Source organism: Equus quagga, chromosome 12 (genome assembly GCF_021613505.1).
Source record: "Equus quagga isolate Etosha38 chromosome 12, UCLA_HA_Equagga_1.0, whole genome shotgun sequence".
Lineage (NCBI taxonomy): Eukaryota > Metazoa > Chordata > Mammalia > Perissodactyla > Equidae > Equus > Equus quagga.
The window spans coordinates 8,178,106-8,322,284 of NC_060278.1; the positions used below are offsets into that span (position 1 = coordinate 8,178,106).

Consider the following 144,179-nt stretch of genomic DNA (forward strand, 5'->3'; position numbering starts at 1 on the left):
AGAAAAAGGTGAAATTGAATAAAATGTCAAATGTATCTGAACTGAGTTAAAATGAAAAAGAAATTTCACTCTTGCACAGAGGATGAAGCTTGCAAAAATAAAATTTTGGTCTATCACAAAATACATGTTCATTTGTCTATTAGAAAGGGATTCCCCACACTATTTCATTTAAAAATGAATCCTCCATCGCTCTTTCACTTTTAATCGGATTCTAATTACTAAACTATAGTCTAAAGGAATTATCACATGTTAATTTTTCAGTGACTTAGCCTGAGACTAAGGTGTATATTATTCCTATACCACATAAAAAACATTTTGTAGAAAGATTTTTTGCTGTATATTTTATATCAGATTTTAAGAAGCAAATCTTATACGTAAATATACCTTAAAGTCCTCTAAATGCATTTTAAAATTGTGTAAATACAGTTCAGACTAAAACAACAAAATTCATTTGTCCTCTATTAGCCTGTATTACCGCATACAGCTGGATAAATCAGTAGGGTATTTTGAAATGGCAAGCAAGTACACACATGCCTGTTGTTTTACCTAAGACAGCTGACCGAAATATATGTCAGAGGGGCGTGTTACAGCTGCCTTCCTTACGCCTGGTGACCACCAGCAGTCAGAGAGACCACAGAAGAGAACCAGCCTCTTTCCTCCTATAAATTTTCAATTTGATCTGCTTTTGTTGTGAAACATTCGCTGCAAGTCTGTGGCTGAAACTTTATGGCGTATCCCAGACCCTAACTCCCTGCCGCGAGGTCCGTGGACCGAGGTCTGCGCTGAACCCCACATGCACTATAGCAAGTCAAGGGCACGGCAAGCGCAGGATGTGAGCGCGGCCACCGCAAGTTACATAATAAAAGAGAACCAAGGACACCGGGAAACGTGATCAAATGATAATGTTTATCTGCCTGATGCGCAAAAACGTAAACCTTCGTCCCTTTCTCCTTCAGATTGTGCCACTGCCGGGTTTGTTGTCACGTATTTTGGAAGATAACATAATGGAAAATTCAGGAGACTGATTAGTCTTGGAAATAATAGCGCTAGTATTTATTTTAACCATTTCCAGGCCACAGAAAAGGAAGATGCTTAGGCGAGTCACTGCCTCAACCCTGGCCAGCCCCCTTTAGGGGAGAAAAGGACAAATGACACTACAACTTTCAGGTTTGGGGAATCTACTTTCGCTCTTAAAAATAGATGAAAGGTGTCGCTGCGGCAGCAAGGACCGCGGCGAGAACGCGGGCGTCTCGGTGCTCCGCGCCTTAAGGATCTTCTGGCTGCCGGAAGCTCTGTGCTTCCAGTTGCACCCAAATCACAGTTTTCACTACTCCTATATTTGGGGTGATGGTGGGAAGCCAAGCATCATCAATAATAGAATCTGATAGGCACTCTCTCTCCTCGCACTGTGTCCCCGATTGGAATTCTTCCAAGTTCCATTCCCTTTGCTTTGTGCAGATCCCTGGCCCTGGGCTCCGTCTCCTCCACACCTGGGTCACTTTGGGTTGGGCACCTGGGCTCCCCTCGCCCCAGTCTTGCCTCCCTCCACCCGTGTGTCTGGTGGCGAGCGCACCCTCTCCAGCGCTGGCCCAGGAAGGTGAATGTGGGGCTGGCTTTGAGACAGCCAGGACCTAGGAAGCCCAGCGACACCAGAAGAGAGACTCCTAGGTCACAAGCACCTCCTTGTAAAATGCTCGCGCGTTATAGGCGCACACCCAAGCTCTAACTTCACTCCGGCTAATCGCGAGGAAAATAAAAGGCGCGTTGTAGTGGTCCGTCCTGCCTAGCCACTCGCGGTGAAATTTCCGACACCCGGGCCAGCTAAGACACGGGATTTGCACCACAGCCTCTCAGATCCCAGAGCCCGAGCCGGGCGCTGCTTGCGGCTTCTCCAATTTCTCCGCTAAGTGCGAAGGAAATCGCTCCTTTTGCTCCGCGCCTGCGAGGCCCGCGGATCTGGGAGCCGGGCCGGCCCGGGAGGACTCCGTGGGCCGGGGGCTCCGGCGGCGCCCGCGGCGGCAGCTCCTCCGCGAGGGTTAACAGCAGTCCCCGCGGCCCGGCGGGCGCGGAGGCTTCCTCCCGCCGGCCCGGGAACGTGGATACCGCGCCCGCAGGATGTTCGCCGGCTGGGCCGGGCAGTCAGGAAACATGAGAAGGCCTCAGTATTCCTGTTCCCGGGCCGCGCGCGCCCGTCTGGGTAAATAAAGCCGAAACGACGGCGGTGGCGGCGGTGAGCGCGCTGGAGCCCGCGCGGAGAACATGCGGCGGGGATGGGAGTGCGCCTAGCCTCGACGCGGGAGAGCCAGCCGCCCTGCCGCCGGCCGCCGGCCCCACCGACACAGGTACAGCCCCCGGGTCGCGGCGTCCTCGTCCGGCCAGCGGGACGGGAGGCTCCCTCTGGCTCCCGAGCTGCTCCTTCCCTCCACCCTGGACGCCTCCTCGCTCCTCGCCCTTCCCCCACCTCCCTCCGAGGTCCGGTGGGGACGCGCCCGGGGGCGACTGAGGCTGGCCCCAGGGTGGGCGAGGAGCCTGGGAGCCCACCTGGCCGCGCCTCCTTTGCTTTAAAATTGTTCCCGCGCAGCGGGCGGGGCAGTTCCGCAGGGAGGGAGCTCCCCAAGCGACGGTTTAGAGTGACTCGGGGTAAGTGGGGAGCACAGGAGCCGAGAAGAGGCGCTGGGGACCGCGCGTGGGCGCCCGGGGAGGGTTCGGAGTGGCGGTTCACACGCCCCTGACCCCTGGCGTCCCGACCCGGCTCTGGGACCTCTGCCGCCCCCTCCCACCGCGCCTGCTGCCTGCAGGCGATCTCTGGGTGGGCTTGGGACAGCCGGGGAAGGGTCCGCGCTGGCCAACCTCGCCGTGGATTCGCCAGGAAGAACGCGAGACGTTGCGTGTAGTATAGGAGGACGGGGGTGGGGGAGACGATGGGGCTAGGAAATGATGTGTTACACAAACAGAGCGGCGTGAACGCAAAGCGCTAAGCGCACTGATTTAAAAAGAAAAAAAACAAGGCGAGTCCTGCCCTGAGAACGGGGGCTGCAAGCGCGGAAATCTGCTTTCACACTTATCGCTGAGGCTGTGTGCACACCCAGACACGTACCTGTCTGCGCGGGAGGACTCGGTCTTATGGTACACGGGGCAGCCAGCAGAAATCTGACTTCACCTCCCCACAAACACTGACGGTAACCGCCGTTTAATCGCTGGGGTCACGGCCCTACATGTCGCGCGTGGCCGCTGCCGTGGTGGCCGGAGGGCGGGGTGCGTGGGGGGCGTTGGCGAGTGTGGGCGCTCGGCGAGGCGAGGATCTGGGTATGGGGTGGGGGGGCAGCCCTCGCCTCGGCGGGGCGGGGGAAGGGGGCGCTGGCAGCAAAGCGGAGGCGGCTGGGAAGAAACGGGAGCTACCCCGAGGCGCGCAGATGGGGCGGGCTGGGGCGGCCGCGCGCCTCGGGGCGGTAACTCGGCTGCTCCGCGGCGACGCGGACTTGCCCCGGACGCCCGCGCGCGGCGGGCAGAGGCTCCCGGCCGGCGCGACCCGGGAGGTGAGCTGGAGGCTTCTCCGACGGTGGCAGCCGCAGGCCCGGCGGTGCGCAGACAGCGATGCCTCCTTCTGTCCACAACACCTTTGCAGCCTCTGAAATGGTTCCCCGAGACCCCAGACAGGGGCGGGTGTGGAAGGGCTCCGAGCTCGCGGTTCGCACCCGCGCTGGGGAAGAGGGCAGCCCTGACTGCCGGCTCAGGGGGGCGCGGGACTCCGGCGCCTTTGAGCCTCCGGGACCCTGCGGGTCCTGGAGCGGGCTGGGGGATGGTAGGAAGATTTGGCGGGGAGGGGGAGAAGGTGGTGCATTTGTCCCTGACGCCGCTTAACTTTCTAGCTCTGGAGCCTGCTAACTTTCTCTGCCCTCACCCCTACCCCGAGGGAGTTTAGCCGGAATAAGGACGCAGGGGTTTCAGCCAAACCATCCAGGATCTAGAAAACATGAAAATCCCCGAAATCTCGGTACGGCCTGGGACTCATTAACTGGGGCTTGCGGATGCGGTTGTTCACTACCCCAAATTTTCCCTTCCTTCCAACCCCTTCTTAAGACCCAAGTGGGAGCTCCAAGAGGCTTTATAGTCTTCCGTTGTGATTGAAGAACCGCGCGCGGCCCCGCGCCTATCCCGCTGCGCCATCCGGAGTGTGCTTCTCCCGGATTAAAATCGCGACAAAAAGGCTTGTTTAGGAATTATTTTCCTTTGCCTCTGCGGATAAATTATTCCTGATTGAAGTTCCTTAGGGGCTCGATCGCCGGGGCAAGGAGGAGGGCTGAATCTGTCCCGGGAGCGCCTGGGGGGTGGGGGGAGTGGTGTAGCCAGGTGGGGTGAGACAGGGATTCCCTCGTCCAGGTGCGGCAGCGTCGCTCCTCCCCTGGGCTCCGCAGCCCCGCGCCTGGGCCAAGTTCGGGGCTCGGGACGCGCAGGTCTGTGAGCACTCTGAGCGAGTAACGTGATGCATCTTCATCTCCTAGAACCCGAGCCCTGCGGAGCTCCCGGCGGCCTGGCCGCGAGGCGCTGCGGCCGCCCCGCGCGCCCCTGCCAGCCCGCACCATGAACACCATCGTCTTCAACAAGCTCAGCGGCGCCGTGCTTTTTGAGGACCGCGGCGCTCCGGAGCGGGAGCGAGGCAGCCGGCCCTACGGCGGCATCCTGGACAGTCCCCACGCCCGCCCCGAGGTGGGCATTCCGGACGGTCCGCCCCTCAAGGACAACCTCGGCCTGAGACATCGGAGGACCGGGTATGCCCACTACCCCCCTCCCCCCGGGGACCCTGCCTGCCTGCCTGCAGCCCGGAGGGGTGGGAGCGATGGGCGGCGCGGGCGTTCCAGTGGCCACCGGGGCCCGCGGGTTAGGGGTCCGGAGTTTCCCAGGAGGGCAGGTCTCTGCTTCCTCGTCTCACTCCTTTTCATTCTAAAATATTAGTTTCTCAACATCTGGGGGGATCGATTCGTCAGATCAGCTCAAAAGAGGCGTGTTGGAAACTGAGGACACTGGAACTGCCCCTCGGTCCTCCGATCCCTGGACCTCAGGGGAGGGGATTACTTGTCCCTCTCTGGACCGCGGGTGCAGACGCGCGGCGGAGGGCGAGGCAGACAGGACTGGGCAGGATGCGGAGGAACAGGGCAGGGCCAAGCAGTCGGGGCTTCCCAGGTCGGGCCAGCCCCGTGGGCTTCCCCTCTTCTGTCCCGACAGGGCCTCGTCACGGCCCGGCCGCTGCCTCGCCCCGGCCAAGGTGCTGGGAAGGTCGGCTCTCCGCAGGGCGCCCTGGACGCGCGCGGCTCGGCGGGGCCCGCTGCGAGCCCGGAGGGGGAGGCGGCGGGCCTGCCGGGCCGGGTTTCGGTTTAGCGGAGTGAGGGGCTGCTGGAGGGGCGAGAGCTCGCGGGTGGGCCAGCTGCCCCGGCTGCTGACGCGAGGAGGGTCTAGCGGGGCCGTGTCTGGGCGGCTCCAGGAGCGCCCCGCGGGGGGAGGGGCGGCCGTCCTGGCCGGCTCCACCTGAAAGATTGCATCAGCTGCTTGTTCTGCGGCGGTGCTGGTTAGTAAAACAGAGATTAGGTTTCGTCAAAATGTTACTACCAGTCCTTTCGGATGGAATTGCGTTTCAAAGTGTTTAAAGAGGCAAAAGCCCTGGAGGCTGCGGCGCAGGCGCGCGAGCCTCCCGGAGTGGCGGGGCGCGCAGGCGGCGGCGCGGCGACACCTCCCGGAGCCGCGGGGGAGCGCAGCGCCCAACGTCCAGCTCCAGCCTCCCTCGGTCTCTTCCTCTGAATGTGCTTTTCCTCACGTCTTTTTACCTCACCCGATGGAACAATGCTTTCCATACTTTCTAAAGCTCCTTTATGTCAGGAAAAGGCCCCTAGAATGCCACGTGGGTTCTCCATCCTTCTTTCACAAGCCCTTTCTTGCAAAGTTTCCCCTTTTCCCAGAGGATCAAAAGAAATAGGAGAGAGCTCTGAGAAAACCGGGGCAGCGGGCGGCCGTCATCCCTTGCTTTAATCCCGCCGTCCAGTGGGCATCCTTTCCTTTGACCACCGGCGATGGGAAGCCCCAAGGGGCAGGCATGAGTTCCCTGAAAGAACGTTCGAGAGCCGGCAGCAGCCTCTACCCGGCCTGCGAGACTAGGGCCGCTCAAAGGCGCGGTGCAGGCGAGCGAGGGAAGGGTGACAGTCCTGCTGCGCAGATCTGCAGCTTGAGTAACAGTTTCCTTCAAATCACTTAACTATCGTGACCTAAACCTCTAATCTCTGGCTTCATGGTATCCCCCTTTTCTAGATAAACCTAGCATCCTTCACTGCCACATGATCCCCTGAAACAACCAGGCTATTTCAAAAAGAGATGCCGAGAGAAGGATACTCCCGCCCAGAAATTTTGTGGCTCCCATCCCCGCCTCGCCTCAACCTCGGGGCGCGCGGGGCGGGGCTGGATGCGCTGGGATGCGGGACGTGGGTCGGCGCGGGGCTGCGGCCGCTGAAATGCGCCCAAATGTGGGGGATCCCGGCGGGCAGCGCCCAGACGGCGCTGCTCACCGGGGCCTCCTCCTCTCCCGGTGTCCCAGGGCCCGGCAGAATGGCGGGAAGGTGAGGCACAAGCGGCAGGCCCTGCAAGACATGGCGCGGCCCCTCAAGCAGTGGCTTTACAAGCACCGTGACAACCCGTACCCCACCAAGACGGAGAAGATACTCTTGGCGCTCGGCTCGCAGATGACGCTAGTGCAGGTAATCGGGGCCCATCAAGCCCGGGCCGGCTGAGGAGCGGGCACACCTCGCTTTTGTGTGGATCTCCACCTGGCGCCCCTCGCTGGGGAAGGATGGAGGGAGACAGCCTGGTTCTGATGCTCTGGCTTCTGCCGCTGAGGGTGATAAGGGATTGGCACGGGGGCCGAGTTGTGCTGTGGGAAGAGTTTCTGGGATTCCTCTCAGTCTTACCCACATCAATTCAGTGCTAATGCTCGGTCCAGGAGGGATGGCGTGGTATTTTGTTAGGGAGGGCAGTGAAAAGTCATCTGCAGAGTTATGAGAAGGTGTCCTTGGGCCATATATAGATGGAAGCAGAGGAGACTACCCGCAGTGATTTTCAGACCTGAATGTCTGTCCGAACCGCCCGGAGGACTTGTTGAAACGCAAATTGCTGAGCCCCACCTGAGTTTCTGATTCAGTGGCAGGTCTGGGGTGGGGCCGGTAATTTGCATTTCTAACAGGTTTTTCCGGAGTGGTGCTGAAGCTGCTGGCTCTGAACCACACTTTGAGAACCATACGGAATGGCACCCCACATTAGGGCCCCATATGAAAGGCCCCAGGATAACTTTCAAAACCACCGTTACTGACAGGGCTAGGAGGTGGATTGGAAGGATGAGAAGTGGGGTTTTTTTGTTTGTTTGTTTCGTTTTGCTTTTAATAGAAAGTATCCTGGGCCTTAGCTAGAATCCACAAAATTTTGCTGGTGCTGTCTTTCTACAGGGGATAAGAAGGAGCAGATTTCAAATGGTTGGATTACTTTGTCAGTTGTAGAGAAATGGTGTGGGTTTGTTTCTTCTCTAGGGGGCAACACTCCATCTGACTAGCTTTTCCCTTACATAATCCTATTTGATATTCACAAAAACATGGTGTGGTAGAGTAGTTACTATCAGCATTTTACAGGTGATGTAACCAAGGAATGTGGGAGTTAAGTGTTAGTAAGGGCAGGCCTGGAAATGATATATTTAATAATAATAATATATTTCCAGATCAATGCTCTTTCCATCACACCAGAGTTTTCTTTAATAAATATGGTGATGTGAACTTTTATACATGCAAACAGAACAAATTTATTCAGAAAGAGGGGGAGCAACTAAATGAGCTGAGAAGTTTCATATATTATAGTAGCAGTACATCGCTGATTTATGAAATTTTGGTCATCCTATTAAATTTATAGTAAGGAAGGACCCCAAGTAAAAAGCAGTATTTAAGGATAGACAAAATAAAAATTGCTTTCCAGATTATTTAAGATTGTCGTTTAGGAATTACTGGAAAGTTCAACAAAGCATGAAAGTTGACTTGTATTCAGGCTTATTAAAACTCTAATATGCATTTGTCTGCTTATTTTCAGAATAATAGAGAAGATCATCTGTTCTGCTTCATATTAACAGGCATTAATATTAATAGTGATTTGCTGTGCACTGGAGGAGAAAATTAATTTAGTCTTCTTGGCTTAATATCTGTTTAACATAAAACTGTGAACTTTCAGGGATTTACAAAAGTGATTTCTAAATAAATTATTCCAGTCAGAAAAAGTTGACTTATGAAAATCAATGCATGTGTTCCAATTTCAGTTTGCAGAGGTAGGCTGTTTATTTTGAAAATCCACTGATTTGTAGAGCTATTTGAATCTTTCACAGTGATGTCAGCAGTACAGCATAAGATTATTTTGGATGATTATATAGTCCTTTATTTAATGCTTGCTGTTCTTAAGTACAGAAAGCAAAAAAATTTGTCATATTTAGAACATGTTTAATTATGAAAAGTAATATTTGTCATTGTAGAGACATTTAAATTTTCATGTGCAGTAGCTCTGTTGAGCTGCAATACAAGTAGTTGTAATTTTAGTAGAGAATCAAATTATTTTCTGCGTAATATAGTTTAAACACAAATAACTCATTTTGCATTAATATCTTTTTGCAGTAAGATCTTGGTTATTATTACTAAGACTATTATTACATTTTTCTAATTTACATGAGTTTTTCCATGTAATGAAAATTTTTCACATTACATTTTCTTTCTCTTATACTAGTCCTCAGAAAATAAAAATATACAAAAATATGTAATTTTTAAATGGGGCAAAGATAATTATTTATAATAATAAGTGATACCTGCTTAATGATTTCTAATTTTATAGTAAATGAAGTTGGTTTCTGGACCTTGAAGGTGATAAGTGGAAAAAAATCAAAATGTATGGAATAACCAAGGGACCTTAAATATAATCAGTTTGGGTCCAGTTATTTTCAGTTAGGCAGAGTAGGATGTCTAGGTAAGAAAAAAAAATGTGTATGAATACACACACACGTATATTTATAGATATGTGGTGTTGTGTAAGTCGGACATACATGAAACACCCAAAGCAAATTCTGACTTTAAGGGAAACCAAATAAATTATGTAAATACATTTCTGGGGGAAAATGGTATAAAGTTGTGATCTGAATAAAGCTTTTGATCTCTGCCAATTAGACCCCTATTTAATGAGTGAGGTTCTCCCAGTGAATGAATTTCTCCTGTAGAGTCAGCCTTCTTGAGAAGAGTGATTGTGTCTTATTGATCTTTGTACCCCTGTTTCACCCCAGCATGGTCCTTTCCATATAGTGGACTCTCTGCACGTGTCTGTAGGGTGAATAGGTTCTAATTGGGGAATACCACTGTGATAACCATTCGACTTTCCAAAACCTTTCTGACAGTAGAACGTGTCTTGAAATCTGGCTAAGATATTCTAGTGTTAAAATCCATCCCATTGTAGGGAATACACAGAGTACAGCTTGTTATCGTTAACGCTGTATGATGGTTGTACAGAAAAAGCACAAGTATAGCTCATTATTTTCCGTATATCTGGAAATATGTCATATTTTTATGTCTGTAGACAAATATGGAGTGTTCCTCTTATTTCTGGCTTCAATTTCTTGTTTATTGCAATATCTTCTATCTCTGTTTCTCATGGTTTATATAATAAGCTGTTAGCAGAATGGTTTTATTCCTTAATAACAAGAGGGTCTTGCATTTTGAGAATTTCTTGTACACTTAATGTTTTTGTTTTAGTTGTGTGTCACACTGTCAAACGTTTCATAAGAAGTGCTTTTGCCTAATTTTGCTGCTCTTAAATTGATAAGGAAGGGTGTGAAGCCTGGCCAGCAATCTCCGAAAGCCTAGAAACAAAAAGCTGAAACTTTAGTGGAGGAAATATATTTTAGGACCTCAAAGGTACTTTTTCTAATAAATAGAAGCTCTAAGGACATTAACTAGCACCTACATTTTATTCATCCCTGAAAAATGAAGCAGAAATAATTATTTATGCAACTTTCGCTTTTTTCTATTCACTAGACTTAGCAACTTGTCTTAATTTGCTATAGCTATGTTTAACTCTCCTTTGCATTATTAATCTGGCATCTTACTTCCTAATGAGATATAGGCATTTTTATAAAATTAACAAGCAGATGATTTGTGTGTGTGTGTGTGTGTGTGTGTATTTTGACTTTAACCAACTAAAATATTCCGTTGTGCTTGGTTCCTATGGCTGACCATTGTCCAAACATTATAAAATATACTCTATACTCTCACTATAAACAGCTTGATTGTGGAATAATATAAAGTAGTAAACAATTGGAGTTTATATTATTGTACGATATGGAGCTTACCAAGATCGTTGAAGAGGTTTTTAATAAAGGGCAGATGGGAGCTGTATTTTGTTTTAATATTTCCCATTGTTCATGTGTGTGTGTGTGTATATATATATATTTAAAATATATTTATATTTTTTCTGGATTGCAAGAATGAAATGTCTCCTTGGGATGATTTCTTTCACGATCACAATACAGAGTACTGGGTGGGTGGAATTTGAGAATACATTTTAATGATTGGATGTTAATAAGAAACTCCTTATAGTAGAAATTTCAAATTCCTATGCTCTGTCCATGTACCATTTGGAGAAATCTGCTGTGTTGTGAGGTTTTGCTCCCTATGTTGACATAGCTCTGGTTTTGCTTCTATTGAGTGCTTCTGCTGAAATATGTATGTGGTTATCACCTACAAGGATTATGGCAACTGTTAAATATGCAACAGAGTCTCAGATTGGTCCTTCTACATTATTCCAAGTGCTATACTACATGGTGTGGAAATGAGGTGCTCAATATTTCAGTTGAATAACCCAGAATAAGTTTGTTAATTCTGGAGGTTCAAAGGTGGACAGATGCCAGCATATTCCTTTGGGTTTATTCTAATGATTGCTCTGTCAATATGATGAATGTAAACACCTCCGTTAGAGTAGGAATGAAAATTATGGAATTTTCTCTTCCAACTTCTAAATATTTGATGTTCTAAGCTTTCACTATAAAATACAGTGTTTTTAAAGCTCTGAGCTTGACATAAAAATGCTGCTGCGGAACCTACCATTGGTAAGGAGGCCTATTTCATGTAAAATAGAATTTGAAGAGAATTTGAATGATAACCTGGAGGAATCTATGGTATGTTAAAGGTAGAAAATTTGAACTGATATTTTTACCTTTGGTGAAACAGATGGAGTTTGCGTTAATTTATCAGGAAAAGAATTGCAAAATAATATTTATGCAGATTTGTTAAGCAGCTATTTGTCTGCTGTTTGCATGACTTCATGCACGCAGGTATTAAACACCTGGACTATATCCAGCCCTTAGGTCGTACTATAAATTTCTGGTAATAAAATACTGGCAGAGTAAATATATTAGCACATTGGGTGCCATTCAAACCTATGAAATCAGTTTAGTAACAGCCTGTGTTAGACATCAGCAAACCTTTCTGCGAAATCTCCTGATCTGCAATTAATATACTATGGTAGGAACTATGAGTATATAAAACATAAACAGGATATGACCCCTACATATGAAAAGTTAGTTAATCCCACCATGACTTTGAAAGGTTTCCATTTTCGTATGTTAGAATTATAGCTGTTAGTGCTTTTGAAATTAGAAGGCCATTGCATTTTAATAAAAATATGAAGAGTTTCATAAGAACTGTACTATATGGTGGTTATGTTAAGATTTAAGATTAGTCTGAATTATATGATGTTTAATAAAGTGACAAAAAGGTTGGGAGTTGCAGTCTAATGAATATAAGGGGCATAGGCATAGGGGAAGTTGCAGGCTGTCCTCTGTGTGAGAGGAGGAGAGAAGGACATAAACACATGTATCTGACTGCCAGAGAGAGAAATGGTTGAGAGCAGAAGGTAGGTTAGTACCAACTAGAAGGGAATTAACACTGTTTAGCAGAGTGTGGGCTGTATTCACAGATCTGAGTTTTTAGAGTTGGCAAGGATGTTAAGAGCCATCTAATGCATTTTATAGATGAAGAGTTTGAAGTTTGGAAAAGTTGAGTGACTTATATAAATTCACACAGCATGTTTTTGGCAAATTCAGAACAGGAAACCAGTCTCCTTCCATCATGCCACAGTTACAGGATAATGGGACACTAATGAGGGTTTGAAGAAGTTAAGTGATTAAATTGTAATGGTGCATCAACACTTGAATTTGATGATGGTTGTTAAGACCCATTCACGTGGACAGGAGGGAAGTTAGAAAAAAGAATGTTCTAAAATTCCTAGTTAGTAGTAATGAGGACTTGGATGAACATTTTGCCCAGGACTGAGAGTAGAGGGAAGTTTGAGAAATGTAGTGAAGAAATGGACCAGGCATTTCGTGCTTCCATAGGGAATGTTCACCTGTGTGTCATAGTTAGTCAAGTATAGTTCTTCTCTGCCAGTCCTTCCGTGTGCAGGGGACACAGTTTATCCATTCCCAGCACGTGACACTGTGGTTAAAGCACGAGAGCTACTCAATTTATATTTATTGAATGAATAGTCCCAGAAGTTGTCTATGTACAGAGGTTGGAGGAGAGTGAGAATTTGAAGTCAGGCTAAAGCATAGTAATAAATGCACACCTTGACAGGAAGAGAGGTTGATGAAGACTAAGACTTCTGAAATGCCGCATAAATTTAATAGGACAGTTATCATTGCTTAAGACACAAAGGAGGTAGTATTGAAAAAAAAATACATGTATGTATACATAAAAACCAGAAAAAACTACGAAGTTTTACCCATGTGGACAAAGAAAAAAATTGTAGTTTTGTTTTTTCAAAAAGTAGAATTCACCACAGGTCCGTTCAATAGTTAGGGCTTAAGCAATGGGCAAAAATTGTGTCTTTATGGTATACATCTAAAAAAAAGAAAAAAAGAAACTTCCAGTGCAAGGATTGCCACACAAACCATTATAGTAATGTGGGGCATATTCTAGAACAAATTGGCAGGAAGACTTAATTCTCTTTCCACATTGTATTCTTTTAAAGGCAAATATTAGCCTTTCAAGTTTTTAATATACATATATATATATATTCTGATGGTAGCCCGACATTTTAAAAGAAACCTCAGGTACCGTTTTAGCCTCTAGAAATCTAATAGCACCTTAAAAAAATAATGGAAGTAACTTTCCTTTATTTTGGAGTGTTCATTTCTTTGCCATCAGCTATTTGCTTTGGAAACACTTGGGTTTCAGCTTAAAGCTGGATGTTACGTGGCTTTTTTCCCTCCCTCTACTTGTCTGATTACTCTATCTCCGATGGTTTTGCCAGGTCCTCTTTTATAGTCCAACCTCCTTCATTGCTGGAGGTTTCCAAGGTTTGGTCCTTGAGCGTCTTTCTGTTCTGCCTACTGTCACAACTTCAGCTCTCACTTCTGGGCATTTGACCCAAATCTGATCTTCCTCTCCCTTCGGTCTCAGATACCATCTTTATTTCCTTGCAGCACATCTCACCTGTACGCTTTTCTAGCGTCTCAAACTAAACGTTCCCCGAACCAAATGTGTCATTTCACCATTAAAGAGTTCTGCTTTCTTTCTCATAAGGGCACTATCCTTCTCTTGGTTACATGGGTTTGGTGATTCAAGGTCATCTTTAATTCTTCCCTCTCCCTCACCCACCACAATGTCCCTGAAATTTGTTCCCGTGTCCTCTTTATTGGGAGCACACTTCCCTCCCCATTAGACCTGACATATTCCTTCAAAGCCTAGCTTAAATTCCTCATGAATTCTTGAGTCACATATGAAAGTAACGCCTCCTTTCTTTGGACTCCTGTATCATATTATTTGATGCCTCTTAAGCCATTTATCACATTCGTTCCTATATTAGAGTTATTTGTATACTCTCCTACCTCCCTTACTAGACTGAAAATTTGATGGCAAGTCCTCTTCATTTTTTTTTATCCCCAGAATACATGTGCTCAATCTCTGTAGTAAGTGCTCAGCCTGTTTGTTGAATGAATGAATGAACAAATGGAATGAATGTCTAGTACTATTATGTCCTGAGAATATTTAATGATCAGAGATGCTGAGAGAGGCTTCAGTCCTTTTTGGGAAATTAACTGTATGATGGGTAATGTTGTTATGTTTTGTTAATTGAAAAATAATACTTTTTTAGGTGTCAAATTGGTTTGCTAATGCAAGACGTCGGCTTAAGAATACTGTTCGACAGCCAGATTTAAGCTGGGCTTTAAGAATAAAGTTGTACAACAAGTATGTTCAAGGAAATGCTGAGCGGCTTAGTGTCAGCAGCGATGACTCATGTTCCGAAGGTTTGTTAATAGTTTTATTTTGCTTTCTTTGCTTTGCCTCTATAATAAGTTCACCTCAGTTGCTATTTTTAAGGTTGATCCCACAAAACACGATGGTGCCATAGTGGGTTTTTTTTATTGCATGGGGTAACTTCACTTTTACAATACTATAAATGACCAACAGAATTACGGCTGTTTCCTCTTGTTTATAGATTTATCGTGTGTCAGAATAACATTTTCTGTGAAATTCACTAAAATTAAAATACCATAGGGAGAGATTACAGAGATCCCTGCTTTCCTTTGCCTAAAAAATTAATCTTGAATATCAAAGATAATTTTGTACACTTCAAATATTCTTCCCTTATATATATTTTTAATGATTAAGTACAACAATTGGGTGGTTGGGGAAAAATATGTGTAAGTACTAGCTAGTGGTATTTTCCCCCCTAGATGGAGAAAATCCTCCAAGAAACCACATGAACGAAGGGGGCTACAATAATCCCGTTCACCATCCTGTGATTAAAAGTGAGAGCTCAGTCATAAAAGCTGGAGTGAGGCCAGAGTCACGGGCCAGCGAGGACTACGTGTCACCCCCAAAATACAAGAGCAGCTTGTTGAACCGTTACCTTAACGACTCTTTGAGACATGTCATGGCCACAAATGCTGCCATGATGGGAAAGACAAGGCAAAGGAACCATTCGGGATCTTTTAGTTCCAATGAATTTGAGGAAGAATTGGTGTCTCCCTCGTCATCAGAAACTGAAGGCAACTTTGTCTATCGCACAGGTAAGTCTGTGCTTTTTGTGAGATCTCATTTAAAACAGAATTAAAACTGCGACAGAGGGATTTATTTTGACAGGTATAAAAGCATAATTTTTATTGCTTTTGCATCCATTACTCACGTATTGCCTGTAATTCAGTTTTAAAGCTTTCATTCTGTTTTTAATTACCAGTATGCTCGTTACTAGATGATGGGAAATTTTCATTCCTCACGATAATTTTTAATCTTAATGATAAAGATTCTTAGAGGAGATATATATTGGCTTTTATGAGTAAATTTTAATGGAGTAATGTCCTGGATTTCAGCTAGCCAGCCATGCAAATTCTTTGTATTCCATCTTTTTTCTTAAATTCTTTGGTTGCTAATCGTGTTACAAAATGAACACAAGTTAGCGTGGATGCCAATATAGGTCTGGGTTATGTTGCTTTGGAAATTTGACTTTTATTTCTGGAAAGCACAAGTAGAGCTGATAAATAGCTTTGAAAATTTTACTTTTATTCCAGAAATATTAAGTCAATTTCTACCTGTCCAAAAATTTGAGGTGGAGTAGTGAATTTGGTAGAATTTTCTATCTTGACTTCAGTTCCCAGAGAGCTTTGCTTGTGAAGAGTGTTTGAGCAAGTGCCCCTGGAACAAGGGATGTGCGCGACCTACCTCTGGTGTCCCGGTCCTGAAAATGCCATCAAGTGAAATTTAGAAGTGGAAGAGCTGGAAATAACTTCAGAAAGCTTCTAGTCCAGCCAGCTTATGTCACAGATAAGAAAACCCAGACCAAGAACACACAGTTAGTTATTCTTCTCCAGGTCAATAGGGCAGCTGAGCCTGCAGAAGAGGTAGGAGGAGCATAACTACCACTAGACCATTCCTACTGTTATTATTACACCTGCTGCCACCGGTCCTTTATTGCATAGTTGTGATATGCTAGGCCCTATGCTAAAAACTATGTGAATATTGCTACACTTGGTCCTTATAATATCAAGGAGCTTGATATGTGAGGAATAGGGCTTTAGAGGAATTTAAATTTGGTCTATTTAATATAGCCTTCACATTATGTAGCCAGAAATCTGATTTTCAAGTGTCTATGAATGTATATAAAATATAGTATCTATGAGGATTCAGAGAAAATACCAATACATTTTTAAAGACTTAATCTCATTTTCTGTTGCAGAAACTCCAACTCTAACAATGAAAACAACTGCAAACACTCAGAAATAGTCTTGTAAAGAATAATTGGGTCTAGGAAGAAGTAAAAGATGCAATAAAAGACTATTTAGCTAATAACAAAAATTTTAAAACTACATAGTAATGTCTAATCACTGTGACCAGAGCAGAACTTAGAGGTAATTCAGAGCTTGATAAATGTTTATTTACAGAGAAAGAAAAATAAATCAGTATTTCAAGTCCAGGTAATTGAAAAAAAGAATAAAAATAAAACAAAGAAAGGTAAAATGGAAAGCTGAAAAATAGGTAATTAGATCAAGTTGACTCTTTGAAAGCAAGAGTGAAAAAGACAAGCAAAAACTGACACAAATTAAATTTGGAAATGAGACAGGCGATGTAGCAATCAATATATAGTTATTAAGCAAAAAATATTTGTTAAAGTTATGATGAAATGGTATGCATAATTGACAACATACTGTATGCAAATGTGTAGATGAAATGAATTGGTATTATCCACACAAATTAAACTATAAATTTATAGTGAAAAAAGTTTTAAGTGACCACTAATTCAGGAAAGATTAAAGTTTTTAGTAAGCCCAGTTTCCAAAGCACATGAATTGGTAGATTCGTTGGATTTTTTTCAAACTTTGAAGAAGTAATTCATTCTCATGCTTTATACACTTTTCTGGGTCATATTAAAATATGAAAAGGATCTCAATTTTTACAAATGTAAACGTTCTCCTAATTTAAACCCAGATAGTATAGAAATCAAATTTTTATTTATGATACTGATACTATGAAACGACATGAGAGGAATTGATAATGTAAAGTGAAAAACAGTTTAAAATTATGAAAACATGGAATACAATTATGACGGTACAAATGTGTATAGACAAAAACGAGGAAGATTTTTGGAAACAGGGAAAGTTACTTTTGATAAGGTGGGATAATTGAAGATCTCTTATTTTTAAAAAATTTTCTTGTAAATTTCTTTGTGTCGCCCAGCAAAAGCAAAGTCATATGTCTATGAAATTCATCCAGTGTGATGAGTCTTCTGAAAATGTGTGCTTTTTTCAGAGGTAACGAAATATCAAATCAAGGAGAGAATAGCATGCCTGTATAGTTGAGGCTTTTCAAAGTTAAATACCTTGGCCATTTATTTTTATTAGAGCATTCCAAATGCACTTGGTCCATATTATGGACGATTCATTTGCCAAGTTCTACTTTTAAATAAAAACTTACTTTTTAGCTTATTATTACAAGCAGTGAGAAAGCAGCCTAGACATGTAAACTTCTGGTTTTTCATGTGTGTGTGTAAACTTAAAAAGAACAAAATAAAGTTTTTGGTTTTGTGGATGGAGAATTAAGAGAGACTGGTGGTCTAGGACTGATTTGCTAAATTTCAGACTGAAATAATAAATGGCTGTCCTCTGTGAGAACTGAATGACAATGCTGGGGCAGTTGTAGCTGGGTTACCAGTCATGCAGAAAGAGAGAACAGGGGATTTCAATAAATACTTTCTGAGCGACTGCTATGGTTTCTCTGGCATACACGCTTACTCTGAATTCCTTCCATTCTTTCTGGTCCTATCTTCCTTTGCTCACCTAAAGAGAAATCTTCTAAGTGTGCTGTTAATCACCATTCCTCTCTCCCACCCCAGCTCCACAGCAGCATCAACATTTTAACTTTTAAATTCTTTTGCAAGAATAGATCACCTTTAAAAACAATTTATTGGTTTTTCTCTGCTAAGAAATTTTATCCATTTTTCCAGCCATTTTCGTAAAAGAGTTGCTATCTCATGATGCATTTAATTAAATATTTGGAATCAAAAAGCTAAATGAAAGCATTGGTGTGTGGAAGGATAATCTAACCCAATTTCATTTCACTTGCTCTCGTTAAATTCTAGGCGGCACAAGCCTGGTTGATTATAAAGTAGTAATCCTAATTGAAGACAGCATTAGACACTGTCATAGTAGCTACAAACATGTTTTTATTGATTTTATCTAGAGATTAAATATTTCTCTGTAATCTGCAGTCTTCTGCATCATGCCAGGCTCTCAATAAATATTGGTTAAAATGTTTCTGACACCAGTAATTATAACATTAGAATTGATCAGAATTATTAAGGGCATTGCTTCTAAACACAAGTAATACTCAAGAAAATTTAGTCACTTGATGTCCTCTGCTGACTTAAGTCATCTCAATTAAAATTATAATCCGTTTTCATCGTATGAGGTTAACGAATGGTGATTTTCAGGTATTTGATGGAGTGAATTCCCATTACAAGCTGATTGCCGTGCCTCTAGCCTCTAGCCTCTAGGTGGGTCCACTCCCTGAGGTATCAGGGTAAGGACTCTAGCCGTAATATCTCCTCCATTCCTGTTGAGGCCGTGCTCCTATGCTCCAGATGGGACCATCCATGAAAGAGCCACCTGCCACCTATGTCCCCTTACAGAGTGAGTCCTCACTGGAGCCTTTCTTAATTTGGGCTAGAGTTTAATTTACCCTCCAAACCAAGCCTATTGAATGTCCTTCTTCGCTGAAAGAGAGAGAAGAGGTTTCTAACAAGTGTACTGATGGGGGAAAAGCAGGCAAGTCTTGAAGTAAAACATGAGGACTTCCCTTCTTCTTTTGGTCAGTTTAAGGACAAGTCCCTCTTATGTTCTTTCTTTTTGCAGCTCACAAAGATCAACTTGTAAATGGCTAGTACATTTGAATGGTTACTCTCTGAGCCCCATTGCTCTGCTGGTATATAATTCGTAAATTTAATCTGCTCCCACAAGGCTGAGTGTATAAGCTTCATCCTGTTAAACGGTCTAAAATCCCTTTTAATTATACACATCTGGTATTGCAGAAACATTTAGGTGGATAGGGCTCTTTTTTATGTTAGTGTGAATTAATCAGATTAGCTTCTTCTCTACTTGACTAAAGTAAATCCCTGAAGAAATGGAGATTTTGATTGAGAGAAAAAAGAAGTCATTTATTTGGTGCATGGGACCCTTTGGGAGGTAGAGTCCGTTAGCATGGCCTGCTGCCGTTGGAACAAAATGAGAAAACAAGGGATTTTGGTTACTGAGGAACGAGGAACTAGGAAGTAGAATGAAAGTCTGGGGGGTATGACAAAGGCTAAACACCAGTTCCAGACATTTTTTCTTGGCTAATGATGACCCCCAAGGGGAGGGATGTTGTTTGTTCTCTCTTTTCCTGCACACTCGGGTGCTTTAGAATTTAAACTGGTATTATCAGTAGTAAAACCCAGGTATGCTCATGAGTTCAATCAGCCATTGGATGAGCCTTGCTTAATTTATAGCACAGGTTCTTTGGAGAAATATTCTCTCAGTTGTGAACAGCCAAGTTGTTGGGACGCAGTCTGTTCACATATGAGGTGCTCTTTCACGCATTTGTTCCACATACAAAAATGTTTATTAAGAGCCTCTCCACACAGGCGCTGTTCCAGGCTCCCTGGAGCCCTGTGTTTTGTGCTAGGCTCCGCATCAAAGAGACCGTAGTGAAATGAAGCAGAAGAAAGATTTAAAGAGATGCCTTGGCAGATCTTTTTGAGCAGTGAATAATCACCCCTGATTTCTATGTTTCATTAATTTTAGGTTTGTGTTTGGAGGTAGCTTAAAGGTAGCCTCATGGCAGTCAAGAGAAGGATTCAGCCAGAGCCAGCTGTTGAGGGTGGTGTGTGTTTCTGCGGATATGCTAGGTTTCTCTCTGGGATTTTATTGACCAGTAAGTCCACTTTGGCTACTTTTTTCTTCTTTTATTTCCCTTTTTGTGCTTGTCACTTCCTTGTTTTTAGTGAAAGAATTAAGCTTTGCCGTTTTGGATTATTCCAGACATTCTTTTCCTGGCATGCAAATGCCTGTTGATGTACTCCAGCGGAGAATAATAAAACCCTCGATCACCAGCCCAGTTAGTGACATTTAAAGGATTCTTGAAAGGTTATCCAATTTCTTGTCTTGTATCTTTACTACAATAGTGCCTCACCTATCAAACACCATCTGGGAACAAGTGAAATTTTCAGATAGAAATTTAAAGTACCGATTTAAAAGATTTATGATTTTCTGCTCTCCTAAACTTCTGTTAACCACAGCATGTAGGGTGTGCATCAGCATCCTCTCTCTTCTCTAAGCTCCCTCCTCCTATAGCTTTTTATCTGCTAGTCTCATCTTTCAAAAGCAGTAATTTTAGGATTAACTACAATCCTAAACTTACCCCTAATGCCTTTGAATAAAGAGTGATATCTTTCTGATAGCCTTTTAAAAAGGGATCTTTCCTCATTACTTATTTCAAAGCAGAAATGTTTTAAATGAGATTTATAGAAATCCTGACCTTGGGGTAGGTATGGGGTTACTCTAGAATTATAAAAACTTAAGTATTATTCTGAACACCACAGATTCTTAAATTCTTAAATATTTATCAGAGATAAGAATGGCAAAACACATTCACCTGGATTATTTCTGAAATTCAAATTAGCTTGATTTTGAAATTAAATTTTCTTTACGGGTTCACTTGTAAAATTTAAATGAGATTGCATAAGGGTTCCACCTACTGTTAACAACTAGAGATTAACGGCCCATGAAAATAGAAAAAGAGAACAGATATTGACATGAGTGGTTTGCCGGCTGGTTTCAGGGGTAGCTCTTCATTCACTTTTCTTTGTTTGTTTTTTGGTATCATGTGAGAGCCTGAAAACGCCTAATGCAGATTCTGAGACTTCCAGCCCCATTCAGCAACACGGCTTACAAACAAATCGAAAGCATATGGCAGCTTAGTTTATAAAATGTACACATTTTTTAGAGCTGTGTTTGATCCTGACATTTTTTTGTCCTCTTAACATTGTGTTTCCTCCATGTGGTGCCTAAGAATGATAGCAACACTGGTTTCACATCTGTGTAAAGGTAGACAAACTGTTTTCTGAAATGCAGCTACATTCTGTCTCCTCTTTTGTGCTGATACTCACTGCCCTGTATGTATTAAAAGCTCTCTGAGACCCTGAAATGGTGTTTTATTCATTTTATAGTCCCCCTGGCACTTAGTACAGTGTCTTTCACATATTTGCTCCATAACTGTTTCTTAGATGAATGAGTTAGTGTTTTAATGATTTAGTCTGCCTGCCTCTTAAATCATAAAAGACGTTTTAATGTACATATGTATATGTTGATCTGGGTCTGTGAACGTGACAAGGGAAAGAAAATGGTCCTGAATAAGTTTAAAAGGATAAAAAAAAAAAGGCAAATGCAAAAAAGTTAAAACCAGAGGGAAAAAAAATTAAATGAAATGAAGCTTAAAACTATGAGATGTTTAAGAGATTCAAAATAAAAACTTAGAAAGTATAAAATGAAACTAACCCGATTTTCAAGTAAAAGAGTGACTTTCAGGAAAATGCAAGGATTATAAATGGAAAAGGTTAGCTAGTTTAAAGAAAACCTACGGAAGAGTAAAAAGTATAGCAGATAGACAAATAAATACAAATGGAGCTTTTAGGAATTTGCCTTGACTAAGTAATGATATTTATTGTCTTTCTCCAATCTAGTACATAGCCTTGTAGGTGACATTTGAGAAACAAAGCACAGATTTATGTCCACTGATTTGAGCTCTTCTGCCACACTCACTCTCAGAGTTGACATGACAGCTTTGACTTTTTAAGAATGACTATTTTTAATCCTATGATAGAATTGGTGAATGTCTATGCAGAAATTTTACATTTTCTCTCTCCTCCACATATAAGAGTAAAGATCCCATACCTTGTACATATTTTTCTGTTAAAAAGTTTATCAACATGAAATTTCGATCCTGCAGGAGTATTGTCTATATTTTGGCGTTACTGTTCTACTGGCATTCAACCAATTGTAGTTGATTTTCTGATACTCTATGCATTTCAAACTTGCTGGAGTGGTCAGTCACATTCTGGTGCAGTTTCACAGAAGTGCTTGTTCATGTCACTATATTTAAGACTGTGTCAGTATTTCCATTAAGAGACTTTTTTCATTCCCTAGGGCTTCTAAATAAGTCATAAAAAGTCAAGCCAAACTCAAAGCTGGCATAAAAGGGCCTTTTTTTCTTCTATGTATAAGGAATATAAGTGCATAACTCCCACTAATTCTAAATTTAGTTAGGTTTGTAAACTCTTTTCACACTGACAAGAACAAATAAGATCCATTGACACTTCTCCAGCCTGAGACTAAAAAGGATGTCAAAAAGTGTTTACTGTTTGTGAAAATAACAAGACATTCTATTTAATGAACATGGAAGTGGTTTCTTTTCTTTCTTTCCTTTTTGGTTACTTGCTGTTAGTTTTTCCCTTCTGCCTCCCTACTTTCTTTCTAAAATTAAACAGGTATTTTTCGATGTCAAAATTTGTCTTGTTGATATAACAGAATTTTTACTCAGGATAAATATGTGTTTTCTTCCAGCCCAGAATTTTGCTACTTTTAAATATTGGAAGCTTGTGTTCTTGTTTTCTATTAGAAATTATATCATTTATAACTGTGAGCTTTGAGGAAGCAAAAAAATAATGTTTCTTCACTTTCCCAATTTCTTTCACAAAATGTGAATTTTTTTCTGGGTTTTCAGTTTACGTGAAGGATGACGTGTTTAAATAACAGCTACACAATGAACCGTCTCTCCCTTTCCCCTTGGACAGCTTTGTTACCTGATTTCTCTCGTTTTCATTGTACTAAAGAAGGAAATAGTCAAGGATTTTTATAAATCCAGGCGTGAATTTTAAAAGATCCTCCAGTTCAGTCCCTTAATTTTCAGATGAGGAAATGCTGTGGGCTCTCTGCTGGGCGTTGAAGTGGTTGGTTTTTTGGAGATGAGTGGCTTGGTTGCTTGGAGCTGTCATCCTGATCCTTGGTACAATAAGTGTAAGTGCTTTTGGCAATTTCTGGTGCTGAGTTGACTTTTACTTAAAAAATGCCTACGGGGCTGGCTCCATGGCCTAGTGGTTAAGTTCAGTGCACTCTGATTCTTTGGCAGCTTGGGTTCAGTTCCCGGGCATGGACCTACACTCCTCGTCGGTGGCCATGCTGTGGCAGTGTCCCACATACAAAATAGAGGGATATTGGCACAGATCTTAGCTCAGGGTGAACCTTCCGCAGCAAAAAAATTAAAAATGCTTGAGTCATTAGTATTAAACTTTCGAGAACTTAGGTTAGGTGTGGGTGCATTTAAAAAAATTCTCTGTTGTAATGGCTGCAGTCTTTACACGTGTTGATAGATTGCAGGTTTTCATAGGCATATAGTACCCAGGATCATTCTTTGGTTACTTAGGGAAATAGGAATGGTTTGCAGAAGATCCCTAACAGTTAATCCTGCTGGTGTGTGTGTGCACGCACACGTGTGTGTATAGTGGTAGTAATAGAAATTGAACATAGTTGGGAAAACAAAATAAGTTTTTTTTTTGAGGAGTTTCAGCCTTGAGCTAACATCTGCTGCCAATCCTCCTCTTTTTGCTGAGGAACACTGGCCCGAGCTAACATCCGTACCTGTGTTCCTCTACTTTATATGTGGGACACCTACCACAGCATGGCTTGCCAAGCGGTGCCACGTCCGCACCCAGGATCTGAACTGGCGAACTCGGGGCCGCCAAAGCAGAACATGTAAACTTAACCATTGTGCCACTGGCCGGCCCCCACAATAACTTTTGAAAATGACCATTGGTATCTTTCCTCTGCCCTGCCCACACAAGGGAGATACTGAGTCATTATCTGAGAGTGGTCAAAAAAGCTTCAGTGATAATAGCAGTCCAGCTGGAAGGTGGTTTGGGGAAGGTAGATTAGTCTCAACTTTAAACAACAACATCACTCGCCCACTTCTGAAAATTTTGGACCTTCCCAGTCAGAAAAGCGAGCCACGAACTGTTTTTCCCAGCCCAGTAGGACGCTGTGGTGCAAGGTACCCTGAGTTACTGCCGAGTCAATTCACCTTTAGCATTTCCTCAGGTCTCCACATCACTAGATGCACATAGCAAAAACAAAACCAAAGTTTAGACCTCATTGTCTCACAGATTTGGGCAGTGCCTTAGCGATGGCAGTGTGGCCAGGATGCTGTCAATTGCATGTCATCTCTTCCACAATCACTGAACTGCAGGTAGGGTTGCAAACAGCCTCTTGTCCACTGACTTCAGTGCTTTGGAGCATCTCTGATACAGTGACCAAAAAGAACATCTTTGACAAGAAGGATGTGTTCCCTTTTTGGTACCATTGTTTATATGTATATTTATATATTTATATTTATATATGTGCTGTACACGCAAGCAATTTTGCCTTTGATCAAGCCTCATTTAAAGAGAACAAAAATTTTTTAAATAGTGATTTTGAGAGGAGTAGTTTGGTAATATAAAATTGAAGTGGAAAAACAATGCAAATGAAAGTGAAACCTTTTCAGTTGGTGACAGGTGGTCAGAGACAACCATTCATAAAGTGGGAGTTCCAGGAAATAGTTTGCTCTTTAAGTTTGCGCATAGCTGCCTGTGTGTTTAAAATTTAGAACTGATAGTCCCTTCGATGGAGCCAGCCCCAGGTTATAGTGGACAAAGCTCTCAGTATGGCAGAGACATTTCACGTAAGAATGCCATGTTCTGCCAAGACTGTCATTATGACACTAAAATGTACCCTTTTGCTAAGGGCCAGAATTCAGAGGCTCTCCTTCCAGTTTCTACACTGATTTAGACAACAGATGCGTAAAAGGCAAAGTGGTATTCAGGATCATTTGTCACATGGCTTCAGGACAGGAGGATGGCTATCTGGCAAGAGCAAGAATTCCTTAAATGTTACTGGGTCTTACATTTCTGAACGTAAAATCCGTGGCCAGAAGTTGCTTGGTGCCAAGTGCCTTTGCCGTGATGTCTTCACCCAGCACAAAGCTGGATGGCTGCGACACTGCGGCTGCTTCAGAATCCTCATAGCCTGCGCCAGTTTGCAACTGACGTTGAGTGCTGCTGTTGCTTTGCATTTTCTTTTATTGCTGTCTTGGTTGCATTTATTCTCGCTGTATTTTTTTCCTCCTTTAATTCTCCTCTGAGCTGCTCGGTCTATCCAGCTGGATCAAGGAGTTTTTTCACAGCCTTGTCAGTAGTGCAGTTCGTCTTGTTTTAGTTTTTATTGTGTCTCCTGGGTTCCTTTACTTTAGACCTTTCCAGAAATATGGCACCAGTTCAGATTTACTCATAACCCACGAGGCCTCCGGTTTATCTAACCTGTGTACTTTTTTCTTTCAGGAGATTTTTTTATAATTTTTTTCCCTTAAAATGTGCTTGAAAAAGTATAAACATAAATCATCTGGAGGAATAATTCTCAGCTACCTTGAAAGGTGTTTGAGGGCTATTTCACAGTTACTATGATTGAAGCAGTAAAATTTAGTTTATAGTTAACAATAACTTTCCTTTCATAAGGAAAATATAAAAAAGCTCAACTTTATGATTTCATGACATATTACCAACCCCCAAATACCATTCCTGATCCCCATCCGCTAACGCACACACTCAGTGAAATGCTCAGGGAAGAACCATAAAAGGGAATGAGCTGTATTCTCTTTGACCTTGTCCTGTCTCTCAGGTACTTTAATTAAAATGATAGCGTTAAAGGTCTGAGACTCACTTGAAGCAATATGAGTTTAATCTGTATTTTGACTGTAGTTGAATTCCTGCTGCTTTAACTGTGGTTTGGAAAATGACTTTGCTGGGCCCAAATTTTCTCTCCAGTCAGCCTCCTTACCTGACCCGAAATTACCCCCGTGTAGATTAGGCCACAGGAAGTTAGGAGTGGAAAGAGCATTGCTCAGAAATCAGGAGCTCTGAATTTAGGCAGAACTGCTAGCCATTGGGTATGTGTTCGAAGGCAAGTCCCTTTATTTACCAGGGCCTCGGTTCCTTGAGCTGTAAAATGAGAGTGTGTGACAAAATAATCCGTAAATACCTTTTTACCTCTGATAATCTGAGATTCTGTGAAATGCCTGGGGAGAGAAGGGAGCCCACAGTTTACGGAAAGTCATAGTTAGATGCATACCACGTTATCTCTATTAGAAACAGAACTTGGGCTCTGAGCAACAGGACAGGAACATGTCAAAGGAGCCTTGGGGAGCATGGCAGCAGTAAGCCCCCCTGGTGGCAGTTAAAGGACCCTGCCAGGGAGGGTATTGGCCTCTGAGGGTGGGTCACGAGGCCAAGAGGGGAGAGGACACGTGGTTAAATCTGTCAATGTGTTGTTTACGTCTTGTGTCATTTTTAGGACGATCTATCCCAAGATTATAAAAGTTTGCTTCTACGTTTTCTTCTGCTTCTTTTATTAGTTTAACTGTACATTTATATACGCATAATCTAACTAAATTTTTTTTAATTGTATGAGGTAATGATCTGACTTCTATTTTTTTTCCCCGAATTGATAGTCAGTTGTCCCAACACAGTTGACTGAGTACCTCCACCTTTCCTTACTGATTTGAAATGCTGCCTTTATTATATACTAACTTCCTTTATATGTGTGTCTATTTCTAGACTCCAGGGTTTCCATCAAACTTTAAAAATATTCTTGTATCAGTAGCACACAGTTTTCATGACTGTAGCTTTATTGTGCATTTTGATGTATGGCAGGGTATGTCTGCTTTCACTTTTTTCAAAATATTCTCATCTAGCCTCTTGAATTTACTTTTCCAGTTGAACCTTGGAATAAGCTTGACAAGTTCTCTTTAAAAAATTCCATTGGAAATTAATTTGGGATTGCAGGGAATTTATATAATAATTTGGGGAATATTTTTATCTTTCTTACATCCAGTCTTTCCACTCAGGCACGTGGTATCTTTCTCCACTTGTTCTGATCATCTTTCATGACATCCACTAAGTTTTTATAGTTTTTTACATAGGGTTTGCATAGTCCTCATTGAGTTTAATTATTTTGTTGTTCCTATTGTTTCTATTGTGGATGACTTCTTGTCTGTTTTGTAATAGTTATCACTGATATATAGGAAATCTGTTGAGTTTTGTCTATTTTTCTTATATCCAGTTGGATTGTCAAAGTACACACAAGTGTATATCTTTCAAATAGTAACAGTTTTATGTCTTTATTCTCCTCCTCCCTCTTTTCCTCCCTGTCTCCCTCTAATTATTGCGTTGCATAGACCAGATTTCCAAAGCAATGTTGAATAGCAGCAGTGATGGCAGACAATAAATGGAATTTTCCTTATATTTTATCATTAAGTATGGTGTTCACAGAAGGTTCTGGTGTAATTGCTTCATCAAATTAAGGGATTCTCCTTCCATTCCTAGATTATTTAATAAGAGATTCCACCCACTCCTAAACACACACATAACTGAATAGGTTATTGCATTTACCAGATGTTTCCACAATTTTTAAGACCATCATCTAATTTTCCTCTATTAATCTATTTATATAGAGTAAATTTCTTAGTGTTTAACTGTCCTTGAATTCTTGGGAAAAAGTCTATCCCATCACAGTATATTGTTCTTTTCATATATTTCTAGATTCAATTTATTAACCAATTCTCCGGTGAGATTTATCTATAATCTTCTTTTTTTCTAATGTTCTCCTTGTACAATTTTTGTGTGTGTGTGTTTGAGGAAGATTGGCCCTGAGCTAACATCTGTTGCTAATCTTCCTCCATTTTGTATGTGGGACACTACCACAGCATGGCCACTGACAAGTGGTATAGTTATCCACCCAGGATCTGAACCTGGGTCACCAAAGCAGAGTGCACTGAACTTAACCCTTAGGCCTCCAGGGCTGGCCCTCATCTTTTTTTCTTATGGCTCCTTTTTCTTAGCAGCCATAATCCCTGTGGAGATCAGAAGTTACCTGAATCTCTGCTCTGTGCTTCTTAATGACCTTAATGCCTTTGCTGGGAGCCCTGTTGAGGCAGATCTCCTCACTTGTTTAAAGCACATTTGTAGCAGCTGTGTCCTGGAGCCATCTAACCCAGAGGCGCTTTACAGACTCAGCAAGAAAAGGCATTGCCTAGCTCTTCTGACGTCTGTCCTTTAACTGGTAACCTTTGTGATTCCCCTCATGGCCCACTCGCTTTATGACTGTGAACTGCTCACATGAAACATCATCTCTGCACCATCAGAAGAAGCAGCTCACACTCTGCCAGGGTTTTGCCCCCCCCCCCCCCCCCCCACCGGGCCTATTTCCACCTGTTCTGCGTTGTAGTTCTGTTTGAGTTTCCCCATCAACTTGATGCCATTAGCATTTCATCTTCCGTGAATTTCTCAATGTTTCTGATTTGGCAGTGGTAACTTTCATTGTTTTCGAGCACTGCTAGTCATTTGTTTTTAAATTTACATTCTGTAATTTCAGTGGGATTTTAAGAGAGAAGTAAAGAAAGTCAATTCAGTGCATTCTCTCTTTTTTTTCATTTTTGAGGAAGATTGGCCCTGAGCTAACATCTGTTGCCGGTCTTCCTGTGTGTTTTTGCTTTTGTTTTTTGAGTAAGATTAGTCCTGAGCTAACATCTGTTCCCAGTCTTCCTCTGTTTTGTATGTGGGACACCATCATACCATGGCTTGATGAGTATTGTGTACGTCTGCACCTCGGATCTGAACCTGTGAACCCCAGGCGGCTGAAGTGGAGCACACAAACTTAACCGCTACGCCACCGGACAGCCCCAGCATTCTCTTAGAGGAACTCTGTCACGTAGACTTTTAGTAAATGATTTTATCGTCCAAGAGGCTTCTTTTGTTTCTGATACTTTTTAGTGGGAATTTGCACATATTCAGAATTATGCATAGATTCTGAATATCAAAGGAATAATAAATATACAGTAATAGTATACAGAATGGAACATGGGAACTCCTGGAAAATTCGTGATAGGTTTCATGTATGTAGACATGGCACGTTGTGATGGGTAAGACTTTCCAAACTACATTGCTTGAAATAAAGAGCTAAATACAATTTAGTTAAATAAAAAAATGCCTGTAATTATAATATGATATAGTGGTACTTGGCAGTCGTGCACCTAATAAATACTACACTTTTGAAATGTGACTAGAATCCAAATGGATACTATTTTACTCTGCAGTTAAGCACATGGCAGGACATGCTAGAACTAACTTTTCTTTTTGTCCTTCCAGTGGAAAACTTAAATTCTTTGTTTGAGTGAGTACTGTTGGGAATTTTTAAGTAAAAACAAGGAGCTAAGAATTCCATTCCTTTTTGCCAATCTTTCCTTCAAGCAAAGCTATCGATTAATGGAACATTAAATAATCATATGCTTCATATTGGTTTTTTACCCATTTGTACTTGGGTTACTTTAATAATTTTTAGCTAATGATACAGATGTAGTTGATTACAAGTTATACATCAAAATAAAAATATACCATGGGAAAGAAAGGGTCATCATGTTTCAAAAATATTATATTAATGAATTACAATTACATTAAAATTTGCATTATTGATTTATTTTGAAAATGTCAAAATATCTTGACTTTTCCTTAATGCCTTTCTTTCCTTTCTTCTTTTTTCCTCTGTCTCATTCCTGCCCTCCTCCTTCCTTTTCTCCCTCTCTCTTGCTTTCTGTTTTTTCTTAAACAATAAAGTACAAAACAATTGTCTTTGTTCAGGGCTCTCCTGTCCAGATTCTTCCTTGGTTTATTCGACTGTGGATGAGCTGACTGAATATCTTGCCACATTTCTATGTCTCTGGGCAGTGGTGGGCTGACCACAGAATACTTTTCTATGAGTTTCCTTTCTTCCTTCAGAGTTATGCTTGATCGTCCAGGTCCAGCTGTCAACATGTGGAAACTGTGTTATGTATACAGTAATTAATTTAAAATGGGCTGCTGTTCCTAATGTCTTTCCTAGAGAAGCACCTCTTTTATTGGAGCACCTAACATTACTTGACTTTAATGCCACTGTCTTAGGCAGTATTTGCAATACTGAGTGGGTCTTTCTCTGGATTATTTAGCGAATGCTTTGGTATATCCTCTGCAGGCCTAGAATCATTCTGATGAGGTCAAGGGCTTTACATGTTATCACTGGTTGATCTCGCCCTTGAGCAGACAGCATAAACAATAAATATCCAGACTTAATTCTCAGCCAGTCATTGCAGAATATCCCTTCACAAGGCTTTTCCTGGAAGATAGGGATGTGAAGGGTTTTCTTTCATGATCCTGTACTCCCTCTGTTGGAGACGCTAATGGGCAGCAGCATATCCAAGTACCTGTTCTAAGAAAATAGTAAGTAAGTGAAGGCCTTGAAACTAAGAGGGACAAGAGAAATGCCAGAAGGCCAGCTTGAGATCATAGCACATACATTGCCAGGAACGGACAGCTGGTATGCCACTGTCAGGAATGGAGTATGTTGATTTTTAATTAATTAACCATGACAGGGTCAAAACTGATGACTGTAGTTATAAATCAAAGAACGGTTTTTATGACTGTGTATTGGTTTTCTATTGGTGCCTGACAAATTACCAGAAGCAGCAACCTAAAACAACACTGTTTATTATCACACAGTTCTGTAGGACAGAATTCTGGCACTGCACAATGGAATCGTCTGCTCGCAGTCTCACTAGGCTGACATCAAGGCGTCAGTCACGTTGTGCTCTCACCTAGTGGCACTGGGAAAGAACGCACTCACAAGCTTATTTAGGCTGTTGGCATAATTCCTTTTCCTGTGGTTATAGGCACTATGGGCCCCATTTCCATGCCTCTCCTCTTCTGGAGGCTTCCCCATCCCTTTTCTCTGGTCCCCTGCATTTTCAAACCAGCAACAGCACATTGAGTCTTTCTCATGCTCAAGACTCTCTGCCTCCCAGCTCCACCCCCAACCAGGAGAAAGCGCTGCCTTTGAGGGCTCACATGATTACATTGAACTCCCCCAAGATAATCCAGGATAATCTCCCTATTTCAAAGTCAACTGATTGGTAATCTTAATTAAGTCTGCAAAGTCACTCTTAATGTGTAACATAACATATTCACAGATGGGACACCAGGTGGAAAAGTCATGGGGGCAAAATTCTGCCTATCCCAGCAGAGAGCGCTTAGCAGGGAGGTTTGGATAAGGTTTGCCTGTCCAACCTCAGATGTTTAGACAATAAGCATCATCCTTAGTGTGATCTCTTAGTTATAAAGTATAAAAAATATACTGCTTTAAATGTTTTTGGTAGGGATAGTCTATAAACTGAGTAATCAAGGCTTGTGTAAATAAATTAGTTGAAATTTACTTACATAATTATTTACATATAAGCATAAAAAACATACATACTTATTCTCTTTATTCATTTAGTTAGCTTTGCTTTCCTTAAGGATACATACATTTTATCTGGTAACATGTAGGCTAGCATCAGGCAACGGACAATCTGTTTCTAAGGTAGATGGCTGCGTAATTCCCAGTGATGTGATGAATGTTTACCACACACAGTAACAACAATTGCCATTTTTTGAGCACTCACTATGTGCCTGGCATTGTGCTGTTCCTACAATAACTCTATGATATATGTATTACTATCCTTATTTTAAGGATGAGAGAAAGGACTTAAATAGCACAGTTTCCACATAACCTGCGATGTTGCAGAGTCAGGATTCGAACTCGGATCTCTTTGACTCTAAAACCTTGTTCGTGACCACTATCCTTTACTTTTCCCAAACTGGGGAAAGTTACAAAGGTGGTGGTTTATCTTTGAGGGATCCTTCCATCTCTTTTTCTAAGTCGTCTTCTACCTCCTGGCTCCTTTTCGCCTACCTCCAAAGGAGCCTTGGTCTTTATGCTACCCTCAATCCCCAGCCCATCACAATAGGTGCTCCGTCTGCCCCTTCAGTCCTTCAGAGTTCCTGGTTATCCATGTCTCAATCAAAACCTGCAGGCCTTTATCTCAGGACAGCTGACACCTGTGAGGTGATGAAAACAGCGTGGTCAAAATACTTGACACTAAGGTATACTAATGACAGTAGTACTAGCTGGTAATTATTGAGCACTTATCAAGTGTCAGGCACTGTGCTAAGTACTTGACATGCATTTTCTTACTTAATCCTCATTACCACCCCATGAAGTGAGTACCACCGTTTCCCACAGGGTATTTTGAAATCGAACTTGTAAATCTCTAAGTGAATGAATGTGTGAGAGAGTTTTAAGGGAGCCTCTGTGGCTACTCTGGCTCATCGTAATCCTTTCCCCATTCTAGAACATTAGGATCAGCCAAGTGGCTCCTCCATCTTTGATAACAACCTTCAGTCCAGAATTTATTTCGTCCCTCTTTTGTCCTACCGCAAACCCTTTCTTTCAGAGTCCCGGTGTGGGCATTCGAGGCTGGAGATGACGCCATTAGGATGGAGCCTTCTCTGTAGCACACACAATAGTGTTCCGGCCTTAGAGTCCCAGGAGGGAGCATAGGGCATCTCTGTGGAGAGGAGAGGGAATCCAGGGACATAACAGTGGCCAGAGGAAGCCAAGCATCTGCCTGAAGCAATCCTCCTGAGAGCTATGGAGTCCAAATCTGTGGTGAAGGTAGATAAAGCAGTCATGCAGAAGAGGGGTGATGGGGCCGTGTATTAGGGGGAGCTGTTCCTTTGAAAGGGGCGGCAGGTCTGCTGAGAAAACAAGTAGGATTGCAGTCAGGTTCCTTCCCGTAGCATCCTGCATGGCCCCAGAATGCTGAGGGCAGGAGAAGAGGCGGCCCTCACTTACTGCCCCTGCTGGTGCATTGACTTAGGCTTCTCCATCAGCCCTCTGTATAAATCCACAGAATATAAAGTTGTGCCTTGAATTTCAGAATAGATGCATTCCAGAAACATCAGATTTAAATTGAGTCAAGTTTTCAGGACAGTGCAGACACTTGGTATTTTAAAATAATCCTGCAGTGAATCCTTTAGTCATACGAACAATGTAAGTCAACTTCTGTTTCATAAATTTAGATTCTAAGATAGTGAGTTTTTGTTAAATTTAAGGTTAAACAACAATATCACTTGCCTTTTATTAGGTCTGTCTTTGTCTAAAATATTGCATCCTGCTTATGAAATGTAACTGAAATCACTGGAAATTATAATACGGAGTAGATGAACTGTGACTATCATAGTTTTAAAACCACAAAAATGTTGTCTTTGTGTGTGAGTGTGTGCTCTCAGTTTTTGATCTTCCCATATTAATGAAGATTGTTACTTTAGGAGAAGAATTAATTTTTTTATTTCAAATGCTTTCTCCAAAAGTGGGACTCAATAGCATTCCTTTAAAAAAAAAAACCTTTCACTTTTCATCTATAATTAAAGCCAAAGTTTTCTTTTAATTTTAAAAGCTTGTCCTTGAACTAAAATAACATGGAACGTTTTAAAACATGGCTCCAAGCTGCTGTAGATACATTTTATTTAAACCACAGAGACTGCAGTTAGATTTCTCAGTGCCAGACAGACTACAAATTATAACTGTAGCAGAAATGACTGAATTTCTGGATGTTGTAGTACCAGCACGGCTGGTTGTTTTTTGGGAACTGTTCCTCCCTTTGGGCTCGGCTCATGAATGACTTAATCCCTCTCTAAGATCAAATGTCATGCCCAATGCCATCCATAGAAAAAGCGGGCGAAGCCTCGTTTGCCTTTACACAAATTAGCTGTGCTGGCCTACAGAGGAGGTAGGAAGAGGCACAAAACGGTGTAAAGTGAGGCTAGAACACCGTGAAACTCCAAAAGTTGGATGAATGATAAAAATATCCTTTAAAGCAGAATGCCATTGTTTATGATGGCAAGAAAAGGGGATAATATCCATGATTGAATTGTAAAAATATTTTCACTAAGGTCATTTTTGTACTTACTATTCTGGTATTAGGTTAGCAAATCTCATGCCAGATTAGATCTAATAATATATTGTGTTGCTCTATGTACTGTAGAAAGTGCATGAACATCTGTTATTTTGTTTGATCCTCATTACAACTCTATGAGGTAAAAATAAGGATAATTATTCCCACTTTCTCGCAGGGTGGGAGAGAGTGACCCATTGATGCGTAGCTACTTAACCACCGAGCCAGGAAGAGAAGTTTGGTCTCTCAGCTCCTCATTCAGGCTCTTTCCACTCAGTTTTACAGTGTTTTCCATCCTGGTTAAGTGTACTCAAAATAAAAAATCATTTACGGAGTAGAACTCTCCAAACCAGTGGCTCTTAACTTATTTGGAGCTGTTCCTCCTTTTGTACATGGACGGCTTTGAAAATTGGATAAAAAGCTTTGGATCCTTCTCCAGAAAAACGCACATCCACTTCCCCCACCCACACCCTTTTGTGTAACCCAGATGGCAACAGAGGCATCTCTGATCCTTTAGACCTAAATAGGATTCCCTTGGACACTTTATTCCATGCTGTGGAAGGTTGGACTCTTCTGAAGATTTCTGACGATGCCTGAGGGTTCTGTCTTCACAGCGTATGGAACTGTGTACTTCCCAAAGTGCGTTCATTTATGGGTCGCATTGCCATCCCACACATGTGGTCCCTGTTCTGCATGATGTTGATTCAGATATGAAATGTACTCCCTTCTTCAGTGCCAGAAGACGCCCTGCTCTCAGAAGGCATGTGTGTGTAGTAGACTGTATGGAAAATTTGGAGAGGAAAAAGGACCTTACATCACAGCAGTTCACATAACTTCACAGAGAGCACTACTTGTCCTTGCTCTTAAGTGTCCTTTAGCCACCCCACCTGAACTCTGCCCTGTCTCCTCTGCCCCATGTGGTACCCAGCCTCACAGCATCCCACTAGCTCCATGCTTTCCCTTCCACTCTTCCCTGCTCACCCCTAATTCCCAGTTGCTTCAGAATCTCCAAGTTCTTTCCATGCAGTGTAGTGTAAGCCAGCTCTTTCCAGCCTCAGCTCCCAAGCTCCATTCCGGGCCTACCCTTGAAAGCTCAACACATCCATCAAGATGCTAAACAAACCTAAGGGACCTTGTAGTTCATAACTTTAATTTTCTTTATAAGGCATTTGTGATGTTAAATGGCATTTTATTTTCTTCAGCTATAGCTGTTTATAATTTTAGGGATTTCAAGGATTCCCTAAAGCCCAGCCATCATCCCTGCTAGGTTTGGAACCCCATTTGGAGACAGCTGTGGGGGTCCTGGTCTTCCTGGGGCCATGTGAATTTAGAACTTTCTTGAGGTTCCTCGTTGGAGCAGAGTGGGTGATTAGGCACAGGGCACTGTGAGGACCACTGCAGGGCTGGATCCAGTCAGGACAGCTGGTATGGAGGCCGTCCCTGGGCTCGGAAGCCCATGCTTGTGGACTTTCCCAGTCCATTCACCTGTCCAGTTTGGAAACTGAGGTTGGTATGAAGCTTCTGGGAAAAAAGAAAACAAATTAATTAATCCAGCAAAAAACCACTTTGGGTCATGCTTATGTTCTTTACAGAGAAAATGATACATGTATTATTAGGAAAAGTGAAGAACATGATATAAGAATAGAAAATGGCCTAGCATAGTATTAAAAAAGTGCATAGTGATTTTAGGAGAGGAGTCTTTTAGGTAATTTCTTCCGTTTGATTCAAATTTGAAACTATGTTATTCTAAGAGATGCATTCTTTCTCCCAATGACTCAGCTTCCCTCCTTGCAGCTGGTCTGTGATTTCAAAGCTCTGTTGCCTGGGATCTACCTCTGTTTGGAGGGTATTCTAGTATGGATGGTTTTGTTCTTACTTGTGATTAGGCAGTACAGAAAGATTATCTATCATCTTACTTGAAAAGCAGTGATATGATTGGGCTAGAATTTATCGCATTTCTGAAGGAAACTGCCAGCCCTGGTGGTCTAATGGTTAAGATTTGGTTGTCACTGCTGTGTCCCAGTCGGGGAACCGCACCAGCCATCTGTGGGTTGTCACACTGTGGTGGCTGCGTGCTGCTGTGATGCTGAAAGCTATTTCAAAGACCAGCAGGGTCACCCATGGTGGACAGGTTTCAGCGGAGCTTCCAGGCTAAGACAGACTGGAAGAAGGACCTGGCCACACACTTCTGAAAAAATTGGCCACGAAAACCCTATGACTAGCAGTGGAGCATGTCTGATACAGCACGTGAAGGTGAGAGGATGGTGCAAAAAGACCAGGCAGGGTTCTGCTCTGCTGTCCACAGGGTTGCTAGGAGTTGGAATCTACTCCACGGCACTAACAACTGAAGGAAACGCCCTGTTCAGTCCCATGATGTGACTTAGAAATATCACCGGTAAACACAAATGTTAAGAAACTGGCGGAGCTATGGAGTTAAGGATAGACCAAAAATGTCATTATATCCACTGCAATTCTGAAGTTGTGTTGAAGAGCTAGAGGTCTCCAAATTGGAAATTAGGCCCTGTCCACGCTTCCCCCCGGCATTGGAGTACCTTCTGTGGTCCTTGCTGTCTTAGCTGTTTCTCTGGTTGATGAGTCAGAGGAAGGCTCAGAGGATGCAGTATCAGAATGTTAAAGGAGCAACCTCGGAAACATTTTGACTTCTCGAACCAGCTGGTCACCATTACACTGATCTCTTCAAGTCCTTTCTGTCTTCCTAAAAAGACCCAGCCAGGGTCAAAAGGCACTTAATTCACCTTTTTTTGGAGGAAGATTAGTCCTGAGCTAACATCTGCCACCAATCCTCCTCTTTTTGCTGAGGAAGACTGGCCCTGAGCTAACATCCATGCCCATCTTCCTCTGCATTATATATGGGATGCCTGCCACAGCATGGCTTGCCAAGCGGGGCGTAGGTCCACACCCAGGATCGCAACCAGGAAACTCCAGGCCACCGAAGTGGAACGTGCGAACTTAACTGCTGCGCCACTGGGCCAGCCCCTAATTCACCTTTTTATTTTAACCACTGAGCATTTAAATTTGTGTACTTGGGGGAAATTATATATAAACTTTTTTCCTGGGAAGAAAGGGCTGTTGTAATATTTGACTATGTTTCAGATAAATCTGTCTTGATAAAGAGTTAGAGAATCTGATTTTGAGAGAGAATAATCCAGAACCAAAACAGAAAGTATAAATGTGATTACATGCCAGGGCATAAGAAATAATGATGTCACAGATAGAAAGACAGAAGAAACAATGAGTAGGAGGAAGAAAATCTAGAGAAGAAAGAGCCAAAAAGACTTCACAGTGATATGGGGAAACGACATATGAAAATTCGATTATATTGAGAAAGCAGAGGGCTAGAGTGAGAAAGGAAAGGCAGAATGTAGTGGGAATGACACATTTCTGGATCAGGTTCTGCCTGCTAATGATCAGAGAATCTTTAAATACCAGGAATTATTGACAAGTGGGGCCTGAATGGACTCTTGAAGGAATTTATGGATTCCATGTTAAGTAGTACTGGGTCAGTCTTTGAACCAGTATTCTTTATTTATTTAGTACTGTGGGACTTACGTGTAAGCACTTTATAAGCTTTGTCCAGTCTTCTCCCAGGGGCCCAGGAACAAGATAAGAAGGTACCTCTAAGGGAAAAAGAGTGAAATACGCAGGGAGTTAGTAACGTCAAGGAATCTTTCCTTCTCATGCTAATGTAGAAAGCAAAGATGAGCTGGTGAGAGGGGAATCTGACCATTGTGATCAGTTAGTAGCGAACCCAGAATAAGAGGTTCCTTTAAAGTAGGGAGTAAGAATAGGAATCAAAATACATGGACGCAAATCAAGCCCTAACTTATCTTTGGCTTTTTCATTGTAGGACAATTCTAGGACTCTCTGCTTTCAAGAGTGCTATTGAAAACTGTGGACATTTCTGTACTTTTGAAGATCTCTCAGAATTCATTGCATCACTCTGAGATTTAAGGGATGTTTCATGTGTCCATTCTATCTAGAGTCACTTAGAACTGTGCTGTCCAATATGGTAGCCGCTAGCCATCTGAGGCAATTGAGCGCTTGAAATGTGACCAGTCCACATTGACATGTGTTTAAATGTACAAGGGGAAAAAAGCATGGAAAATATCTCATTGATAATTTTTATGTTGATTACATGTTGAAATGGTAATATTTTGGCTATATTAAGAAAGTATTTTATCAAAATAGTTTTATCTTCAGTTTACTTTTTAAGTATACCTACTAGAAAATTAAAAATTACTTATGTGGTTTGCACGTGTGGCTCACATCCTAATTCTATTAGACAACAATGTCTTAGTGGTGGTGGGAAGCAAGTAAGGGAACAAGTGTCTCATCACAACTCCTAGATGTCGAGAAAGAGGGATGAAAAAGAAGGAAGTCAGAGTTCCATTTGGCTGAAAGCTGGCTGATACCCCTTCAGTCCCATTCCGGAGGAGCGCAGAATCCTAATCTTAAAGAAACCCTGGTATCTTCATGGTCGTTCGTGCATATGGCATAGAGTCTCATCCACGTATCGGCTCACCTTTGTTTTGTTGTTGTTACCAGATGTACCAGAAAATCAGTGTGAAGAAAAGAACTAATTTGTTGCTCTCGTTAGATTGTGACTCCCCTGCAATATAGATTCTGTCTCATTCATCCCCAGGATCCAGTACATCTGGTTGTGTTCAAGGGATAAGGAAATGCATAGATGAATGAAGGGATAAATAAATGAACGGTGCAGAAGAAAAGCATAGATTCTCTAGATGCAGGCATGTGGTCGAAGGCCTTGAGATGGGGAGTGAAGTAAATCAGGGAAAAAAACACGTGAAGTTGGAAGCAAAGCTTTTTCTACAAGGTGTTGAATATTGGGCAGTATGCGCCAGTGGTCCCTATCTTGACGGCCAAAATCTCTTCTAATTGGTTGGTGTACATGTCACACCAACTGTTAAAGACTTTAATGTTCTCTAGTTGGACGTATTTCTTAAGTTTTAACAAAATTTCTTTAAATCAGTGAAGAGAGGTAATAGTTTCCCTCTTCAGGGACAGAATGTAGGAGAAAATTATTTAGAAAATTTATAAAGGCATCATCCATTCTCCCTTTTTTTTAAGAGTACAGAGTTGACATTGGTTTAACCTGCTCTTTTCTAATAGAATAATGCAGAGAACAGTTTAATTTAATCTGCTTGTGGACAATGCAAGTCACCATGCTTTCAAACAGAATTTTTTTAATAGGATATAAGCTCCCATTTAAAAAGAATGTGTTTTTTAAAAAGTAAATTTCCCTTGAAAATACAAGTGGATTAACTAAGACATTTAGGGTAGGGCAGGAAGAAAATTCCATTTTCTTTTTCTTTGAAATTCAAAACTTATTAAGTTAGTTTTGCAGAATTAGCCCACATTTAGTGCAAGTGGATGCCAAGTACTGTGGCAAGTAATTGTCAGAGAGGACGGAGAAGCAGTGGTGTGAAAGCAGGGAAGATGAGCCTCGAAATGGTTGAATTTCCATGTTTCTTTTACGTCTCTTTGTGTGTGCTGGGTTCCCACATCTTCATGTTGCCTCCTAATCCTCCAGGACCATGGCCTTTGGCATCATAGACCTGCTTTCTTTAAGAAAACCTCCCATCCACTAGTCTTTCCTGGGTTCCCTTTCCCAGGGGGCCACCTTCCCACGAGTCACAGTAGCACAGTGTCCAGGCCCATGAAAATGCTTCCATTTTAATTTCTTTTAAAATCAAAAGAAAAATGAACATAATAATAATGAATATGTAATAAGCCTGGATAATGTGTGTCTATATATTGATGTACTTGTACAAAAGATAATTTTAAGATCTTTTTATGGAGGAAAGAGTCCACAAAGGCAACACGACCTAGAACACAGAAAAGTCATAATGCATCCGGGAGCCCCCACGGACTCCTTGAGGTCCTTGTTTCCGGTTTTCAATGTGACTACTCTTGTAATTTGACAGTTTAGCATCTTAATAACATTGTGTGTTCTAATGTGATAAATTACTCTCTCTCCATCAGTCTGTTAACAAGTAATCATTGAGAATCCTTTCTGCTATGTATTGGAGCTAAAACAATGAATGTGACAGCCAGCATATTGCGGAAGAGAAGCATTGAATAAAGTGTGCCAAATGCTACAAAGAAATACAGCATGCTATATACAGAGGGATCTTGTCTAAGTACATTTTTAAAATATTTAACTTTTACTATATCCTTACAGAGACTCTTTATATATTTAAGAGCAAATATGAATGTAAATTCTTACTTATTTTTCCCCATTCTGTCTAAAAGGTAAACTACTCAACACAATAACAAAAAACACATAACTCAATTAAAAAATGGGCAAAGGACTTGAGTAGACATCTCTCTAAAGAAGATACACAAATGGCCAATAAGCACATGAAAAGATGCTCAACATTACTAATCATTAGAGAAATGCAAGTCAAAACCACAGTGAGATACACCTTCACACCTATTAGGATGGCTATTATAAAAAAAAAGAAAGAAATTAACAAGTGTTGGCGAGGACATGGAAAAATTGGAACCCTTGTGCACTGCTGGTGGGAATATAAAATAGTGCAGCTGCTGTGGAAAACAGTATGACTGTTCCTCAGCAAATTAAAAATAGAATTATCATATGATCCAGCAATTCCACTTCTCAGTATATACTCCAAAGAACTGAAATCAGGGACTCAGAGATATTTGTACACCCACATTCATAGCAGCATTGTTCACAAGAGCCAAAAAGTAGAAGCAACCCAAGTGTCTGCTGACAGATGAATAGATAAACAAAATGTGGTATAAACATGTAATGGAATAGTATTCAGCCTTAAAAAGGAAGGCTCATTCCAACGCATCCTACAAAATGGATGAACCTTGAAGCTGTTATTCTAAGTGGAAATAAGCCTGTCACAAAATTCCATTTTTTCTGTGTATGTATATTCACATTCTTTTTGCTATGGACTCGCTTGCTGATAATGGTTTATTAATTTGAAGAGTACTTTAGGGATTAGGGAAACTAGCCTGTGATATTTGTAAGTACGAATATTTTGTCCCAATTAGTTATATATGCTTTGATTTTCCTTTTGATTTTTCCCCATGTAGCCTTTTAAAAAAATGTAATTACATTTATCAATCTTTCTTTTTGTGGCCTCTAGATTTTAAGTGATAGAGAGAACTTCCTTACTTCAAAGCTTTAAGAGAGTGTCCCAGGTTTTCTTCTAGTGTTTCTATGAGTCTCAGTTTTTACCTTAAATCTTTTGTCTATTTGGAATGTATCTTAGTTTGAAATATGGTATAATAAGATGTGAAGAAAATAGCAAACTATATTTTTTTCCATATAGCTACTCATTTATCTTAGTACCATTTATTGATCAATCTTTCTCCTCCCTCCCTGGTTGGAAATAACCACATTTTAAACTGAGTCTATCTTATCTTTCTATTCTCTGTAGATTCTTCTTTCTAGTCATGTTCAGTCTCACACTGTTTTAATTATTGAAGCTTTAGAATTTGTTTAATATCTGACTGTGCAAATTTCCCCTCATTCTTCTTGTCTTTTCATAGTTTTTCTAACTATTGTTGCTTGTTTATTTTTCCATATTAACTTTATTTAACTTGTCTACTTGAAAAAAACCCTTTTGTTATTTTTATTGGGATTATGTTACATTTATGAATTAATTATAGAAAATCAATATTTTTAAGATGTAGAATCATCTTATCAAAAATTTGGTATGTCTGTACATGTCTTCTTCTGTGGCCATTAGTAGTGTTTTCCAATGTTCTAAATAGGTCTTGCACATTTCTTGTTAAATTTCTTCCTAGGCATTTTATCTTTTTGTTGTTTTCTTGTTGTAAGTAGGGCCCTTTCCTCTATCACATTTTTCTAACTGGTGGTGTTGTTTATATGAGAAAACCATTAATTTCTGTATGTCAATACTTTACTCTGCTACCACCATAAATTTTCTTATCATTTTTGGTAGTTTTTCAGTTGACTTTCTTGTGTTTTCTAATAATATAATTATATTGTTTGCTAATAGTGATGGTTTTACTTCTTTTTGGAAATTTTTGCCATAGATTTCTTTCTCTGGCTTACTGCATTGATTGTAATTTTAGTCCAATGTTAAATAACAGTGATGACAGCACATACTCTTGTCTTGTTTCTGACCTTCATAGCAATGCTTCTATTATTTTCCCATTATGTACGTATAATGCTGGCTTTGGCTTTCAATCAATGCCTTCAGATTATGGTTTTAGACTTTGAAGATCTGAACTGAGATTATTTTCTCTACCACTAACTAACTGAGAAACATTAAGTAAGTTATCTAACTTCGCTGCTTTATTTCTGTATCTGTAAAATGAGGGAAAGAAAAATACCTACCTCACAGAGCTGCTGGTAATGATTGTGAAAGCACTTGATCAGCTGTGCTGTGTAAATGTCCCGTGTTACTCCTTCCCCTCCTGTTCAGGACGCTTCCCTACAGAAGGCTTAGGAATTGTGAAACTGGATTTCCCCTTTGTGGCTCCGAACCGTTTTGTAATTCCATTCACTACACAGTTTCTACATATATTCCAAGGCTGGAAAGAAAAAGCGCTTTTTGAACGATGAGCAAATTCCTTTGCTGACATTTAACCAAAATGTATTCCAAACCTGAAGCCTTTTGGAAGCCTGAGAAAATGTTGGTCACCTTCTTGTAAAAAAGTGAAATAAAAAAATGTTTATGTACCTCAGCATTTCCTGAGTGAGCTGGAAGTGAGTGCACTGAGGTGGTGTTATTTTGTCGTGTTTCAGTTCTGGGAAAAATGAAACCAGAAAATATAGGCAATTTTTCAAGATTTTTGGTTGTGAAAGCTTCCCCCTGCCGCCCCACCCTTTGGTTAATGTTGAGAGAGCCATATAAGTTTGGTTCAACGGCAGATCTGCAAACTAATTCCAGTCAGTGATCCGTGGCTGATATTTTCTTCTGCGTTAAACTGTGTTGTAGAGAATGAACTGTGTGTCTGGAGATAGTGATGGCTGTCTTACTTTTTTAGACATAACACTGCCGCCTGATAGCCTTGACCGAATCTGAAATAATTTGCGCATGTAAGATTTTTGTATCCCTGTTTTGAAATGAGCTTTCGTACTAGTTTCTGTGCACAGTTTTGTTTTGGTCCAATCTGATAAGATTTGCGAATGTACTTTTCCTTTGTAGGAAACCGCCCACAGTGGCTCCGCTCTTTAAAGGGTTTTTGTTGCTTGACGTCTGCTAGATCAGCTGCCCCCTCCCTCCGTGGTGGACAAGTGCGACGTGTGGTCACACGTGTGTCCACTGTGTTTACCTTCCTCTTTCAGACAGCTCTGCCAGGACCTAGGTATCAAGCTGTGAATGTTATTTTTTCGAACAGCAGCAGCTGCCTTCTCCACTTGGCTTGCTGTGGCATCAGTGGCTTCAGAGATGCCTCTGGCTTTGTCATGTGGCTGGGCTTCAGAAGAGAGTTTCGTACTCCCTCATTTTCCTGGATTCAGTTCTCTGATGACACGTCGAATCTGAGGAATCTGCCCTTTCTAGAATGATTGTGGATGCAGTTTTGCATTAAAAGCTAAGGAGAATTAATGCATTCTCTCGCCGAGATTGGTCCGAGCAGATCATCCCAGTCTTCCAGCACATGTTATGAATTTGTTTGCTGACCTTAAAGCCATGCACATTTGAAAACATATTCCTTTTTAAATTTATATGTATAAAATCATCTTTTGTGAATCTCAAAGCAAAAGCAGAATGAGAGAAAACAATGGGGGAAACGTGCCGTAAGGTACATGGATTGATTCAGTGCTTTACAAGGAAAAGCTTTTGGAAACCCTGGCTTAGCAAACACAAGTGGCAGTTGTACCAACAGTAGCAGTACCATCGTTTACATTAGTTCCCTTTACAGAGTGCTTATCAAAGCAAGCTTAGTAAATTAGAATAACAGCCAAAATAGAAAGCATTAAATGAATCTGTCAAAAACTAGCCCCTTTCCAGACTTAGCCTGAACTGCCAGAGGGAGCTGGCACAGCAGAATATTCATTTGGAGATCCCTCAACACCCCACTATTCCTAATGAAGGGCTCCATCCCTGAGTAAAGTCAATAATAAAACAGGAGTCAGGGAAGAAAATATGTTGGTTTCAGTACGGAAAAATTCTTCCTAATTGCATAAATTAAAATGAGCAACCTAGAAAATGACCGTATGTGTTCAATTTCTCATTTTTCTCTTTAGATAAATGTTAGAGGACAGAGACCATCTCCCTGTTGTTCACTACTGTATTACCAGCTGTTAGCAAAACGCACTAAAGATCTGTTGATTGATTGGTTTATTGATTCATCGCTGGGGAATATAATAAGTACTTCCACCTTTGAAATAATCTTAGTTTGGAGAGGAAAGTATGTATGTGTATCTTTTGTTATGTAAATATAACAGCAAGCAAAGTAAATATAATGAGCCAGAATCAATTCTTGGGTAATCAGGAACAGATTCTATGCCATGGAAATGGTTTACATTACTCCAAAAGCAGAATTTTGCATTTAGTGGGAGATATGGTGGTAAAACATGGAGCTTTTGCTTTCTACCAATAGTGTAAACATTACTCCAACATGTAGTCTCTGGAAATAATTTAGTTAACTCTTATTTTTATATGCATGTTCTGTTCTGGAGACTTGTTGCAAAAATTGATGGAAAGTTATTTTCTTTAAGTGATAGCTTGTTTACAGAAATTCCTTGAAATCTTGATGGTTATTGAAAAGACTGCAGTAAATGTAGCCTGAAACTGCCAGGTGAAGCGCCGCCCCACACCTTCCAAAGAAGGAGCGGCCTTTGTTAGAAAATCACCTCAAATCCGTAAAAGTCGTGGAGAGTGCTCCCTTTGTAAGATGAAATATTTATGTTCCAATCCCCAAAACATATTGTGGATCATTTTGGTGTTTTAAGTTGAGGGTACGTAGTAAATTATTCCAAAATTATGGAGGCCAAATGTCATTCCCTGCAAAAGTTTGTGTAGTATCTATTTATCTGTGGGCAGATGACTGCTCGGTTTAATCAGAGGCAGACTTTGTCAACTTAAGTCTAAGTAAACACAGCTGAATATAAGCAAGTTGGACTGCAAGGTTTTTTTGAGCTTTGCCAACAGCATATGACCTTGGAGAATGCTGCTTTTTTTACTACAATCTGCTTTCAATGGCAAAAGGAATTCCTTTTGTTTCAAATTAACAAGTGATGATTAGAAGCTTGTTATGTTCTAATTTTTAGATGCGAGACGAATGAACATCATACACGCACCCAACAAAAAGCCACCTTCCTGGGAAAGTTATTTCCCCGTTAGGGAGCTGAATATAAACTGCGAGGGTGGAAGCCAAGTAAATGGAGTTTTCTTTCTACAAGAAACCTTTTTTTTGTTTATTTGTATTTTGCTTTTTTGTCTTTGTGCCATTTCAGCAGATTAGAGTTGTGGTTCCAAATGCCACTAGAAAATGAACTTTATTGATTTATCCATTCTTTAAGAAGCATCTGTCCTCAATAGGAAAGAAACTTTGTGCTGTCATTAACTTTCAATTTTCAATAGAAATTCTAACTCACTGCTTTGTGCTTTCCACAAGTCCTTTTTTTCTTCTTCTTTTTTTCAAATACATGTTTCTTTTCAGCCACCTAATACCTTCCTCTTTTAGCCTAGTATGGAGTCCAATATTAAAAAATTTTTAAGGGCACTTTGCGGCTAACATAAAGTTCCTATTAAATATTTCATGTCAAAAGGTGAACTTAAAGTGAGAACTTTGGTAAAAGGTGGATTAGTAGCGATTTGCCTTGAAATGTCTAGCTTTTCAATATTCTCTGATTGGCTAGCAGCCAGACAGATCCTCTGCTCTTTCTGTTCCTTCACTTAAGGAAACTATTTCTTTCCCCTTCACCCTTCGGGTGTACACTTCCTTCTGAGAGTAAATGCAGTATGTATTAAGGGTGTGTGACAATGAAGATTTTTAAATAATTCATTTTTCAAGACTTTGGTATCTCCCCCTTTTTTTCAAGTCACATGTTGAATGATATTAGTTGAGCATATGGGAAAATATTTAGATCTACGTGCTAAAATACTGTTCTGTAGTTAGATTTATGTAAGACCCATCCTCACTTATTTATTTATTTGCATCCCTCTTTTTTCTATATGCTGATGAATTTCCATGTTAAAATGAATGCTTTGAGAAAAAAATATCAAAATATTTCTAAATATGTTGCTAAGCAATCCAGCAACACGGCTTTCTCTTTTTTGTTAAGGATGCCATCATACATCTATAAGATTACATCGACATACACACTTGAAGATCCTCAGAGCACCTCATACTCTCATCATATCAAAATCAAGTTCAGTATGGCTTTCCTCCTCTAAAGGGAGACTTGCTCTTCCTCTTTTTTTCCCTAACTCAGAGAATGCCTTCACCGTTCACCCAGTCTCCAAGGCGGAAATCTGAGAGATGGTACAGATTCCTGCCTCCCGCTCTCAAACCCCATCTAGTCATTCAACAAGTCTGCCCCTTGATATCTCTCACATCTTGCCTTGCCATCCACACGGCTACTTCCTTAATCCAGGACTTCTCACGTCTGTCTTAGGTTCCTGCCACATTCCCTCCTGGCTCCTCTAATCTAGTCTTCCACTGAGGCAAAAGGGATCTGTCTAAAATCCAAATCTGATCATGTCTCTGTAAAATATCCTTTAGTCATTCCCCATGCCTTTCAGGATAGAGTTCACATTCTTTCTCTTGGCCCCCAAAACCATAAACCCCTCAATGCCTGGCCTCTGCTAATACCTCTCTTCATTTCCAAATTGCCCCTTCACATGACTCATCCATTTCAGCTACGCCAGAAAGTTCCCCAGAGGAGCTGTGCCAGGTATGACATTGTGCCCTCATCCAGCTGTTCCCTTTACTTGGAAAGCTTTTCCCCATCTTCACCTCAGAAAGCCTGCTCATCTTACCTCAGACCATGCCTCCCCATTTTCCATGTCTTGGCACTCAGGTAATGGTAACGTTGGTGGCACCCGCTGGGATGAATGGAGGAAGCTGCCTGCTGCTGGAACCAATTGCCCAGGGCCTCTGCCCTGCTGCCCCAAGGGTATCATGGCCTTTGGAACTCCTTTCGGGATCACCACCCCCCTGCCCCTGCCACTGTCACTCCTTTCCACACTCCCACAGCACTTCCCATCCTGAGCTCTTGTCATTTATTTACCAAACTGTGAGTGGCTTGGAGATGAGATCCATTTGTAATTCGTATTTCTAGCCTGTCACAGTGCCTGGCATATAGGATACATTCAATCAATGCTTGCTGAATGAACCCATGAACCTGTGAATGAATTAATGAAGACAACATAGAGAAGAACAAATCTTGTTACACTTAAAATGAGAAGATCTGGCTTCTAGTGCTTGCCCTATTGTTTACTAACAATTTGGTCTTGGACTTGTCAGTCAGCTTTTTTGAGTCTCAATTTCCACATTGTAAAATGAGGGAAATGATATAATTGTGCCCAAAAAAGAAATGAGATTAATTGCACATGTATAACTTGCAAAATGCTCAATAAATATTGTTGCCTTCACCATGAATTGTGTGAAGTTGACCTGGCCCTTAATTATGCCCAGAAAGGGGCAGAAGGGGGATAAATTGCTATGTACAAAGTATAATTTTCCATTTGACACTCACAAAAAGATAATTTGGTTTTCACTTGGATAAGTTCAGATTCACTGTAATGTGGTTGCACATTCTCTATCAAAGCACCAGGCATCCAAAGATGGCAAAAAAATTCCAAGGGAAATCAAGTATCCCTCCCATTCTGCCATGCACTGGGAAGAACTTTTTATTGTAATTGTTGTCTCTGTAAAATATCGTGAGTGTTTGCAATAATCTATATATTCTTACTGCAGTCAATCTAAGAATTTAAGAATACCAAGTTGTTTAGGATGAGGCAGTGATATAATTAAGGTCTTTTAGGTAATATGTGTTTTCAGTAGTTATTTTATTCCTTGTGAAAAGGATAAGTATCAGTTACTTAGATCTTCATAGAAAATTTTTAATAACAGAGATTAGAGAGGTAGCTTTAAGAATTGGGAATTTCCAAAGCTGTTCCCCCACATTCACATCCCATATTCTATCTTGAGTAAGGACCTTCATATTTAAAACTTTCTCCAAGCAGTTAAGATTAAACACTCTTAACATACCTATATGTTTTCATGAGTATCATGTAAGCTGCTAGTCCAAAAGGGGTTATATGCACCGACCCCAAAAGTGAAAGGCAGAAGAACAGTTGCTGGCATAATCCTGGAATTTGCCTCGGCATGCACATTCTCATCAAAGATGCCATCCTAATATTTTGCATGTTATGGCTACTTAAGTGACCTTCTCCCAGCCATTGCAAAACTGAAGCCTCCACAGCATGCAGTCTTGCTCTTTTGAGAATTTTCCACACTAGAGCATCCTAGACATAACATGGCTGTCCTTGAGCTAGCTTAGACAATTCAAGTACAAAAGCTATTTTGAACTGTTGTATTACTTGTTATCTGTTCCATTTCAAGCTAGGTCTTCAACATTCATCAACAGTTTGCTGCCATTATAAAAAGAGTATTCGCAATTATGGAATAATTGTAGCTGCTATTTATTGAGTATTTCTGGGTACCTAGTATCTCACAGTGATTATTTCTCATTTTTACAACAGTCTTCATTATTCAATATTTTATACCTATTTTACAGATGAGGAAAAAAATGAGACTCAGAGAAATTAAGTGATTTGACCCAAACCACATGCTGATAAGCAGCAGAACCAAGATTCAGACTCCAAGCTCTCTGGTTCCAAATTTGCTCTCTTTCCAGTGTACCTTAGTGTGGGAGGAATAAAGCGTGCTTAAGTAAATCCCTCCTTCACAGGTGGCACTGTTTACCAGTGCAGCAGTGTGCTCAATTTCTCAATTCAAGATAAACCTAAAAAAGGCATAAATCCCATTAAAGAGCAGCTGTAGGAATTTGAGTAACTGGTTATTCTCTTTCTCTTTCTGTGCCTCAAAGACTACTGAAGTTAGCATGGAATTTCCATTTGAATAATTCTTCAATTAATCATAAACTCTTGACTCCCATTTGTAAAGCAGCCTTTTGATAGATGCTTCCAACACTTGCCCCACGCAACTCCCATTACTTCCTCTTTTCTTCAGTATAAAAATAATCATCTTTGTTCCATTTCTGGACCCACTTTCTGCTTTTCCTAGCCCTGCCAGTTATTTTTATTATTACAATGATTAATCATGTGAATAATTAATTAAGCACATTTTCATCATCACTCATCTTTCATGTCTTTATTCTTCTTCTGTGAGCTCCTAGAAGTCAGCACAAAATACAAATTCCTTGTTCCTTTCGCTCAGAGTACTTTTTGTGCATCTTCTTGTCCAAGTAAAAATTTATATATTACATTGTCTAATAAACTCTCCATCTTATAAGTTGACTTTTAAACCTCCTAAAGTAAGCTGAAAATCAGCTGGACAATGTATCCAGTTGCTTGGAGTTTTGAAAATAAGAGAAATACTTTTTCTAAAAAGGTGTAGTGACCAACTCTGCCTTCCCACCTCCTATTCTCATCTTATGGTGAGCGCTGTGTAGTTAAATGCTGCCTGAAACAATGGCTTGCTTCTTCATGTGTGTTTTGTAACATCTTGTGCTCAGCTCCCATTGTGGGTGGCCTGGGAAATGGTTTCTCCTCTTGTGTGCAGTAGATGCCTTCAGTTCTCTTGGCCATGGACCCATGTGCAAACCGTATGCATAACAGAGAGTGGCGTGCTCCTGGTGGACATTAACTGGGTGTGCATCTAACTGGATGGACATGTGAAATAACAGAGGACATCACAAGCAATGGTGCTAGGGCACGTTTCTAGGTTCCGGGGCCTTCACAGCTCTTGGTTGCTTGTGAGAAACTATTCTGCCCACGAATCCAAGGCTGGCGTAAATCAACCTCTCTTGCTTCCATCTCCTAAGTGTGGAAAAGTGACTAGAACTCCCACAGCCTGTTAGGGAGGGGAAAAGGCCACTTGCCTGCAAGAGCTTGGGAATCTTGCAAGGAATGTATGATTTTCCTGGCTGTTATACCCCAAAAAAGAAACGCAACTTTTTTGTGCTTCCATAATGAAAATATGTACTTTGTTTTTCTCTTGCGTATGAGAGCCAGGCTCTTTTGTATAATATTTTGATTCAAAGCAATAACTACTATCTTCTTCTCGTTGCTCATTCACCACCTATTTCTGGATGTCTGGAGAGAATTTAGAATTGGGGGATATAATTTTTAAATCACTTTTGGGTGTGTGTAGTATATTCCATCACCAAAATCAAAAGTGTCGGTAAGTGGATCTGATTTGTCCTGGAAAATGTAATTTTTGCTTTTTTTCTTTTTTGCACAGCTTTCTACCTTTCCCTCTCTCCCTCTCTCTCATTTTAAAGTTGGCTTATATTATTGATTGTTAAAATATTACATTCCTCTCTAAAGTCATCAAAAAGTATGGGAAAGGGTAGAAAATATAAGGAATAGCAGAGGGTTGCTTTTAGTCCAAAAACAGTGTTAGGTTCATTGTCCCTTTCTCTAAATCAGTCTTTTTTGATGTCTACAACAAAAATGTTTTCTCTTTTATTTTTAAGGTGTCTTATTTACTTGTAACAGCATATGACATTTGTAAGACAATATGTATGACAGCTGCTTGCATTTAAATATATGTAAATCGTGTGAACATGCCGCTCTTTTGTATTTAAATTTCCATGAAATGACTCTGCAAGAACTTTTCTGTATATTGTACTCGTTCACTTTTCCTGGTAGTCACTGAGCTCTGGTAGTTTTTTAAATCTAAGATCATTAGAGTACTTAGTCTCTTTCTCTGTGGTTTCTTTGCTTTATGCTTAAGTACTGTATTTTTAGTATCTTGTGATGCCCACAAATACCGCTCCCAAATCTTACATTCTCAAGGCTGTGGTGTGGCCTTGTTATTGTAGTAGACTTGCTACATCTAATTTGGGTAGGCATTGGCAGCGGTGGTCCCAGCACAAGATGACCCCACATGCTCTGGGATGGAATGAACTCAGCTCACCCTCTAGCAGACACCCAGCCAAGAGTCCCTCTCAGTTCACGACCTGTCCCTGGACCTGTAGGTGGCTTCGAGATGGCTACCATTAGCCATCAGCAGGTCCTAGACAAGGCCCTCTGGATCCCCCTTCACCACCACCTTCCACGTCCTGCGCTCTATTTTAGGGATTTGGTCCTAGTGGTGGCCAAGTTATTTGCATGGCAGTTCTGTATACCCCTTTTCCCTGTTTCTCTTTCGAGATCATATGGCTCCAGCTACCTCTCAGGGCTGCTACAAAAATAACAGATTAAAAATCACCAAACACTGTTTGTTAAACCTCATCAGTGTGTCAGTGTGTAATAAAACAATGCTCTGTTCTTTTGAGGCAGGCCTGAATATAATATTCTACTAAGGGCAACAGAAACTAAGTTTACTTTAGTTTATAAAAGCTTATTATCCTACCCTAGAAAGAAAAAATTCTGTTAGGTTGAATAATTAGTTTTTGATGACCCCATGTGGATTACTATTTGTCACCCTATTTTCCCAAAGGAAAGATAAAAAAAATACGAGACTTAAAAAAATAAAAGGTCTCACCGTCACAGCCATATAGAGCTGGGCCAACATGTTTATTTTCAAAACAGAAAACACAGATCTTATAACAGTATATTATGACCGTAGCTGTTCCAATTAGAAGAAGAAGGGCAATTTGATTATTCTGAAGTATTCTGTAATACATTACCCTAAAAATCTTGGGTTCCTTTATTCTGAAGTTTACATTTGTAATGACTCTCCCTGAATCGCATGTCATAGCATAGCAAAAATTGTGATAACTGGGGAAAGTAATGCAAATAAAGTGAAGTGTTTTAACCCTGCCCCGCCCCAAAAATGTTTTTAGTGGTATTCATGTTTAAGCAAAAATAGACAATAAAAAGTATTTTTTAAGCTGGAGTCACCCATTTCTGAATAATGTTTTCCTATAAAAGTGTTATATCTGCTACTCACATGAAGGCAGACTCAAGAACTCGGTTCGTTAGATACTGCCTTAGGACTGTCATTTGACCTTTGCTGAAATAGGAGAAATCCGTAACGATTTTTGAAATGTACCAAAGAACTACTGCCTCGTGCTGCTACACTTGAATGAACACCCAAGATTTCCAGCATGCTTCTTTACTAAAAGCAGTCTACTTCTAATGCTGCACAGCAGTGTTTCTCATGGGGCAGCCCCCTCACTATCTCCATCAGAACACTTGGGGTGCTTGTCCAAACACGGTTCCTCGGCCGCATCTGTGACCTGTGTAATCACAGCCTCAGAGATGGGGTCCAGGAACCTGTCCTTTGGAGAATTGCCCCTGTGAACTTTATTCTCTTCTCTACACCATCCTAAGAGGATAAGTTCGAGGCTAGGGGGTGATAGTAGAAACCTTGTATGGGGCTTAGCGCCTCCATGGAACTTGGAGTGGCCTCAGTGACTAATGAAGGATAACTGACAGCATCGTTTCTTTATGTCAGGAATCATAACACCATAGCCTTTACCACATGCCAGGCACTGTTTCAAGAGCTTTACACTTAACATCTCATTTAATCCTCACAGCACCCCCGGGAAGTAGGTGTTACTACGATCCCCATTTTATTGGTGAAGACGCTTTGACACAGCATGCGTAAATAACTCACCCAAGGTCATTTAGCTAGTGAGTCAGCTGTTTTCCTATGGTCCCAGCACACATCTCTGCTTAGATAAATTATTGTACAAAGAAGTGGTTTTTGATCTGTAAAATGTTTTTGTTTTCTCCCCAAATAGATCAACTCGTTGGGTTTAAGCAACTTATCCCCTAATTCATTCTAGAAATCTTTTGTATTCCAAATTTAGATGATAATAGTGGAATAAGATATGTATGTATTGGAATTTAATAAATGGTTTGGGACGGAGATGCCCAGACAAATTTTAGAGTGGACGTCTCTGGCAAGATTTAGAGGGGAGAGGGGTTATTTGGCATTCTCTTGGTCAGAAGACCTCTTGACTAGGGGTGCTCTTGGACCTCCAATGATAGCCAAGGCCTGGCAGGGCATTTACCCCACCTTTATGCTGAGTTCCTTTTTAACTTCTCCTGCTTTTCAATACCATTGTCAAAAATCTTCCCAATTTTCATTTCAAAGTCCCTCCCCACCCCAGTTTAGACTTTAAATGACTGTTTCTGAAATTAAAAGCAGAAAATCACAGAACCTTTAAATGTAGAAATGTGTGAACAGAGGACACTGACATGCCAAGTACAGTTTTAACATTTTAAGCATATTAAGAACATTGAAATGTATTTGAAATGTAGAAGAAGGTCTGGTAATACTGTTCATCTTATGTCTAAAATATGTTTCTTTTCTATTAATAAATACAGCAGATGAACTGTCAGTAGAGAAACTGTCATTTGCTACTCTTCGGAAAGATCCAAGAAGTTTGTGAACGTCATCTCTGTTATTGTGTCATTTCTGGTGCTAACGCAGTCAGACAGGTTTAACACCAAGATCTCCTAGTCTGAAGTGTCATTTCTGGAGATGGTAATTTAAGGAATTTGAAAAGCATGGTAATAATGTGAGCCAATTCAAAGATACACTGCAGTTCATATATCAAAGGAAAAACACTTTTTTGATGGTTTTTCGGAGATACTAAAGAGCTCAAAAATACATGGATTCCAGCCAATTTCTAGATTATTACAAATGCACATTTTTCCATTTAAAAGGCCTTTTTGCTGAAGAAAGTCCTATTAGTACTTTGTAACCTAACACCATTCAGCTATGTATTTATTAAACAAGTCAACCTTCTAGAACTGCAGTGTGGCAGCTCTAAAGTTGATCTCGGGAGAGCCCTTGTGCTCTTAAAGAACTTCGAGGATGAATCTCAATATTGGGATATGGGGACAAAATTAAAGTTTAGCTAAAAATCAGAGTAAGTCCATCCAGTTTTCAGAACTAGTAGCCCAACTCGCATGTAAAAAAGAGTGCTTACACAAACAATTAATGCTCCTTGCAACACAGAGACGTTATTCATGCATAGTTAGGAAGTCATTTTCTGAGACTTTGGCTGGAAACCTAGCTTTCATGGATGAAACATTTTGGGTAACATCCCCAATATTCCCCTTGAGAAAATGAAGTAACAAAATCCATTAGACACTTACAGCTAGTGGATACTCTTTAATGTGGCTCCAATGCTCTGTCTTGGCATGTTGTGGTACTTTGGCACAAAATAACATCAGAAAAGCGATTTTGTTTTTGAAGATGATAGATTCTGCACACTTAATCCATTAATCTGAGCTGATGGGCTTTGCCCAGAGTTAAAATATTTCATCCTTACATAATGGTTTTCATATTAAATCTCTGAACAATACTAATTTTTCTGGTGATGCATTCAACCCCATGTTCTAGATGTAAAAAATAAAGTGAGAGAGAAGGGCTTTTTTTTTACTTAACAAGAATGTATATAGTGCTTGGTATATGTGCTCAAGCTCTCTTCTAAGTGTTTTAGAAAATATGAAATCATGTGATCCTCCTAAGAACCTTCTGAATCTAGTAGTGTTAGCGGCATTTTATAGGTGAGAAAGTTGAGGCACAGAGAAGTCAGGCAGCTGGCCAGCTGTCATACAGGTAGTAAGTAGCAGGGCAGGGGTCCAACTTCTGCTGTCTGGTTTCGGGGTCTGGGCTCCAACCACTGCACTACACTGCTCTATGCCTCATACCAGACCACCCTCATAGTTAATAACGACAAGCTGCAAGTAGAAATGAGAATATTTAACATTTCCAGACCCCCTTTCTGGTCATTCACCAACAATTTCCTCCCCATAGACTGCATTCTAATCTTCAAAGTGAAGTTGCAGACTGAAAGTTTTAGACTTCAGGAAGGTGGAGCCTTTGAGATCACAGAGGAGCAATCTTGGTAGATGGGGCTGTGCAGAATAACTTAGCATCAAGAATATTGACTATATTTAGTGAAAAAGATTGAAAGTGAAGTTAAGACATTATAATTGGGTGCTCTCTGCTTATTTGAAAAGTTACTTTCGAGTTACAAATCCCACTTCCTACTCCTTTAGTCCTTCAGCCCAGAATGATGAGGTCAGAATAGCTGTGCATTTCAGAGGAACAAAGATACAGCTGGGAGTTAATAAGGAGCCACCAGCCTCAAGAACGTAAGATCTGCATAATAAGGAAAACCGTTAAGGCTATAGCTCCCTGACAGAGAAGGAGTCAAGTGACACTCTTACAGGTTTACCCACAGATGTGGGTACTCCTGGAACAATAAAGATGTTCTGTTGTTGTTAATGGAAATACAACCTCTCCTGACAGCTTTGAGATGTCAGCCTACCCCCATCCTAACCAGGGAGCTCTTCACTGTGGTCCAGAATAGAGGGTGTGATTGCTAATTTTTGTTTTCTAGCAGGAGATAAATGGGAGAATGCATTGACAGAAAGACAGCTGAAGGTGGGGACCCTGTGGATCCAGGACATCTGGGCATCATTAGCCATAGCGAGAGGCCAGCCCACATGAGAGGTGGCAGGAAGGAAAAGAATCTTTGGCCAGATGGTGAAAGTCATAGCTGGAAGAAACACTGGCCTGATTTTTGGAAAAGATTTTTCTTCAGACTCCGAAATGATTTTGGAAGCCGCTCATTCTTTAAGGCCCTAGGATAAATAATTTAGCTAGTATATTACAAAAGGAAAAAAACAAAAAACAAAGCTAGATCCATCCGTGAAGATGAGGTGGGTTGCATTTCATAATTCTCTCTATTCAGAAAGCTTGCAAAGCTCCCCCTTCTCGAGGCTCACAAAACCCAGGCTCCAACACCTCTTCCGTGAGGGCAGCCCTGATGTTCACCAGGCGTAAGCTGCAACTTCTGCCTGTCAGGCCGAAGTTTTAAAGTGGAACTTCCTGTTTGGTCAATGGGACTGGAAGAAGCAGTTTAGTCATCAGCAGATGTGTTACAGGTTCTTGGATGTGTTTTTTCCCTTGCTTTTTGGGAAAAACACTTAGAATGATTTATCTTCACTCATTCAAAAGCTCTAAGTACCCCAAAGAGAGGATAATGACAAAAATTTCCTCTCAAAGTGATGCAGCAACAGCTGTCCAGGAGTTATGGAACAGCAGTCACTCCGGGCGATAGAAGCGTGACTGCAGGAATATCACATTTATCAAAATGTCACTCTAATTAACGTGTGAGGAGAGCTCAAGATCTTAGATGCCCTGTTTTGTGAGTTGGACAAATTTTTTGATATTAAGGATTAAATCATAAGGAGGAAAACAGTCTTTTTTGTATCTCTATCGTCTAAAATACTAGCAAAAAGTACAGAAAAGGGATTTAATAGGTTATCATCCCTCAGGCTTTCCGTGTAAACAATGCATTAGGGCTTGCCCTGGTCCTGGAACGTGGTTTTAGCCACAGCACTCAGTCAGCCGTTAAAACCGGGACCTTCGGAGCCGGCTGACCTGGAGCCAAGTCTCAGCCCCCATTGCCTGAGTCCCTTGCAAGTTTCTGGACCCTGTAAGTGACAGTGTCATTTGTAAATGAGGGCCATGGTGCTGTGTTACAGGGTGACTCTAAGTATTTACCCAGATAACGTTTGTGAAGTTCCCGGCATGGTGTCTGGCATAAGAATAAGCATTCAGTCAGTGTTAGCAATTGTTATTGTAAAGATAACCCCTTCTTGTAACATTTGAGTCTCTTAATATTCAAGTTCAAACTGGATGAAGCTGGATTTTGAATTCTTTCAAGCTGTTTCTGTTTCACAGGCAAAAACCACTGCCGCATCAGGGAAGGCCAAATGGTAGATTATTATCTTATTTATTAACAAAGGGTAAGGCGAAAGTAGTTCAGTGGAAAAAGCAAGGTATGAAACATGCACAAGAATGACCCCTTTTAAAAAAATGTATAGCAACTTGCTTGGAAGGCCACATATCCACATGTTAACGTTAGTTATCCCTAAATGCCTTCTATTTTCTCTTTTACACTCTTTCCTAGATCTTTGGCAGTGAAGCTGTATTACTTTCTTGTTAGAGAAAAACAACAAAAGCTACTTTCAAAAGGAAAGAAATGTAGAGCCGCAGGGGAACCGGTCTGTAGGCCTGTGAGTGAGCCGGGCCTGGATCTAGTGTGTGGGGAAGTAGAGAGAGAGACCAGCCATGGGAGCAGGGCATTGCTTGTCCATTTGGTGGAAAGTGCTACAAATTTGGAGCAATCCATATTTCAGACTCTTCAGTGAGGTTTTATATCTGCCCTACTAACAAGAATCTTGTTCTTTATCTCACCTGTTCCAAGTATGTACATAACTCCAGAAACTGACCCACTGTCCTGGGGGCACTCAGGACCTCTGACATCAGAAGCACACTAAACCCTGTCTGTCCACACCTGCTGTCACCGGTAACAGCCCCAAAACTGAGTCTAAGGAATCGCAGTTGTCAAGAATCTGGAGCTCTCTCTCCATTTTAATTTAGGGAAACATATAATATATGAGTTTTAGATTGATTTAAAATAGTCATATTTTTAATCTTAATTTTATTTACATTTCAGGGTGTGAGTAGTATTTTGTGGAACATTTAAGAACATTCCTAATTTCAGGGCTTATTGACTAAATGCGAAAAAAATCTCAGAGCAAAAGATTTGACTCCATTTTTTGTCTCCTTTTATGACTATACGTATTACTTCAGGAATATATATCAGAATTAATGTCTCTAACTTGCCTTTATCAAAGTTGAATGGACACTTTGCCCAGAGTGCCTCATGCTTACACATCGTGACGTGCAAAACTGAATTTTCTATATAATTGTTTCTCTACTTAACTTTATAAGGAAACACATGTCCAAACTGAGGATAACCCCAGTTTCAGTTTTAACATGGCTTGGGTTTTACAGCATCCAAGATTTTTCTAACTACGCATCTCTTTTTTTCTTTCCTTTTCTTTTTTGGTCTTAAAACACGCTCTTTTGGCTGGGTGAGTAAGTTGTTCCTGCCAACCAGTTGCTTTTATGGTAATTGACAGCGTAGCTGATTTTTGGAACCTTAGAATCTAAAAAGGCATTTTAGCTTCGACTTTGGAGAGGCTGAGCCAAGCTACTTGAAGAGTAAGAGATGCAGCTGGGCCGAATGTAGGGCAGTCAGACCCCAAGTCTGTGCATGTTAATTAACAGCAGTGAATGTCTGCTCCAGCTCAGACTTCTGATTTCCCTCTCTTCAGCAGCATTCAGAGTCCTTCCTTCTCCCTTGGGATTGTTTCTTGAGATGCTGCGTGCCACTTCCAGAGGGCAGCCAGCGAGACCACCTGTCTGCAGTGGGCAGAAGTGGCCTTGAGCCTCCTGAGCACCGGGATGGGACAACAGACCCACCACTCCGTAAATACTGTCTCTTGGCTGAAAAAACACAAAATACTTGAACCAGATAAGAGCCGGCAGGTTTATACTTCAAAGGAAAAGAGCCTAAGAAAAAAACACCTTCATGTGGAGTACGATTACTTCATATAGTGAGTGGATTGTAAATTTTCTGAGTTCCTCTCAGATGATATCAGTTCTCTAAAATAGCTGGGGCATTTCCCTAGCATAACGTATAGAAGAAAAATCTCTCCAAACTTCCAGATCTTTCTAGTCCTTTGCTTTCCTACAAAAGCACCAATGTTTCACAGTAAGAGGGCCCCTGTTTGCTATCTTCCTTCTGCTAGTTCTTCTGGGAACTAGAACACAGGAGGTGGCTTTTGGACGTGTAATATCCTAGTGACACCGGGCAGCCCACCAATAACAGCAACAGGAAAAGCGTGCCCTTCTAACACCAGTTTATGTTTTGAACCAAAACCACTCTGGACATAGAGACACCCCCCTCAAAGTGGTAGTAGTCAGCTTTTTCTGGTTGGTTTGAAATCTTTGACACTGAGCTTTGTTACATGCTGTGTTTTTTAGCATTGACCATTGATGGAGAAGCAAATTGTTTCTTCTATTCATTACTTTTTTATGAATCTTTCCTTCTGTTGCTGGGAAAGGAAACTGAATCCACACCTAATGTCATTACATGGAACGTGCCCATCTCCCTTAGAAATAAAATATAGAATTCAGTCTTTTGAATACTGCCGAGTACATTGTTGAAATTCGTGAAACTAATTAAGACTACCTGGACGAGGATTGGAGTCTGTGTTTTTACATTTCAAAGGTATTTTCATAGGCACCAAACTGTAAAACACATACACCCAAGGAGTAAGCAGAATTTTATAATTTCACAGTTGGCTGTCGTAAACTTGTTTCTCCGTGGAATGAGTTCAAGGGGGCAGCCACAGGGAGTGTTAGCCGCGTCCAGCCGTCCATGGGGCTGCAGGACACACAAGTTCACTGTTCATCTTAAATAGAAGCTCTCCGTGGACCTTAACAGTGCATTACATGTTCTCCTCCCACATCCAGGCCCCATTCTTTTATGGCATTTCTGGGTTCTGTAACCCATCACGTACCTCCTACCACAGGCTTCCCTCTTGTCATCTGTGCAGTGGTGGTTCTCAGGTTGACGATTCAGGTAGGAATCAGACTGTGGTCCCCTTTGTATCTGTGAGAGCGCTCCGCTTGTGAGCCAGAGCATCAGTTACATGGGCTTTTCTAAATTCTAGTTTTTTATTTCCCTCAATGTTATTTAAGCTTCATGGAACTTATTCTGCTTTTGCCAAGTCTTTCCATTGAATAAATATCTCCATAACCTATTGCTTCACTTTGGCAACAGAGTTGTTGCAATTTGTGGGCAAAACTGAGCAAAAGCCTAACTCATTTTTTTTCTCTGTAAAATGTCCAATGTTGCTGGCTTTCCTCCTTCTAAACAAAGGCCTTGACTCGTTCTCTGTCCTGGTAGCACCTTGTCTCTGTCATTACTCAGTGAAGATTTATAGTTACAGTTGCTGACTTAACGAACACACACAGAGCCACTGATGCTAAATAAGCTAAGACATAAAGTGCTTCGAACAGTGCCTGGTACATAGGAAGTGATCTGTCGACTAGGATTGTCAGAGTTCTGTGAATTAAAAGTTGTCGTTCTTTTCCTCTATTTACATAAGTAATGTTATAATTCCAAAATTATCAAAAGCATCAGAGATGTAGCTAACCATCCAGGCTGAGCTAGTAGGGGCCAGGACATCCAGAGGGTGACCATCCAGCAGCTCACAGATCCAGTTATCTCCCCAAAAGGGTCCCTAAAATGACAGGAGACCAAAGAAAGGAACCAACATTCGTTGTTCCCTTTTGGACCAGGCACACATTATCTCACTTGTTCTTCATAACAACCTCATCGTTTATTCACTAAGTGCTTTTGTTTTGTTTGCTTGCCTGTTTTTTTAAGCTCCCTGGGTCCTTAGGTGAAGGGTTGTGCAAAGAGCTCATAGTGACCCAGTATTGTCTCCCGGTCTACACTGTAACACCTGACTCAGGGTATGTTGACAGGGTTTCCTGATTCTTTTCCTTCACAGAGGGCATCGAAGTTTAGCTGCCTTCTCAACATGGCCATGTAATTATTTTCTCTTGACCTCATCTTCCCTGGGAGATTTTGCCCTGGTTGGACTATATTATGATCATGTCGATGTTCTTTTTCTCAAGTCTCTTCTAGTTCCCTGACTCTCTTAGAGTGCAGAGCTGGAAATTGTGCTGCGTGGCCTAACTAGCCTTGAGCAGTATAGAGAGAAAAACATTGCCTTCAGAAGTATTGGGATGGGGGAAGTAAAAGAAAAAGAAAGGACCGAAGGCAGGCAAAGACAGCTTTCTAAAGGCCATGTAACTACAATAGGGCCTTGAGCAAACGTTGTGTCTTTCGTGATTCCTCTGTGGGCGCAGTGCCTCGTTCTGTGCTACTTGGTAATGGTGGTGGTGGTTGTTGATGGTGGTGACTTAACCACTGTCTGGTTTGGAGTCTCATAGGCTGATGGGCAGTCCGAGCCCCCTTCCTGTCCCCCTTTCCTGCACCTTGCTGGTTGCCCCTCTTTACCCTCCATACAGCTTTCCCTCCACTATGTCTATTTTTATGTTTCTAGTACCATATTCTTTAGCTAGAGGAGCTACCTAGAGAGATTTCATCAAGATCAAGAACTCATTTCATCTCTGTTTATATGGAAGTGGTATTGGTGGCCATTAGTGTTCTGAGTGCCAAATCTAAAGCAAAGGTGAGAGTGCAGGAGCAAAAGGTCACACCCTAACTTTCATTTCCTGCAACAGCAGCATGAGGAGTTGGTTTGGAGCTTGAAGACTGGTGCCTGCTTGTTCTAATCTTCCAGGAAATCCTGAGTTGCTGTCAGCATTGGGTCTGTTACTCATTTGCTAACTAGCGAGAGGGAACAATTTGCCAGTCTTTTTTCTGAGATGACGGTTTGATTCCCATGAAATCACAGACTGTTGAGCCTGAGGCCCCCAGATGATCTTCTAGGAACTCTCTTGTTTCATAGTCAAGGAAACTGCATCCCGGACGTTGGGGGGCATCGTAATCTGCCCAAAGGCGCACAGCAGGTGAGTGCCGGGCCAGACCAGAACCTGGCCCCAGCGAGAGTTAGCACTCTTTTCCCTAAACCATTTGCCTCCTCATGAAAAGACCCAATTTCTCAGAATAAATTCACCTCAGATTTTTGTATATTTACGAAGTCTACTTTCTATTCTTTATTACCTATTCTCATCTCACTCCCGCTTCTTTGCAAAGAGTTTTTTTTTTTTTTGCATCTTAATTTAAACTACTTGATCTTTGTGAAAAAGATAATTCTCAGCCGTATTTCCTGATAAACTTTTATTCTTGGTAATTCATGATGAACCTCTTGAGATTAAAAAAGAAAGGAACATAATTGAATTTTTGCTTTTCTTTACAGACACTCTGGAAAATGGATCCAATAAGGGTGACAGGTGAGGCATACTCTGTTTTTATTTGCCACTTGTGCTTTTCAGTGATGGTATTTTCTACGTACACTACAGTGAATTTGATCATTTTCTTTCTGTTGTGCTTAAATCCAGTGCAGCTAATAGAAGGGGACCGAACAAGGACGACACGTACTGGAAGGAGATCAATGCAGCGATGGCCTTGACAAATCTTGCACAGGGGAAAGACAAGCTGCAGGGGACCACCAGCTGCATCATCCAGAAGTCGTCACATATAGCAGAAGTAAAGACGGTCAAAGTGCCCCTGGTTCAGCAGTTTTAAGAGTTTGTTGCTTTTCTGATCTATGGCTGTTCTTCACATCAGTGTTTTTTCATAAACCCTCATCCTAAGAGCCAAAACAGGAGTGAAAATGACTCCCTTTCAAACCTCTTCTTATTTTTAATTATCCTAAATATATCACTTAGTTGCTTCTGTAAAAGACATATAAATTATAAAAAAAACCTCACTTTAATCCCAAATATTAACTTATTTTATGTTACTCAAACTATGCATAAAATGTCTGCATTGCCATTACAGTAAGTGCCTTGCTTCCCGAAAATAAGCTACAACGTGGGCATGGTAGAGCAGCTATGCCTCAAAATGACAACGCCATAATGCTTATTAGACTGTGTGTCTCATTCCAGATGGGCCGAACCATTCCAGGACTGAAACCCTGACTGCCGAAAGCCCTTGAAATGTATTCAATAATTCACATGTTAAAACTTGGAAATCTATTCAGCCCAAATGAAACGTTCCTTTAAAAGAAAAAAGTCTGCAGTATTTAAAATTGTTCAGTGTGCTTTTCAGAGTGACAGTGAGAATTTTATGCATGTCTCTTGCCTGCATATCCATGTTATAAACTTCCGAAATGAAAGGTACAGTGATCCCATAATTGTACATTTAAGAAGAATCGCAGTGAATCCATTGTGATTGGGAAAACTTTTCCAAGCACTGCTTGAAAACACCACAATGCCCTTCACAATTGATTTAGATTTTATTTTTCTCAAGTTTTGCTGAAGTTTTCAAACACTTTATTAGATAAGGAACTCAAAATTTTCCTGTGTAGAATTAAATCTATAGTTTAGTTTTAAAACATAATCTTGTTTGCATTAGAGTTCCGTGTTCTTTGTGCTGGAAACTGTTTTTCGTTTGGAATGGCTAAAAACCTTTTATTTGGTTCATTTCAAATTACAGTTGCTGATGGACAATTTTTATTGCATGAGAACAAGACAATGAAAGAAATGTATCTCTATGTGAATATACATATACACACATAAAATTGATTTTTAAATTTAAAACATATGGAAAACAAAACATTCAACAGTGTCTGAATTTTGCCAAGTAGGACATTAAAGTAAAAATTATGTGAAATCATGCATTCAAAGAAAGAACATTTTGTTTCTAAATTAGACTCTCATTGAGTGAGAATAATCAATATCAAGAAAGAATATCTTTTTCAATCAAACAATAATATTCTAACCAGCTTGGGGAGACTTGAAACTCGAATAAACAGTGGAGATGCCAAATATAACAGAGTATGTGTGCTACAGAGAAGTAAAAAGGACTTGACTCTTTTATGGTGGGATGTTTTTTCTGGGTATGTAATCTATTTTGTAATTTTTTTTAACTGGAAAGCATTTTTGTGAGTGTGAGTGAGAGCCAGTAGGGCAGCCATGTGGTGACATTTTTCTTTATTTTGCAAAATGCTTTTAAAACCAAAGGCTGCTCTGGTTGCTGTATGGACAATATCAGTCTTGATATAAATTGTAGGACACTTTTTCATGTAACATAGTATTTGGGGGTTGGGTTTATTTAGTGTAATGAAGATAATTTGATATAAAAATATTTTGTATATATATATTTTTACTTTGTTTTCTAAATTGCTGTTTGCAGTAACAGTAAGTGCAAAGCAAGATATGTAAGTTATGACTGTATGATCAGATGAAGTATGAGTTCTTTTGGTTTATATCCATAAATAGTTACAGATCTATGATTAAAAACTTTGGAATCTTTATAAAACAGTTTTGCCAAAATGTGATCATGTCAGTGAAAACTAAGGACAAGTACTTCACTCTTTTTCATACTATTATAAGTTATTCTGATATTAAATATTTTAATAAAATTGTTTTTGTTTTGACATATTTCAGTTAGATGAATGGATGCTGGTTGTTTTTTATTTGAATTAGTCATAATTTATTTTTGCCATCTTTTTAAAAAGAATCAGCAAATTTGTTCTATGTTATAAACTATAGATGACAAGCCAATATAGGACAGCTAGTCACATGATTTTTTTTAAAATACCAAAGCTTGGAGTCTAGCCTATAAACACATCAAGAAGATTTTATAATTAGCACATCCTTGGCAAATCTCCCATTGCCATTACTTTTAATTTATTTTTTCTTTTGCTGCTTTAACATTTTCTGGAAATTAAAGTCCCCCCAATCCTTTAAAAGAATCTTGAACAATGCTGAGCCAGCAGCTGAGAATCTAACTCATAATTTATGTTGTAGAGAAATAGAATTACCTCTATTCTTTGTTTTGCCATATGTAATCATTTTAATAAAATTAATAACTGCAGGAGTTCTTGACAGATTTAAAATAAAAGTTAATTTCTAGAACTCAATGATCATATGAATTTTGTTTTCCTTTGAGAGTTGACCAGGTGGAGAAAGAAGCAGAACAGAAGCTTCCATTATATGCTGTAATTCTCCTTGGGTTGGGAAGGGATATGATATGGGAGCGCTGCATTTGTATTAGGGTTGAATTTCATCACCTTAGACCACCAACCTACCTTTTAAGAGCAGAGGAAAAGAGAAAATGATGCTAACTGTTAAAATACATAACTTTAAAATGAACGCTTTCACTAAACACCTTCTCTCAGTAGCTAATACAATAAGCATTATTACTGTGCGCTATGTACTAGGGAGAACTTTGGCTTTGAAGCTAAACAGATCTACGTTAGAATCCCAGCTCTGCCACTTACTGCTGTAAGATCCAGACTCAGTCACTCTCGGCTTCAGTTTCTTCATCTGCAAAGTGAGAGTAATGGGTTATACCTTGTAAAGTTTGCTACAAGGTTTCAAGATAATATACAATGTATAAAGTACCTACCACAGTACCTGGCATTTGATAGGTGCTCAATAAATGGAGGGTATTATCACATCATTATAATTTCTCTATATAGGGTTTATGTGCAAGAAAGTAGAAATATAAATGGAATATGAGATATGGGTAGTTTAACAAAGAGCCTTGGGAAAGGAAAGATGTCTGACATGAAAGATTGCAGTGAAAGCCAAAAGTTGCTATCAGAGTTAGAGAGACCTTCAAGGAAGATCATTTTGGTATCATTAGTTTGACTTCCTGGAGAAAAGCATAAACAGAACAAAGCTAGAGAAGAACAGATGGCCAATAGAAAACACAGCATGTGTGATGGCTTCCTTCGTTCAGATCAATGAGAATCGCTTTTCCTTCTATTTGTCCTGCTTGATCCTGTTCAGAAGGACTAAGAACTCTAGGTGCTGTCTGTACTCTCTGCCTGCTCCGAGCAGCAATGTTTAACAAACAGTGGCAACAGCCATGGTCTGCTTTTAAACTCGTCCAGTTCAGTGGCATAACATCATGCAAATAAACACAGAGAATACGAGCAAGTCGCCCAGACTCTTCTGTCTGGGACAGCTTAGGTCAGCCATGCCTTGGAAGGCAGTGTGGCGTGGTGGGAAGAACTTGGGCTGACACAACCTGCCTTTGCCCCTTCATTCCTTAGTGACTTTGGGGAATAAGTAGAAGCTGTCTGTACCCAGTGTTTGCATCTATAAAATCTGACCTATGAAATTTACCTTCTCCAAGGATCTGTTGTGAGGATTAAGTAAGACAGTAGATATGAAAGTGCTTTGCAGACTGCTTGGTACTGTACCAATGTTAAGGATTATTAATGCGTTCCAGATGACTCTGGAAAGCCTAACATCCCATAATTTTTGGCAATGTAAATTGTGGTTTTCATGAAGCATATAAGACCCCTAGATTTTGTCAAATACGTTATGATCTCCCATCTTTGGGTCTTCCTGAGCACAAAGAGCCTTTTGGTCCTGTACTTCTTTGTAACAATTATGATCAGAATTAGGTGATTGATTGTCATACTGCAGAGATAGAATCCTGACTTCACCACTTCCTAGCTTCAAGATTCATCTCAGAGATGGACTACAAATTTGGTTTGGGAGGGTTGTGCATTAGCCATAATAAACTTTTTTTTTAAGGTGAGAAAAACAGATTTCTGAGTTTGGAAAAATAAGCTGATGTGTTCTTACGTCTTTACACAAATGACTCCATGGAAATTCATCCCATGTAAAGATTGTCTCAATAAGTCTTCTGAAACAAATTTCAGCCCAAAGCCAGTTTCTGGAAATTTGATTTACAGTGAATGTAATTCATTACTTTTAAACAAAATTTTAATTCATGTTTTAAAAAATTATAAATGTAACTTATGCTAGTTGTAGAAAAAAATAAGCAGTATAGATGATACAAGATAAAAAGCCCCATGCCCTATCTCTCCCACAGCCCAAAGATAACCCTGGTTAACAATGTCTGGTGTATGCTTCTAGAAACTCTGTATATACAACTTGTACTTTTTCATCTTGTGCTTCTTACTGTATTCATACAGCTCTGCAACATTTTTTTCCATTCCATCTTGTATGTATGTGTATCTGTGTGTGTAAATAATATATATATATATCCTATGTATATATGTATCATATGTGTATGTATACGTACATACACAGCAGCATATGGAGATTTACTTATTTTAAATGAATGCATAGGATTTTATTTTCGATCTATTGTAATTTATCCAACAAATACCCCCTGACGGACTTTTGAGTTATTCCCAATTTTTAGTTATTATAAACAGTGCTATTCAAAGTGCTGTTTCACATTGAGGTAATGCGCTTACACCAGAATATAAATCAACATACCGCTTTCTTCATCAAGAGAGTCTTCCTATGAAAAAAATCTGTCACTTGAACTCATAGTGCTCTTAGAAATGTAGTTGATTCACCTTCTGGCCCCTTCTCTCCTTGCAAACTAATAACAAATAGTGGATTAGTATCTCCACGCAGATCATATTTGAGAAGCACTGTTATAAATACTGAGGCAGTGAACATTCTTGTGCATGTATGTGTTCAGACACTTATACTGTGGAATAGATACCTAGAAGTTGAATTAATGGGTCAAGTGATAGGTACATTAAATTTTTTGAAGGATGTTGCCAAATTAACATTTAAAAGTCCTACCAATTTACACTTCCAACAACAGGGTGTGAATATCCGTTTTTCCTCAAGTTGGTCAAAATATTGAGTGTTACTAAACTTTTTAATACTTGGCAATGTGGTAGGTGAACAATAATATCTCATCATTGTTTTAACTTGTACTTTTTTTTTGTGAGGAAGAGTGGCCCTGAGCTAACATCTGTGCCAATCCTCCTCTATTTTGTATGTGAGATGCCACCACAGCATGGGCCACCAAAGCGAAGCGTGTGAACTTAACCACTACACCACCAGGCCGGTGCTGCTAACTTGTACTTTTTTAAGATGAGTGATATTGTGCATAAGCTTACTGGCCATTGGTATTTTCAGTGGACTTCTTGTTCATGTCTCCCTTCCTTTCTCCGTTCTCTCCTTCCATCTGTCTTTCCTTCCTTCCTTCCTGTTTCTGTTGTCCATTTGTTACTGACTTGTATGAGCTCTTTGTATATTTAAAACTTCAGTACCTTGTCTATAATATAGGTTGCATATATTTCCCCAGTGCTTTATATATTTTTTATTTTACTTATAACATTTTGAAATTCAGAAGCTGAAACATCATATGTGCATATCCATGGGTTGTATAGAAGGGTACTGCATGTATCTGGTCATCAGAAAAGCAGTACAGCTCTGGAACCACACCACTAAGGTTCAAATCCTCTCTCTTCTGCTTACCAGCTCTATAATCTTAGAAAGACGCTTAACCTATCTAGCCAGTTTCCTCATCTGTAAAATTTGGATCATAATAATACCTACTTCCTATTGTCTTGAGGACTAAATTAGTTATTATATACAAAGCACTTACAACAATAGCATCTGGTACATAGTGCTGAGATTGTAAAAAAAGTCATCCAACTTTTCTGCTATTAGTTTTATGATTTATTTTTGTATGTTTAAATCTTATATCCATTGGCAATTTATTTTGGAATAAGAAAATGAGCTAGGCACCCTCCAAAATGAAATACGTATAAATCTAACAAAATATGTATAAGATCTATATGAGAGAAACCAAAAAACTCTGATGGATGAAGTCAAAGATCAGAGAAGAACCAAATAAATGGAGAGAGATTCCATGTTAATGGATGGAAAGACTCAATATTGTCAAGATGTCAGTTCTTCCCAATTTGATCTATAGATTCAATGCAGTCCCAGTCAAAATCCTAGCAAATGCTTTTGTAGATACTGAAAAACTGATTCTAAAGCTTATGTGGACAGGCAAAGAGCCAGAATAGCCAACACAATATTAAAGAAAAAGAACAAAGTGGGAGGACTGACACTACCCAACTTTTAGACGTACTATAAAGCTACAGTAATCAAGGCAGTGTGGTACTGGCAAAAGAACAGACAAATTCAACAATGCAACAGAATAGAGAAGCCAGAAATAGACCCACACCAATATAGTCGACTTATCTTTGCTTTATCTTAGCTTTCGGCAAAGAAGCAAAGGTAATACAATGGAGAAAAGATAGTCTTTTCAACAAATTGTGCTGGAACAACCGGACATCCACACACACACAAAAATGAATTGAAACACAGACCTTAAACCTTCACAAAAATCCTTTCAAAATGGATCACAGACCTAAATGTAAAATGCAAAACTATAAAACTCCTAGAAGATAACATAGGAAAAAACTTAGATGACCTTGAGCATGGTGATGACTTTTTAGATCTATTACCAAAGGCACAATCTATGAAAGAAACAATTGATAAACTGTACTTCATTAAAATTAAAATCTTCTAAAAGATATTGCCAAGGGAATGAGAAAACAAGCCACAGAGTGGGAAAAACGAGATGCAAAAGACACATCTGATAAAAGAGTGTTATCCAAAGCATACAAAGAACTCTTAAAATTCAACAAGAGGGGCTGACCCCGTGGCCGAGTGGTTAAGTTTACGCACTCTGCTTCGGTGGCCCAGGGTTTTGCTGGTTCTGCTCCTGAGCGCGGACATGGCAACACTCATCAGGCCATGCTGAGGCAGCCTCCACATAGCACAACCAGAGGCACTGACAACTAGAATATACACCTATGTACTGGGGGGCTTTGGCAAAAAGAAGAAGGAAGAAAAAATTCAACAAGAAAACAACCTGATTTAAAAGTGAGCCAAAGATCTTAACTAGACACCTCACCAAAGAAGATATACAGATGGCAAACGAGCATATGAAAAGATGTTCCACAGCATATGTCATCAGAGAAATGTGAATTAAAATAACAATGAGATACCACTACACACCTATTAGAATGGCCAAAATTCAGAACACTGACAACACCAAACACTGACAAGGATTTGGAGGAACAGGAACTCTCATTCATTGTTGGTGGGAATGCACAATGGTACAGCCACTTTGGAAGACAGTCTGGCAGTTTCTTACAAAACTAAACATACTCTTAACATAAAAAACAATAATTGCGCTCCTTGGTATTTGCCCAAAGGAGTTGAAATTTTATGTCCACACAAAAACCTGCACGTGGATGTTTTCAGCAGCTTTATTCGTAATTGCCCAAACTTGGAAGCAACCAAGATGTCCTTCAGTAGATATAAATAACCTGTGGTATGACCAGACAATGGAATATGATTCAGTACTAAAAAGAAATGAGCTATCAAGCCGTGAAAAGACATGGAGGAAACTTAAATGCATCTTATTAAGTGAAAGAAGCCAATCTGAAAAGGTTACATACTGTATGATTCCAACTGTGTGACATTCTGGAAAAGGCAAAACTATGGAGACAGTAAAAACATCACTGGTTGCCAGGGGTTGAAGGGTGGGTAGGAATGAGTAGGCACAGCTCAGAGGATTTTTAGGGAAGTGAATATAATCTGTATGATACCACAATAATGGATACGTGTCAGTATGTGTTTGTCCAAACCCATAGGATGTACACCACCAAGAGTGAACCATAATGTAAACTATGGACACTGGGTGATAATGATGTGTCAATGTAGGTTCATCACTTGTAACAAATGTAACACTCTGGTGGGGCATGCTGATAATAGGGGAGACTATGCATGTGTGGGGGTAAGGAGCATGTGGGAAATCTCTACGCTTTCCCCTCAATTTTCCTGTGAACCTTAAAACTGCTCTAAAAGGATAAAATCTTAATTAAAAAATAAAAAACAAGTAAACTAGTTATCTGGCTATCCCCCAAACACCACCCCTCCACTGCAAAAGAAAACCTAGCTGATTTCTCAAAAGTATTTATTAGATAATGCACTAACCTAATTATTCGCTTCTGAACTCTTTATTCAGTTTCTTACTATAATAGTGAAATAGGGTCCTCCATTGCTGCTCTTCTTTCTTAGAATTTTCCTGGCTTTTTCCTCATCTTAACTTTTAAAGATATTCATGATAAATTATCTTATCAGCTCCTCACTCCCCCAAAATTGTGTGGGTATTTGTGGATTGCATGACTATAAAGATCAATTTACACTTTGCAATACTGAATTTTATGGTCCAATTTTCTTCTTTCATTTGATCTTCAACCGAGTTTTATTTTCTTTCATGTGTCTTATTAACTTTATTCATTGGTGTTTATTTTTGTGTTGCATTGTGGGTGGAATTTTCCACTTTTATATAATCTTATCATTTGTTTGTAGGCAAACTATTGATTTTTAAATATTATTTTTGTTAGCCAGCCACCTTAACTAGGATTCTATTTTTTAAATTAATTTTCCAGGTGTTTCACCTGGATTTCCAGGTATACAATCATATTATTTCCAAATAATGAAAAATCTGCTGACTCCTTTCTGATATTTATACTCTGTTTATTTCTCTCACCTTGCGGCATTGACTGACATTTCCAGAACAATTTTTAACGAAAGAAGTGGTAGCCCCTTGCATTTTTCCTCATATGAATTGGATCACTTCTAGTGTTTAAATACTGTATATAACAATGGATGTCAGCCTGACATAGTTATTCTTTTTCTTATTTTAAGACAATATTCTTTCATTCTTGATTTACTAAAAGCTTTTATTATAAATGAATGTTGAATTTTTTCTAAATATTTTTATTAAATTGTAACATAGAAAACTTCACAAATCATAGATACACAATTCAAAAAGCTTTTACAAAGGAAACATAATTGTATAATCAACACCCAGATGAAGATAAAGGACACTGTAAGAAGCTCCCCTAAAAGTAAGCATTTTCCCGACTTTGGCCTATCTTTGAAATTTAAATAAATGGAATCATAGAGTACACTCTTGTTTCTATCTTCTTTTGCTCAGTATTGTGTCTATGAGATTCACCCATCTTGTTGCATATAATAGCAGTTCATTCTTCTTATTGCTATATACTATTGCATCATTATGTGAAGGCACCACAAATTATTAATACATCTGACTATTGATGGACATTTGGGTTGTTTTTTGGGGGGGCAATGACAAATCATACTACTATAAACATTCTTGTACATTTCTTTTGGTAAATTTATGTATGTATTTTTGCTAGGTAGGAGAGGACTTGTCGAGTTATGTTCAGTTTTAGTGGATATTATCAACAGTTTTCTGTAATAGTAACACCAGTTTACATCTCTACAAGCTGGATAAGAGAGATCCAGTTGCTCTACAAATTTGCCAGTTTTTAATGTTATAGCCATTATGGTAGAATTGCAGAGGCATCTCATTGTGGTTTGATTTTGTGTTTTTAATATTAAAATAAAATAATATTAAATATACTCATATTATTTAATATTTACATTTAATTGACATTTAATTTGTGATTTCAATGTGTATTGACTATTTGGATATTATAGAGTGCCTGTTCAAGTTTTTTTCCCATTTTTGTATTGGGTTGTCTGTTCTTTTCTTAATGATTTTAAAGTGCTGAGGCAGCATCCCACATAGCAGAGCCAGAAGGACCTACAACTAGAATATACAACTATGTACTGGGGGGTTTTGGGGAGAAGAAGATTGACAACAGATGTTAGCTCAGATGCCAGTCTTTAAAAAAAAAAAAAGGCACCCAGAGGCATCCTTTCTGCTCACCAGGCTGCATAACTGCAAAAAGGAGAAAGAATCCAGCCAATCATCCCTCAGGACTTTGAGGGTCAGGACATCACCCCGTCAAGTGCTGTCTTCTTCTCAGAGATCTCTGTATGTTCATAAGCCAGACTTTCTCTAAGAACTGGAGCTTGATTCCCACCTTGGGGTTCTCCTCGACAGCTCTCCAGCTTCTAGTCTGGACAGAGGGAAACAATCTCCTTCCCTCCCATTCTTCCCTGCTCCCCTCCTCCTTTCTTTTCTCTCTCTCTCCCCTTTGCCCTCCTCCCTTTCTTTCTTTCCTCAAAGGGCCAATTCCTTGCTCAACTCCACAGGCTCTGCCTGACAACTCAAGAGCAGCTTCCCTGCGGAGCTGAACTGGAGCTGGCAGTGAGTGGCAGGGCAGCTGAGATGAGCATGTGGACGGCCATTTTCCCAATCTCTGTGTCTTGAGCTACACACTTTAAGTACTATCTGTTGAATCCTCAAAATGAAAGATGAAGTAACTAGAACTCTTATACTCTCATTCTCACACACCATTTAAACAATTTTCTTGTTAATTTTACATTGTCAGTATTTACACTACTTATTTTATTCTCTGAAACCATAACTGCCACAGTTACTGAAATGGGTTTAATGCTTACTATGAGTCCTTTCATATACTACTTCTCCTTCCTGAGTTCTATATTTTGACATCTTTTGGTTGGATGGATCTTGTCATTCCTTGTTTTTGTTTTTAAAGATGAGCTCATGAATACTGTATTCCCTCATGTTGAAGCTCTCTTCTGCTTCCCTATACGTTCATGGTAACTATATAGGTATACAAGTCTGGAGTCTTACTTTCGCCCTCAAAACTCTTGTTATTGCTCCACCACTAATTGATTAATTGAATATTATTGTGGGAAACTGATGCCAGTCTTATATTCCCCCCGATACATTACTTTCTATTTTTCTTTTTGTCTGAATGCCCATACAATTCTTTGTTTATACTTAAAGTTCAAAAACTTGACCAGAATATGTCTCAAGCATTCTGAAGCATTCTATGTCTTCTGGATCTGCAGACTGAAATCTAATTGATTTCAGGAAAAAAGTTCTTATACCTAAATTATTTCTTAAGTTCCCTTTTTCTGTACTCTCCTTCAAAATTGCCAATTTGCCTTATTCATTTATTCAACTATACGTACCTATACTATGCCAGGCACTTTGCCAGGTGTTGGGTATGAGTAATGTATGCTAACAGAGTACGGAGAATTCTAGTTCATTCTCCTGTGTCAGTCCTTCATTCTTGAGCAGTATCAGGTCTTCCTTTTGCAGTTTTCACATCTCTGTGTTTTGTTTTGTTTTTTAAATTATCTTCTATTTCTTTCCTGCCCTCAGGAGGCTCGCTTTTCATATCCTCATTATTCTCTTCTCTGTGACAATTTTATCACCTATATCCTCTTTGACCTTGCTTTTCAAAATGTATTTCCTCTTTAGCTTCTTTGTGTCTATAGAGGAATAGTTGTCATAAATGTGTTTCTTTTCTTGGAAAATTTCTTTTCATGCAGGTTCTTCATTTGCTTTTTGCTCGTTATGTTTGCTTTTCTCCTTTTTGAGAATAACATTCAGGGCCCACTTTTGTCCTTTATTCTTACTACTCCTCTTTGCTGAAGAATGGTTGTGGGGGCGGGGAGGCCACTGTGTCCCAGGCAGTTCCAGCCCAGGTATGTACACCACGCTCGTATTTCTCACCAAATCTGCTCTGTGTCTGTGTGAGGGCACAACTGCCCTCTCCAGGATGGGCAGGTCCCCCAGGCAGGAACTGAAGAGGCTCATGTCTTTCTAAGTAAGGGATTATTAGTTGACTACTTGAGGATTTTGTTTCACTTACTTCTAGGCCAATCTATACCCTCAGAGAGGTATGCATCAACTCTTATATTATCCGTCAATTTGGCCAAAATGTCATTGCACACAACAAATATTCTTCATATTCTGTGGTTGGGTCCAAGCCAGCTCTCATCAAAGATGGACCTTTGCTCTCTGGTTTTCTTCTTGTTGACACTTGTGGAAGGCTCTAGCAAAGGGAGCGGAGTAAGCATAACTTTGCTCTACCATCTTCTACCAGAAGTCTCAGGGGAAATTACATTCTTATTTTTCTTTATTGTGGTCTTAAAAATTGCTGTTCTGATATTTCATTTTTTACTTTCTTTTTTGTACCTTTGCTAGCAACTCTTTCTTTCTCTCTCTCTCTTTTGTCTGACAAATGATCTTGCCTAGACATGGTTTCCTCCTTTAAACAGCCTCAGTCTTGCCTTTCCTAATGTGTCACAAGACCCCCTGAGGTCAATAATGAATGGAGTGGCTATGAAGAAGTGATAACCTCTATTTCCTGTTCACTTTCTCACAGGCGGTTAAGCTTAAATGTGTGCTATTAAATCTCTTCAACCAACAAGCCCAACCATTTATCACTATAGTCTTAACTACCTCCGCTTTTTGGATATCTTAACTCCCCAAAGGACTGTCAATTTAACCATAACTACCTAACAACTGCCAAGCTTCACTTTATGAGCTGCCATTGAGAGTTTAGCTATTTGAGGCTGATTTTTTAAAATTTTTATTGGCACTTCACAGCATTTGCTTGATTTACAGTGCTGTAAATAACCACAAATTAGGAACATTTCTTTTCCTTTAAGGTGTAGGCAAAGATTAAAATGGATACTGGATCATCTTTCTCCATATATTTAACTCCGTACCTCGTCATTCTTCCAAGTTGGTCCAACCTGAAAAGGTCGAATGTGGTCAGTTCTTGGTGGTGGAGAGACCTCTGTGGAAAGAAAGAGTGGATTCGTTGAGGCAGCAACTCTTTTCTTCCCTGGCCTGAGCTGCTAGGGGCTGCTTCTCCACCAGCCCTGGTGTCTTAAGACAAAGACTTCAATGACGAGCACGGTTTCATGCATCTTATCTAGTACTCTGCGTTTTTGCAAAGGTATCCAAAGTGGGAGAAATCCAGTGGTTAAAAAAGAGACATCAAATACTATTCAGCCATAAAAAAGTATGAAATTCTAACACATGCTACAACATGGTTGAACCCTGAAGACATCATGCCAAGTGACATACGCCAGACGCTAAAGGACAAATGTTGTACGATTCCACTCAAGTGAGGTACTGAGAATAGGTGAATTCATGGAGACAGAGAGTAGATTAAAGTGGGTTTAAACAGTTACCAGGGCCTGGCAGGAGGGACAATGGGGAAATATTGCTTCATGGTTACAGAGTTTCTTTTTGGGGTAATGAAGTTTTGGAACTAGATAGTGATGATGGTCAGACAACATTGTGAATGTAATTAATGCCACTTAATTGTACACTTAAAAATAGTTTACATGGTTTTTAAAAAATTATATATTATTTTAAAAAGAGAGAGAGATGTTGGGAAGTCACCTCAGGACTTCACTTCCTCCATACTTACCTCCTCAGAGGGAACCCTGAGTCCTCAGGTCCTTAGGATCCTGCCCCAGATCCCTTCTCCTCACTCAGAATTCCGAGGCCCTTTGCCTGTGTCTCGGGGCCTCTCTCTCCATCACCCTCCATTCCTGGTCCTCCCCATGGGGGGGCCACCTTTGACTCCTCCCTCCCGTCCTCCCCGTCTCTGAGCAGTCCGACCGCAAGTCCCTCTCACTCACTAACGAGACTGAGTGACACTCCCTTGAACAGTGCTCCCTGCCCTGGGAAGGTGGATGCGACCTTCCAGCCAACACGTGCGAAGATTAACGAAACACACTCATCGATTCTGCGCTGGCGTGAAGGCTCTCACCCCGCATCCCCTCCGGAGAGACTGACGGGCACGCGGCCAAGCAGGCGGCTTCCTGAGCGGCCGTGGCCCTGAAGAGCCACAGCCTGGGCCCCGCCGTCCGCTCAGGAACCAGTGCTCCACATCACCAGGTGGGCTGGTGACCAGTTTGACCTCTGCCCCAGCTCTCAATCCCTCAAACCAGATGGGCAGGTTTGCTGCGATTTCCCCTCCAGAAGCAGGAGGCAGGGGCGGCGCGTGGGAGGGGCAGGGCCGGAGCAGCCGCAGGGCAGAACCCAGCAAAGATGGAGCGGGGCCCCCAAACAGCGGTTAAAGGAAACATCGCTCCTCTTTCTAGAACGCTATAGAAGCAGGCGCAGATACTGCTGGAAAGCAAATGCCAGGCCAGGGGCTAGTTCTGCCAGAGTAGAGAAGACAGTAAGCCGTATTGTGTAGTTACAGGAAAGCCACCCATTTGTGTACAAAATGAAATGACAAGGACAGAGGTGGGCAGAATCGGAGGCCTGGGCAGAGGCCCCCGGCAAAACCAGAATTTGGGGCAAATCCTCATTAATTCAGGAAATTGGTCTTGAAGTGAATTGATGTTTAGTGAATTTGCTTTTAGATAATTGGACTGTCTGGCCCAGTGACTCCCAGTTAGAACCCACGCTGATTCATATAAAATTTGTTTTCAGATTTCTCAGAAAATAGTATTTGTTACATAGACACAGCAGGAGAGAGCCAACATGCCAATATATGTATTCAATATTAAAGTTATTTTACCTAGTCTTGACGTATAATTCCAGGTTCCAGGGAACACAGGAAGTAACGTCTAATTGGATTTATCTGCTTAAATTTGTTAAGAATCATCAGAGGAACTTTCGCATGAGCAGGTGAGGGTGGTGAGAAACAGTGTGGCAGAGCTTCTGAGGCAGTGAGGACCGGTGCAGCCACAAAAGTGCAGGAGCATGAAGGGGGTATTAGCCTAAGAAAAACATTATTCGGAAGGAAATCCACTACTGAAAACTCTACCATCGTATATCATGCACCCCAAAGCCAAATACACTGGAAGATTTTTGTTTATCCACTGTCTGGAATTTTCCATAGTTTTGCCATTGGCCAATGGAGAAGCAGCCTTGGCTTCGAGCTGGCTCATTAAGGCCTTTCAGAAAGCAGCCGGTGGACTTAGCATCTCATCTAGGAGGGAAGGCTCCTGATCACCTTAAACCAGAGCGGAGCGGGCTGCTTCCTGCACCGCACTCTGAGTTCAAAGAGTCGCTCCCGGAAAGTCTCTGGAATTACATTTCGCTCTCATCTCTGCCATTGTGGTCCCCAGAAATATCCTACAGGAGCACACAAGTTCTCTAATTGGGCCACACAGGTTTGTTTTACTTTCTTGCTCCTCTTTAGTTTTTTGACCCTCGTCCCTTCTTCTCCTTCTTTCCCTTTTTTATTGTTTTTCTCTCTCCTTTTTCCTCTTTATGTAGCTACTTGGTAATTTGTCTCTGAAGTCAGCATCTGGTAATAAAAACAAACATAAAACACACACACACACAGAACACCCGACAGCCTGGATGTGAAAATGTCTTTCTGGAAACGCCTCTTGACCATATTTGGGCATCTTGTAGAATGAAATTGACAGGACTGGGTTGTGTTTTAATGTGGTTTTACTGTTGAATCTCCAAGGGTTGGACGGTGTCCTTGTTGGTAGGTGGAGTCTCCCTGGAAAGATGGAGTGATTCCTGGGCCAGTTTCTTTGGGAAAGAATCTTGAGCTTCGAAAAGGAAATTGGAACCAAGACCATGGACTTAGATGGGTGTGAAAGAGGGTTCAGCTTTTCTTGATCTGAACATCACAGGATCTATAATGTCTGGGAGACCACTCCAGAATGGTGGTTGTTAAATATGGCATTTTCGAACTGACACCTAGAAAAAGAAGCCTCAAAACGAGGCTGGATTTGATACCTGAGTCTCAGATGCAGCTACAACCTTTGGGCCACAAGCTCTACCTTGCAAGGTGGACTGCCTCTATTTTCAGTATTTTCTTCATTTACTTCCATTTGGTTATCCTCATTCATGATTAAAGAATTTTTCTCTGGGAGTCAAGGAAAGAACCTCTTTGCTAGTATTTAGGTCTGAGTGTCTTAAGGATGAATGAGTCTCTGAGGCCAGCATGACCCTACAGAGGAGGGTCTGTGACAGGGACAGACTTGGGGTTTCTCTCAAAAAAGAGAGTCCCCTTCTAACACTAACTTCAGAGTGTTTTGGCCTTAATTCATAATGGAAGTTGGTATTTCTTTTGGCTTTTCTTGCCTGATTCACTTCATGATCTCCTTCTTCCTTCCAAAAACATTTGCAGCCAGTTACTAATGTTTTGCTCAATAGAATTAAGTCAGTTAAAAGAAATCGTGTCCCTTTCTAGCCAGCAGCCACCCCTCCTCCCCAGAATCTGCAGTTAGGGTATGCTGCCACCAGATGGTGCAGTACTTCAACTTTTTGTTCAAACCAGTAGTTTTAAAACCCTGGTCCTGACCTGCTGTGTCAAAATGAACTGAGATCATTTTTAAAAATACAAATTCTCATGCCTTGTCCCAAACCTATTTAGTAAAATAAAATCCGCGAGAATAGGATTCATGAATTTTTGTTTAACAATTCTCAGGTAAATCTGATCCACAACTGGTTTTTAGAATTTCTGATACAAACCATGACATGCATTTATATTTTGCTTAAAATTCAACTTTTTAAAAATTTAACTTAAGGTCCCTCTGCTTTATAGTAAATTTTCCATCTTGAATTTTCCAAAATATAGAACTGTTTATAAAGTTTACAAAGATGGCCTCCAAAACTATCTTCTTCTCTCAGAATATTTTTTCCTCCTTCTCTCTTCATTTTAGGAAATTTTCTTAAGCTTGTGTTCCATATTACTAACTTGGAATGCCGAGATAGCAATTCAGATCTTTTATTTCATCTTGAATTTCATAGCCTTGCTTCCTTATCCTATTTAGCTTTTTAAGAAAATCTTAGCTTGATGACTGATTTCGGTCCTATTTCATAGAATCCACATTTTCTTAGATTTTACTGAGTCCATCGCAGAGGCTACCTAAAATTGACTTCCTTTTTCTGCAATAAATCTTTCATAAAATTATGTTCCCTCTGCCTTTTGCGTACTCCGTTTTTATTCTTGTATTAGAGACTTTCTTCCTAGGCCCATATGAGTCAGAATTCAATCAGGAAAATATAAACACTCTGGATCTTGTCCACAGGGACGTTATATACAGAGAACTGGCCACAGAGGTGCTGGAGGAGATGAGAGGTCAAGCAGGGATGCTGAGGCAGCCACTCGAGACTGGAGAGATGAGAGCAGCGGTGTTAGTGGAGTCTGGAAACCAGGCTACTGGCTGAAGCCAGGACCTCAACAGCCTGCCTGGGGGCGCTCGGACCATGAAGGGAGACGGTGTCCTGTCCCGTGGGAGCTAGAGTCACAGGGAAGGCATGGCCACGGCTGGAGGGGCCTTCTGGAGAACAAAGAGAATATCCTGGCTTCTCCTTTCCTCCCACCCTCCAGTTTCTTATTGGTGCCTTTCTGGCACAATGGCACAAGACAGCCTTTGATATACAGCAGTATCATAGGGCATGGATCTGAGACCAGGGAGAAAAAACAACCTCCACATTGTTGGCTGCTTGTGCTTCCTTTCTACCCTTTTTTGAACAATGAGGGTTCTATATAGGCCTAGTGTTTGTGCCAGAAGGATTCCTCTTGGAAGGCATCTTACATCCCAAGCTGGCGCGATCCACTAACCAGGGGAACGAGGAAAGGCTGTGGGGCTCTCCTGGCAGCAGAACTCCTCTCTGCTTCTGGCAAAGCTGCTCCGCCAGGCTCCAGCCCCCCAGTGTCTGAGCCTCCGCGTGGGTCTGCAGCCTCTTCATCACAGCCTGCGGGAGCAGCCTCACCTCACAGCCGCAGCTGGCCCCCTCGCGGCGTGGCCACCTCAGCAGCCTCCTCGCCCAGCCACTCTCTTTTTCCTTGGCCTTATGCCTGATGCTGCTGCCTGAGAAAATTTATAATGCCTACCACCGACCACCCCCTGGCAGGGCTCCCAGAGGCACACGTTCTCCCTTCACCCAGCTCCAAAAAGATACTATGTTAACACTTCTGCAGAGACCTCCTGGTCCAACGCGGCTGCCCCACCTCCCACCCCCTTGCTATGGCTGTCTTTGTCTGGAGCTGTGGGCCACACCTCCCTTATGCTGGTCAAATGTCCTCCAAGAGGGGTGGCCCTTCTCTGTCTGGTCCTCTCTCCTTGCCATTGGACTCAGATGATATTCATGGAGTTTGAGATCCCCTCAATTTACTTCCTGCAAGGCTACCACAGCCAGGACTCTGTGAGGCTCTAAGGACACAAACTGAACAGAAGACAGTCCCTGCCCCACTAGGAAGCCAGGCAAATAAAGAGGACAGAGGAAGAGCTAGCTAGGGACGGCAGAGCTTGCAGAGCGTGCAGGTGGGCGAGGCACGGCACCTAGCTTGGGCTGGTGGTTGGGGAAGGCTTCTTGTGGGGGGACATGTGAAGGAGTCCTGTGGAAAATATGGGAAGCAGGTTAGTCTACTGTTAGACAAGGGAGGCACAGGGAAGGAGGGCCTCTGAGCTAGAAGGAAGAGCATGACCAGAGGCTTAAAAATGAAAGAAAGCCAGGTGCACCCACAGGCCAGCAGGGCGGGGGCAGGGGCAGACGGTAGAGAGTTGAGGAGCAGGCTTGGGGGATGTTCTGAGAGTTGTGGCACCAGATCTTGGAGGGCCTTACATGCCAACGTGTTCAGACTTTGTGTTGAGGGAAATGGGCATCCAGTAGACACGTGTGTGAGCATCACGTGTGTTTTAGCAAGAAATCCTCCTGGCTACAATAAGTAGAATGGTTTAGGGGGAAGCCAGTCCAGAGACTGGGAGACCAGTTAGAAGGTCAAGGCTAGAGCTAAAGGCGTCCCATACTAGGGGTGGCAGAGGGGATGCGGAGAAATGGATGGTTCAGGATGGTTGATTGGGGTGGGGTGTCAGGTAGGAAGAAACTAGAATGATGTTGCGATCTTTCTGGCTTGAGTGACTGGAGGAAAGCGTAGAAGTAGCCAAACATTGAATGAGAACCAGGTCGGCGGTACTGGGAGGAAAGATCTGATTTCTTTTTTTTTTTTTTTTTTAACCTGATGAGTTTGAGACACTTGCGGAAAGTCTGCTTCAACTATAGGGCTCTAGAGAGCAGGTGCTACCTGCAGATGGGAAGAACGCTTGTTGATCTAGATAATATTGATGTTCCAACCAACAGCATTACATTACTACATAAACTCCACGATGCATGACACAAGTGGCAAAGAATACTGAAAATGCTCTGTCTGGAAATGATTCCAGATGTTGTTTCCAAGATCATGACAGGAACATAGGTTAGTCTTGAAGATGACAATTTTTATTAGAGTATGTCCTGTAGTGACACCTGTTGAAAGTTTTACAGGTCAGCAGATCCCCCCAGAGGCAGGAGACAGATCTAAAACGCCACTGGGAAGCATCAGCCTGCGTGCACAGAAGTCCTTCGTGGAACTGGCTGCTTTCTCAGGAAGCTCTGCCTCACAATTACCCAGCAGGACAAACAAGACTGTCTCTGAGCAAACCTGGCCAAGTCAGGAACTGTGAAATTTGGTCTCTATCAAAAAAGTCCCCAGAGAGCCTGAAACTCATTTTGAGCTGTTTCATAGAGAACCCATTCGAAGAACATGACTGGCCTCCTACAGCACCTTTAAAATAACAACTTTCCATTAAGCTGTGAACACTAAGGAAAACATTTCTCACAAATATTTTTTAACCAACTTCCAACAGAGCGTTGCCTTATACGGCCGCCCTGGCTGGAACACTGCGCCCGTTCTCTGAGGAGCTCTGGGCCTCCTGCAGACAGGAGCATGCTCCCAGGGCACGCCTCTTTGCAGCTTTTCTAGGAGGAAAATGGGGTGAGAATTCTCCACACCATTTGAAATGTGAAATATTCTTTCGCTCTGCTTCATAAAAACTCATAGTAGAATGAAAGTAATGGTAAGGTGAATATGGATTTACTATTGAAATTCCATTCTTTCTTAAAAAAAAAAATAGTTATGAGGACTTATGAGATACTAGGCACTGTGAGAAATGCTGGAGATATGAAGCTAAATTATAAGGTCTCTCTGTTCTCACCAAGCTCACATTCTAACCTGGAGAGAAGGAGAGTACACAAGAAAACACACAAAGGAACAAAATGATTTCAGCTTGTGCTGAGCGGTATGAAGCACCACAAACAGTGGGGCATGGAAGAATGTGAGGAGTTGGGGCCGACTGTGCAATCAGAAGAGTTAGGAATGGTTAGTTCAAACATTTCACTTAGGAGAATAATATTTCATGATGTGAAAATTACATAAAGATCAAATTTTAGCATCCACAAATAAAGTTTTATTGGAACACAGCCATGTTTATGCATCGTCCATTGCTAATTTGTGCTGTAACAGCAAAGTTGAATCATTGCAACAGAGGCAACATGGCCCGCAAAAGCCGAAATATTTACTATGTGGTTCTTTACAGAAATAGTTTTTCGATCTGGTCTAGATTTAAGAAAATGAGAAGGAAATGTTAAGAACACAAATTCTTCAGTTTTGAAATTAAGAGTGTTGTGTTTTTTAGCGTTACATTATGAATAGCACAAAAAGTTGAGGAACTATTCTTCTAGTATTCAAAAACTGCTATCCAGTTCAACAAAAGAAGTCTTTCTCATCATTGCCAAACAAGTGATGTTCTGTCATATTTATACATTACTTCACTTTCTTCTTAATCTAACAAAAATACCAACTGACATTCATGATGTGAGTGACTTCTTTCTTGAATCAGACAGTAATCCAGCATGATGCGTAACCTGATATTGTGATGCTATTACTGGAAATAGTATAAAAACCAATAGTGGGGAAGAACATCAAGGAATATGGTAGAGAGGAGTCTCCAGAAATTCATCTCTACACTTAGACAACAGTTGTACTATCAGAATCTGTCTGCTGTCATTATTGTGGAGCTCTGCAGGCTATTCAAAGGCTTGCAGCCTCCAGGGACAGACTTAGGCCATAAATTGAGGTTAATTTCAGTCAATTTCAGCAGTTAGCATGGTAGTGGCTGCCCACCCCCCAGTCCCATGGCAGGCAGCCATGCTAACATTCCTGGAGTGACGTTTGGGAGCCAGGGTAGCCAAGAAAGACCTTGGCCCCAAATATTGGGGATCTGTGTCCTAATCACTGATTCTTGCAAACACAGGGGTGGGCCACCATTGTTACAAGGCTCATCCACTGGCTGAAATGACTTCCAAGGAATTTAAAGAAACAGAACCTACTTTTGCCCTTTTTTTCATTTTCATTTTCATTTCCCCTTTTTTCCCTTTTGGAAGCCAGGCATTTAAGGATTAGGACATTCAAAAGCAACCACATATGTGGGGCAATTTAGAAAGTCACCACATATGCCCAAGACAAAACGTAGTCTCAGAAAAAAATTTGAGATCTTAAGTTTATACCTCAGGCTGCTCCCCAGCACAGAAACACCTTGTAGGAATTAAAAAAAAAAAAAAAAAAAGCAAACGCTTGAGAACAGGGAGAATCTAATTTCCAGAGTTGCCACATTATAAGATTCAAATGTCCACTTTTAAATCAAAAATGACAAGGCATTCAAAGAAACAGGAAAATATGGCCCATTCAAAGGAAAAAATAAATCAATGGAAAACATCTGTGAGGAACATCAGGTGGCAGACTTACTAGACAAAGACTTTAAAACAACTGTCTCAAAGATTCTCAAAGAGCTAAAGTAAGACATATATAAATTCAAGAAACTGATATATGAACAAAGTGGAAATATCAATAAAGAGAACATAAAAAATAAAACAACATGAATTTTTGGATTGGAAATTAAAATAACAGCAATGAAAAATTCACTAGAGGGATTCAAAAGCAGATTTGAGCAGGCAGAAGAAAGATCAGTGAGCTTAAAGATAGATGACTAAAATATCACATCTGAGGAGCACAAAGAAAAAAGATTGAAGAAAAGTGAACAGAACCCAAGGGACTCATGGGACATCACCAAGCAGACCAACATATACATGGTGGGAGCTGCAGAAGGAGAAAAGCGTGAGAAAGGGGGCAGAGAGATTATTTGAAGAAATAATGGCCTCAAAACTTCCCAAATATGATGTAAGACATGAATCTACAAATCCAAGAAACTTGATGAATTACACGTACAAAAAACTTAAAGAGACCCCTCACAGGAAGACATTATAATCCAACCGTCAGAAGACAGAGAATCTTGAGGATTCAAGAGAGAAGTGACTTGCACGTACAAGGAATCCTCAGTAAGATTTCCAGCAGAATGATGGTCCCAGGGGCTAGAGGGAGGGTAGAATATGGAGTTATTGTTTAATGGGTATAGAACTTCATTATAGGATGATGAAAAAGTTCTGGAGATGGATAGTGGTGATGTTTGCACAATGTGAATGTGCTTAATGCCACTGAACTGTGTACTTAAAAATGATTACAGTGGTAAATTTTATGTTATGTATATTTTGCCACAATAAAAAATAACTGATAGTGGTTTTGCAAGATAAAAAGTCACACTGAAGTGACAGATGTATAGAATTTAGAATAAAGAATATTGTATATATTATCATATATATTTATATTTTATTACTATTTATGAATTGTGTGCCACTACACATCCTTTATATCAGTAAAATTTATAATAAATGCATGTATGTATATACATGCATGCATACATTTTTTTAGGGAGCCACTTGTTAAAGATTTACAGCACACCACTATCCACAACTCTATGTGCTCCTGGGAAACCCTTGACCCCACACCTCACCCCTGTCAGCACTCACAGCCCCTCTACCACCACCTTCTGCCTTGGCACCATCAGGATTCATCTTCTTATACCCCTTGTCCTTGTTTATGTCAGTCACCCCAAGACTCCCAAGTATTCCCTCTTCCTCTGGATATGAATTCCCAGATGGCTTTGCAAACTGCCCCTTCTGAGCCCATCTCCCACTTCTCTACATGCCTTGCCCTCTAGAACTCAAGGTCAGCCATCAGCAAAATCCCTGCAGCCCTCCACCTCTTCTATAGACATTTTCTTCACCTTCTGTCTCTAACTAAAACTTGGCTCTCCTCTGAAGACCCTGCATACCCTGAAGCCCTCCCAAGGGGTAGCTGCTTTCTTTCCCACAGCCCCTATATCTGGAGGTGGGTAGATGACCTCCTTGTCCTTATTGCCACATCTATACCATTCTCCCTCCCTCCTCTACAGGAATACTCAGCTTTGAATCCCATATCATCAGATTCTATATCTCTCTACCCTTCATCATTGCAGTCATCCTCTCCTCCTCTCCCCTAACCCTGATCCTTACCCAAGATCATTCCAAAACCCTGGAAATCCAGTTCCTTCACTGCCTCCACTCCACTGATCTTGACACCACCCAATCTCAGCCACTCACTCTTTGGTCATACACTTCACTCTGTCATTAACAGGAATCTCAAATCCTCCTTCTCGGGTTCAAAGCTCTTGCCCTCTGTCCAATACCAGCTCTCTTTCCAGTTCATTCTCTCTACTACTCCACACCAACCACTCTTAGGCAATAATGGAACTTTCAGTCCGTTAACCCTACCATCTTTTTCACTGTCCTTTACCTCCTTCATGTTCTCAGTTTGCTCTTCACTCAGCTAAAATTTCAGCCACATTCTTATATATACCCACAATGCCCTTGCTCTTCTCTTGCTTCAGGATACTCCTGTGGCAAAAACCTAACCATGGTTAAATCCAACTCTCTATCTATTTGGCATCGCTGTCTGGAGGTGGTTTAAAAAAAACACAACCACGCTCACCGGTCTTGTTTTAAGTCGTGATCAATTAACTTCTCATGGGCGCTTCACGTGATCTGTTGGTTATACTATATTTTTTCAGTCTATCCACTCTCGCACTATCCCAGAAAACCTAGAACACCACTTCATGCTTCTTTCTTCATCCTCCCTCTCAGCTTATGATCTTGCTTCTTATTTCACCAAGGAAAATGAAAGCAATCAGAAAGGTCTCCCATTAGTTCCAACCACCACATCCATCCGCAAACCCTCTTTTGTTCCTGTATTCTCTTTCTCTCCTGTTACGATAGTACACCTAACTGAGGCCAGCCCTTCCATCACTTGTGTGTTAGACATCACCTTCTCTTGCCTATTAAAGGACATTGCTCCAGCAATTCATCCCTCTTCTGTTCATTTTCCTCTCTCTATTGGATTATTTCTGTGTAGCACTTCACTAAGATTTTCACCCATACTATTCCACCAAGACTGCTTTTGTTCATGCCGATGACAAACTCCACTTTGCTAATTCCGGTGGCCAGATTCGTAGTCTTCATTCTACTGGACCCCTCAGGAACATTTGACACCTGACCATGCTGTCCTTCCTGAAGAGCTTTCTGCACTATACTTCCAGGACAGTCTCTTTCTGGTCACACCTTTTAGTCTCCTTTTCTGGTTTTCCTTTATCTCCCTGACTACTATATATTGATGTACTCTAGTTCCCAGTCCTTGGATGTCTTCTCGTATCTGTCTATAGACGTTGCCCTGGTGATCATAAACTGTTTCATGGCTTTAAATAGCAACCACGTAATGGTAACTCCCTGATCTGTATCTACAGGCCGAACCACTGCCCTGAACTCATCTATACAGCTGGTACTTCCATTTGGATGTCTCCTAGGCAACGTAAACTTAATATGTCCGAAACCAAGTTCTTGAAGTTCCCATCCAAGTCTGCTCCATCCACAGTCTTCCCCTTCTCAGCGAACGGTAACTCTGATGAAAAATCTAGAGTCATTCTTGAATCCTCTATTTCTCTCATATCCTGTATCCATATGGTCAGCAAATCACATCAGCTTTTCCTTAAAGATAAATCAGAATCTGGGGCCGGCCCAGTGGCACAGCAGTTAAGTTCGCATGTTCCGCTTCAGCAGCCTAGCGTACGTGGGTTCAGCGTGGGTTCAGATCCCGGGTTGTCAAGCCATGCTGTGGTAGGCATCCCACATATAAAGTAGAGGAAGATGGCACAGATGTTAGCTCAGGGACAGTCTTCCTCAGCAAAAAAAAAAAAAGAAAGAAAGAAAAAGAAAGGAAGAAAAAGATTGGCAGCAGAAGTTAGCTCAGGGCTAATCTTTCTCAAAAAAAAAAAAAAAAAGAATGTATTTTCTCATCACTTCCACTGCTACCACCCGATGCAAACCTCCATCCTCTCTCATCTAAATTACTACAAAAGCTTCATAGCTGGTCTCCTTGATTCTTCTCTTGTCTGCAGTTTAGTCTCAAAACAGAAGCCAAAATAATCCTGTTAAAATTTAAGTCACATCGTGTCCCTTCTCTTCTCAGATTCCTCCAATGTCTTCCATCTCACATAAATTGAAAACCCAGGTCCTCATTGTGACCCACAAGGCCCTACATGATCTCCCCCCTCCCCTACGAACTCTCGAAAAGCACCCCGCACTGCTCTCCCCTCACGCAGTCTTCCGCAGCCGCTCTGGCAGGCCCCAATCTGTCTCACAGTGTTCCCCTGGTGGCTCCCCCTGTGGAAATGCTCCCCTTCTCATGCCCTTCAGGCCTTTACTCAAATATCGCCTTCGCAGTGAGAACTCCCCTGGCCACCCCATCTAAAATTTCAACTGCCTCCGTCCATCCTGCTATTTCCTTCTTATCCTTGTTTCAGTTTTAAGTCTTAACATTCACCACTACCTATCATATGTACATATGTATATATGTATACCTATATATCTATACCAATACTATAATACTACAATGTAATATATAATAGAATACATGCATAATATATAGGATATAATATATAATATAATAACACTATGCTGATATATATGCTATCATATATATTATAATTATCTTATATATTACATATAGCTATATATCGCCACTAAACTACAAACACCATGAAAGCAGGAGTTTTTTGGCCTGTTTTATTATGTATTTTTGCATTGCTATGTCCTCAGCACTTGAACAGTGCCTGGCACACAGGCACTCAATGATTGTTTGCTGAATGAATGCATGAGCATGATACAGAGGACCTGGCAACTGCCATTAAGTGAGTGTGCACATGTCTGGAGGCAGGGGGATGATGTGTGAGGATGCGAGGGCCCAGTATTGAGCTTTTCCACTGCAGACTTGGGTTTTGTGACTCAGAATAATGTCATCATGTCTGAGGACAGCCAGTGGGTAGGGAACATCCTGCAGTCATTTTGAAAGGAATAATCATTTCCAAACACAGATTTTCTTCAGAGACTGCAAACGAGGACAGAGATGAGGTGACATTGGCAGTGTTTGAGAGTGACTTTCTTAAAATGCATTTTTACCTGTATTGGGATTAGAGGAATCAGTGAAGGCGGCAGAGAGAAGGCCTGCAGGCGAGAAACAGAAGCCTCGTGTGAGGCAACAACGACAGGGCAAGGCCGAGAGAAAAGTGAGAGAAAAGGGCTAAGAGTGACACAAACTTTGGCTTTTGTGGCGTAACCCAAATATAACTGGAACCCACTTGGCGGAGCTTCAGCACACACGTTCGATTCAAAGAGCCACACTCGGCTGAAAAATATACATGAAATCAGTTCCAACTTTTACTAGGGAAAAATTACCCAGAATGTGGCGAGAACGACACTTTCAGTGTGCAGCCAGTCCTCGTGGGTCCTTTCTTTGAGGCTCCTCCACTCAGCATTCACCACAGACAGGGCAACTGACCCCAGAAGCCTCTTTCTCCCTCCCTCTCACCCCAGTCGAAATCTCCCCCATGGCCCCAGCCTGCTATTCTCTGTTCTCCCTCCGTCTGTCCTCCCTTTCATCTCCAGTTTTCTGTCTCATGAATAATCTTGTCCTTTCCAATGTCAACCCCATGTCCTCACTTGTCCGGTGGTGTGTGTCTCACCCACCGCCTCAATTCCGCATCATCAACCCGGGCTCTGGGCTGACAAAGCGAGAATTCTCTTGAGAGAGACAGAAGAGGTCCAGGAAAGGCTGTGACCACAGAACATTAATAATTTTCTCCCCCATCACAGCAGAATAAAGTCTCTTTTCCCTCTCTGGATTTCAAGTGTCTTAAAATATCTGATTTCAAAAGAAGGAGGAGGAAGAACCCCTTGGAAAGACAGAAATTCTAGTGAAAAGAGAAATCCCTCTCTGACTAGGGATGTTAGCCAAGTGAGCTAAAAGGCCAGGATTCTTTTTAACCGTCCATGCCACAAGATGTAAACGAATCTATTTACTCAGCAAAATATTTCCTTATTACATTTTGAGTAATTTCCCATTGAAAACAAACAGTGCATGTCAAAAAGCTTCACGAGTCCCCCGGGCCCTCGCGGCTAGAATGGGCCCATCTCAGACATCTTTCCTCTTCTTTCAAGAGAGAAAGCCAGACAAGTTTATTTTTACTTTTGTCTTTCTATTTTGATTTACCAAATGCCACCGCTCAATTGAGCTTTGAAAAAGGAAAACAAAAGCATCAACCATCTTAGTTTAGATTGATGACAGAACATCTGAGCCGAGAGGGATCTTGGCGGGCGGCTAATTCGATCATGTTTTATTTACTGATAGGGGAACTGGGAGCTGTCAAGGTTACCGACTTTGACGTGGATGTCCAGCTCTCATGAAATCCTCATTAATTAACTGTTGAAAAAGAAATAAAATCACTTCCCTTTCCTTTTTCGAATGATTATCAACACAAGTCATTGGACAATCTACTCTTTCCCCACCAATGTAAAGTGCCACTCTTGTCGCTTATGGAGGGCTCATATTTAATTTTACTCTGTTATATCGAGCTGTACATTCTGGCAGGAAAGCCTCAAATTTTTAATTCCCGTAATTTTATGATTAATTTTAATATCTCATGTGATAAGGTCACATTCCTTACCCTTTAAAAATTATGGTCTTTTATATATATTATTCTGGGTGAAATTTAGAATCATTTAACTGATTTTGTTAAAAACCTCTATAAGGATTTATCTATTAAGTTAGGGTACACTTAACATGACTGCAATTTTATTTATTTTTAAAAATATTCCTCTTTTTAAATTTGGCTGCTTTCTCCGTAAAGGTATAATCCAGGTGTCAAGTGCACTCTGCACGTTTTTTAACATTCAGATTGAATTGTCTTGAACCCTCCCCAAAATGCAGTGGGAAACCCAGAGTGGGTGGACCCTCAAGGTCAGGTGGGACGTTGGTTGTAAGCTCCCCAGGTGATATGCAGAATGGTGAGAACCAAGAGCTCTTCAGCGGACTCACTCACTTGGGTCCTGCCGGACGCCAGTTGCTTGGGCTCCAAGAACACAGGGCTCTTACAGGAACGGATGAGAGCAGTCTTTTCTTTTGGGCTGGGTGGTTTCCTCAGAAAGGAATCAACTAATCTTCTGCTGGAGAGTTCATGCTGGCTGTTAGTTTTCTGAGACCCAAGTGAAGGGAGAGGGCCAGCGTTCTCACCGTGGAGGACAACAACTTTCATTTGATCTCTGTTTGCAATGTGACACCTCACTCTCACTTTTCTGCTCTGCCAGGTCTGCTCAAATCCAGAACCTGTCAGATTCACCGTCTCCAAACAGAAAATCTTCAGTTTCCTGCTGGAAATGGAGAAAAGTAGTAACGTGACTGTAGGCTTAGCTTTCACCCTTCTCTCCTTTGCTAAGTCAGGCACCATTTTCCTGCTTCCAAAATGTTTCTGATATATCTAGTTTACTATCATTTTCTATCCTTCTCTGGTTGTCTTTGTAGATTTAGACCTTTTGAACATCCCTTTAGTCATTTTAGTGGGGTTTCTGGAAAGAGTAGAGATAAGCTCGTGTGTTCACTACACCATGGTTCCATTATTTACTTTTTAAACTTTTTCTATCATTTATTTGGAGGTGTGTCTTTTAGAAACAGCATATAGTAGTATTTTTAAACTCAATTTGAGTCTTTGTTATTTTCTCTTTCTTTTTTCCTTTGAGGTGTGATTTCCGTATAGTAAAGTGCACACATTTTAAATGTACAGTTGGATGAATATTTACATATGCATGCACTTGTGTATCCAACTCCCAAATCGAACTATGGACCATTTCCAGCGCCCCAGCAGGCTCCCTTCTGCCCCCATGTTGCAGTCTGTGTTCTCTTGGAGGCAGACTTTGAGACAGTGTTTAGTGTCTGGGTTTAGTCGGCATGTTTATCATGGAGTATCCTCGGATCAATAGCTACAAAGGAAGGAAGGGAAGTGGGACTGGGTGAAGGCGAGGTCCAGGTGGGACACAGGGCCCACAGATTCTGCCGAAACCGCAGGAAGCTCCAGAGCTGAAAGGACCATCAGGTTTGTCCTGAATTGGGCCAAAATGGCCAGTCCTTTGCCTTTATACCCCTCCCTGGATCAGTTATTGGATGTGGACTGTCTCTGGAGGAGTGTGACCTTGGACCAGGCAGCTCTCTGCAGCTGAGGCAATCCCGGAAGCACCTGACAGCTGAAGGCAGTTCACTGACTGCACTCCCAGCAGCTGGAGCAAAACATCCTTCTTTGGGGGAGAATCTGGGCAGTGCCTCCTCATGCCTACCATACCCTTCTCGTCAGCACCCTAACTTGTGTTACCATAGATTAGTTTTGCTTGATCTTGAATTTCATTTAAATGGAATCACATGGCATGCACTCTTTTCATTCTAATCTATTTTGTTCAACATTATGTCTGTGAGGTTCATCATGTTGTTGCAGGTAGCAGAAGTCATTCTTTTTCGTTGCTATATAGTATTCCACTGTAAGACCATACCACAATTTATTTATCCATTCTTCTATTGATGGATGTTTGGGTTGTTTCCATTTTTGGCTATTATGAATCATGTTACTATTAACATTCTTATATATGTCTGGTCTATGCCTTTATATATCTTATTTTGGAGGACATAAAAACTCATTTTTCTTGGTATGTACCCCAGGAGTGGAATTGTTGGATCATAGGATATATACATCTTTAGCTTTAATACATATTACTAAATAGTTTTCATAATCTTTTGATATCATTCCCATTATATCTTTGTTTTCAATGTCATTGATTTTTGCTTTAGCTTTATTTTTCCTTCCATGCACTTAGGGTTTAATTTGCTCTTGATTTTCTAATATCCTGAAAAGAAGACTTCACCCATTGATTTTCAACTTTTCTTTTTCTAATATATTCATTTAAAACTATAAATTTCTCTTTGGTCAGAAACTGCATTCCACAAGTTTTGTTATGCCAAATTTTTCTTATTATTGAGTTCAAGCTGTCTCACAACCAGTACTGTGATTTCTTTTTTGATACATACGTTATTGAAGTTGGAGATTTTCTACTTATCTTTCTGTTGTTGATTTCAAGTTGAATTCCACTATGGTCAAAGAACCTTTTCTGTCTGTTCTTAGTCATGTGAAAATTTTTTTGAGATTTACACTATGATTCAGCATATGGTCTATTTTGTTAAATGTTCCACATAAACTTGAAAAGAATATATGTTCTGCAGTTTTTGGGTGTGATGCTCTATATGTGTCCATTAGGTTCAAATCCCCCATGCTTTTATTAATTTTTTTCTCTACATACTGCTATCAGTTATGATCAGTTACTGAGAATGGTGTATTAAAATCTAACTATAATTATGGACTATCAATTTCTACTTTTAGTTCTATCAACTTTTGCTCTATATCTTTTATAGCTGTTAGATATATATAAATTTAAAATTATTATGTCTCCTTGATGAATTAGCTCTTATGTCCTTATGGGAATCTCTCTGTTTCTATTAACATTTCTGGCCTCTCTTTTTTGGTTAGTGTTTGTATGGCAATTTTTTGTCTTCCTATTTTTCCATCTTCCTGTGTCCTTATAAACAGAGTCTCTTGTAAACAGTATTGTATTTCAAATATGTCTCTTGTATACAGTATGTAGTCAGTTTCTTCTTTTTTTAACCAAATTGGCAAGTGGGCTCAGCAAAGACAATAGCTGCTAAATGCCTGATCCTCTCAGAACTGGAATTCCAACTCATATAGTTCTCTTTGTTTCCTCAACTATCCTATGTCTTTAAATATTTATAATTTTGGAAAATTTCAGGATTTCCCTAGTTATTGCAGTGAGAACATTGGGCCGCCATGACCTACGACATCCTGGCGTGAGGCGCAAGTCTCTGAGTCTTTGTCACTTAATAGCAAGTTAATGTGATAACTGCTTTATTTGATCTAACTTCTTATATTTTATGTAATGCTTTGTAGCTATTTTTAATTTTACTTTTGGATAGATTTATCCTAAAAGGATAAAAACTCTAATAATGTAGACACCGTGTACAGATGTCCTATGGCTCCTTGATATCTAAAAAAAAAACCAAAACCGTTGACCCCTGTCTACCACATTCAGTGAGAAATCTAACATCCTCTCCGAGATTTTGGCAAATTTGGGGGCTTGACTTTTCACGGTGAATCTGGCTTCTGATTGCCTGTGTCTTGTACCCTCGGTGTCCCTGGCAGCACTTCCCGTATCTGTGGGACACTCACAGCTGCAGTCTGGCCCAGACGTGCCCTCTAGTCTCTTTTGCTTAACTCTCTCTCAACCTCCTCATCACTCTAAACCTTTTGCGAAACTTCACTGAAGACCTGAGGTGGTGACAGGATTGTGGATTGCAGCAGTGCAAGAAACACAGTGCCAAATGAGTCAAATCTCTCCTTGAAAGTTCCTTGATCGCCTGACATTGGAGATTTCTTACCAGCCCCCCTTCTCCACAGGTGGCTCTCCTCTCGCTATGTAAAGTTGACTTCTTTCTCTTTTGGGACCTTTACTTTTGCATAGGTCACGTTTTAGCTCTCCACCCCTATTCAAGTCTATCTACCTTTGTAGATCTCAAAAACTCCTTAGCATACTATGCTGGGAAAGGAGCTTGTGTTTTCTGGATGGTAAGCTTACCAGCGCCAAAGTATTTGCATGTGATTTTACGTTTCAGTCTTTCCCAAGCTGTCTCTATATGTTGAAAGGACCAATATAAAGACTTCTTTTTTCTTTTTGACATGACTTACACTATAATTTTTTTGTTTCTCTTCATTCCTGTGTTTGTTCTATAGGAGGTTGCCTTTGAGTAATATTTGAGCCTAAATTCTTGATCACCATTAAGCCAGAAATCATATTTATCCACTGTCCTTCCCTCAAATGAAACAAGACATTTAACAGCCTTTTATTTCACATGCCCCAGCTCCAAACTACTGTTGAAATAATCTAAGTTTTGGGATCCAAATTACTAATAATAATTTTTTTCATTATATATGTTACCTTTGAAGTAAACTTTATCAATCTTCCTAGGAGTAGTAGCCTAAAAATATTAGGGTCAATGCTCCCTCTCCTCACTTCTAAACATCATACAGTTGTCCCCCTTATCTGCAGGGGATACGTTCCAAGACCCCCAGCGGATGCCTGAAACCGTAGATAGTACTGCCTCTCTATAAACTATGATTTTCCTGTACATACATACGTGTGATGAAATTTAATTTATAAATCAGGCACAGTAAGAGATTAGCAATGATCACCAATAGCAAAATAGAACAATTATAGCAATATACGGTAATAAAAGTTACTGTAGATCTTAGCAATCTCAGTATACATTTTTTTTTCTTTCCTTCCTTATGGAGTTGAGAAATTTTACCTTTTCACTCAAAGGAAGCACTTTACAGCTTCTCTTCGGCATATCTGAATTGCCAGCCTCACTACTCTGTGATTTGGGACCATTGTTAAGTAAAATAAGAGTTACTTTCACACAAGCCCCACAAGACTGCAAAAGCCGATCTGATACTGAGACGGCTACTAAGTGACTACCAGGTGGGTAGTGCACACAGCGTGGAGACGCTGGACAGAGGTGATTCACATCCCGAGAGTGATGGAGCGGGATGGCGAAAGATTTCATCACGCTTCGCAGAATGGTGCTCAATTTCAAACGTACGAATTGTTTATTTCTGGAATTTTCCATTTAATATTTTCAGATCACTGTTGACCACAGGTAACTGAAACCACAGTCAACAAAACCGTGGATAAGGGGGGACTACTGTACTTGCTTTTGTAGAAAGCATGTAAATGCCGATGCAGATTTCTGTTACGTACAAGTCAATGGGAATTTGGAAGGGAAGGGGAATTCTCTGCATCCTTAAATGCTGGAAAAGGTATCTGCATCTGCAACTAGACATCCATTCGCTTACTTTTACTGAAGCAAGGCGTCCTATTAAAACTCATTCCTTAGATTATTTCACATCCAGTCTTTAGATATAAATCCATACTCTGTCCCCTAATCCTACCTAATTTACTCCCTCAACTTTCTCCCCCAATGTGACCCTCCCAGTACACTCTTAGGCAACCATCCCAGTACTTGCCTGGTAAGAGTTTATTCAAGGAATGCAAATTTATTTTAATATTCACCCCAGCCTGTTTTTATTTTTAAATGCCTACTACTTTTCCACAGCATAACACAGACTTTATTACTAAAATTCTGTTTAAAATTGATTTTTTTTGTAAATTAAATGTACCAGCAGAGCTGTTATTTAAAGGAAGCTTTCAGTGAATCATTTTGCACAGTAAAGAATTTTTATGCAATGTGAATAAACTCCTACCCCAACCCATTTCCACCTCCTCTTCCCACTAACAACAGTAACAAAAAATCTGTTTTATAAATTTGGATTTCTGAATAATAAATGAGGCTTACCATATTTCATTTAAAAACCAAATATAAACATTTACAGACTCGGCGCTAAGGCTCTCTCATATTCGTGTAAATAATTATGCATTCTCTCTATTTGAGAACTTACTACTTTTATTCACTCCTTTCACTTTCTCTTTTTTTTCCCCCCCAGCCTGTGCAGATGCTTACAGGGAGCTGAAACGAGAGACAAGAAAGATTAAAGAGAAATGTTTTTCTTTGTAAATGTCACAAAACTCTTCATTTTTCTTCCTGGGCTCAAAGCTCCTTTAACTTTATTCTGTCATTATTACTGGCCACTCAGAGATAAAACAAACACGCTAAATAGCATGTACACACTGGCCGATTTTTATGTCTGCCGCTCTCTCAGGCACGGAAGCCAGCAGCCTAGAAAAATCCATTCATTTGCTAGAGTTTAACTTCCTGGCAGAAACCGCCACTCCAACATGAACGTCCATTCCCATTTCAGGAATTTCTCTGCGCGGTACTTTTCCAGCTCTGCTCTCTTGCTGGAGTCAGTAACGATGACTGTTATGGGGATGAAGTTTCCAAAAATGAGAAAACCTTGCAGTGAAAGATAAGCTTTTGCAGTTGTCCAAGAAACACAATAAAGCGGTGTTATTGAGCAGCCGTGCTCGCTAATAGGACCTGCTTCTGATGATTAAGGGAGAGTGCTCAGGAGGTTTCATGCTGAAGTAATTAGCGGAATTTTTGATTATATTCTGACAAGTTCAATACAGAGCTGTTTGGTTACTTTCTACTGTTGCAACACACATGGAAAACACATGTGGCATTGACGGGAGTTTGCTCTACTTTAGAGGTGTTGATAAAATATTTTTTAAAATGTAATTCACAAGCCTGTAACATTCCTCAACCCTACAGGATGTGAACCCGCCTCCCAGTCAAAGGGCGAAGTCTCTGCAGAGAACCCCATTGCTGCCAAGCGGTCTGTACCACCCCAAACCAGCACCACCCTGCCCCAGCCCTGACCTTGGCCTCAACCCAGGCCACTGCTGGGACCCGGCTCAGCACAGGAAAGCTCTGCATTCCAGAGAAGGAAAACACCAAGCTGGGGCCTGCTCTCATTCTCTTCTTCTTCCAGCTCTTCCAAGGGTTCTGTGTTCCTGGAATCCGCACACCGGGCTGCCAGCAGAATCCAGTTTTCAATCGTAGAAGGCAACATATAAAGGACTAATGAACACAGAGTAAATAAAATCACCAAGTCCTTGTGAGTCCTCCCCTCAACATTTCTCGTATATCTTGAATCCATCCATCATCGCTATCAATCTCTGAACCCCGGCCATCATCCCTACCTTGGATTAATACAATAATCTCCTAAAACGTCTCTTGCCTCCAGTATTCTTTCCTTCAAAACGTCCTTTTGCTGCAACCAAAGCAATATTTCTAAAATGCAGGTGTGATCATGTTTCTTTCCTCCTCAAAGGCCTTTGCTGGCTCTTTGGGCCTTCAGGATGGAACTCAAATTCTTTGGCATGGCTTGAATGGGGTGACCATATCATTTTTTCATCCAAACCAATCACTACTGAGAGTGAAGGAGAGGAAGGGGTGATTGTCATGCTGGCACAAGGTGTAACTAGAGACTATCCCAGGGCGAAAGGGGACATATATGGTCACTCAGAGCATGAAGGGCCTTCATGAGCTGATCCCAGCTGATCTCTCCTACCTCTTCCCAATTTTGGAACAAACTGTTATTGTCTTGAGTTCCCTTCTCCTTGCCACCTGCCCCTTCACAGGGGTGGTTCTGAGTTGGTCTTGCAGGTCCCTTGTTAGGCAACTCTTCTCCTAGGAAGCTTTCCCTGACCTCTTAAGACCAACCTAAGTGCTCCCTTTGGGTACTCTCCCTTCCCTTGTGCTGACTACAGCCCTGTTGTTTACTTGTCTTTCTGCTCCCATAGATTTCTATGCTCCTTGAGGGCAGAGATCCTGATATGGTTGGCTCTCAAGATGTATGTTATGGACTGAATGTTTGTATCATTCCCAAATTCATATCTTGAAATCCTAACCCCCAAGGCGATGGTGTTAGGAAGTAGGGCCTTTGGGAGGTGATTAGGGCATGAGAGTGGAGCCCTCATGAATGAGATTAGTGTCCTTAAAATAGAGACATCTTTCACTCTTTCCACCATATGAGGAAACAGGGAGAAGACAACCATCTATGACCCGGGAAGCGGGCCCTTACCAGACACCAAATCTGCTGGTGCCTTGATCTTAGACTTCCCAGCCTCTAGAACTGTGAGAAATAAATTTCTGTTGTTTACAAGCCACCAGTCTATGGTATTCTGCTACAGCAGCTCAAACGGACTAAGACAACATATGAGATGACTGAATTTATGAACTCCAAGGGCCACTGGAATTGACGAGGCAGAGATCTGGAGAGAATTCAGGGAGACGGTATTGGAGCCAGCCTCTGGGTGGTACTAGGGAGCTGAGGGAGGTGGAGGAGCAGCCAGAGGAACCTAAGGAAGGCTCTGGGGTACACAGCACACCCTGACTTGGGCTTGCTTTGCCCTGAAGCAAATTTCTTCTGGCACAAGAGAAATTATTATCATCTTTAGTGGCTGACAAGAAAAATGTAATTTAAAATATAATAAGGGCTTGGAAGGGAGTGAGGCTTCTGGGGTGCTGCTGATGCTCTTGTCTGTGATCTAGGTGCTGATTACACAAATGTGTTCAGTTTAAGAAAATTCATTGAGCTGAGAGACGCACTTTTCTGTATGTATATTATAAAAGGCTTAAAAATAAGATGAATTTTCTCCCTAAACACCTTTTCCAAACTGGATAACTTGGGAATCACAGGGTATTAAATATAAGAAGTCCTGCATCCTGCCCCCAAGCCATAGCATGAATCTGGAAAGCCTTCCATAGAGCTAAACGCATCTGAAAACCTTCTAGACTTCCACCCCCGCCACAGCATGGGGATTTGGCGCTTTGAGTCCAAAGCCAGGCAAATCAAAATGAACCAGCCTGCTAATTGCTTAGGTGGAAGTTCAATGTTCCTAAGATATGCTTTCATTTGTGTTAATTGTGCATGTGTTTCCAATGAAAATTCCAAATGTGTGTTCGAGCTCTCCACCCTTTGGGGATGTTCACAAACATGCTCCAGTCTACCCAGCGCATGTGCGTTAACATTCAATTTGAAACACACCCTGCGCCGACATGCATATTTATGGCTCTGCCTCTCCCATCAGTCGGCCATACCCCTCTCCCCAGCTCCATGCCCCCTGTTTCCATTTTTGTTTTCCTGGAGGCTGACTTGTCGAGGGATGCCTGGGGTTTTCGGCGGCCCGTCCCCGTGGTCCTAAAATGACACTAGCTGCTGACATCCAGTGGCTGCTTGGCTTCATTACAGATGTATATTCTGCCTAGCTATGCTGGACCCTGTCCCTTCGGAAGGGAGCCGTGCCCAGAGCTGCATAAGGACCCTACCGCAGACAGAAGAGTCAGGCTGCTGCCTTGTCAGGAGCGTGGGTCCTGCGATGTTTCAATTGGTTCGTGCCGTCAGACTTTGAAGAATAAGTGGAGGGCCTGAGACCCAGCCGGACTCCGGGCAGAGGACAGAGCAGACCCCTTCCATTCTGACTTCCCCTCCTCTCTCCCCTTCTTGCCCCCTCCGCCTCACCTCCCCCTTCCTCCCCCTTAAAGGCCTAATGGGTAATCATTTCCTGACAAAAAAACTCAACTTGAATTGTGAAACAGAAGCCATTTTAAAAGAAACCGGCTCCACATTTTATTATTTTTCCAGGGAAAACAGGTTTTGCCTTTCCCCGGGCCTCGGTGCCATGGTAGGATATGAGTTGTGACAGGCCTGAAACACATTCAGAACAGTAAACGTGAACCCAGGCCGCAGCACCCTAATTTAAACCGGGGGTAGTCTAGGCAGGCAGTGTTTACCACTGCCCTTGGAGCACAAGTGGCTTTATTTCAGAGGAAATCATTCCTTTTGAATCCGAGACTGAGGGGGAGAGAGAGTATAAGAAGGAAAAAAGTTTGGTTTCAATATGTGAAATTGTTTCCCCTGGGGGAAACTTTAATTCTTGTCAAATGTTTAGGGAGAATGCAAAAGGGAAATTTTCCACATTTGCAGATGCATTCCTCGGTGCTCCGACTCCGAGTTTCTGTGCAAAGCCTCTCATTCCCATTTGAGGTGCTTCTGGAGGGGAAGAGCCCTGGGATGGCCTGGGAAAGGGGAAGGAATGCCTAGCAAGATGACAAGGTGGCTGTGAACCACAGCCAGCAAGATGAGTCTTAGGAGGAGAGGACTGAGGCGGGGCAGGCCAGGCGGAGGTTGGCCCTAAGGAGTAGGGCAGCCCTTCTCAAGATGGACAAGGCTGAGAAGGTGCTTCTCATAAAATTGCCTTCCACCTGCCTTTCTTCTGGCTGCATAGGATCTGCAGGACCCAGGTGTCTGTGTGCTAGGAGGCAGGCCAGGCCAGGAGCCCTCGATGCCACTGGGAAGGGGGTGTTAGAAGACAGAGCGCTCCACTGATCCTGCTGGGCCGTATAAATGGAGCCATGGTTAGGGTCGTCAAAACTACGTCTGCCCCCCGGCAGGTAGGTGAATCATCTGGAGATCAGCAAAGGCTGTGACAACCGCAGAGTTTAAATTGAGATGGGCCATGCAATGAGATCCTACTAGATCCCTTTAGCAGGATACATATGGGTCTCTCCACTTTGGGGGAGTTCAGATGGGTTTTGGGGGACTTAACTCTGGGCACGGTCCCCAGGGACAACTGGCTTCTCTTAGGCTGTTAGGTGCACTCAGGTGATCAGCCACCCTTCCTACGTTACCTCCCACATCATTGCCCAAGCTCTAGACTGAGGTATGCCCTTGACTTTCCCATAACCCCCTTCTCACACTGTTGTTTTTATATGTTTAAAACCTGTCTTCCTAGTTGTACAGGCAACTATCGGAGGGCAGAGTTCTGCTGTGTTGTTCACCTCTGAATCCCCAGTGCCTACCTCAGACTGGCACATAGTAGGTACTTGACCCTGCTGAATGAATGAATGAATGAGCTCTCTTGCTTATTGCTAATGAAGAAGAATGTCGGGAAAGGAGAAAAAAGAAGAGGTGAAGGTTTGTTAATACCAGAACTGGTCTAACATTGCTTAGCATGGTTTAGAAAAGAGCATTGAAGGAAAGATCCCTCGAGGCCTTTTTCCACAAGGCTAAAAGAAGCCTTGCCTGGGCAGCTGGAGGATTCCCACGGGGCAACCGGTGCACCTGTCCGCCATGTTGGGGTGCAGCGTTTGGAGAGTTGGTTGCATGCATGGGGAGAGCTGCCAGAGGCACAACAAGGAGAAAGCAAGGAGCAGGCCCAGCTCTGCGAAACAAGCAGCCTCTCAGAAGATAAGAATGATTACCCCAGTTACTGGAGCTCCCACAAACTTCCCTTCCTCACCCTTTGGGTTGAGGCACACAGGGCTGCCATTAAAGTTCGGTGTTATCTTGGAGGGCAACCTAGTCGGAACCAAGGGGGTGGGTCAGATAAATTCTCTGATGGTCAACAAAAGGCACATTGGTACTCTGAACAAAGGAGAAAAGGGGCCCCAAAGGGAAACCCAGAAGGATGCCAGCAGCAAAGGCAGCAAAGCAAATAGGTTTACAAGAAGGGTATTTAGAAAAGAAAGCTGCTCCCCTCACTGCCAATATAGGCTCCTTCACAAGATTTGGTTCTGTTATTGACAGCATTTCCTGGTTGATAGATGAAGAAACCACAGTGGACATGTTATGTAAGGATTTCAGCAAAACATGTGACAAGACATCCAACAATATTTTTAAAGACAGTATGGTGAAATACAGGCTGGATGATTACAAGGCTAGCTGGATTTGAAACGGGCAAACAATTGAATCTGAAGTGTGATTAATAGCCTGATAACATCTAGAGAGTTATTTCTAAACTTTAACTTTTTTTTTTTTTGCTGAAGAAGATTAGCCCTAAGCTAACATCTGTGCCAATCTTCCTCTACTTTATGTGTGGGTTGCTGAAACAGTGTGGCTGACGAGTGGTATATGTCTGCACCTGGGATTTGAACCTGCAAACCCAGGCTGCCAAAGTGGAAGGCACCAAACTTAACCATTATGCCCCAACTTTAGCTTTTTTATCAGTGACTTTTATGAAGAGAGAAAATATCAACATTGCAAGAGAAAAAAAATCAAGAGAGATAGCCAGTGCCACAGAAGACAGATGCAAGATTCAAAGTGCCATCAACAATCTCAAATATTGGTTAAAATTGATGGAATGAACTTGAACATGGAAGAAAAGCAAAGTTTTATATTTAGTGTCCAAAAATAAATCACAGAAGAACAGGATGAAGGAAACTCAGGCTGGCATAAGTTCCTAAGAAAAAGATCAGAGGATTAAGAATAACTAGAATGTGAGCAGAGGAGGAAGACCGAATGAGGAGAGTTCTGAAAAACGCAAGAAATTACTGAAAACATAGGATGTGTTGCTTGGAAAAGGAAGTTTGGGGAAATGTGAGTACTCTCTTCAAATATTTAAAGGATTGTCTATCAAGAAGAAGGAGCTGAGGCCAGCCTGGTGGCCTAGTGGTTAAGTTCAGTACACTTTGCTTCAGTGGCCCAGGTTCAGTTCCTGGGCGTGGACCTATGCCACTCATTGGCAGCCATGCTGTGGTGGTGACCCACATACAAAATAGAGGAAGATGAGCACGGGTGTTAGCTCAGGAGCAATCTTCCCAAGCAAAAAGAGGAATATTGGTAACAGATGTTAGCTCAGGGTGAAGCTCCCTCAGCAAAACAGAAAAAAAAGAAGGAGTTGCGGAAGGAAGTCAGGAGCAACAGGGAGACAGACTTGTTCAACAAGAGAACAAAGGACTTCTTAGCAACCACAGCTGTTTAACATGGGCTGCCTTGTGAAGCAGTGAGCTCCCCGTGGTGGCAAGACCGGATCAAAGTCATCTGCTACATATTTTGCAGAAAGTAATCCTGCAGTATATGGTACATTGAACTAGATGGTTCTTGAGCCTCCTTTGGTCCATGTCCTCTGATTCTAGAAGCACTAAAGAGACTCTCTTAATAGTTCTTAAGTGTATGGAGCCCCAAGAGTTGCAACACATCATCTTGATGAGAATGCACGTTCTTAGGAAATAGTAAGTAAAATACTGAAATGAAGCCCAAGTGGATAGGATATTTGTGTGTGGCATTTGGGGGCAGGTGGTTCACCCTGTGGACAAGGATACCTGTGTACTAGTTGTGAAATAATGGGCAGCAAATGAGAAAGTCCCACAGTCTGCTGTGGGAAGGTAGCCTAGCACCTTCAGTGACTTCCAAAGTTCCTCTCAGACTTTCGATTCTGGGTCATTTTTTTTTTTTATCCTTTTCCCTGCCTCGGTCTTGGCGAGGACACAAATCATTAGGTCGATGAGTTTTCTTTGTGAATCACTCTCAGAACAAGCAGTTGGTCTGCCATGTCATAAAATATTTTTCCACTTAAAGACACAAAGGAATTTGTTGTGAACACAGAGAACCCTGACATGCTGTTCTCTTGCCAGCAGTCCCAGAAATTGTCTGAAAGAAAGAGTCGGAGGAGAGAGGAGAGAAAGGGGTGTTTCCATACTCTTCACGCACGGGGCTCCCTAGGCAAGCCTTCTTCAATTCGTCTGGCTGGTCTCATGAAACATTCTATTTTGTACCTTCTGGGGCTGTTGAAGAGGCGGAGTGGAGATTTACAACAACAGTTGTTCATTCCAGCCCAACTGGTTTGGCACAGGGAGGAGCTGTGTTTTTCAGAACAGCTTTTCGACATTCCTACATGAGCTGAAATGCATGAAAATTTCAGTTTTGAAACAGCCAGATGTTTTTGTCAGGGAAGAAATAGATGAGCTAAAGGAGACTGGGAGGATAAATCTGGGGCTTGGGGAGGAAAATGGCACTGCGGGGAGCTCATGTCTCTCTCACAGCTCCTACCAGCCACTCACCATGATTAGCCTACTTGTACCAAAGCCAGACCCCACTCAGCATTTTCCTTCCCGAGGATCCCACTTGGGCTGCAGTGCTGCTAACGGTCTGGGAGTTGAGGGAGACGCTCACCATCTTCCACTGCAGACACTGAGATAGGAAGGGCAGATGGCCCAGACCAGAAGCCCTCAGGGCACAATGGGCCCAGATGAAGCACACCCACAGCAGGCTGCAGAAGGAGTAGAAATAACATTAAGCTGAGAAATGGGGCCCTGGGTTTCTCAGCTACTGATTTTGTCATCTCTTTGAGCCCCAGTCTCATCATCAGTGAAACGAGGGGCTTAGAATGGGTGATCCCTAATGTCTTTTATAGCCCCTAATTCAAGAAACCTCCCACTCCTCTCTTCCTTATAGACACATAATACATTGAAAGTGATCATGAGGAAATAACTTTCCCACTGCCAGTTACTGGAGAAAAGATAGAAAAGATTTTTTTCAATAAAGGTGGCATCATTTCCTTATTTGAAAAGCATTATTACTTTGGTAGATTCATTGAATTAAACCTATATTACAGTAAACATAGTCACAGGTTTTTCAAAATTGTTTTGTTTTCAAATATTCTGACCTGTTATCTTACCATGAATTAAGAAAGCATGGTCAGGTACTTATACTGATTGGAAATGGAGAGAGGCAGCAAGGCACAGAGCTCTTATTTCATATGACTGTTTTCCTCCTGAGTACAAGGTTTTCTTGTCAGTTCTTCACGTCTTTCCGGATCAGTCTTCCTTTGGGTTCTTGAGCAAGAGAAGCCCAGGAATCACATACCTCCTTCCCCCTGGTCTCCAGGAGTTCTGAGTCCTCTTCAATGGGTCTAAGACATTTCTTGAGCTACACCAGCTATCTGTCTGCTGCTACAGCCAAGAGCCAAGAGCTCCGGGCATCTTAACTGATGCTTCTTGGTGGTCTGGCACCTGCCAACATTCCCGCTCTTGCTGCCTCTATCCTCTGTCTTACAAAATCCTGCTTGGTTATAGGAGGGAAAAGGACTTTGAAAAGTGGGTGCAACTGAGAGTGATTTGAACAGAGAGCTGTGAAGGTGCCTATCTGTGTGTGTACCCGCCATCCGCCATCCTGGTGTGACTTCCAGAGCTACGCATTCAACTCCAGTGCCGCTCTTTGCCTGACGAGCCCCAGCTTCCCAGGCAGCTCCCCATGCTTTCCAAGTGCTACTAGCACCTGGGTGATTTGTTTAACATGACTCTTGTAAAGTTGCTGCCTCTCCTAGAGCCGCGTCAGCATGCCTACCTCTTCTTCGGAGAGAGCCAAGAGCAACTATTAAAAATGTGTTTGAAATTACACATTCCCCGCTCTCCTTGACAGAGGAGCTTTGCAAAGCTCGTTAAGAGAGCTGGAGAAAATTCCACAGCACATTTCTGAGTTTATGGTTATTATTTTGCATGTGCTGTTGAGCTAATAGAATGTGACTTTGGCCATCCATGATCCAAGGGAAAATGGCCGCCTAAGTCCAGAGGCTTTACCACCAGAGCAGCAGAGATGGCTACCATTTTGGCCATTCACCCCCATCTGCTCCACTTGCAGACTTTGTGAAGAAGAGAGCCAAGAAGACAAAGATAAAGAGGAAAGGAATAAATTAGGCGGATTCTGGAATGAGTCCTCTTTCTTCCCTCCGCTTTGTTCCTTCTCCCCCTCCCCCTTCTTTTGCCCTTTCAAATGTTGGATGGGCTGATTTAAGCTTATTTTACAGCTTTTCTCTGACTCTGTGAAACTGAGCGCTACCAGAGCTGGACTCTGAGACTCGTAAATAAGCTCCTAGAGGGGCCTCGCTAAGTGGAAGCAGCCTGTTCAGTTCAATTTTCTCCTCTGGTTACCATCGATGACCTCCAGACATCTCAATTTCTTACATAATCCTTGAGCAAGCAAAGCCACTGCTCTGTTGCCTCTGATGGAAAGAATGTTACACTTGACCTTCTCCCTTGCTGGTGTATGAGCCTGACAACGTGTGAACCAGCCCAGCTCAGATCAGGAACCACCACATTGAAACTCCAGATACAGCCCTCATGGTTTTATATCTTCTCCAGAAGATTTGAATGCCTGGTGAATGTGTTGCTAAACAGACACATTAGAAGTGAAGTTCCCTACCACCTCATTGAAACTGATCCTTTGCTGTAAAAACAATGGAGTCCAGTGATGCTTCTGTCAAGCAAAATGTGAAACAACACCATTTGACCTCAGGCCAGGTGAATAATTTCAACCAGCAAAAGTTAAAACATACTGAGGCCGTCTAACAAGAAACACATATTGAGATATCTAGCATGTGGAAGAACTTCAGCCAAATTTTTCAAATCCATTAAAAGTGGGAACTGAACAGGTCAGAAACACCTGATTTCCAGTATTTTATAAATTTCTGAAGCAAAGAATGGAAGACTTCCCCCTAGTGCTACGAATATAGCTTCATCTTGAACCAAGAGTTTAGAAAACACGTAACATCCCTTTCTTCCCATTCAGCTGTGTCCCCCGTTCTTGATTTGAGACACCACCATTAAACAAGCCAGCTGTCCTCTATCGGAGGAACAGCATAGTTTTCTTTTCTTTCAGATTGAATTTAGATTCTCTCAGTATGAAGAGACTGGAAGAGAAAGAAAATATTCCTATCCTACTAAATCAAATATATCTCGATAAAATAAATGCTGAATTCTGAACAGGACATTCTATAACCAACACCAAAAGAATTCTTTATTCTTCAAAATTTTAAGCACAATTTCAGGTCAAAGAGTTAAAAAACAATTTCCAAAAGACAATTCCAAAACTACATCCATCTGTCTAAAAAGACCTTGTTTCCAAAACCCTGTTGTAAGCTTTTTGTTTCCTGGATGTGGTCTTCTTTCCATCTCAAATTTTACATAAAGGACCAATCTTTACTCACAGAGCATCTAAGGAAAATTTTTCATCCCAGAATATTTTCTCTTTTTGATTTCCAAACACCCTTATCCCCAAAGCCGGATCTTTTTGTTTGTGATAATCACTGCCTACAAAGATCTGACCCTTTTACCTGAAAATGTGTGTTATTCAGATTAACATCAACTTTATATTCAACTAATTGTTCAAAGTTTGCAGGCCTTAAACAATCATCTTCTTCCTTCCATTACTTCCATCCTTCCATCCCCTGAAGGGGACATTTGCTCTTTTATTTAAGAGATATGTGGGGCACTCGGAGTCCTGAGAGCTTGGGGCCATCTGGTACATGGCACACAGCACATTCCTCAGATGCAAGGGCTCCAGTGCACTGTCCTCCATCCAACTGGAGGGTGGCAGTTGGCTAATGAGGAACTCATGCATCAGTCTAGCAGCTGGAACTTCAACTGTTGGTCTGGAGAACTAGCATTTTCTAACTGACCATAACTGAAGTGTCCCTGATTCGGGACAGGAAGTCCTCTCCTTGAAATGTACCAGTGATCAAAGCACGGAGGCAGGATTCGGTCATTCACTCTGAGGCAGAAACGGCTGAAAAGAAGACCCACCCCACAGAGGCAGAGCCCTGAGAATGAGGTAAGGAACGACCGATTTTCCCAGCGGACAGCATCTGAAACCTCCAGCCATTCTTAAGTCTCTAGGCTCCACTTTGCTTTCACTGCGGCTCTTCTCTGAGAAAGGCAAAAGGGTGCGGAGAAACTTGTTGAGTTTCATATGGCTCTTACAACCACCATTTTCAGGAGACTCACAGAAGCAAATTCCTTTGAAGTGCACACAGAATTTAAGGAGAAACAGAAAGGTACCTGGCCGAGCCTGGCTGGGTTCTGAGTTGTCTGTTTATCCTTTTGAAAAGCAGGTGGCTCGGGAGTGCTGGCCTCACCGCCTGGTAACAGGCGCTGTGGGTCTCTGTCGGCTCCCTGAGGCTGCTTGTGTGTGATAAGGGGGCAGCTGGTCCCCGAGCGCCGAGCGGACTTTGGAAGAGGGAAGAGCAGCTCCACTCCAGTCACACGCGCGTGAAATCATCGCCTTCTGACAAATAGAAAAGAGCGAAATGTGTAGGGAAAGATATTTTTAAAGTACCAGTGTTGGAAACAAACAATTGCGGGGAGGGGAGCAAATGTAGGTTGAAAAAACTCAGTTTATTTGGTGTGGAGAGTTTCTTAATGTTTTTCAAAAAAAAAAAGGAGAGAAAGAAGAAAAAGAAAAGGGGAAAAAGTAAATTCAAGCATAAAAGGACTTGTGAAACTGAAATCAATCCACCGGGCATGGGGAGACTAAGCTGTTCTAGGGGGCCGCTCACTCCCATGTGATTTTCCTTCTCTCATTATGTTATTTTCTTAGAGCTAGCCTAATTACCAAATTAACACCAGATTACCAAGTGGAAAAATTTTCTCATGCTTCAGATTATATCTACAAATTTCACTTCCCCAGGAAAGGCCCCCTGGATCTTTCTACTAGACCAGACTCCTGTTAAATCTGTCCAGCACCCTGAGGGTTTCCTTCACGGCACTCACCACGAACAGTGTGTGGGTGAGCATGCGATTTTCTGTCTCCACTGAGCTGCAGGCCACGTGGAGGTAGGCGAGAGTCAGTGCTTGCTCACTGTTGATCCTCAGCCACTAGCACAAGGCCTGCCACACTCATTCATTCACTCATTCATTCATTCAACAAACGTTCATTGTGCTCCTTCTGTGTAACAGGCTCTGTGCCAGGCACTGAGGACACTGAACGGCACACGGCAGAAAAAGCCTTCTTTGTCCTCAGGGTGTCTGAATTCAGGGATAGGGGTAGGGGTGGGAGAAGGAAGGCCAATATAGCAGTAAACAACTAAATGAACAAGATAACTGCAGATACTAAGTTCCATGAAGGAAGTAAAAGAGGGTGACACGTTTCTGAATGCAGCCCTGGGCTGGGTGTGTGGGGGTGGGTAGGAGACCAGATGGAGTTGTCAGAGAAGCTTCAGAGAGGTGATGTTTGAGCAGGGACAGGAGTGTGAGGAAGTGACCAGCTATGCAAAGATCTTGGTGACAGAACATTCCATGCAGCTCTACTCCCTCAGATAACAGTGAGCTAGGCACAGCCGTAGGAGTGAAAGAAAACCACTGTGGCTGAAGCTTAGTGGGATCTAGGGAGAGAGGTAGGAGATGGGGTGGGCAGAAAGGCATCCTGTGGGTTACCCAGGCCATGACCAGGAGCTTGTATTTTGTTTCAAGCTCATAGGGAATCACCAGAGACGTTTAAGCGAACAAGACATCACCATGATTTAATTTTTCAAAAATCGCTGACTCTTGCACAGAGGGCTTTATGGGGCTATGTACTGAAAACAGGGACATCCTAGTTCATGGGTTGAAAAATCCCAATGGCCAGGTCCCTGGTATGGGTCTTCAAAACAGCTGCCCAAGGGGACACTTTCATTTGGGGGGATTTTTGGAGCAAGTTAGGCAGAAATCTTGGTAGTTAGAGCAATCTTTCAGGAACCTGGATTCCAGACTTAGGGACTCTGGCTCAGACATTTGAGGGTGTCTCCACGGCTACTTAATGGTAAACCTTAGGACAGAAGGTGTGGGGAGAAGGAGGAAGAAATAGCTTCTCTAGCTGTCATGGTTTGACTTGCTCCCTTCCTGCAAGGCTGAATTTACAGATAAAATTTAGTTATTTTCTTCAGTAAGGAGATCTATTTCCACCCTGTTCATTTAGCAGGGTTGGGGGACAGCCGTAGCAAGTGTTAGAGACCATTGCTTCTCAAAGTTACCCCCAAAGCACTCTGCCATCTAGGGGTGAGTGACAGAGATTCCTGGGAAAGCAGCCTGTTCAGCGGAGGCCTAGAGTATGTTAAGTGTCGTCTTGATTTGACTTGCTATTCCATAATATACCTAGGTTTGTTTTAAAATTTAGATTATAATGCTTTAAAATATTTTATCAATTAAGTTGTTTTGTTTTTCCCTAACAATATTCTGGTAAAAAAAAAAGAAAAAGCCCATCCCTCCCAGGAGGTCTCGAGCGAGCTGACACATTGATGCCACATCTGATGGAGGCTGGGCCTGAGGGAAGGAGGTGGGATGGGAGGAGCTAAGAATCCTGCCCAGGTTCCAGAATATGCCTGGATTTTTAGGTGGTGCTCACGTCCTTCATTACACTCCCCTCTCCAGAGTGAACCTCTGTTCTTCCTGTGGGACTCTTGGGGTCCGAGAGATGGTTCTAAGTTCTACAACTATGGCTGCATCCAGCAGAGCAACCTCTCTTCTTGCTTGCTTCTGCAGAACCGCTGTGAGCTGCGCTTTAGTGGAAGAAAACCTAAGGGTCCCGCATCATTCTATGTCGGTTGGAATGAACTGGGCATGAAGTCCATGTCAGTTTTTCTGTTTTGCAAAATCAATGCAATTTCTCACTTGCTGAGCCAACCGCATGATCCCAGCCAAATCAGCCATCAACTGTTATCTTTTTTAAACTTCAAATAATGAAGTACTCTTGTTTTCCTGAAATGTCTTGAAAAGGTTATTTCTAGGCTGACACTCTGCTTGCCAGCTTTTATCTAGAAACACATTTTTTATATAGTTGCTTCAATTCCCTCAAAGAGAAAAGAGCCAAGAAAGAGTAAATAAAGCAGTGGCTGAATTTACTACCCACCCGTTAGTTCCCGGTCCCTGATGAAGCCCCAGCCGTGCAAACACAGCCTTTGTAGGTGGTGGCGCTGGCCAGACTCTCTTTCAAAAGGTACCCTTGTTGCCCTTCAGGGTTTAGAGTTGAAAAGGAAAGCTTTTCAAAACCATCAGAAAGTGAAAATCAATCTAAGTGCATCCATGTAGCGCAGAGTGTCAGAATTCATAATTAGGGGTCATAAATCTTTTTGCAACAGAGCAAAAATAAATAAGCTCGTGCAAGCACAAATCTGAAGGCAGCGGGCGTACACACACTCCAAGTGTCAGCTTTAATTTATTTCTTCACTTGGAAAGGGGAGACTTTGAAAGCTGGCTGCCAGTCTGGAGGGAGCCTCTTCGACTCTTCTTCTGGCCCAGACAAAGGCTTGAATGTTGTAGGGAGAAATCCAAAGAATAACACAGGAAGTTTTGACTTCTTACATGGAGAAAGAGTCCTTTGGAAGAGAAGGAGGGAGCGGGGAGAAAAGAGAAAGAGAACAAACCTCTTCCACAGTAATCTCTTTTGGATAATCCAAAATGCTTGGCACGTTAAAACAGAATCCCAACCAACAAACAAACAAAGAAAGAAAAGTCTGATTTACAGCATGCCGTTTGACACAGCTGGAGGGGGCTTAGGAAAGACGTTCACAGACCATTTTAACTGCAACGAGGATTTTGCGAGGACAACAAAAATACGTGTATAAATTTGTACATATGTATTCACACAATTCGGAGTGTACATAATCGTATTGCTTGTGAATGGAAACAACATCATTAAAGCATTAAAATTGGAGGGGATCAATAGTCATGGGATTTCCTGAGAGCTCCACGTAGAAAAAGGTCAATGGAAACAGTACCCATGGAACTGATTACTTGTCGTTAGACTCAGCAGCATGAAAATAAACTTTTCCTTTCTCTTCTGCTGTTACTCACTTTAAGGCACCCAAACAGAAAGCTTCAAACGAGCAAAGTCAAAAACTCCTCCAGGAAGATTCTAGTGCCTGGGAAGATGTCTTCTGCAGCAATCTTCAACAGTAGAGCGATGTCAAGAAGTTTATGAGTTGAGTCAGTGTCGTGCGTACAGGCTGCCCGTCTGTTGAGTCATCAGGAATCAGGCTGTGGGTTAGTCATGGACTCCTGGAGTCTCCTCTGAGCTTTCGTGTCTCAGTTTTTCTTATCTATCAAACAATAAGAAGACCTTTCTTTCCTAGCGAATCATTTTCATGTTTTAAATAAGTTAAGACATTGACGGCACTTTTAAAGCATGAAGTGCCTTAAACATACAAGAAATGTAGTGTTCCCAAATTACTCTAGGCAGCCCAAGAAGAGGAGACAGGGCAGAGGGCAGCTAATTACCTGCACAGGACAGAATGCTTTTCTAGTTTCTCTTGAAGGCCAGTATGGGATGGAAGCGGGTATGTGGAGAAAGCAGCAGGTGACGCTGTACTGGATTTGCATTTAGCTAGCTGTACTGGAAGGACTGGAGCTCGGAGGCATCAGTTTGCCTCGTAGCACCCTGCCTCTTCCATGCGGACCTAAGAGGAAGCCTGACTTGCTAGAATGGCAGTCTCATTTTTTCAGACCCATCTGTCATCTACTGTCAAGAAGAGCTAGAGAAATTGACTAGCATTTGGAATTATTCTTTGGGGAGGAAAATACTGGATCTTCTTGCTAGACTTTCCATCATTTGAAAAGACGAAGCCCATCAAGTTATCTAATGCCTACCTAGAATGCCAGTGCTATAAAGAATGAGGCAGTTGTGGGGCCGGCCTGGTGCCATAGTGGTTAAGTTTGAGCACTCTGCTTTGGTGGCCCAGGGTTCACATGTTCAGATCTCAGGTTCAGACCTACACAGTGCTCATCACGCCATGCTGTGGCAGTGCCTCACATACAAAGTAGAGGAAGATTGGCACAGATGTTAGCTCAGGGACAATCTTCCTTAAGTGAAAAGAGGAAGATTGTCAGATTGGCAACAGATGTCTGCTCAGGGCCAATCTTCCTCACCAAAAAAAAGAGAAAACAAAAGAATGAGGCACTCGTACTATGCCTTGATCATGCTAAGTTGTGGCTCCCACAAAGAGTCTCCCAAGTACCCAAAGTCAGTTGAAAGGAGCCTCTTGAACTCTTCTGACACGTCTCTTGAAGATAGAACAGAGGATCTGCATGCAATAACTCAAGGGCTTAGGTTTTAGCCACTCCTCCCCCTTCCCTCTCTCACATTCGATCTGTTCCTGCAACCAGCAGTTTAGCTCCCATCTGCTTAAGAGTTTTGTTTCATCCGAGGATCCTAACACTACAATATTTGGAAAATATTGTGGAATAAATAAACTGTTATTCCAACAATATATAATCATTAACCAATCCAGGGCATGTTAAAATAATTCAATTTTTTTCTGCTGATGTCCTCCCCTTAAGGCTGGTCCCCACTGTCACCTAATCCCACCAAGAAGAGAAAATCATTCCCTCTGTTCAGCAGGGTCACTTCTTATTAAGTTCCATCAGTCCTCCCATGTCCCTTATTCATGACCACGAACTTCAGTGGCATAGAACAATCGACATTTATTCTTGCTCTCAAGTTCAGGGGATCCACTGGGCAGTTCTGCTGATATGAGCAGGTTTGGCTGATTTCAGCCAGGCTCACGTGGTCAGGTCACGTCAGCAGGTCAGCGAGGGTGCCAGCTGGGATGAGCCGTCTCTGCTCGGTATGGTCTCTCCTCTTCCAGCAGACCAGCCTGGACTGGTTCTCATGGCTACTGGGCAGCGTTCTGAGTGAGCAGAAGCACGAAAACCTCCTTACGCTTAGACTGATGCGCCATTCTTCCAGAGCATTCTATTGGCCAAAACAAATCACAAGGTTGGCCCAGATCCAAGAAGTGGAGAAACAGGCTCCACATTTTGGTGAGAGGAAGTTGCTTCTAAGTCACATTGCAAAGGGTATGGATGGATTCAGGGAGAGGTGGGGAATTGGGACCACTTTCATCGTCAATCTGCCACATCTTTTCCCTAAGTGAATGGGACACGCAAGCCTTATGTTCCACATTAGAAGAGAATGATAACTGTGTCTACATTAAAGCCCAGATGTTTGTCCTGTCTAAACTTGAAGGTAATAATTTACCAGGAATGGAAGCCCATAACAGCAAGTCCCAAAAGGAAAATTGCTGATTTATTTTTCCTGAGGGGGTTCTGGAATATGCCTCCTAGTGAATAAAAATCTTCTCATGAACTGAAACAAGTTGTAGAAGCTAAATATATACATACACATGAAGTGCGATTAAATATTCACTTTAATTTCAGCTTTAAAGTTTTGGGCTTTTTCCTATCTGGCCTTAAAGAAAAGCAACTTTCCCAGAGCAGAGTGGATGACCCACCATGTCTGTTAACAACCGAGGAAGAGTTTTCCAGCTTCTTGGTAGATGTAAGCTGGTCTGTGCAGACTTCATACGGCTTCCTGATAACACAGATCTGCTGGGTTTTAATATATTCAGCCACCCTACGAATGTGCTTATTTATCCCTTGGATGTCTGGATCCAATTTGACAGCCTTTGGATTTTATATAGTGTAACCATCTAGTCACTGACATAATTTTAGATTTGAGAGCCAGGGTTAGAAACGGTCCTGCCAAAGCCAAGGAAAATTGGACTGGGGAAAGAGCTTCTGTTGGGTCCCTCCACAGGGTGACCTGCCTGAAACAGAGGCCTGGGTCACTTCAAATACACACGGGGGGTGAGCTTTCTTTTTATTGGAAATGGAAAAACCAATGGACTAGCCCTATGGCAAGAGGTTATTGGCCACTCCATATGCAGGCCCTTTGCCATGTGACCTTGTAGCTCTTCTTTCTAGGTGGAGTGTTCTTCTCCCCCTTGACTTTGGGCTCTACCATGTGATCTGCTTTGTCCAACAGGGTATTAGCAACATGATGCACGCAGAGGCTTGTTCTCTTGAGAACAGCACAGTCTTGAGAAGAACATGCCGTGGGCAGCTCAGCAATCCCAGGAAATGCGAAACACCTGAAATACCCTTCAACTGCTGAGATCATCAGTGTTGCCTCACTTGGTCCACAATTTGGAGCCAGCCTGCCCCAGCTGACCAGCTTGCACATGATCCAGAATAAAAGTTTATTTTTTGGTGCCACCATGTTTTGGGATGGCATGTCATACAGCAGTTTGTAGCAATAGCTCACTGATATTAGTCCCCATGGAAAGTAGAACAGGTTATCAATTACAAGTGGAAGCCTGACGTTCAGTGTGTGATGCAGGATTTTTTACAGCTGCAGTATTGGGAAATTGTATTTCATCAGTGTGACTTGATTGATCCTCATTGACGTTCATCATATGAGGGCCTCTCAGAGCTCCTCAATAACTGAGACAAATGTAAATTCGACATTTAAATTTTTTTCCATTTTTACTATAGAAATATTCATACCCAAAAGAAAATAGGTTAATGAGCCCTCATTCAACCATCACTCAGCTTCAACTTATAACTAGCATTCTGCAAAATTTATTGCTGCTACCCTATCCACTGTTTCTCCGAAAACTAGATATTTTAAATTCCAGATCCCCTAGACTATGGCCTTGTTGAGTTCCTAGAGTCAGTTAAAGTAGAAAAGATTCTCTCTCTCCAGCAGGAGTTCTTAAATTTGAGGAGAACCACTGCCTCTCCAGATGGGCCGAATCGTTGATTTGCTTATGTAGGCACAGAAATCAGACAAAATGTCAGCTTCAATTTTAGCAGTACTAGAAGTCACACTCGTTTAAATGACCAGGAAGAACAACTCTGCCTTTCAGGGAAAATGTCGTGGGTGGCTTAGGGCTCCATTTCTGAATCTCGGCTGTCTAACAATTTCGGATGCGCCTGCCAGCCGGCCTCCTCAGCGGAGGGCAAGCACCTCGGGGCACATAGATTGAGTAGTGGTTCTTAGATTTTAGAAAATGTACGAATTGCCTGGAGGACTTTAAAACCCAGACTTCTGGGTCCCCTTCCAGACCCACTGGATGGCAGTCTCTGTGAAATCTGCATTTTTTTTTTAAAGATTTTATTTTTTTCCTTTTTCTCCCCAAAGCCCCCCGGTACATAGTTGTATATTCTTCATTGTGGGTTCTTCTAGTTGTGGCATGTGGGACGCTGCCTCAGCGTGGTTTAATGAGCAGTGCCATGTCCGTGCCCAGGATTCGAACCAACGAAACACTGGGCCGCCTGCAGCGGAGCGCGCGGACTTAACCACTCGGCCACGGGGCCAGCCCCTGAAATCTGCCTTTTTAACAATGCTTCTGGGTGATTCAGCGCCACTTGTCCACAGACCACACTCCTGAGAGGCACTGGCTGAGGAGCGCCCAGGTCTAGAGCAACCACAGAGGCTTAAAGTGAGTCTTCTTTTCTGGAATTCGTATTTCCTTTGCATCTGTAAGTGGGGGCGGACTATAAAAAACCTCTGAAGTCTCTACCAGTCTAGAAATCTGCCATTTCTAAGATTTTCAATTTCCTTTAGGGCTTGTGCACCTCTACTAATTTGTAAGACTGCTATCCCACTGGGCTGAATTTGAAAGGTTTAGGCTCTGGGGGAATTCTCATCAACCCAAACCGAGGAGAGCAGGCCAGAGTCACTGCCCCGAAAGTTATTCAGGCTCCACAGGTAGCCGTGGAACAGATAGTCAAGCGTTATTTGAATTTCTAAACCAGTTCTTCCCAGGAGAAATGTCATTTAAGCAATGGGAGCTCCAGAAGTTATCTTCCAGCACAAAAGGGAATAGGAACATAATGGGGAGCACACAGCCAAAGAACAGTAAATACAGTGGCCTCCTCCTCTGTGTTCAACATCAAGGCCATTGGCGCAATGTGGGTTTCATTAATGGCTCAAAGACAATATTTCACAGTTGTAAGTTCAAGATGTTATTGAAAAACCCACACTGTGTTTTTTTTATCCTCACCTCCCCTCTCCCCGATGGTTTTCTTAAATCATCTTTTTAAAAATCTTTTAACATGGTTCTACCCAAGTGGTCATATTTCTAAGGGTCTGGGGCAATGCACACTGGGGCCAGTGAAACCCAAAACAGTTTGGTAGAAGGATGACGCTATTTCCTCCGCCTCTCAGGGGGAGAGGAGAAAAAGCTGTGAACCGGTTAAGCACATAAGCAGGATCATGTGGGTGGCCCCAGAGAGGGACACCTGTTTTGCTACTAAATGCAAGATCACAAACACAATTTTTCCGTAATATTATCCTATCTGAAGTTTAGCCAGAACTGCAAAGCCAAGGGAGCTTCTAGAGAAATTTAGAGCAAAATCTCACAAGGTCTTAAGGCATAACCTCGGGAAAGAGCCACTGCACTAAGAGAAAAAGTCAGCAGACATTCTTTTTCATAGATGCAGGCTATTCTGTAACATGGCTATACTGTTTATTGATGGACATCCATACTGTTTCCATTTTTTCTGTTATAAATAATGCTGCAATAGATAAGTAAACATATGTGAATGTATATTAAAATGATACTTTGATTTCTGGAAGATGGATTCCTACGATTACTATAGATGGGTTAAGAGTACTTACAAGCACAGATATTTGACGTTTTAATAAATATTGCCATATTATTTTCAAGAGTTATACTAACACGTCTTGTTCCCACCACAAGTAGATACTTGTTTACTTAGACTTCTGTGAGCACAAGCTTGCTTCTTATTTCCACTCTAATGGGCATAAAATGATTTTCCTGTTATTTTTATTGGCATTTCTATTTGTCAAGTTGAGCATATTTATATATGTTTGTTGGTCATTTCATGGGCATTTTCTCCTCTGGGAATGTCTGTTTCTACCCTCTGTCATCTTAGGTTCTTTTTCTTATGAATTTGTAGAAGCTGAATAACGTTAACACTTGGTCTTTCACATGTGTTAATAATGTTTTTTCCCAGACTCATTTGTCTTTTAACTTGGTTCTTAATCTTGTCCTTTCACATACGGAGATTTTTAATTTTTAGCTAGTCAATGCTTTATGGATTCTGGGTTTCCTAAAGGCTAACGCTGCCCAAGGTTATAAAATATATATCTTAAAAATTTTTACAGTTATAAAGATCAAGAACTTTAACTTAACCATCTTAAATTCATTTTTGTGTATATTATGGGATATTTGGGTCTCAGTCTGTTTTCTTCTGATCTGTGAAGCCAATCACCATGCCATCTATAAAAAACATCCCTCTGTCCTCTGGTGAATTGACATGCATGTGGACATGTGTTACATCCCCACAGATCTGTTTCTAAACTCTATTTTTTTTATTCCTTTGCCTATGCCACATTGTTTTATTTACAATACTTTCATGGTAAATTTTAATATTCTCTATTTTTTCTAAAATTTTTTGGATAACTTTTGCATATCTATTTTTACACAAAACTTTAAAATACTTTGTCTATTAATAAACTATCCACTGAAATTCTGGCTGGAATTGTATCTTTCAAGTCTTCCCCTCCAGAAGCATGGTAGGTCTTCCAATTTATTCAAGTCCTGTCCATTGCCCTTTAATACTGCAGTCATGTGCCACATAAAGTCATTTTGGTCAACGATGGACCGCATATATGCCAGTGGTCTCCTAAGATGAGTAGCATACAGCCTAGGTGTGCAGTAAGCTCTGCCATCTAGGTTTGTGTAAGTTTGCTCTGATTTTCGCGCAACCACAAAATCGCCTCATGGCACATTTCTCAAAACATATCCCCGTTGTTAAGCTACGTATAACTGTGTTTTATAATTGTCATCATTTGGGTTCTTAGTCCACAATTAGAACCGTGTCGCTAATATGAATGAAATTATGCAGTCAATCCTCACTATTCGCAAATTCTGTATTTGCAAATTCACCTACTTGCTAACATGTATTTGTAACCCCAAATCAATACTCGCTGCACTTTCATGGTCATTCACAGACATGTGCAAAGTGGCAAAATATTTGAGTCCCCTGATGTGCAAGTTCTCAGCTGAGGTTGAACGAGGTGATTCTCTGCCTTTCTGTTTCAGCTTTCGTACAGTAAACAAGCGTTCCTTGGGTGGTACATTTAGTATCATGTTTTTTGCATTTTTGTGCTTTTCCTTGGTGATTTTGCTGTTTAAAATGACCCCCAAGCATAGCGCTGACGTGCTGTCCAGTGTGCCTAGATGCAAAAAGACTGCGATGTCCCTTAGGGAGCAAAGATGTGTATTAGAAAAGCTTCATGAGACATGAGCGTGAGTGGGCTGTGAGGTCAGTGTTAGTCAATCAATGGTATATAGTAAACAAGGTGTCTCTAGACAGAAACACGCGTAAAACAAGCTTATATACTGATTGGTTGATGAAAATGTTACAACCAGAGGCTGTAGGAATCCAGCTGTGTGTTTCCCCGAGGAGCGATGGTTTGGTACTCACTAATTAAGTGTTGTGACAACTTTATAGAACTACTACAAATAACAAGAACTGAAATATATCTTTATCTGCTATCTTTAATCAGATTTTTATATTAAAATTATGCTAACTTCATACAATTAATTAGTAAGCTTTATATCTTTTCATATAATCTGGAATAGTTTAAATACAGTAATTTCTTTCTTTGGGCCAATGGTACTCATCCAGCCATATTGTCAGAGGTTCTTCAATATTAAGATACTTCAATAATGTATTTGTATTAAATCTTTTATTATTTAAATAGTAAAGTTCCACTCATATAAAATGGCTTCAATTTGAATATAAAGCCCCTCCCATTATGAATTTCCTCCTGAGAAATCAAAATCTGAAGGTTAAATCCCAAAGAGAAAAAGTCCAAACTTCTTGTTACAGTCCAAAAGATACAATATGCAAAAACTTTTGCCCTTGTGAGTTAAAAATGCAAATTAGTTGAAGTTTAATATTCTTCCTCCTTCCTAACATCTGATTTTGCTCAGTGTTACTAGACAGTGTTACTAGGTCCTCAGTGCTTGGGTAGGGTTAGTGTTACTCAGCAGCTGCCGACCTTGGAAGGGTGTTGGTCATTCCAGAGCACAGAAGTTGAACTGGCCCCTCTTACACGCTGCCTTTAAAAAGCTCAACGTGTTCAAGAGAACAGATTAGTGGTTACCAGGTGAAAGGGGTGGTGGGGGTGGGCACAAAGGGTGGAGTGGTGCACCTACAATGTGACTGACAAATAATAATGTACAACTGAAATTTCACAAGGTTGTAAACTATCATAACGTCAATAAAAAAAAAAGAATAAATTCAACGTGTTTAAAGAAAGGTAAGAATATCACAACATTGGCTTTACAGCTACCAAATTTAGGAGGCAAGCCAATTTGCAGACCCTGAGTGCAGTTATCCCAGATAAAATTATGTTCTCAGAACCCAGTGCCCACAGTTGCCAAAGTCCAAAGCAAAAACTCATTGGCTTCTGAAAGGAGAGGATGGAGAAAACCTTGCTTCAGTTCACCAGGACACTGGCTAGTCTACATCAGTTGTTCAGAGTCCACAACCTGGGAATTTAACCTCCATCGGAAGAGATCTTCCATCCAGAGGTTAAATTTGGCACTATGCATGAACATATGTGGAGAAGAAAGCTATCTATACATACCATGTCCCCTTTCAGAAAGTTGTGCTTTTGAAAATGCTGTGTTCTAATAATGTTTCTGCTATGATGCTGACCCAGGCACTGAATCTTATTTGAGGAGACTTCATTTCCCATCCAGCATATTCAGTCGTGTTAGTTTCTAATTTTTCTTTTGGGCAGCCCATGATGAGCTGAGCGTGGTCTGTGCAGGACGTACTCAGCACTCAGGTGAAGAGGCATTCTCAGGGCCATGCTGCTGTGGGTCTCCTGAAGCCTGGAGACTTGCCTTCCAGGGATGGTTTCTCTCTCATTCCCCATGTCTGTTTCAGCTGGAAGATCAAAGCTGCTCGTGATAATTGTCCTCGGGCTCCTAGAGCCCTAGCAAAGACCGTTCTTCCACCATGGGCTGCTCCTCAAGACAGCACTCTGCACAATTTGGGTCCTGGGCATCTCAGGCTATGGTTAGGGCATGTATAACTGATCGATCTAGAACAGGGCGGCCAGACAAAACTCAGCACACTCAGTTAAATAGGAACTGCAGATAAACAACAAATACTCTTTAGCGTATCCCAAATATTGCATGGGATACACTAAAAAAATTTTTTTGTTTATCTGAAATTCAAATTTAACTGGGCACCTTGTGTTTTTATTTGCTCAGTCTGGCAACCCTAATCTAGAGCTTGTTGGAAACCACATGGTAGGGGTGATTCTTCAGCCTGGAGGCAGCCAGGCTGAATCTTGAACTCAAGATGGCCCCTTCATGCTTCCCTCCTTGGCCCTGAATGGAGAAGGGCATGTGGAGCCAGCTGGTCTGCTGCTGCTTATCTCAGCCTGGCAGCCACATTGACCTAGATCCACACGAGGCCCCGTAGAGTAGGCAGAGCTCAGCTTCTTTGCAGTTTAAGAGCAGTAAACATTGTTCCAACCACTAATGCCTGAGGAGGTCTCATCCTCCCTTGGTCTTTCCTGAAAACTTGCTCCAGTGAGGCTCCAGGTCGCGAGCATCAGCCTCACTCGTAAGCCCTCCCCCTCCTGCGGCCTGCGCACCTGCTGTCTCGCTCAGGCCACTGGCCCACCCACCAACTGCACGAGGTACTCTCAGCCCTGACACATCGTACAGCTGCTCATCTGTAGAAAGAGCGTCCCTTGTCTGTGGATAAAACCACTCTAAGTGCAGTAACCTGCCACCGGGTAATGCCACATGACAAGCCCTTGAGAAATGTGAGCTTTAAAACATCCCACCCAGCCTGTACTAACACTGACCTAATGGGACTTCCAGAGTAGAACTGAAGGTGGGAGTGGAAGAAGTTTCAGTTCACTTCAGAAGAAATAAAAGTTAAGTTCAATACACATATGTAAAAATGTTCAATTTCATTTATAATATAATTTTTTCAAACTAAAGGAAGGAGATGCAGTTTGGGGTCTATCTATTTGGCAAAAATTTGAAGATTTATAGCAACTGGTATTATCAAGGGTGTGAGAAGATGATTATTGTCACGTAGTCTTGGTGAGTGTAAATTTGCATGACCTCATTGGACAGTAAAAATTCCATAAAAGAGGGGTGTTTATAATAAATAAAAATAGAATAACCCAATTGTCAATTAACAGGGGCTAATGATTATGGCACACTCTTATGATAAGCAGAATGGGAGAGATTTATGTATAATGACAGGGAAATATCTGAGATATGTTAAGAAAAGGAAATTGAAGAATTGTGTGTATATATTGCGTGTATGCTCCCACTTCATTTTTTAAACTATCTGGATTGATAGACAACTAGACAGATTGATAGCTACATGTGTTCCAATTGGCCGCTGCGTTACCCAGAGTTAACGAGGAGGGCAAAAGTGCTGTTTTACAGATGTAAACCAAATATATGTCCCAATCAGTTGGAGCCCTCCAAGCCAGTTTCTTAATGATAAAATAGGACAATCTGGGGGGTCATGGGTCACCTATCCCAGTTTAATCGCCTACCCTTGATCTTCCTTAAATTGTCATGGGGGCTATTCACCCTGAGTCTGAGCAGTTTCCTGTAGGAAATGGGGGAACCAGGTTTTGTGGGGCCTGACTGTATACAATTTGAAGGTCCTGTTTAGTAAAAAAATTAAAATATCTTGCTTATGCAAGTGTTGAAAATCGTATGACTGTGTGAACCCACGGCTAGGGCACCTCCCAAGACCTGGGCAGAAAGGGAGGCAGCAAGAGGCCCAGAGTTCAGCCTCAGCAGGGTGCGGTTGGTGCTTAGGCAAAGGGGAAAGGAGAAGGGGAGCCCAGACTTGGTGCTTCCTCCAAGTGCACAGTCAGGCGAGGGCAGTCAGTGACTAGCATTCAACTTCACTGCCCCTCGTGGGGAAAGAGAGAGGTTGCTCCCCAACCCCAAGCCAGGTGAGCGTGGCTCCCTCGAGAAACACTCAGGGATGGGGGGTGTCTGCTTCCCAGCTGAGGATCCTGAAGGTGTTTTGGAGCAGCACATATGCCACATAAATGACGGAGGCTACGGGGGGCAGTAGCCCAGGAGCCTGCACTCTGTTTGGGAAGGCAAGTAAGTATGAGCTCCATGGGCCAAGGGGTGTTGCAGCAGGTAACTGAGCATGAACTATCCTGAAAGGACCCCACCCAAGGGGGCTTCCAGTCTGGATGAAGAGACCTTGAAGAAGGAGGTGGGGGGGGGGGTTATGCCAGTCAAGCAGGAACTAGGGTGAAGATGGAAGGCGCCAGGCAGAGAGTGTTGAGAGATAATATCTTACTGGATGTCTCCAAAGAATCCACTTGTATGCCCCCTAAAAAGCAGCATTTGGAGGTCTATGTGACAGAGGGAGCTATAGACAGCAGCACTTACGTGAAGAGAGCACTGCCGGTTTTCCTTTCATCCCTTCCCCCCTTCCTTGCCCACCTCCACTCAGGAAAACATTAGTGAGCGGAGAAGTGTGAGCTCAAGGTGGAGCATTAACGAAAGCATAGCCCCCACCCCTCGACTCCACTGCGGATTCCAGAACCAGGAGGATGGAGAGGAGATGCTGGAAACTGGAGATGAGGTTGAAGTTTTGTTATATTGGACTGGACTTTTAATATCTGAAAATGTGACAGTTCTCACAGCTGAAATAAACTGAAGGACATGGAATCTGCCAGAGTTACCACTGATGAAAAGAGAAAGATATCAGAAAGAGTTTGTTGAAAGACAGTGGCGAGAAAAAATTTGTGCTGTTTCCTGATTGTACCCCTACTCTGTTCAGCCTGCTAAACAAGTCAGTTAACGGGATATATTGGTCATTCTATTTTTTTTAAACTTTGTGAGACTGGTTCCAGTGGAGGAGCCACCTACTTTATCATAGTAACACCATGCACTAAGACATGGCGATTTGTAGTAGAATTTGCAGCTCACACATGACACATGATCCCCTCAACCACATTCATAGTCTTGACAACCACCAACAGACATTTAAAAAGTTCCCTTTCATTCCATCCCTTGATTTCTATCCCTTCCATCTCTTCCTAACAGAGGCAACCGAAATTTGTAATCATAATTGACACTGATCTCTTTATGGTTTGCTTGCAGCGGAATGACGTGGAAGCCTGAGGGCCTCTGGGACAGCAGAGACGTGTGATTGCAGACTTCAGTGCTGGCCAAAACTCCAGCACAAGAGTCTCAAATTTTGTTATCGCCAACATATATAATTTCCAAATATCTATAAACAATATTGAAAACTCAGGAGTAGATTATCCCTTCCTTTCAGCAGAGTTTACATAAACTTCCCCATTTAGTATAATATGCCTTGACTCTCTTAAAAATTTACTTCCATTCTACTTTTCATATCAATGTGACACTATTTCAACACTCACCCAAGTCGATGCTGTTTTCTCAAGCTGATATATTTGTCCCCTTCAGCTCCACCCCCAAAACATATAAATGCATTACTGCTCCCTCAACAAGATACTTGCATTCAGCAAATAATCGTTTGTGCAATTATTAAGAGCCAGTCTGAACATTAGAGATATAATAGCAAACAAGGCATTTTCTTTGCCTTTCCAGAACTTTCATTATAGTGGGGAGTTAGTTGACAATACATTGAAAGATATAGTAGTCAAAATTCTCCAGAGAAACAGAACCAATAGGATAGATAGATAGATAGATTTATTATAAGGAATTGGCTCATGCAATCGTGGAGGCTGGCAAATCTAAAATCTGCAGAGCCAATGCCCCAGTTTGAGTCAGAGAACTGGTAGACTGCTGTAGAAACAGGAGGAGCCAGTGTTCCAGTTAGAAGGCCATCAAGGAGGACAATTGTCTCTCATGTGGGAAAGGGTCAGCAGCCTTCAGGCCCTCAACTGATTAGATGAGGCCCACTCACATTACAGAGAGCAATCTGCTTTACTCAGTTTACCAATTTAAACATCAGTCTCATCTGAAAACACCCTCACAGAAACACCCCGCATGATGCCCAAATATCTGGGCACTCATGGCACAGTCAAATTGACACATAAAATTGACTATCACAAGAGATAAAAAAAAAAGTTGAAAAATAAATAAGATGTTTTATGACTGTTAGGCTACTGAGGAAATAAACCTGGTGATCTTATCACACGGTGATATGACAGAAAGCAACCGGGGAAGGGAAAAGATTAATATAGGCATGTATTTAAGTTATAACACTGTCCCAAACTTTAAACACATCAGTATCCAAATGCCATCTTGTGGTTGATTATTCACATTAGGTTTTGTTTATTTCCTGCCATTCATCTCACATCTGTTAAAATCTGTGAAAATGTTTTTTGGAGTCAATGGAATTGCTCCAGGGTTTTTCGCTCCTATTTCACTTGTAGTATTAGTTGCAATTGCATGCTTGATGGATAGTAAGGATAGTAAGAAGCCACGCCAGTTTTATGCCAGGTTCAAATGTCTTCTTTGATTGCAGTGGATTTAATTCAAGCACACTATAAAATAAAATATTCATGGTCAGTGTACATAAGGATGCCATAAGAGAAATATTTACACATTTAAACTAACAGACAGAATCACTTTACAACCCCTATGTTGAGTGCAACAATAACATCATTACACAGAATAAACAGGACTGAATTATTTCCCAAATTCTAGCCCTCCATAAATAGTAGTCTGTATTCTTGGCCCAATCGTCTCTTCATTGCTTTGTAACTTTATGAAATCTAATAAAAGCCTTATCATCAAAAAGGTCTTGGGCGTGGCCCATAACCCATGATTTATCTCTTAGACAGATTGTCATTATTACGTTCTTTTCACACACACATCTCCACCCCTCTCCTTACATCTGCATTGTTCAGAAGACCCACTGAACTCAAGAGAATTAATTGCTGGCTCTCTCTTTAATACATAAATGTACCAAATCAATTCATTGTATACCTTAAATGTACACAATGTTATATGTCAATTATATCTCAGTAAAAATAAATTTTTAAAAATATTCTACAAAGCAAAAAAAGTTTATTAAATAATGAAAACACGCTGAAGAATATTTATAACATATGTAAAAGGTACAACCCAGGAATATAAATACACATGTATATTAGTTTCCTATTGCTCTGTAGCACTAATTACCGCAAACTTAGCCACTTAAAACAACACCCATTTAGGGGCTGGCCCCGTGGCCGAGTGGTTAAGTTCGTGCGCTCCGCTGCAGGCGGCCCAGTGTTTCGTTGGTTCGAATCCTGGGCGCGGACATGGCACTGCTCATCAGACCACGCTGAGGCAGCGTCCCACATGCCACAACTAGAAGAACCCACAACGAAGAATATACAACTATGTACCAGGGGGCTTTGGGGAGAAAAAGGAAATAATAAAAAAAAAAAAAAAATCTTTAAAAAAAATTAAAAAAAAAAAAAAACAACACCCATTTATAAGCTCACAGTTCTGTATGTTGGAAGACCAGCATGGTGGGACAGGGTTCTCTGCTGCGGTTGTCACAAGGCTGAAATCAAGGCGACGGCCAGGTTGAATTCTCCTCGGAGGCTCTGAGGGAGAGTCAGCTTCCAAGCTCATTCTTGTTGTTGGCAGAATTCAGCTCCTTGCAGTTGTAGGATTTACGTCCTCATTCTTTTGACATGTGGCCCCCTCTATCTTCAAGCCAGCAATGGCACATTAGTCAAATCCTTCTCATGCTTTGAATCTCTGACTTCCTATTCTGCAATTAGCTGGAGACAACTCTGCTTTTAAAGAGTTTATGTGATCAGGTGTGACTCACCCAATCTCTCTTTTGATTAATTCAAAATCAACTAATTAGTAACTTTAATTACATCTGTAAAGTCCTTTTTGCGATATTAAGTGACATAACCTTTTTGCGATATTAGGGGACAGAGATCATTGGGGTCATCTTAGAACTCTTCTTAACCACGCCTTGTAGCCAGCACCCAGGCAAAAAGATGGAAATGTATCAATCCTGTGTGGGTACCTCCCTGAGCTTATCCCCTTAGCCAGATTTTCTCAAAGGTAGAAACCTAAGAGCGTAATTATAGTCATGGGATATGCGCATCTTTAGCTTTACTGAATGATGCAAAAATGTTTCCTACAGTTTTAGTTTTGATTTCTAACTTAAGAGCATTGTGGTCAGACAACATGGTCTATCTGATATTAATCCTTTGATTTTGTGTGTGTTTATAGCCTAGCCTATAGTCAGTCTTTATAATGTTTTACATGTAATTTAAAACAATGTTCTACATGTATCCAATGGATGAAGCTTGTTTATTGTGCTGTTCAACTCTTACTAATGTTTTGATTGCTTGATCTAGCCTCAGAATCAAAGTTCCCTGAAGGTAGGAATTTTTGCCTATTTTATTCACTGTTGTATTCTCAGTGCTGGTACATGGTAGGTGCTCAATAAATATTTGTTGAAGGAATAAATCAATCATTGAGAAACGAGTGCTAGACTCTCCCACTATCATGTTGGGTTGTTAATTTTTCTTAGTACTTAAAATATGCTTCACGTACTGTGAGGCTGTGGTATTGAGTGCATAGAAGCATCTAGAGTGTTCTATTTTCCTAGTTAATTGAGCCTTTCATCACTATACAGGAACCTTCTTTATCACTAGAAATGCATTTGCTTTAAAATATTTTGTATCTGGTATGAACATAGCAAAACCATCTTTATTCAGGCTAGTAAATCTTTTTCTATCTTGAACTTTTAATCTTTCTTACTTATTATGCTTTAGGTGTGTCTCTTTTAAATTGAAAATAGCTGAATTCTTTTAAGTCTAATTTGGTCAACTTTGTCTTTTATCTAGACAGTATAGTACTTTACATTTATTGTATTGATATGTAGCATTTACATTTATTTCTCCTATATTATTTTGTACATTGTATTCTCCAGCTTTTCAATGATTTTCCAGCTCCATTCTTTTCTTCTTTTGAATGTATAGAGTGTTTCTCTCTACTAGTTTAATGTTTTTATCAATATATATTTTTTACAGTTTCTCTAGATATTTTAATATGCATATTTAACAACTCAGGGCTAGTCAAAATCTTTCTCTTCTTCCTGAGTAATATAAGAACTTTAGAACAGTACTCTGATCATCTTTTTCTCCCAATTTTGATACTACCTTATTTTTATAGCTCAAATTAGACATTATTAATGTGCATGTAGTCAATGCGTATTTACTTACCAATTTTTTTCTCTGTATTTATTCTTATATTTCAGACCAGCACCTTGGATCATTTTCCTTTTTCCTGAAAAACATCTATCAGAATTCCTTTTAATGAGAGCCCCTCTATTGTTACCCAGGTTTATGTTGGTTTGACAGAAAAAGCTTTGTTTATCCTTATTCTTATTCTGTGGGTACATACTCTGCTTGACAGTTTATTTTTCTTATCACATTAAATATATTTACCACTGTCTGGCTTCCAATATAGCTGTTAGAAAGTCACTGATAGTTAAATTGCATTCATTGGTGGTTAATGTGTTATTCTCTCTGCCAACAGTTATCAAGACTGTGGTACTGAAATACAGATAGACAAATAAAAAATAGGACAGATTAGAGAGTCCAGAAATTAATCCACATAAATATGGACGAAGAGTTTTCAACAAAGACGCAGAGGCAATTTAGTGGTAAAGGATAGTTTTCTCAACAAATGGTTCTAGAATAATTGGATATTCACATGCAAAATAAAATCATCTTTGACCCATACCTTGCACAATATACAAAAATTAACTCAAAATGGATCAGAGATCTAAATGTAAAGCCTAAAATTATAAAACTTTTACACAAAAGCATAGGAGGAGATGTATGTGGGCTTAAGTTAGGCACAGATTTCTTAAATGTGATAGCAACAGCACAGTCCCCGTAAGTACAAATTGATAAATTGGGCTTCATTAAAATTGAAAACTTCTGCTCTTCAAAATGCACTCTTAAGAGCATAAAAACACATGCTATAGATTGGGAGAAAATATTTGCAAATTGTATATCTGATAAAAGACTTGTACCTAGAATATACAAAGAACTATCAAAACTCAGTAATAATAGTAATAAAAATCCTCAACTAAAAAAATCACCTACGATTTCAACAGACACATCACCATAGAAGATACATTAGACGGCAAAGAAGCACATGAAAAGACTCATTGTTATTAGTTACTGGGGAAATGCAAATTAAAACTACAAGATACCATTACTCACCTCCTTAAATGGCTAAAATTAAAAGGGTGAATGGGTAAAGGAACTGTGATATATCTATACAACGGAATACTATCTGCCAATAAAAAGAAATGGCCTATTGATACCTGCAACAACATGAATGAATCGCAAATAATTATTCGGAATGAAAGCAGCCAGACAACGAAAGTACATGGTATGATTCCATTTATACAAAACTCTAGAAAACTCAAACTAATCTCCTGGGAGAGGAAGCAGTTCAGTGGTTGCTCAGGGTGATGGGGAGAATCACAGGGAGGTGTTACCAGGGGGCAGGAGAAAACTTTCGGGGCTTATGGCTGAGTTCATTATCTTGATTGTGGTGATAGGTGTATAATTATGTCAAAACTAGTCAAATTGTTTACTTTGTATCTGTTCAGTTTATTGTATGACAATTATAGCTTAATAAAACCATTCAAAAGACAATAGAAAACAATTTACTCTGAATTTTATAGATTTAAAAAAATTGAACAAATTATTTGCCAGCTGCCTGAGCACATGCAAATAGATACACGTCACAGAGGAAAGTTGCCCACAGTTGTTTCTCTAATAAACCTCAGGTTAACACAATTGACTAAATGAAAATCTTTGGTTTATGACGCACTATCATCATTGGTTCATGCATAGTCTTTGTTCGTTTATGTGTTTATCATAACGCTGTGAAGAGTCACAAGTGCCTGGCCAACTGGAGAACTATAACTCCGATCATCACTTCTACCCATTTCATCCCCTGGCCCTGAAAGCCTGGCTCAAACGGCCAAACACCCGGAACTTTCTATGTAGCATTCTCTTGATATCTTAGAATATTCTTATCTAACATGACTGAAAAATGTTGGTTAGCTCTGGATGTCCTTTGAACTTTTTAAAAAAGGGTGTCATGCTCATAGCAGCCCTATTCACAATAGGCAACAGATGTAAGCAACCCGAGTGTCTGCTGACAGATGAACAAATAAACAAAATGCGGTGTATGCATACTGTGCAGTATTAGTCAGCCTTCAGAAAGAAGGAAATTCTGCCACATACTACCACGTGGATAAACCGTGAGAACATTATGTTAGATGAAATAAGCCAGTCACAGAAAGACAAACACTGTATGATTCTACTTACGTCAGGTACCTAGAGTAGTCAGATTGACAGCGACAGGAAATAGATGGTGGTTGTCAGGAACCAGGCAGAGGACAAGGGGAGCTGCTGTCTAACTGGTACTGAGTTTCAGATTTGCAAGATGAAAATGTTCTGGCAATAAATGTCAATAAACTTACCACTGAACTGTACACTTAAAAACCGTTAAGATGGCAAATTTTATGTTACGTGTCTTTGACCATAAGTAAATAAATACAAAAAGAGAGTATCATGCTAAAAGTAGTCTTTTTTCACTGAACATTACTAAATCATTATTCGTATTATCCTATGTCGTTGTAGCTAGTTTCAAATATTATTTTCCTTCTTTCTACTTTCTTTGGTTTATTTTGATGATTTATTTTGCATGATTCATTAATTTTCAGCATTTATTCCTTTTTAATTTATGCATCAATGGGTGTAATTTTTCCTCAGTGTACGTATGTTTTAATGTAGTGAAGGTAATATATTGCATTTGAATATGAATTATTTCTGTTATTAGTCAGACATTTTCTAATTTTCATTATGATTTCTTCCTTGACCCAGGAGTTATTATTTTTATTATATAAAAATTATTGTAAGTATAATCTTTAAATTCCAAGCACGTTAGGATTTTCTAGTCACATTTTCTTTCTAGCTTAATTCATTGTGTTCAGAGAACCACAATATATGGGTCATTTTTAAAATGTTCACGTGACTCAAAAGAATGCCATTAATTTTTAAGTAATTTCTAATTTTGCTCATGGATTTTACATTTAAGCAGCATAGATTGTTTAAATCTCCAAATAATAGAAAATTTTAATATTTGCTTTTGTCATTAAATTCTAACATATTTTGGCCAGTATAATACCTGTTCTTTGAAATTTGCTGAGATTTGCTTTATGGCTTAGAGAATGATGAATTTTTATAAATGTTACATGTGTCTATTAAATCATGGCTAATTGTGTCATTCAAATGTATACTTTTGACTGATTATTTTTCTTGTATCCACAATTAAGAGATGTTAAATTCTCTACTATGACATTGGATTTGCCAATTTCTTCTTACAGTTTCAGCAATTTTTGTATATTCACATTAATTAGGTATATACATGTTTATAATTTTTATATCTTCTTATGAATTGAACATTTACCATTATATAGTAAACCTCTATATCCTTAATTATGCATTTTGTTTTAAAGTATATATTTTTTATATTAATTTAGCAACACTACCTTTCTTTTAATCAGCATTTATCTAATATATATTCTGCATCCCTTCGCTTTCCACCTCTCTATAGCCCTACAGTGTAGCCTTACAGTGTTTAGGTCCATTTTACATAACAGCATATAGCTGGATTTTTAAAAATCCACTCCATTAGTCTCTATTTTTTCATTGACAAGTTTAGTTCATTTATATTGATTTTGATTATCAATATAGTTGAACTTACTTTTTTTCTGAGGAAGATTTTCCCTGATCTACAATTTGTGCCAATCTTCCTCTACTTTGTGTGTGGGTCGCTGCCACAGCATGGCCACCAACGAGTGGTGTAGGTGCATGGTGGGAGCTGGCCTGGGCTGCTGAAGCGGAGCTCGCCAAACTTAACCACTAGGCCACGGGCTGGTCCCTGCAACGCTTCTAAGAAGAAGAAGAAGGTTATTTGTTGGAAGGTCACCTATGTTTTTCTTTGTAAGATGTCAAAATTGTGTTTGTTTTGTGTTTTCCAAGTACACTGCTCTTTATCTAGGCTTTTCCTTTTCTCTCTGACACATTAGGAGCCTTTGCAACCTGAAGTCTTTCATATTTCTTTATTTCTGGGAAAAGTTCTAATTGTTTTCTTCATTGCTATTTTTTTCTCCTAGAATCATTTATCTGTAGAAGTTGGCACTTTTACTTCTATCCTCCACCTATCTTTTCTGTTTATATTTTCTCTTCCTTTGTCCTGTTTTCTTTTTAGAAGACTTTCTCCGTCTGTTCTAGCTCAAGAGTTGGTTCTTCAGCTGTATCCATTCTACGATTTACACCATCTGTTATGTTTCTTATTTCAATTCCTTTCTTTTTCATACCTAATATTTGTACTAGGCTCTTTTCATGTCTTTGTGCTTCTGTTTCATACTGCCCAAATTGTCCATTATGTCTTTCAATACACATATTAAGTTTATTTAAATATCTTGGTCCATTTGGTTCTAATATTTCAGGGATATCTGGTTTGTTGTTTTTCCTTTGAGATAATTATACTCCATAAATATATCATTATTTCAGTTAGTGAAATCATACTCTCCCGAGGGTATCTTATAAAGGATGTTAGAAAAGCCCTCAAAACCTGCAGAAGCCCACACCCTGGACCTATCATCCCAAGTGAGCACAAGGAGTGAGCAGAGATGAGCCGTAGGGTGGAAAGTCCCATCATAAAAACAAACTAATCACCCTCCTTTGTCACCAAACAACACCTTCACGTTAGGACTTTTGCATGTTAGAATCACTTGGCAAGCTTTGAAAATGCTGATGCCCAGGCCAACAGCTCAGGCCAATTAAATCAGAATCTCTGGGGATCTCGAGAGGGGGAGCCTACCCTGGATTGTCCAGGTGTGCCCTCAACGTAATCGCAAGTGTCCTTATAAGAGGTAAGCAGAGGGAGATGGGACAGAAGAGAAGGCGAGGTGACAGTGGGAACATGGACAGAAAAGTGATGATGGGGCCACCAGCCAAGGAGTGAGGAGACCCTCCAGAAGATGGAAGAGCCGTGGAAATGGATTCTTCCCCGGAGCCCCTGGAATGAGTGCTGCCATGCAGACGCCGATCTCGGCCCAGCGAAGCCCATTTCAGCCTCCTGGCACGAGAACTGTAAAAGAACAAGTTTGTATTGTTTTAAGCCATCAAGTTTGTGGTAACTTGTTGCAGCACAATAGGAAGCTAACAGAGCTCATCTTTCACTTTTTAGTTCGATTAATCCTATACATTTGTTATAACAAGCATATGTTAATTTTTGTAATTGAAAAATAATAAGGAAAATGGAGTATTTCTGGTCATTAAAATGATCTTTGTACCTTGTGAATTTTTCAACATGTATATGTATTACATGTTCAAAAATAAAATATGTATACTAAAAAACAAGGAGCAGGATGCTGATTTGCGTTGCTCTCCATGGACCATTCGGCAGTCTGAAATGTATAGGAGGAATGTGGGTACTTTGCCTTTGGCTGCTTTATTTCTGTTTTTGATGTTATTGAGTGTTCTTCATTTGTTTGGTTTCCTGTAACCGTCTTCCTGGGGACAGAATGATATCCTAGTGATGCATATTGGCCTACCAAGGACACAGGGCTGTGACTTTAATTGGTTTCTCTGCAGCAGTGTTAACCAGCCACATTACCAAGAACTTTAATGATGAAAAACAAAAACAAAACCTTAATGAGCATCAGCTGTCTCTTTGGTGAGGGTATTCGTAGCTTTCCTCTTACTTTTCTCTTTGCCACTGTTGGTCCAAAGCTGTGGAAATAACCCCAAGTGAATTTGACCCAGTTTCTTCCCTGGTCTATATTTTATCTCAACAACTCAGCTCCTGAAGATTAGGGACATCCCCAAGTAGTAAGAAGCCTGCACCCTTTGAAGAAGCCACTAGATTATAGGAAAATAGTGGAGAAGAGCCACCTGTTTTCCCTTCTATTGTCACCATTTATAGTCCAACTTCTCCAGGATCTGCAGCAAGAAGACGGGACCACAGCATGCTAGCCTCTCCAATGATCCACCAATGCTTCCAGACCTCGCCCTTATAATGTTGTTTCTGCCCCCCATCCCAGCACCAGAATGTCCTTTTCTTACTTCCAAAAATACTGCACTCCTTTCTTAGAAAAGGAAGAGACACATGACTCTCCATGTCTTCCCTCACTTGGTCCAAATGGTAATGCATGCAGCAGGAATTCCATGACGTTTGTACAAGGTGGTTGGCATTTTCCTAAATTCAAGACTTGTCTTATTTTATCCTCCAAATTTTATTTTGTTAGTCTTTCTTTTGAAAGTGGTTTTGGGGTCAGGAACGGGAATCAGTAATGTGAAAGCTTGCTCTTGTGTGTTCATATTCCTTGATTATCTGAATTTTCTAATCTCCCTAAAATGACTCTAGATAATTTAAAAATAAACGTCAGCTAAATTTATTGAAAAATAAATGTCATTAAATTTTAGCTCAGTATTTTCCAATCAATTAATTCTTGCAAGAAATATTTGAGTTTACAAAATGTTCTAAGATGACATTAGCTAAGTTGTAATTGCCTGTTTTAATAGAGCCTCTTTTGTTCCTTTTACTATTAGTACGATAATTATATAAGCTAACCAACATGTACTTCTGCTCAGGAGCATATAGGTGACAATGATGCAGTTAATAAGTTCTGAAATCAATAACAATAACAATACAATGCCATAAACCAATGTTACCTCAATAAAAAATACATTAAAAAAATGTTTTGAGTCTTCTCTGAGGCATTGAGTCTTTTCAATCCAAAGCTATTATAAACAGGATGAAAAGATTGGCATTTAGATTACCAGCTGGATTTTGTTTAAAATGTTTCCTTAATTAAAATCCATTTAATTCTTTTTGCAGCTTAAGGGAATTTGTTGTTATTGTTATTCGTTTCCAGAGAAAATCCCTTATGTTTCTTATATGAAAATCTGTGTTTGTAGAATGCAGAGCTGAAAAATATGGTGGCAACTGCTCTGAAAAGTTTGTCTTCTTATTTTGCTCTTTTAAATTGTGAACCCAAGCAACAATTCTCTTTTAGGAATAGGTCTTGAAAAAAGTCAGATCTCACTAGATCATTCAGAAATAAAAGTTGGCAAAACTGGAAGAAGCTCAATGAATCTTGGTGGGGCAATTTTCAAACAAAAAAAGGCAAGTAAATACTCCTAGGGTGTTTGCTTCCTGTTGAAACTTAGACCTGAGCACTATAAGAGCTACATGAATCACCTTTTCTGCTTTTTGAGAGACTGGAGACAAAGCCCACATATAAGCAGCATAACAACAACTCTCAGGGAGCCAAGATGGAGCTTGATCATTTCAATCGAGACCAATTTTGATTTTAGGACTCCACACATGACTCAGGCTAGAAATCTTCAAACTGTAGAGACTCAAAAAGCAACCTGGACCTAGTCACATTTTTACCTAAATAAACAAACAAACTAATAAAAGCAGAAGAAATAAACTATAGGATCAAGATATGATGTCAATGATAAGGTGACTTTGGTGTCCATGTAATGGAAGTGAAGAAAAGGAAGTATAAAAAAGGATCTAGTCACTATATGCTAAAACTGGGCCATCCTGGGAAGATGAGCCAGTCACACCCATATATTTGCGGTAAAACGTTCAAAAGATTGTATTGTAGTGAAACAATCTGTGGTCCTATTCCTCAGGAAGTATTCTGAAGCTGAATTTATCTTTTACAGGGAAAAAGGAGGAAGAGAGGAGCAAAAAAAAACCCAAAACAAAAAACAGGATAAATAGAAAATAAATCACCAAATGGTAGACATGTATACAACTATATCAATAATTGTATTAAATGTAAATATACCAAAATATTGTAACCAAAAGGCAGAGATTGTCAGACTTGATTTTTAAAAAAGCAGAATCCAATTATTTGCTGCCTACAGGAAACACATTTTAAACATGAAGACACTGATACATTGAAAGTAAAAGGATAGGAAAAGATATTCCATGCAATGAAAAATTGGTGTGTCTATGATATCATAGTAGACTTCAAAAAAAAGAGAATTACTAGAGATAAAGTGAGACATTTAATAATAATTAAAGGGTCAATTTAATCAGGAAGACAAAGTCCTAAAGGTGTATGTACCTAACTTTAAAATACACCTTTAGGATTTTTGACTTCCTAATCAATCAAAGCAAAAACTGATAGAACTAAAGGGAGAAATAGAGAAATCTACAATCATAATTGGTCATTTTAACCCCACTCTCAGTAACTGACAGAACAACTAGACAAACAGCAGTAGGGGTATAGAAGAAACTGAACTTCACTATTAATCACCTTTACCTAAACTGATATTTACAGCACAATTCCCAATACACGGTGTGTTTGCTAAAATGGGTCATACATGCTGGGACATAAAACAAAATTCAGTAAGTCCCAAAAGATTGAAATCTTACACAAAACATTCTCTGAACAGAATTAAGTTGGAAATTAATAACAAAAATATATCCCAATATCTCTAGATATACAGAAATTAATACACACCTAAATAATAGATGAGATGAATAAGTACCCTTTCTTCCTCTGTGTTGCAGTCATACAGTTCTCCTTTTATGAGATAATCATTGTTGCCAATTTCTCATATTCTTCTGGAGATATTCTCTTTATTCTATAAATGCCAGCATACACTATATTGCAGTTTGCTTCCTTCGCTTAATAAATCACTTGGATATGTTTCTATAATTAGTATATTTACAGATGCCTCATTTGTTGCAAGGTAAGGCTGAACCATGTTTTACTTCACCAGTTCTTTATTGATGGTCATCTAGGTTATTTCCAGTGTTTTGCTTCTATCTATGGATGGAATTGCTGAGGTCAGAGGATTAAGGTATTTCAAATTGTGGTTGAAAATTCCAACCACCTTCTCTAAAGTGGCACCAATTTACACTCCAGCCAACAATATGTGAGTATGTAGAGATCTCTTTTAAAATGCGCAACCTCCTGGAAGAGCATCACAGTAAGAAAGTCTTCAAATTCTTATTGGGAACAGGATGATGGAGTGGGTGAACATGAACAATCAGGACATGAAACACACATATTTCAAATTTCTACCAACAGACACCGCTGCCCACTCTGTCGGGGGCAGAAGGACCCCACAGCAGTTCCCCTGATGTGTGTTAACACAGGCATCTGGAAGACATGGGCCTCTCAGCCTGAAATTCTCATCATTACTAGTGAAGACTCACGCCAATTAAGACTGAACACACACTACCTATATGCCCAAAAAAATCTGGAAGCAATAATTAATATTACTTCTCAACAGTAACAATTAGATGTCAGAATACAGTGCGATAATATCTTAAGATTTTATTCCATATGATAGAAAATACATTTTATAACCTACAAACCAAAACAAAACAAAACAAACCCTGTTCAGAATAAGTATGAAATCACGACCTTTTTGGGGACAAATTTAATGCTGCAAGTTTACCATCAATAGACTGTCTTCTAAAGAATATAGTTTGGATTGATCCCAAAACAAAAGTTTGAAATACAAAAGAGACGGAGAACAAAAATACTGGTATACATGGGTCTATAACATTGACTCTACAAAACAATAATAATGCCCGCTTTGGGGGCCAAAATGTCACATACATGCAAAAGGGAAACAAAAATAGAGGACTAAAACAGCATGTAAGGGAGAGGCTGTTCTGTGAGAGAGAAGCAAATTCTTTTGGATCTTTGCTACCAGGGTTCATCCTCTACCTTAAATAAGACAGTTATGGGAAGGATTTTATTGTAAGGATGATAAAAGGCCATGGGAGAATTTTGACTCCGAGTGAAATTATAACAAATTACTTGCATTATCAAGGAATAGTGAACATGAGGTAGGAATTTGGGCCAAACAGGAGGCAGCAAGCCAGTTAGGAGGCTATTTGGTTTGGGATATCATTTTGAAGGATTTGTTTATTCATTTGATGAACAAATTGAAAGAAAGAAGTCTAGATGATTACAAGATTTTTGGCCTGAACTAGACAAAAGAAGTCCTAAGGTGCTACTTCCTGAGATGAGGAACCCTGAGCAAGGAGCCATCTGCAAGGGAAATCCAAGAGCTCTGCTCAGATACACTGAGTTTTGAGCCCTGTCAGACGTCCCCTTGAAGATGTCAGGTAGGCTGCACAGTTTAAGCATGGAGTTCTAAGTAAGAGGACGGGACTAGAGATTTAAAATAAAATTAAAATCAGAGTGGGAGATTTTAATGCACTTCTGTCTTAAACTGACGGATCAAGGAGATAAAAAGTTAGTCAGAATATAGAAGATTTTAATAACACAATTACAATTACACTCACGTTACTGCACAAAATTGGGATTCTCTTGCCCGATGGGCATAAAGAGCCAATTATTATGGTAACAGCTTTTGAGAAAAGAATATAGTTTTATTGTGAGATTGATCTGTAAGGAGACAAGGGCATATGCTGTCAGATCTGTCTCCCCGACCCAGGGCTTGGGCAAAACTTATGGGATGAAATGCAGGGCCATCTGAAGCATGGAAATAGATGATTGGCAGTGAGGAGAAGTGGGGTAATTGATGATCTGTGCAAGTGTAGCCAAGCTTCATGGCTCTTCACAGGACACATGTTCACAAAATGGTGGTGTTAGTATGATCTGAGGGTGGAGTTTTCAGCTCCTTGACATCAAAAAGGTCACTTGTCAAGCATTTGCGAAGGCCGAGTTGATAGGTTGGTGGTCTCAACCAGCTAGAACTGGACGAGGAGTTGTCTGTCAGTTCCTGAAAAACCCCTCTTAATTACTCTGTTGTTAAGATGGGGTCAGTTCAACTGATCCTAGAGAGCCCATGGTTACATACACACTAAACATGTAATTATATTGTGCATACTGGACCAAAACAACATTGGTCACGTCTTAGGACACAAGAAGTTTTAACAAACACATCGCATTCTCTACTACATGATATTTAATTAGAAATTAATAGTGAAAAGAAATAGCAGTACCCTCCCCTTAATATATCAAAAGTCATAAATTTGAAAATTAAAAAAGTGCTAAGTAACTCCTGATTATAAGATTAAATCACAATGGAAATTTTGAAAAGTTGGAACACAATGGCAGGGAGAGTATAACATACCAAAACCGGTGAAAACACACTAAGGTGTTATTTAACAATAAGATTTTTTGCCTGAAGAATTAGCAATTTAATTCAAAGGGTGTGATATTATGATTTATAATTAGGAATACATATTTGGTTCCTGGCATAGAGTTTCTAAAACCCTTGGAATTTCTAAGTATAAGAGTTATAAAGGTGAAAGGAAGGGCTTTTGTTGTTCATAACAAGCCTCTTTCAACCACACCTGAGGTTATGTTAATGAGGTGACTTTTGGAAAGCCCCTAAGGATGGGGCTAGGGGAACCAACCATGTGACTAGAGGGTGGGAACGTTCTCGGAGGGTGAGGGGGCTGAAGATTGAATTAGTCACCAACAGCCAATGATTTAATCAATCATGCCTATGTAATGAATCCTCCATAAAAACCCCCACAGTATGGAATTCAGAGAGCTTCCAGGCTAGTGAACACGTGGAGGTGGTGGGCAGTGGGCCCAGTGGAGAGGGCAGGGAAGCTCCACGCGCCTTCCCCATTCCTTGCCCTATGCATCTCTTCCGTCTGACCTTTTCTGAGTTACATCCTTTTATAATAAAGGGGTAATCTAGTAAGTACACTGTTTTCCTGAGTTCTATGAACTGCTCTCAAAAATTAGTTGAAGCCAAGGAGGTGGGTCATGGGATCCTCTGCTTTGTAGCTGGTTGGTCAGAAACACAGGTAACAACCTGAACTTGCAATTGGCTGGCATCTGGGTGTGTGTGTGTGTGTGTGTGTGTGTGTGTGTGGTAATCTTGTTGGACTCAGCTCTTAACCTGTGGGAACTGATGCTATCTCCAAGCAGATAGCGTCAGAACTGAATTGAATTGTAGGACACCCAGCTGGCATCGCAAAATTACTTGGTGTAGAAAAATCACCCATACATCTGATCAGAGAGGTGTCTGGTTTGAGTAGAGCTAAGGGGAGACACAAAGGAGTTCTCCCCATACAAAGTAGATAAACCTTTAAGAAAAGAATGATAGAGTCAATCTAAAAAAAAAAGTAGAAGGTGAAAACCTTAGCTGAAATTAATAAGCTAGAAAGCAACACACACATACAAACATATACACAAAAAAAGAAAAGCAAAAGCTAGTTTGCAGCTTTTTTTTTTTTTTTGAAATAACAAAACATTGGAGACAAGTTCAATACCTATCAATAGGAGAATAGGTAAATAAAATGTGGCACGTTAACACAATGGAAAAGAATGATGCCATTTAACTGAATGAACTGGAGCCACATGTATCTTCATGAATAAATCTCAAAAGCAATGTTGAAGGACAAAATCAAGTTGCAAAATGTTAGGCGCAGTATAATATCATTTATATAAAGCTACAAACACATCAAGCAAAAATGTATATTTATGACTACACAGAAACTTCCTAAGAACCAAAAATCTGGATGAGAAAGATACTTACCAACTTGAGGAAAGTGGCTAGCTGTATGGGGGGTGAGAGAGGAGGATAATAAGATCAGAGAAAGACAAAAAAGGGGCTTTAACTATATTTGTTCTATTTTTTAAAATAATATCTGAAGTAAACAAGGCAAATTTTAACATTTGTTAAATCTGGATCTGAAATGCATAGATGTTTCATCCTCTATTTTCTCTATCTAAAGTATTTCATAATTTTAAGAAATATTTTACAAAAGAAAAAATTGTGTTTTGACCAGGAGCTTAGAGGAAATAATGTTTGTTCTATTAAATTGTTGATCACATACTGTCTTCTTAAGTATTACAAAGCTAAACTTTAGTGTGATGAATGAGTTTGCTGGGACTTGACACCAGTTCCTACCGCTGTTCTTTATCTGTCCTTTCGCTTGTCTGCCCTTTCTTGGGAGCATAGCATTGTGAGAAGAACATTGGCCCAATCAACAATAACAACAATAAAAACCACTCTCTTTCCAATATAGAGAAAGGATGGCATCCTCAGCTAATTAAGTGTTTAATTCTATCAACAGTTTAGGTCAGGTATATTAAGTATGGCCTCTATCACCAGATTACACTGTTTCAGAAAGATGCATCTGGTACATACACAAAGAGCAGGCCATCCATCAAACATGAAAGCTACACAGGATGCATTGTGCAGGCAGAGGGCCTACCCCACTCTACAGCTAAGCAGCAAAGCTCTGCCATGTGGTTCTCATCAAAGACCTCAAAAGTGCATTTCACATCATAATCTAAAGAGACGACCCTAGATTAAATGCAGGCCCAACACATATACATTTCAGGATTCGGTAGAGGTATTTCGATTGTATAACATATGTAGTCATTTCTGGTACATAAATTGGATTTTTACAGGCCCTTACAGAATCCATAAAGAACCTACCTACTTTTTATACTCTTTCTGACAATACTTTGTACAAATGTTGATATGTATCCTTTGAATTGTGTTAATTGGGTGGTATGGCTTCTGCATCCCTGTAGGACAACTTTGAGACACTAGTGTTGAGGAGCAAGCAGGAGCTAGGAAAGGGGCAAGTAGGAAAGAGAACAAATGGGTTCAGGAGGGATGGTGGGAGTGTGGAGGTGGGGGAGTAGGAAGACCAACAAAGGAAGTGCAGAGGGACAATTAGAGAATCTACCTAAACCTATGATGCCTCCCCACTACCTGCTCCTGAAACCACCCACTGCTGCACCTCACCAGCCCAAATAGGACAAGAACCTCTTAGCCTCCTGAGGGAGGCAGAATAATGGTCCCCAAAGATGTTCATGTTCTAATTCCCAGAACCAGTGAATATGTCACCTTACACGGCAAAAGAGACTTTGCAGAACTGATTTAATTAAGGATCTTGAGATTGGGAGATTATCATAGATTATCTGAGTGGGCTCAATGTAATCACAAGTGTCCTTATAAGAGAGGGGCATTGGGCTGGCCCCATGGCCGAGTGGTTAACACACTCTGCTTCAGCGGCCCAGGGTTTCGCCAGTTTGGATCCTGGGCGCGGACATGGGATGGCTCATCAGGCCATGTTGAGGCAGCGTCCCACATGCCACAAGTAGAAGGACCCACAACTGGAAGACAGAACTATGTACTGGGGGGATTTGGGGGAAAAAAGCAGGAAAAAAAAAGAAAATTGACAACAGTTGCTAGCTCAGCTGCCAATCTTTAAAAAAAAAATTAAAAAGAGAGGGGCATGAGGATCAGACTCAGAGAAGGAGAAGTAATGACAGACGCAGAAGTCAGAGAAAGACTGATAGAGAGATTTGAAGACTCTGCACTGTTGGCTCTAAAGATGGAGGAAGGGGCCATGAGTCAAGGAATGCAGGTGGTCTCTAGTAGCCAGAATAAAGTGAGGAAATGGATTCTCCCCTACAGCCTCCAGAAGGAACACAGACCTGTTGACACTTTGATTTTAGGACTGCTGACCTCTAGAACTGTAAGAAAATAAATCTATGTTGTTTTAAGCCACTAAGTTTGTGGTAATTTGTTACAGCACAAAGGAAACAAACACATCTCTCCACCCAAGTGAAAAGTTACTAATTTATAACTCCATTCCTTCAAATCTTGATGGCCCGTCCAGTCTTCAAAGTTCATGTTCCTATGATTACTAACTAGGTGACTAAGGGGGAAACTTTGTTGTTTTTTTAATGTGCTGAGAGTACATTCCTCTAAATAAATTACGAGTTCTGATACGAAAGACTCTCAGAGCTAAAAGCACTGGGACCACAGAAGTCGGGTAGTATCCCACATACATTTCAGCTGGTAAGAAGGATGGGAGCCCTGTACCCACAAGACAAGGTGGCTACTTACAGTAAGAAAAACCCACAAGCATCACATCCTTCTTGTTTTTCATTCACAACCGTAGGAATCTCTATTCACTTTCAGTAAAACAAGAATTCTCAACTGGCTGAAGGAATATCTTTCACCTAAAAGCACTGAAAAAGGAATTCTCCTCATAAATATAAACACATGTCCAAGAACCATCAGATACTTGAGGAAAATTGACAACATGAAAAAGAACTAATTCTTGAGGAAATAGAATTTGCAAAGGAGATCAGAGGAAATTGCAAAATAATCATTAGTATCCTCAGTGAGATGAGAGGATATCATAAGAAAAAGTTGGTAGAAAAAAGTGATTTGAAAACAGAAACAATTGTCATTCCCCAACTGCACAAATGATTCTCAGTACCTGGGTTAAATTATGTAATGGAAATAAGTGAAGATTAAATTGGTAACCTGGAAATGCAAGCTGAGGGATTCTTCTGGAATAGAGTGCAAAATGAAAAATAATAAATTATAAGAAAAAGGTTAAGAGACAAGGAAAATAGATATTAGTCCACTGAAAGTCTAGCAGGAGTTGCGGGGAGATACAGCTAATTGAAATTTTTGATAACAATAAAGTTACTCAGATGTCAAAGAAGAAATGAAGGAAGAAAATGGATGGAAGGAATGAAGGGAGGAAAGGAAGGAGAGGCAAGATTCAAAACAGGTTAGCTACAAAAATATTTAAGTAGACTATCATATGGCTACACATCTGCAAGAAATCCATAGAGCAATATTATCTGTAGTAAAATAATTTTAAACTTAGAATTCAAAGACAGAATCAAGCCATCATATAATTTTGAAGACAAAAAGAAGATGTTTCCAAATTACAAAGATTCTGAAAGTAACTTCTCATGGAACCCATTCTGAGGGAATTACTAGATGATGTACTTCTCTAAGGAAGCAACAAAAAAAGTTGGGGAAAAAAGTCATCATGGAATTCAAGAAATAATGGAAAGTTAAAGAAACCAGTAAAATTATGACTTTTTATTCTATATGGTTTCGAAGCATAATATAACTTAAGAAACATTTCTTTAAAAGTAGAGGAGTCACGGTTTTAAAACAATAAAAATCTGCAACTACCATTTCACATACTCATAGGCAAAGAGGGGATTGAAGAATGCCAGAATCCCTGAGTGTTTAGATTATAGAGGCAGGTAATAGGGATGGATTGCCAATGTTGACAGAAAAATATAAGGTTACCAATTTAAGAAAGAATAACAAGGTGTATAACTTTCAAACCATAAAAAATATTGAAAAAGAAAGGATAGGAGGGATGAAGGGATGGGGGATAGGGAAGAAAGAAGACAGGGAAAGAAATAAGAGCACTTGATAGGTTAAAAAGAAAGTACAACATATGGGAAACATAAACCAAGGTAAGAGGTCTAATGCTAAATATATCAATTACTGCAGTAAAAATGAATGGGTTAAATCCAACAAATAAAAGACAGAGATTCTTAGACTGACCCAAAAATAGAAACAGAAATGAAATTCAGCTGTATGTTCTTGACAGAAAACATGCATAAATCAAAATGACACAAAAATTAAAAATAACGAAGCCGAAGAAGATAAATTAGGTAAACACTAACACTTTGGCACTACTAATGTCAGCCAAAACACAATCAAAGCAGAAAACATGTTGCATGAAAAAGATATAAATGAGAGAATTGCCTTCTGTGTGGTCGGGAGAGACATAGATAAACTAATAAGCACAGGAGGCCCTATAAAAAAAGTCACCATTGGGCGAAATGAGGACAAAAAAGTGAGAGAGGTCATCATAAAGTCAGCATGGCGCACTAAGTATACTCTCATTAAGTGGGAGAGATGGGTGAAAAGATGGAAGCAAACAATTACAAACTAAGCCCCATGAACAAGTTTAGGCCAGGCAGTTTTAAGCGGGGAAGCAGAAACAACACTTTTTTATTGAGGCAAAATTTA

The 144,179-nt window shown here is 40.9% G+C and overlaps 2 protein-coding genes across 2 annotated transcripts; one reads left to right on the forward strand and one right to left on the reverse strand.

Annotated features, from left to right (window-relative positions):
* Window positions 1-1,903: 1,903 nt before the first annotated feature.
* LOC124248694 (formin-like protein 20) lies at window positions 1,904-4,167 on the reverse strand. The gene is made up of 3 exons (XM_046679068.1): window positions 4,083-4,167; window positions 3,161-3,773; window positions 1,904-2,927 (listed from the first exon to the last, which is right to left on the reverse strand). Exons 1-3 carry the CDS (start codon window positions 4,165-4,167, stop codon window positions 1,904-1,906), a joined length of 1,722 nt encoding a protein of 573 aa, XP_046535024.1.
* Window positions 4,168-4,581: 414 nt separating this feature from the next.
* On the forward strand, window positions 4,582-64,604 carry MKX (mohawk homeobox). Its single transcript, XM_046679343.1, has 6 exons — window positions 4,582-4,769; window positions 6,581-6,740; window positions 14,203-14,356; window positions 14,786-15,121; window positions 61,940-61,973; window positions 62,082-64,604. The coding sequence occupies exons 1-6, from the start codon at window positions 4,582-4,584 to the stop codon at window positions 62,266-62,268; spliced, it is 1,059 nt and encodes a 352-aa protein (XP_046535299.1). The 3' UTR covers window positions 62,269-64,604.
* The last annotated feature ends 79,575 nt before the right edge of the window (window positions 64,605-144,179 follow it).

Excerpts from the sequence above, each read along its gene's own strand:
- LOC124248694 (XM_046679068.1), bottom strand. The coding sequence starts at position 4,167 with ATGGCGCAGCGGGATAGGCGCGGGGCCGCGCGCGGTTCTTCAATCACA. Across the intron at positions 3,774-4,082 it reads CTCTTGGAGCTCCCACTTGG|GGTCCCGGAGGCTCAAAGGC; the intron begins GTCTTAAGAAGG and ends CAGGACCCGCAG. Across the intron at positions 2,928-3,160 it reads CCGTCAGTGTTTGTGGGGAG|CCCCATCGTCTCCCCCACCC; the intron begins GTGAAGTCAGAT and ends ATCATTTCCTAG.
- MKX (XM_046679343.1), top strand. The coding sequence starts at position 4,582 with ATGAACACCATCGTCTTCAACAAGCTCAGCGGCGCCGTGCTTTTTGAG. Across the intron at positions 14,357-14,785 it reads CGATGACTCATGTTCCGAAG|ATGGAGAAAATCCTCCAAGA; the intron begins GTTTGTTAATAG and ends TTTCCCCCCTAG. Across the intron at positions 15,122-61,939 it reads CAACTTTGTCTATCGCACAG|ACACTCTGGAAAATGGATCC; the intron begins GTAAGTCTGTGC and ends TTTTCTTTACAG.